The 144,179-nt window shown below is 39.0% G+C and overlaps 4 protein-coding genes and 19 non-coding genes across 24 annotated transcripts; 15 read left to right on the forward strand and 8 right to left on the reverse strand.

Moving 5' to 3' along the window:
* Nucleotides 1-17,681: 17,681 nt before the first annotated feature.
* Nucleotides 17,682-17,753, reverse strand: TRNAA-CGC (transfer RNA alanine (anticodon CGC)). The gene has a single exon. It is a non-coding gene; the product is annotated as a tRNA-Ala (tRNA).
* A 1,157-nt stretch (nucleotides 17,754-18,910) lies between these two features.
* On the reverse strand, nucleotides 18,911-18,982 carry TRNAA-UGC (transfer RNA alanine (anticodon UGC)). Its single transcript has one exon. It is a non-coding gene; the product is annotated as a tRNA-Ala (tRNA).
* A 2,038-nt stretch (nucleotides 18,983-21,020) lies between these two features.
* TRNAA-UGC (transfer RNA alanine (anticodon UGC)) lies at nucleotides 21,021-21,092 on the reverse strand. Its single transcript has one exon. It is a non-coding gene; the product is annotated as a tRNA-Ala (tRNA).
* Nucleotides 21,093-21,612: 520 nt separating this feature from the next.
* On the reverse strand, nucleotides 21,613-21,684 carry TRNAA-UGC (transfer RNA alanine (anticodon UGC)). Its single transcript has one exon. It is a non-coding gene; the product is annotated as a tRNA-Ala (tRNA).
* A 12,116-nt stretch (nucleotides 21,685-33,800) lies between these two features.
* On the forward strand, nucleotides 33,801-40,052 carry LOC149298484 (histone-lysine N-methyltransferase KMT5B-B-like). The gene is made up of 9 exons (XM_089487372.1): nucleotides 33,801-33,951; nucleotides 34,167-34,317; nucleotides 35,022-35,187; nucleotides 35,851-35,960; nucleotides 36,520-36,686; nucleotides 36,853-36,872; nucleotides 37,362-37,498; nucleotides 38,212-38,408; nucleotides 38,578-40,052. Exons 1-9 carry the CDS (start codon nucleotides 33,801-33,803, stop codon nucleotides 40,050-40,052), a joined length of 2,574 nt encoding a protein of 857 aa, XP_089343498.1.
* A 2,164-nt stretch (nucleotides 40,053-42,216) lies between these two features.
* TRNAI-AAU (transfer RNA isoleucine (anticodon AAU)) lies at nucleotides 42,217-42,290 on the reverse strand. Its single transcript has one exon. It is a non-coding gene; the product is annotated as a tRNA-Ile (tRNA).
* Nucleotides 42,291-43,536: 1,246 nt separating this feature from the next.
* On the forward strand, nucleotides 43,537-43,608 carry TRNAD-GUC (transfer RNA aspartic acid (anticodon GUC)). Its single transcript has one exon. It is a non-coding gene; the product is annotated as a tRNA-Asp (tRNA).
* Nucleotides 43,609-44,315: 707 nt separating this feature from the next.
* TRNAD-GUC (transfer RNA aspartic acid (anticodon GUC)) lies at nucleotides 44,316-44,387 on the forward strand. Its single transcript has one exon. It is a non-coding gene; the product is annotated as a tRNA-Asp (tRNA).
* A 1,431-nt stretch (nucleotides 44,388-45,818) lies between these two features.
* On the forward strand, nucleotides 45,819-45,890 carry TRNAD-GUC (transfer RNA aspartic acid (anticodon GUC)). The gene has a single exon. It is a non-coding gene; the product is annotated as a tRNA-Asp (tRNA).
* Nucleotides 45,891-49,909: 4,019 nt separating this feature from the next.
* Nucleotides 49,910-49,981, reverse strand: TRNAA-UGC (transfer RNA alanine (anticodon UGC)). Its single transcript has one exon. It is a non-coding gene; the product is annotated as a tRNA-Ala (tRNA).
* A 1,040-nt stretch (nucleotides 49,982-51,021) lies between these two features.
* On the forward strand, nucleotides 51,022-67,280 carry LOC149298490 (choline kinase alpha-like). Of its 2 annotated transcripts, XM_089487344.1 has the most exons (12): nucleotides 51,022-51,281; nucleotides 53,867-53,975; nucleotides 59,338-59,391; nucleotides 60,908-61,021; nucleotides 61,440-61,573; nucleotides 62,193-62,297; nucleotides 62,855-62,913; nucleotides 64,250-64,337; nucleotides 66,046-66,154; nucleotides 66,244-66,350; nucleotides 66,735-66,816; nucleotides 67,221-67,280. In XM_089487344.1, exons 1-12 carry the CDS (start codon nucleotides 51,022-51,024, stop codon nucleotides 67,278-67,280), a joined length of 1,281 nt encoding a protein of 426 aa, XP_089343470.1. The 2 variants fall into 2 exon arrangements, with proteins under 2 accessions (XP_089343470.1, XP_089343471.1); XM_089487345.1 differs by lacking the exon at nucleotides 59,338-59,391 and having other exon boundaries at nucleotides 51,175-51,281.
* Nucleotides 67,281-77,958: 10,678 nt separating this feature from the next.
* TRNAD-GUC (transfer RNA aspartic acid (anticodon GUC)) lies at nucleotides 77,959-78,030 on the forward strand. The gene has a single exon. It is a non-coding gene; the product is annotated as a tRNA-Asp (tRNA).
* A 391-nt stretch (nucleotides 78,031-78,421) lies between these two features.
* On the forward strand, nucleotides 78,422-78,493 carry TRNAD-GUC (transfer RNA aspartic acid (anticodon GUC)). Its single transcript has one exon. It is a non-coding gene; the product is annotated as a tRNA-Asp (tRNA).
* Nucleotides 78,494-78,646: 153 nt separating this feature from the next.
* TRNAD-GUC (transfer RNA aspartic acid (anticodon GUC)) lies at nucleotides 78,647-78,718 on the forward strand. Its single transcript has one exon. It is a non-coding gene; the product is annotated as a tRNA-Asp (tRNA).
* A 1,505-nt stretch (nucleotides 78,719-80,223) lies between these two features.
* TRNAD-GUC (transfer RNA aspartic acid (anticodon GUC)) lies at nucleotides 80,224-80,295 on the forward strand. The gene has a single exon. It is a non-coding gene; the product is annotated as a tRNA-Asp (tRNA).
* A 9,782-nt stretch (nucleotides 80,296-90,077) lies between these two features.
* TRNAV-UAC (transfer RNA valine (anticodon UAC)) lies at nucleotides 90,078-90,150 on the forward strand. The gene has a single exon. It is a non-coding gene; the product is annotated as a tRNA-Val (tRNA).
* A 327-nt stretch (nucleotides 90,151-90,477) lies between these two features.
* TRNAQ-UUG (transfer RNA glutamine (anticodon UUG)) lies at nucleotides 90,478-90,549 on the forward strand. Its single transcript has one exon. It is a non-coding gene; the product is annotated as a tRNA-Gln (tRNA).
* Nucleotides 90,550-91,420: 871 nt separating this feature from the next.
* Nucleotides 91,421-91,503, forward strand: TRNAL-CAG (transfer RNA leucine (anticodon CAG)). The gene has a single exon. It is a non-coding gene; the product is annotated as a tRNA-Leu (tRNA).
* Nucleotides 91,504-91,817: 314 nt separating this feature from the next.
* On the forward strand, nucleotides 91,818-91,889 carry TRNAQ-CUG (transfer RNA glutamine (anticodon CUG)). Its single transcript has one exon. It is a non-coding gene; the product is annotated as a tRNA-Gln (tRNA).
* Nucleotides 91,890-95,541: 3,652 nt separating this feature from the next.
* On the reverse strand, nucleotides 95,542-106,560 carry LOC149298499 (uncharacterized). Its single transcript, XM_089487299.1, has 13 exons — nucleotides 106,495-106,560; nucleotides 105,230-105,315; nucleotides 104,621-104,660; nucleotides 103,899-103,979; nucleotides 103,105-103,212; nucleotides 102,210-102,319; nucleotides 100,515-100,563; nucleotides 100,198-100,318; nucleotides 98,762-98,856; nucleotides 98,219-98,284; nucleotides 97,765-97,864; nucleotides 97,313-97,465; nucleotides 95,542-97,067 (listed from the first exon to the last, which is right to left on the reverse strand). The coding sequence occupies exons 1-13, from the start codon at nucleotides 106,558-106,560 to the stop codon at nucleotides 95,542-95,544; spliced, it is 2,601 nt and encodes an 866-aa protein (XP_089343425.1).
* On the reverse strand, nucleotides 105,624-105,695 carry TRNAD-GUC (transfer RNA aspartic acid (anticodon GUC)). Its single transcript has one exon. It is a non-coding gene; the product is annotated as a tRNA-Asp (tRNA).
* A 15,292-nt stretch (nucleotides 106,561-121,852) lies between the features above and the next one.
* On the forward strand, nucleotides 121,853-121,925 carry TRNAA-AGC (transfer RNA alanine (anticodon AGC)). The gene has a single exon. It is a non-coding gene; the product is annotated as a tRNA-Ala (tRNA).
* A 5,242-nt stretch (nucleotides 121,926-127,167) lies between these two features.
* LOC149298502 (protein-glucosylgalactosylhydroxylysine glucosidase-like) lies at nucleotides 127,168-136,149 on the forward strand. The gene is made up of 14 exons (XM_089487300.1): nucleotides 127,168-127,420; nucleotides 127,641-127,848; nucleotides 128,203-128,632; nucleotides 129,062-129,181; nucleotides 129,911-130,042; nucleotides 131,066-131,177; nucleotides 131,507-131,579; nucleotides 132,271-132,407; nucleotides 132,957-133,090; nucleotides 133,988-134,083; nucleotides 134,295-134,392; nucleotides 134,869-135,080; nucleotides 135,722-135,729; nucleotides 136,051-136,149. The coding sequence occupies exons 1-14, from the start codon at nucleotides 127,168-127,170 to the stop codon at nucleotides 136,147-136,149; spliced, it is 2,112 nt and encodes a 703-aa protein (XP_089343426.1).
* The last annotated feature ends 8,030 nt before the right edge of the window (nucleotides 136,150-144,179 follow it).

The raw sequence follows: 144,179 nt of genomic DNA on the forward strand, positions 1-144,179 counted from the left end.
ATTTTTTCCTTCTACATTCCTAGCATCATGGGTTTCGGGTAAGAAGGTCCTCCTATCCAACATTAAAACGTATATCTTGCTGCTACTGTTCCTTGGTAGGGATAGTCGAAAAACAAAGCCACGTAGCCATAGCACCTATATTTGTACTGCTGTAGACACTGCCGATCCTGACCTCAGGGGTACGTTTCTCCCTGGCTCCTAAATGTACTATTTGTCTGGTTCTCAAACGATTAAAAAACCTGAGAATATGACATGAGTTAAAAATAGATAAAGCTGGCAAAAATGATTTAAAAATACCTAAACACAGTGCATAAAAGAAGATGGAGGTAGCTCGCTGCCTAGTTGATATAAAGATTTTTGGAGCTCACAAAGTTAATTTTCACAAATATTGCCCAAGCGATGTCACATAGGACTAAAGGTACACGTTTAAAGAGGTCATGTGTCATAAAGTTCCTCTAAATCTCCGTAAGAAAACAGCTTCTAGGCCTGTAGCCAGAGGGCTTCACCTTACTATATTCTATGTGACTTTGTAACCTATTGATAGCTGTTTATACAACTATGCAAGAGGTTTGTATAAATGAAAATATGTTCTTTTATATCATTTTCATTTATAAACCACAACTATGCCATCAAATTACTGTACGTTTTTCCCATCTCCTTTCTTGCTAACACCAGATGGGGGATACCCTGTATCAATTACTCTTGCTACTTCCACATTTTCAGACATACTGTTACTGTAAAATGTGTATGTCCTGTCTCTGTGTCTTACAATTTTGTATAACGGCTCTTCAAAAATATACAATAATGACAACAACATAAAACCACAGCAGAAGTTCTCCAGACTGGGAACACAAGATTCGGAATCAAAATTGTCAAGTTGCTGACAATATACCTCGACCTTCTGGAGGAATTCCTTAAGATCTCCATGATTAAGTAAGAACCTTGTTAATTCTCAAAAAGATCTTACACCACTGCTACAACAAATCCATAAGGTTTGACCCTTCAGCGTTAATTGGTACCAAGTACCAAGTGCGGACAACTGCTTTGTCTAAATGGAACATCATCTTTAATAGCATGGTGGAATCTGACAAATTGAATGTCTGGTCTCTGCATCGGCAGACAAGCTGCACCTTGGTAAAAGGGCCCTGTGTCTACATTATTCATGGAGCAATAACCATAACACTTAGCAAACCAGCGGGACATTGCTGGGTTTATGGAGTTAGACTAAGGTTGTGTATAGAATAACACTGTTTAACAGATAAACCAACATTATATCACCATAAAATCTGTCCAGGCAGTGAGTTTGTCCCTTACTATTATCCCTAACGCAATTTCTTCAGGAGGTGGATAACCTAACCCCAAAGATGTAAATACTGGACATGGGCTCTAACATGGGCTCTTAGCACATTGTACAACACTCCAGAATGTGTTGGCACCATATAATAAACACACATATCCCTGAAGTCCTGAAAAGCCAGCATCTGCATTTATTACAGACATGAAATAACGGCATTTATCTTAGAGCGCCATCTATCGATCTCCACAATACCTGAACGCACCAATTTCTCCCATCTTTATACACCATTACTAACCACAATGAATAAGCATCCTTGCCACATGGGATAGCTGCATTACCTAAATCTAAGACAAATCAGGCAAATAAAACCAAGGCATAAGAAAAACCACAGGTCCCGCACATTAAATCCTTAATTTAGCAGACATTTAGGGGATTTACGGGATGTTGGGGTCAATTGTGCTTAAATTTCAATGCATGCATACTGGCACAGATGTTATCTACATTATTCATCTATAGATAATTTTCTACAACTATGTATATTACATATATGAAATTGGTACTGTATATTATTATTTAGTTATATAAAACCAACAATTTACACGGCACTTCTTACAACACACATATCCAACATACATTCGAGGGGTATGACAAGACCAGCATTGACAGACTAAGACAAACTGATACATAAAGTAGAGAGAGCCCTGCAGAACATATTACACACATTAAAACTTTCTTTTCACTGCAATATTGGGACTTTCATATTCATAATTCAATTTAACCTGCAGATCCCAATGCATTATATATATATATATATACATACACACACACAATATATATATATATATATATATATATATATATATATATATATATATATATATATATATATATATATATATATATATATATATATATAAACACATACACCCCCCCCCCCATACAAGATGCCAAAAATACAGACCTACCTGGAGGAAAGTTAAAGGGAAGCTACATTTTATATTTTGGTTTAGTTTTAAATTATTATTTTGTGGTTATCAGTAACTGATAGGTGTCAACAAAAAAAAAAATTTTAAGTTCATTTTTTTTTTTAAAATAACTTTCATTTAAGACAAAAACATAACTCCAATTAATAAAATGTTTCTATTCTTTTATTCGGCGCATATAAAAATACCTTGTATGACATTAACAGAAATATGAGCTGACCAACGAATTTAATAATATATTCTATAATCAATCATTGGAGATTCATACACTGAGATTTAATTGGGGCCAGAAAGTGGACCAGAAGTGGAACTTGAGTGAACTCACAATGTCTAAGAGACATTGTAACTTGTGGAAACTCATCTTTTCTCCATGGGCAAGTGAAGGACCCAGGCAATGTTCCCCTGCTAGAACTTTAGAGTTGGCCCTTCAAATATTTCAATGAATCCTCCAATGTCATCGTGACCCAAATAAGCGTTTAATGAAAACCCTATAAAACCCGTAAAGATTAAAACATTTGTTCATTGCACTGATAAGCATTGGTTACAAACTTGGAACCATAATGTTCATTGTGATCGTATTTCGGAGTGCTGCCTTACATGGACATCTTTTATACTGTTAAAGAGACTGACCACCAGGATGCTATTTAATAAGCATATTTAAGAGAAATGTAAACCAGGAGTTAGAGAGGCTTCCTTCCCTGGAATAAAAAAAATATGCATTTTGAAGGTAGCCGTGTACTAGGCAGGGTTATCTCTGCTACTTGTTAAAGAATTATAACTCCCATTAGCCTCAGCACAGGGCACATTTACTTCAATAACACCCGATTCAGAATAGAGTGAAAAACAAAAGTACATTTTGTGTTTAAAAGCATTTTTCAGTCTACCCCAAACAAGGTTGCACTGAGGATATCTTGCAGTTAGGCCTGATTTGTCCCCATTTATTATAGTTCTGTTTCATCCAAAACATTCATCCATCACAACTTCTTGGCTTTAATTTGTACTGCAGATTTGTTACAAAAATTGTGACACCTCACATTTTGCTCTTTACCTTTCCATCTCCGACTAAATCAAAAAGAGGGAAAGGCTGTGGATAATTACAATAACTCGAATTTTCAAATAAAATAAACATATACAAATTTAATACAGCTGTTGTCTAATCACATATTCCAGAACAGCATCATTAATTAGCAACTAGGAGTAACAGTACTGAAATCTAGAAATATGCTTCTAGAATTCTATGAAGCGTTTTTCATTACTGTTGCACCAAAAACAGCCAATCATACCAATAATGGTCAAAAAATGTCCACTGACTAGGTGGCCATTGTAAAAATCTAATGTGGGATTTACAGCTCCTCGCGTCTGGGGGGGGCATCTGTAAAACATTTCTAGACTGGAATGAGTCATGGCTAAATTACCTTAATGCACTTTAAATTACACAATCTTTGTTCTGTTAAAAAAAAAAAAACCCCGAAAATGTACATTCACCAAAATGATAGACTTTTTGCATAAGACAAATAGATCATGAAAGAAAAGTCACTCTCAACAAAGACTTTCTTTCCATGTTGTGCACCATGGTATGGAAGCTCTTGGTAAATATAAAGTCAGTTAAATTCTTCAAATGAAATGTCTTTCTTTTTGTAGTGTACTTATCATATATTAGCAAAATTGCACTGGGTAAAAAAAACTAAAACATTTAATTATTGGGAGTTTGCATGAAAACTGGACATTTCAATTCACTGATGGCACGATGCATTGTGAAGGTCCAATCTTAGCGAGCTTCACCTACAGAGATCTCATGGCTAGATCTTGAAAACCATTTTGGAAACAAAACATTTGGACAGGCAGTGCACCTCTGTCACCGTATCTGAAAACTTCCCTGAAACTTCATGAAAACAAAAGCACGGTTTATAACATAGGGTAATGTTTATTAAAGAATGATCTGTTAAGGTTGCTTACACAGTCTTTTAAATGTTATGTTGCAGTCATATTCATTTAGACGTGCAAATCGGTGCAGAGATTACGGTGGAACGAGTCAATGACAATTAAGGTAAATATTGCACTGTAGACATGTAAGTCCATATTGCCTCCCTGCGCGGCCAGCAATAACAAAATGTCACTCAACAGGAGTGTGTTGATGACTGTCCTTATTTCAGGAAATGTTATAGGCGACCTTCTAGTTGCCTAAAATGCACTGGAGGTGTTTAGAATTTTCGAAAAAAATAAAAAGTAATTGTTCACTCAGAACAATATAAAAATTGCTAAAATCGTATCCCTTGATAATCCAGAATCTGTATACATGCCATATATTCAATAATCAGACTGGTTATAATGCCTCTTCTTATAGCTCTCCACAGCTTGAACAGCGAATACCACCAAACAGCAAAGAGTAGGAGGATTCCCAGTAACAGTATAGCCAACAAGAAACTGGTGTTCTGCTAAATCCGTTGTGACGTTTGGCATTTGCCAGTTATAATTATTTTGATCAGCAGGTTGGTCTGAAGATTTTGAATCTACATTAGTGGAATCTGGCTTGACAGCTTCATTTACAGATGATGTACTGGGGAAGGCATTAATAGTGTTCACAAAACTAGGCTCTTTGGTAGTAGTCATTGGGATTGAAGCTGGCAACAAGGTGGTGGTCATCACAGCGGTTTTTGGCTGCAAGGTCTTGGTTGGCAAAGTTGTTAACTTTGTGGTAGTAATCGTCACAGTTGTTGGTTCCCGAGTGGTCGTCCACGGGGTTGTGGTAGGTTCCTGGGTTGTGGTCCCCAGTGTTGTGGCAGGTTCCTGGGTTGTGGTCCCCAGTGTTGTGGCAGGTTCCTGGGTTGTGGTCCCCCAGTGTTGTGGCAGGTTCCTGGGTTGTGGTCCCCCAGTGTTGTGGCAGGTTCCTGGGTTGTGGTCCCCCAGTGTTGTGGCAGGTTCCTGGGTTGTGGTCCCCCAGTGTTGTGGCAGGTTCCTGGGTTGTGGTCCCCAGTGTTGTGGCAGGTTCCTGGGTTGTGGTCCCCAGTGTTGTGGTAGTTTCTTATACAGTGTTAAATTGTATGGTTGTTGTTGGGATTGAAGCTGGCAACAAGGTGGTGGTCATCACAGTGGTTTTTGGCTGCAAGGTCTTGGTTGGCAAAGTTGTTATCTTTGTGGTAGTAATCGGCATGGTTGTTGGTTCCTGAGTGGTCGTCCGTGGTGTTGTGGCAGGTTCCTGGGTTGTGGTCCCCAGTGTTGTGGCAGGTTCCTGGGTTGAGGTCCCCAGTGTTGTGGCAGGTTCCTGGGTTGTGGTAGTTTCTTATACAGTTGTAAATGGTATGGTTGTTGTTGGCTCTAGTGGTAACCGGCATGAATTTTATTATTGGCTTTCTTGTAGTGGCCACCATGGTTATTGTTTTCTATGTGGTGGTCACCAGCATTGTTGTAGTCTCCGAAAGGGTGGTTGCCACTATAATTGTTGACTCTGAGGTGGCGGTTATTGTTGGTACCAAGGGGATGAAGAGTTTTTTTGGCAACTCTGAGGTTGTGGTAAGAAGGTTTTTGCTGTAGTCGCTGATGTTGTTTTTGGCTCTGTGGTGGTGTTGTGGTAGTAGTATTTAGCATGGTAACGATTGTGGTCAGGGTCATTGTAATCTCAGTAGATGTTACAGCTGAGCATTCTGTTGGGAGCTGTGCTGCTTTATTAGCCGCTTTAGCTTGTGTCCACCTCAAATTATGAGGTCTGAGAAAGTAAGTCCTTTAAATGTTGAAGTCATATTCATTTAGAGATCATATCTTCTCTGCATATTGGTAAAAAGTTTATGGTGAAACGCGTGAAATTTGCAGAAGAACTTTTTTCAATTTAAAAAGCAATTAAGGTAATAGACACGTACGTCCATATTGCCTTCCTTTGCGGTCAGCAATGGAAAAAAAAGTCACTTAACAGAGTTGGTTGATTACTGTTAAAATTTCAAGAAGGTTGAAATACAATAGGTGACTTTCAAGTCACCTACAAATGCACTGGAGGTGTTTAGAATCAATCATGAAAAAAAAGAAAAGTAATTGTTCACTGAGAACAATATAATACAACAACTCCTACCCCTTCAAAATCCAGAATCGGTGTACATGCCATTTATTAAATAATCAACCTGGTTATAATGCCTCTTCTTATAGCCCTCCGCAGCTCGGACAGCAAGTACCACCAAAACCGCAAGGAAGAGGAGGCTTCCCAGTATCAGCATAGCCAACAAAAAACTAGTGTTCTGTATGTGTTTTGTTAAATCCTTTGTGACATCTGGCATTTCCAAGTTATTATTTTGATCTTTAGCTTGGTCTACATTAGTGGAATCCGGTTTGACAGCTTCATTTACAGATGATGTACTAGGGAAGGCATTAATAGTGTTCACAAAACTAGGCTCTTTGGTAGTAGCCATTGGGATTGAAGCTGGCAACAAGGTGGTGGCCATCACAGCGGTTTTTGGCTGCAAGGTCTTGGTTGGCAAAGTTGTTATCTTTGTGGTAGTAATCGGCACGGTTGTTTGTTCCTGAGTGGTCATCCTCAGGGTTGTGGTAGGTTCCTGGGTTGTGGTAGGTTCCTGGGTTGTGGTAGGTTCCTGGGTTGTGGTAGGTTCCTGGGTTGTGGTAGGTTCCTGGGTTGTGGTCCAAAGGGTTGTGGTAGGTTCCTGGGTTGTGGTCCCCAGTGTTGTGGTAGGTTCCTGGGTTGTGGTCCCCAGTGTTGTGGTAGGTTCCTGGGTTGTTGTAGGTTCCTGGGTTGTGGTCCCCAGTGTTGTGGTAGGTTCCTGGGTTGTTGTAGGTTCCTGGGTTGTGGTCCCCAGTGTTGTGGTAGGTTCCTGGGTTGTGGTCCCCAGTGTTGTGGTAGGTTCCTGGGTTGTTGTAGGTTCCTGGGTTGTGGTCCCCAGTGTTGTGGTCTGCAATGTAGTAGTTTCATGAACAGTAGTAACTGGTATGGATGTTGTTGGCTCTGTAGTGGTAACTGCCATGTATTTTGTTGTTGGCTCTGAAGTGGTGGTCACCATAGTCGTTGGCTTGGTCGTAGTGGCCACCGTGGTGGTTGTTTTCTCTGGAGTGGTCACCTGCATTGTTGTAGTTTCTGGAGGGGTGGTTGCCACTATGGTTATTGGCTCTGAGGTGGTTACCATTGTTGTTGTTCGTACCAGGGTGGTGCTGGTCATTAAGGTTGTTGAGGTGGTGAAGAGTTTTTTTCCGGTAGTCGCTGCCATTGTTGTGGTAGTAGTTTTAAGCATAGTACTGGCTGCGGTCGGTGTCATTGTAATCTTCGTAGATATCATAGCTGAGGGTTCTGTTGGGATCTGTGCTGATTTTTTAGCTACTTTAGCGCCCAACGACCTCAAATTACGAGAAGGACTTTTGGTTTCCAAGAGTCCTGATTTCTGAGCAGCTCTTTTTCTTCTTTTCTGACTGATAGCTGTCAGGAAAAAAAAACAAAGTAAGAAGGATTCATGAGCAGGTGCACATCACATTTTTAACATGTTAATATACTAAAAACATACACATGGTAGATAACATTTTATTGCACTATTATGCCTAATCCAGCAAAGGTAATGATTGTGGCAGCAGTAAGCGAGTAAAAACTATCTAAAACTTCACATTCCATTGTTTTTTGGGTCACTTAAAGGAATTTTGACAATGCAGTAAATTCCTTCTGTAACTGTCATTTTTTACTCTTGCTTTTCACCTTTTTATTTATGAATCAGTTATTAAACCACGCAGGAATCAAACATGTTTTTGCTTTATCTCTAGGGTTCACGGTTCTTACCAATCATTCTGCTAATCATCTGAAGGTCAACGCCGTTTCGGCACAATCTCGGTTTGTGGCAATGAAGTAAGACACATCGGTTTTCAAATAATATGAACCAATTGCAGGCAAGACCTCCTAGAGTTAGTAATACAAGACACATCTTAACATCAAACATGATACACTCCGCAAAACATTCTATGCTTCTAAAAAAGACGGACAGTTGGGTTTAGGTTCCAATGAGGGACAGTTGTGAGGTATACTTTTATCGTACGGAACATTGGGGTTGAGCTTGATGCAAATGTTGGGTCAAGTTTTCTCCGGCTGTAAAACGTCCCTATGATTAGTACTCAAGGCAGCACATCTGGATAATCACATATGACTTCAGGGAACCTTTTCACATGCTACAAAAAAATGAAGAGGTCCACCCTCTTAACCAGCGAGCCGCCAGGTTCATGTTACACGTTTGTTTTGGGTGTTATATTTCCCTTTTCACTATTAAAACATTAGTTTACAAAACATCTGAGAGAATTGTAATTGAATGTGTTGATAAAATGTAAACAACTTATAAACTGATACATATACATTATAGGATTACACAACTCACCCAAGGGCACTTGAGACAGACACTCTTGTCTACATTGTGGGTTATTGCTTATTCCGCCAATCGTCAGGACGGTGAATGCACTCTCTGTTGAAGGTCCTATCTTGTTTTCAGACAGGCACAGGCTCACTAGCCAGAGTAATATAATACTCCTCCACATTGTGGTTGCTGTGAGCGTTGTCCACGTTAAGTGATCATTTAACTTGAAGCCGCTCTGGCGGGATCTACAAATATACAATTAAACAGGAAAGATTTAGAATGCACATTTGTGAATAGAAAGAAAAAAAAAAAATCAAGAGGACACCTTGCAGTTCAAAATGTAATAATAATAATAATAATAAGATTCAGAATCAAAATTGTCAAATTACGGACAATATACCTCAGTTCTCCGGAGAAGAGAACTCCATGATTAACAAAGAAAGAACCTGTTAATTCTCAATAAGATCTTACATCACTTCTAAAACTAATCTATAAGGTTTCACCCTTCAACATTTATTATTCAGTACCAAGAGCAGGCAACTGCTTTGTCTAAATGGAAGATCATCCTTAATAACGTAGTGGAATCTGACAAATTGAATGTGTGGTCTCCTCATCGGCAGACAAGCTGCACCTTGGTAAAAGGTCTACATTATTCATGGGGCAATAACCATAACACCGTTGGCTTAGCAAACCAGCGGGACTTTGCTGGGTTGATGGGAGTTAGACTAAGGTTGTGCAACTATCTAGCTCAATATAGAATAACGCTGTTTAACAGATAAACCTAAATTATATCACCATAAAATCTGTCCAGGCAGTGAGTTTGTCCCTTACTATCATCCCTTACGTAATTTCTTCAGGAGGTGGATAACCTAACCCCAAAGATGTAAATACTGGACATGGGCTCTTAGCACATTGTACAACACTCCAGAATGTGTTGGCACCATATAGAGTGATAAATAATAAAACACATATATCCCTGAAGTCCTGAAAAGCCAGCATCTGCATTCATAACAGACATGAAATAACGGCATTTATCTTAGAGCGCCATCTATCGATCTCTCAGGAAAACGACCACAATTCCAATGCAGGTTACTGCGGCCTACTGGCATAAGACTGCCGTCTTAATGAAGTCCTTGTCTGGCAGCCTCTGTTGGAACCAGAAAGCATTAGAACCTGCAGTTCTGCTATATGCGCAGATTTTTTTTTTCTCATTATTTGGGAGATTATCTGAAACAATATAATGGACCCACAAGTCAGATAACTGCTTTAGCACAATTCATTTTTTTTATTTTTTTTTGGATAGTTTCACCATAAGATCTACGTTATCAATTTATATATTTTTTTACACCCATGTATAATATATATATATATAAGAAATCGGTATCATATACATCATCCATATATAATATTTTATTATTAATATATAAATTGGGGAAAACAGAAGCATGAGAAAGATTTTAGGGACTATGGAAGCCACAGGGTACTCCTGTTTTGCTACCGTAGTTATTTTAATATAAGTAGTCTATGTATGCAGGTAAAATGAATACATTTACATCCGGCAGACGCAAAGCACTGGAATTAAACTGAGCAAACATGGCTATATAAACCTATATTTACTCTAGCACTGATCACACCCATTACACGGACCCATTCCGCTACCTACAAGTCAAACAGAAAGATAATACCCACAGAAACATTTGGCAGTGTAATGGTTCTTGTTCTAAAACTTTTTTTTTTTTTTTTTTTACAGTAAAATTCTCACACGCGTGTATTTGCTAAAGCAGGAGTATGCAGGGAAGAGATGGTTCTCTTTTTAGACAATATTTGGGGCATAAACTGTTTTACTAGAGGGTACAGAATGACCCTGCGTGAGAGAATGAAGAATTTTCTCCTTGACTGCCTCTTTAGCCGTAGCTCTAGAAAAAGCGACAAACAATTGTCCCCGGACTAAATACGAGTCGGGACAAATATATTCCAACCTTACTTATAGCCTGACCCCGACGTTTGTTTCTGCTCATCACAAAACATAAAACGTTCTGAGGGACCAAACCGACCCTGTATCGCCGGCCACTGGTTCTGCATCGTTTAGATTAAATGACCTTTGCACGGTATGTACTGACAACCAAAGTTTTTTTAGCCTAAAAGGCTAATCCCATATAATGCCAGAATAATTGGCTAAGACACTGGTTACCGATTATAGTCATCGTGGTTTTTTTGAAGGTAAGCGGTCGATTTGCCATTAATTTAGCGTTAGAAATCCGGTAAACATATTTTTATTTTGATACTAGTAATAAAAAGTGTTGCATAATCTAAAACGACAGTTAAGCAGCACATTCACAAATACATCAGGTGATAAGCAGACTTTGGCTCTCTAATCTTATTAGTTAAAATACCTTTGGCCTGCAAAACAGAGTGTTACTCTAGAACATTTCGTAGTTTGCGCCTTTGAGATAACTACCCAAGGGATCTACATTAAAGGGGAGCTACCCCTAAAACATCACCACCAGGCCACCGTCTTCCATTGCCCCGAGATCCAGTTCTTATGTTCATTTGCCCATTGTAGACGATGAACTGTGTGTTCTGACACCTTTCTATCAGAACCACCATTAACCTATTCTGCAATTTGAGCTACTGTAGTTTGTCTGATGGATTTGACCACATGGGCCAGCCTTCCCCCCCCACATACATCAGGGAGCCTTGGCCGCCCATGACCCTGTCGCCGGTTCACCGCTTTTCCTTCCTTGGACCACTTTTGATACTGAGCACTTCAGACCGGGAACACCCCACAAGAGCTGCAGTTTTGGAGATGCTCTGACGCAGTCGTCTCGTCAAAGTCGTGCAGATCCTTACTCTTGCCCATTTTTTCCTGCTCCTAACAAATGTTCACTTGGTGCTTAATATATCCAACCAACTGACAGGCGCCATGATAACAAGACCATCAGTGTAATCCTACAGGATTTCTTGGCTCTTTGCTGTACGAAGCGTATCAGCCCAGCCCGAAATGAATCATAATTTATTAGCAAGAAGTAAAGTATGAATCATCCAGAGTGAGTGTAACGGCACCCGCTGGTCATGCCTTCTGTATCGTATTTTAAATAGCTATTTTAGGGGATAGTTAAGCCACTATAAAGTTTCCGAAGCCGGCTTCTATAAATTACGACAGGCTGTGGACACAATCTCAGTGTTAGTCCATTTTGGAACATTTGGCTACAGAACTGGCCTACCATGCCACAGATGGGTCGGAGTAGTGTTCATTAAAAAATAAAATCAAATAACCAGATAAAGAGCTTCGGAAGCTGTGTCGACGGTATCAATCGGTCTAAGATCACCTTAAATGTATTTCTAATACTCAGCCCACCAGAAACACCTCTTAAAACAAACATTTCTCCCCAACCTTTCCAAATGTTGGGAGCATCAATGTATGTACAGATGCTGTTTCTGGTGCAAATACATGCTCCGGTAGGTGAGAACAAGCCTTCGGGGACACCTGAGAATGCGGGAGTGTCTTGTCAAAATATACGTGATAGTTCATCGCCAGACAGGCTCTTAGATTAGAACTAGAAGAACCGGGCAAGCAACTAAATATCCAGGAATTTAGTCTTTAAGATAAAAAAAAACCAAAATGATGTAAAGCAACGTACATAGGCAACCTACAAGGCTTCACGACATACATAAGGTGTGACCATGGAGAGGTCAGAAAATTAGTTTTACTAAATTTAGCAAATGTTTTTGCTGTCAATATCGAAAAGCCAAAAGTATTAATTGCCCCCAAAATATAGAGCCCGGGACAGAGCTCTTGATACAATGCTGAAAAACCAGACTGGACAGTAGACCAAGTAAACAATGTTAAGCTGTCTATATCTGAATTCCAATGTCCAGAACATTGAATCTCTTAAAACGGCACATATCACGTTATTTTACTTATTATATAAATAAACCTGTGACACATTTTCACGCTATTATTATTATTATTTATAAAGTTTGCTATTTTATATAGCACCATCATATTCTGTAGTGCTGTATTCATTCTATATTATAAGCCTCGTTGCTTTTAGTGATCACATGATTCACGATACAGGGATTGGCAGTTGGCCCTGTTGCCAAGGCAACAACTGAAGCCAACTAGGCATTTCAGTCAGCAAATGCACAGGACGTCGTCAATGGGGTACATGCGTGTACGCCAACATGCTAAGCAAGGTCATGCATGTAAAGTAGAGTCATACATAAACACTAAGTGATGTATGCATAGATATATGTTATGTTGTTACATACAGCAAGTATTTGATAGAATAGAAGTGCAGCTTTACATTAAGTACAGCTTCACGTTAAGGTGATCTTGTGCTTAAAATAACTATAGTCAAGATGACGATTCTCTGTCGCTTGTAACTTTTATTCCAATCATCTAAAAACACCCGGATCTGTGCGTACAATATAGGGAGATCGCAACCTGTAACCCAGAGCCCCTACACATCCACCGACACACCACTAGTGTCATTTCAATACAGCGATCTAGTGTGACGAAGCAAGGAAGGGCGAAACGCACGTCGGGGGCTCGCTCTTATAAAAATGACATAGAAAGAGCTTCCCCTACTTTATCGTTATCTTTCTTTATATAGCGCCAACTACTTCAGTAGCGCTTCTTACAGTCCATTCATTGAAAGGGTCCGACAGAACTAGAAGTGACAGAATAAGACAAAGCGAGTGCCCGGCTCACAGAGCTTGCACTCTAGGGGATAAGATTGTATTGGATTAGTATATGACATTCATGCATAAGTGTTCAATCTCTGCAGCACCCCTCATCAGCACATAGTTATACTGAATCGGTTATAGCTAGTCGGCGGAGATCGCTCACAGCCCAGCTCCTGTGACTCGGAACTTGCACCATAACCATCTAATGGTGTTTAATATCTTAAGAAACAGGAGGGTCAAAGGTTGCCTGTGAGAAATATCCGTCCACGAGCTACGTGGGAAGAAAGGAAGTTAACCCACGCCGTATAAAGTGACAGGAACAGAACCCTCGGACTCACCCTGCAGAGGTGTGATGTTGGAGACGTGAGAAAGCACGCAAGGATCCAGCAAATCACATATCAGGGGGCAAAACTGCACTGTGAAGAAATCAGCGGGGCAGATTCACACTCAATGGCAAAAGTAAAAAACCGACGCGCAACGTCACCAAACGCCTGTGCGGTCAGAGAAGAGCGTGGCTTATAGCCACGCCCACTTCCCTATTCCTCCGCTCAATTTGGGAAGGGGGAGGGGCAGCAGTGGCGACGTCACGTCAAGGGCTGGGTTGCTTAAGGGTGCGCTAAATTTAAACCCGCCTGCGACATGCTGGAGGCTGATTTATCTGTCTAAATAACACCTGGAATTCGCCACCAACACAGGAACATGTATGTGGATACATATTCAATAAAATAGAGGAACACGTATGTACATACGGTATACATTCAATAAAAGGGAACATGTATGTAAATATATATTCAATGAAATAGGATCATGTATGTGCATATATATATTCAATAAAAGAGGATATGTATGTAAATACCGTATATATTCATTGAAAATGCATCATTTATGTACATATATATATATTCAAGAAAAAAGGAACATGTAGATAGATGTTCAATTAAAAAAACATGAACATGTATGTAGATACATATATTCAATAAAAGGGAACATGTATGTAAATATATATTCAATTAAAAAGGATCATGTATGTACATATATATGAAATAAAAAATGGAACATGTATGTAGATATATATTCAATAAAAAAGGAACGTGTAAATAGATATATATTCAATTTAAAAAAACAGGAACATGTACCGTATGTAGATATATATTCAATAAAAGGGAACATGTATGTAAATATATATTCAATGAAAAAGGATCATGTATGTTCTGTGCATATATATTCAATAAAAGGGGATATGTATGTAAATACCGTATATATTCAATAAAAAAGGATCATGTATGTACATATATATATTTAATAAAAAAAAGGAACATGTACATAGATATATATATATATATACACCGTATATGCAATAAAAAAACAGGAACATGTATGTAGATATATATTCAATAAAAAAGGGAAAATGTATGCAAATATATATTCAATAAAAAATGGAACATGTATGTAGATAAAAAACAGACATTAATTTAGTTTGAACATTTAAGACTTTATGAGAACAGGTGTGTGTATTTCTTTATCTGGGCAAATGAATATCAATAACCGAATAACACTGAACGTGATAACAACTGATAGATCGATGAATTTGATGTCTAGATCTGGAAGATCTGTGACACCCACCCGTCTGTCTCTAGGTTGAACTGTGTGATGAGCTAGGATAATTTTTTTTTTATTTCACAATCTAGAAATTAGAGCGAATGCTCCGATTTGATCACTATTTTATCTTTCCACACTGGCAACCATTGATTTCATATATACACATATTTCCTTCAGTATTGGAACCTTAGTTGTAAAAGAGGATTTATAAAATGTTGCTTTACGCACATGTTTTCATGTTGGTTTATGTTGTTGATATTGAGTAATATTGTTTTTTTTTACCCTAGAACCTGGCCTGATATACAACCGCTGACTAGATATATTCAGAGAACTGAAGTCAAATGTAAAAGAGACATTCCAGCTATCATATGCACTTTAAATGCATATGATGGTTGTGTGGTCCCTTTAAATATATGTGGCGTCCTCCTTCCAAATCCATGAAGGGGTTCCGCAGAATCCATCCATGTCCATCTACAGCTATTTTCCATGTTTAGCCAAACACATGTCCACATCCTCTTTTCTTTTGTTCAACTTTCAAAATGTACTGTATATTAAAGTACTTTCATATGCATTAATTGTTTAGGGGGTTTCCTGGGACACTGCCTGTAATACAAACATTTTGAGTTGACTACCCCCTGTTGATTTTATTAACAGCAACTTCCCAAAGTTTCCTCCTGCAAGGATTACATTTTTACTGCTGTCCTCTACAGGAAGGAATCTATCTATATTTCAGGTATATCATTCCCCCAATTTCCTTATCAACAATGTAGTTGCATGCATATATTTCAGGTGTTTAATGTTTGGCACTTCACACTGGCACAGCAGGTACTCCCGCAGATGGCCGGTATTTTATTCTGATGATCCATCAGCACCAACAATTTGTGACGTTGCGCGGTATGACAAGCTCAAATTGGCACTGATCAATCCATGAGATAAAATAGGACATGCTTTCTTTGATACCTAGCAATATTTGTCTCACACTATCACAAAAAGATGTAAAGTACACATAGCTGCAGGAAAAAGTATGCAAACCTTTTGGAATTACCTTGAAGTTGATCTGATCGTCAAGCACTGCTTCAAATAATAACACAAATGTATATGTTTTCATGTCTTTATTGAACATGACATGTACACATTCTCAGTGCAGGAGTTAGCTAAACTGGAGTCAAGTCAAATAGATGGAGGTGTTGGTCTGAGCTGCCATGCCCTGCTAAAAACACTTACACAGTTTGGATTAGCCATTCAGAAGAGGCATTGCATGATGTAAACCATGACTTGAACAAAAGAGCTAGAAAAGTTGAAAACATATCTCTAAAAGTCTTGATGTTCACCAGACCATGGTAAGATAAATTGTCTATCGATGGAGAAAGTTTGGCACTGTTGCTACCCTCTTTAGGACTGTGTATCCTGCAAAGATAACTGCAAGAGTGCAGTGCAGAATGCTCAATGAAGTCCTAGAGTGTCAGCTAGAATGCTAAAATCTCAGTTGAGGAGTTTAGCATACGTAAGACAATGAACAACAATGGTGTTTAACTGTAAAGTATGGTGGAGGGGCATCGTGGTTTGGGTCTGCTTTGCTGCCCCAGGGCCTGGACAGCTTACTATCATCGACAGAATAATGGATCTCCAAGTTTATAAAAACATTTTGGTGAAGAATGTAAGGCTATCCTTCTGCAAATTGTTTAGAGGGTTTCCTGGGACACTGGAGACCCATCAGAAGTTGGGTGATGGCATCGACCCAAAGCACAAGAGCACATCAACAACAGAATGGTTTCAACAGAAGGAGACCTCAGTTGGTCTAGTTCTGACCTCAATTGAGATGCTCTGGCAGCAAGAATGCTGAAATGAAACAGTAAAAAATAAATGGTCAAAAATTCTGCAGGTCTGATCCACAACTACTGAAAATATTTGGTTAAATTAATTGCTGCCAAAGTAGGGCAAACCAGCAATCAAATCTAAGGGTTCTAAGGGTTTTTTTTGATGAAAAATAAATGAGACTTAGAATTGTTATTAGTGTTATTAGTGGAAACAGACTGTGTTTGTCTACTGTTGTAACTTAAGTGATCCTAATTTAATGACAGATAAGTCCAGGTAAATCTAAAGTTTTCATACTTTTTACTGCAACTGTATATGGTATGTTATACAATACAATCAAAGTTTAGGAGACGTGTTCGGCAAAAAACGTACACGTTTTATACTTACCTCCAGAAATCTATGTTTATGGCACCCACCCATGAGCCTCAGGTGCTGCTGAAGCTTGTTCTCGCAACCTGGAAGCATCCAGAGAAACCAGAACAATACGCCGATTATATCACACGCAATGTAATGTGCAACATGATTGTGTAAATATGGATACCACAAATGGTGTCTGACTTCCATATGCAAGTCATTTACAAAATAATTTGTGGTTTCAAGAAAGAGTCTGATAGCAGCACTTCTACTTAATTTATTAAACAAGCCTGGAAAGATATCCCTTAGACTTACTAGTCAGGGGGGAAACTCCGTTTTTTTATGTCTGGACCACACTATATCAAATTTTTACCCTAACTCTGTTACTCACATGTGACATGTTTACCATCGCATACAATAAAAAACTTTTTACATTGAACCTTAAAAAAAAACCTTCAGCCATCATATGATAGCTGAGATGTCCCTTTAAATAAACACACCCCCCTGTTTTTCTTATTCATTTGCACTTTTAACAATCCCCCAGCTATATACATAGTGACTTTACATAACAACATTTACATTGTGGTAGAATTACAATTTAGAATGGGGTTACAAAAAAAAATGTGGAGATGCCGGGGATTGAACCCGGGGCCTCATACATGCGAAGCATGCGCTCTACCACTGAGCTACATCCCCAACTGGTGAAATGCATGAGGTGTCATGTGCCACGGTGTTTCAATCCCTTTGCTACACGACCAAAGACGGAATATTGTGGCATGATCAGGTTCACCAGTATGTTGCTGCTCAGTGGGCCAGCCCAATGGAAGTATGGAGGATTGTGGTGAGTCAGCACAGCCTCGATATGCAATACCTGAAATCACGTGCCATTAAGAGATAGAGAGCCAGGGTGTCAAGGCTGGAATTGGAAATCGGTCGATTTCCTGGTGGGCCAGCCCAGCGGCACTTGGGAGGGGCTGATGTTTATGTGGCTCAACAGCTACCTAAAGAGGGACTGCAGTTTACTGCTGTGGCGCTCGCACACTGTCCGAGGAAATTCTTATTTCCTGCCCAGGGGAAGCAGGGGCAAAGATGGCTAAGGCAGGCTGTTTAAGGGGCAGAGGCAGCAAGATGTTTAGGGGGCAACGGTAAGAAAGGCAGGCTGTTTAGGGGAACGGGGTGACACAGTCAGGCTGTTTAGGAGTAGAGGTTGCACAGGCAGGATGTTTGGGGTTACAAACAAGCTGTTTGGGGACAAAGGTGGCACAGACAAGCTATCTTGTGGCAAAGGTGGCAGTGTGGGAAAATTACCCTGGGGCCCTGTGGTTGACCACACAATAAAATATATGGGGCTGGCATCCAAATATTTCTAGAGATGCTTTTTATTCCCAGTCTGGCCCTGTAGGATATGACATCATATCTTAGCAGTGAGGATGGCAGTTGGGGAGGAGACAGTGTCCCCCACATTAAGTCTAGGGGAGCCCCTAAGGGAACTACCTCGCTGATTTTAGTACAGATTTCCTGTGACCTCCTGCATGTATATGGGTAGGAACAATGACTCCTTATATTAATCTTGATTTAAAATTATTATAGTGGATCTTTAACCTAATACAGTTTTATAATCATCACTACATCTTAAAAGGAGAAGAAAGCTCTCAGGTCCCGAAATCTCTTTAAATCTTTCTTGCTGTTGACCTGACAAATAGTATAAATTTTGAGTAAAGAACAATTTTTATCATGGTGAATAGAGAATTTCAATATTGTGCCAAAAAACATTAGTATATTTTTGTGATCTCTAACATTTAAATTTTTTGGCATGTTGGTGTATATTCTTCATTTGGGGAGGCGGAGAAAAATGGAGATGCCGGGGATTGAACCCGGGGCCTCATACATGCAAAGCATGCGCTCTACCACTGAGCTACATCCCCACTTAAAGATATCACAACAGTGAGGTTCGGTGGGTTGGAAGTCCCTCTGCTGTGAAACTGACTGCAGGTGGCCCAGTTGGGGCATAAGGCCTCTTGGTGCGCTACCAACTGATGAGCCAATTACAAGGGAAATTTCTGACCTCCCCAACTGCCCCATTTGCAATAAAAAAAGGTTGTGGTCAGTGTAACTGGTTCTACAAGTGAGCTGTAGTCACTCCCAAAGATCACCCAGATGTATCCTTCTGTTGTCCCTAAAATCACTTCCACATATCACATATCTCCCCATTAAAAAGAAGACTGTACTGGGACCAGACCCCAACCGGGTCTGCAACCAGTTCACTCTGGGAGCACAGTTCCGTCGCTCCTAGAATCGTAGATGGTAAGAGGCACCTGTCCCACTAACCAGTATGCACTTGAAGACTGAGTTTGGTTCCCAGGCGAGGACAAGAGTCCCACTCGCCAGGGCAGGGAGACAGGGTCCATAATCTGTGGGTAGCAAGCTTGCTTTCAGTCTTCTCCAAAGGCCCCAGTGGCGGATAGTTCCATCACACACTCCATCACATATCTCCTTTTTCGGGGGGCAGACTGGCGTCGCAGAAGACCCCAGACGGTTTGATTCTAAAGTCAGTCTGTAGATCTGGACCACCACTGCCAGCCACAAATTGGTACTCCCCCAAACAATTTTTCAACAAAAGCGCTGTACTCACCCAGCCACACTCTGCTTCGCCCAAATAACGTAACTGCCGCTGGGAAGAAAGGCCAAATGTGCTTTCTCCCTGGAGTCCTCTCAGCCGCTGTGGAGAAGACATTTGAATCCCTGCTGTAGCCCCTGTTTTCCACCCGGTATGACCATAACATATTTCATTTGAGCCCCTCAGCTCTTGCTGTTACCCCTAGTTTCCACCCGGTATGTCTTTATCCTGCATGTCTCCATCCTCTGCTGCTCTCAAAGGGTTACATTTGGTGCCCTCTAGTCTAGCTTAATTGCATTTGTTAGCCAAGGTGTAAAACATCTGCCTCCTCTATGCAATCACCTTATCTGACCATTTGTGAGGCAGCCCTATAAATTCCTAGGCATCACTTGGAAATGTAGCTGCTGTGGCCTCTTCCCACATGGTCTCCTCATAAGTGGATAGTTAAGAGTTACACTGGAGTTAAGCTGGAGGGAAACGACACACAAAGTACCACTGCAGAAAGCAGCTTCAACACATCATCAGAACCAGACCAACTCATCCCCATCCAAGCAGTCCTCTCCTATTGTCTCACTTCCCCATCAACCACCGACTAGATTGTAAGCTCGCAAGAGCAGGGCCCTCCTCTCCTTTGCACCAGTTTGTTGTCGTATGTGTATTTAGTATGTGAAATTTGTTCTACTGACTGTAACAGCTCTGCGGAATCGGCCGGCGCTTTATAAATAAATGTAATGTACTGTAATAATGTTCCTGCCTGTGCTATCTTAGTTTGGCAGCCAGGCTGGAGCCATCTCTGAGTACATTGGGGGCCCTGTATGACAGGTGAAATCTTTCACAGTAAGCCTCCATAGTATGCAGTCACATGCCTTTAAGAGACAGAACACCATGATATGACATTATATCCCAGTACTCAACAGTGATGGCGGTGGCTGCAGAGGAGGTGGCTGGGGCATTGCCCTATGTCAAACCAAGGGCAACCCCCAAGGGTTTCAGTAAATACACATTTTGTGTGACCTCATGCATGTATATGGGTAAGAACAATGTGCATTCACACTTTAAAATGGTTATTGTGGATCTTTTATCTAAGAGAGTCTTGTAATTACCACATCTTAAAAAGAGAAAAAACTCTCAAAAGCTTACGTGACTTTAAATTTTTCCTTGTGTTGGCCCAACACTTTAACCAAAGAACACATTTTTGTTATCATGGTTTAGATAATGATTAGATAATTTTGATACTAGACCCCAAATTACCATCTGTATTGATAGACCTTAGTATAATTTATTGTGATATTTAACATTTCCATTTTTTTACATGTTGGTAGAATTATATTTTGACTGCAGAAAGGTGGAGATGCCGGGGATTGAGCCCGGGGCCTCATACATGCAAAGCATGCGCTCTACCACTGAGCTACATCCCCTACATACAATCCTGACTGGGTGATCCAGTTGGGTGGCAGACCCGTAACTGACTGCAAGTAGCCCAGTTAGGGAATCAAGCCTCCTGGTGTGTAGCTAGTTAAGAGGCTCATTACAAGGGACATTCCTGATCTCTCCAACTGGCCCATTTTAAGGATTGTTGTCAGTTATCATAGCAGTATGGACAGACATCCCTCTAGGGACCACTGGAATATATTTTTATGCCAGTGATGTTTTTTTATTAAATAAAAAGAACCCCCCCCTATTTACTTTTTAGGACATACAGGTACGTCCACAGGGGACTGAAGTGGTTAAAATGGTTATTGTGGCTCTTTCATCTAAGAGAGTCTTGTTATTATTACTACCTGTGTGGTCCCAAAACCTTATGTGACTTTAAATCTTTGTTTGTGATGGCCCTACAACACTTTGACCAAAGAACAAATTTTCATACTGGGCTAGAATTACCATCCAGATTTCCAGTTTTCAACACGTTGGTAATATTACACTTCGACTGCAGAAAAGTGGAGATGCCGGGGATTGAACCCGGGGCCTCATACATGCAAAGCATGCGCTCTACCACTGAGCTACATCCCCAATTAGGGACTCACCTGCAATGAGGTCCAGTGGGGTGGTAGTCCCTCTGCTGTGTAACCAACTGTGTAACCTCTGCTGTCCGTCCCATGATATGCCTTTTAACCCCCTATATGCCAGATTGGCATATAGGGGGTATAAGGCATTTCTGGAGGCAGAGTGGCATATAGAGGGTATAAGGAATTTCTGCAGGCAGAGTGGCATATAGGGGGTATAAGGCATTTCTGCAGGCAGAGTGGCATATAGGGGGTATAAGGCATTTCTGGAGGCAGAGTGGCATATAGGGGGTTAAAATGCATATTATGGGGCAGAGTGGCATATAGGGGGGTATAAGGAAAGCCTGGGAGCAGAGTGGCAAGCCAGGGGGCAGATGTGCATAACTGGACGGGCAGGTTGGCAAATAAAAGGAAATAAAAACAAAAATGTCTCAATCATAGCTTTTATTAAATATGAAAAAATAGTTTACATTAATTACCGTATTTGCTCGATTATAAGACGACCCCGATTATAAGACAACCCCCCAAAATCTGAACATTAATTTATGAAAAAAAGAAAAAGCCTGAATATAAGACGACCCTATAGGAAAAGTTTTACCAGTAAATGTTAATTCATGTAAACTATGTGAACAATTGTTTGTTAATAAAAGCTACGATTATGAAAAATATTTTGTTTTTATTTCCTTTTTTTTCAACCTGCCCCCCCCAGTTATGCACATCTGCCCCCAGGCTTGCCACTCTGCCCCAGAAATGCCTTATACCCCATATATGCCACTGTGCCCCATGATATGCCTTTTGACCCCCTATGTGCCACTCTGCCTGCAGAAATGCCTTATACCCCTATATGCCACTCTGGCATTTAGGGGGTTAAAAGGCATATTATGGGGCAGAGTGGCATATAGGGAGGTATAGGGTATTTCAGGAGGCAGAGTGGCATATAGAGGGTTAAAAGGCATTTCTGGCGGCAGAGTGGCATTAAGGGGGTTAAAAGGCATTTCACAGAGCACTCTGCCTCCAGAAATGCCTTATGCCCCCCATTTAACACTCCCTCCCCCTCCCTCCTCCAAACTTACCGGAGCTTCTGAGTCCCCCGGTGCTTAGTCCGGGCAGCGTGTAGAGCTCTATGCGATTCGCGTAGACAATTTCCGCTCTACGCGAATCGCGTAGAGCTCTACACACTGCCCGGATTAAGCACCGGGGCAGTTGAGGGCGGGGGGCATAGAACAGGAGGATCCAGGTCCCCTGCATCCGAGTCCCCGGTGCTTAGTCCGGGCAGCGTGTAGAGCTCTACACGCTGCCCGGACTAAGCACCGGTAAGTTGGGGGGGGGGCATAACACGGGAGGATCCAGGTCCCCTGCATCGCTGCAAGGGATCTGGATCTTATTCTCATAGTCAGACCTATTTAAGGTGTGATTATCAGACGGCCCCGATTATAAGACGAGGGGTATTTTTGCTCTGGAAAAAACCTTATAATCAAGCAAATACGGTAATAAAGAAATAAACGTTTCTTACAAGAATATTGTGAAGAATATTGTGATCACTGTTTTGTTCCACTGAATATCTAAAAATCTAAACATTTTTGCAGTAGCAAATGTTTTGATTCCAAAACCAAATGGCAGTGTACGTGTATATGTGTGCATGTAAGGGCAGTGTATGTGTCTATGTGTATCTGTAAGGGCAATGTATGTGTATATGTGTGTGTGTAAAGGCAGTGTGTGTGTATATGTGTGTTTATGGGCAGGTGTGTGTAAAGGCAGTGTGTAGGGGTCCTGGGAGGGAGGCTAACATCAGCCTTTTTTAATAAAAAAAAAAAAATCTCTGCTGCTGTGGACTACTCTTCCAATGATGCTCAGCCAGTATTATGGTGGACACCTGGCTGAGAATCATGGGAATTTTTGTCCCTCTTTCACATTTTGAAATGTTGGGAGGTATGTAGAAGATATGTAGTAACTTCCATCCATGGTAAAACCATTGTCTTGATCCTTCCCTGCAGAAAGAGGGAGCACTGAAGTGATCAAAATGGATGTGGGAGCCAAGAGGTGATAATTGAGGAGGAGAGCCTTAGCCCATGGGAAGAACGTAGGGATCGAGTAGGAGAGTATTTGCTAAAAAGGTCCGAAATGTATGGAGGAACAGTATTATGGATGGCCTTATATGTCAGTACCAGGATTTTAAATTTAATTCTAAAAGGTAATTGGGAGCCAGTGGAGGGTTTCACAGAGGGGGGAAGCAGAAGAGGAGCGACGTGCAAGGAAGATGAGCCTAGCAGCGGCATTTAGGATAGACTGTAGAGGAGAGAGTCGAGACAGTGGAGTGCCAACCAGAAGAGTGTTGCAGTAGTCAAGACGGGAAATGATAAGTGAACGAACCAGAGTTTTTGTTCATTCTTGGGTGAGGAATGGACGGATACGAGAGATGTTTTTTAGGTGCAAGTGGCAGGATCTGGCGAGGGACTGAATGTGAGGGATGAAGGAGAGGTTTGAGTCAAAGATGACCCCAAGGCATCGGGCCTGGTTAGTAGGAGAGATAGTCGTGTTGTTAATGGTGATAGAGAATTCAGGTAGTGGAGTGGAGATGGAGGGAGGGAAGATAATGAGTTTCAGGTAGCATTGTGACATCCGTGAAGAAATAGCAGACAAGCAATTGGTAATACGGGACATGAGAGATGGAGAGAGATCAGGAGAAGACAGGTAGATTTAGGTATCATCTGCATAAAGATCATACTGGAGGCCAAATGAGTTGATTAGTTTGCCAAGAGAGGAAGTATAAAGAGAGAACAGCAGAGGGCCAAGGACTGAACCTTGGGGGACACCAACCGAAAGTGGAAGGGGCGATGATGTCTTGCCAGAGAAGTTGACAGAGAAGGAACGGTTAGACAGATATGGTTAAACTATTTTGAACTGGCACGAGGAGACACAAACAAGGGCACGGTGCCTAAAGGCACGGGCCCCGTTGCAGCTGCAACCGCTGCGACCCCTGTAGTTCCGCCAGTGAAAGTAGCCTGTGATCACACTGACAAAAGCCACATAGTACTCTGTAGCCTCCTAAGCAGCAGAGTAAGCCCTGCAACCAAATCTAGGTCATTCTGACGGGAGACACAATACATGCTGGAATGTAGAGCAATTACCATGCTTGGGAGATCATGGAAACACCCATTAGATCAGTGCAGTCTAACACTGTACATTCGTGTACATTGCTCTCTGGAGCAATAGCCATGGATCCAGTGGCGGAACTACCGGGGTCGCGACTGCGACCGGGCCCTGGAGTTCTGCCAGTCAGGGGGGCCCAAGGGGTGCCGAGCGGTCGTTTTCAGCAACCGCTCGGCAACTCTTGGGCCCCCTTGACTGACAGAAATCCAGGATGCCTCTGCTCCCCGCCGCTGCCGCTGTCGCCACCTGCCTCAGCGCTGCCCAGAGTGCAGTGTTGGGAGCGTGAGGCGTTTGTCTCGGGTGCCAGCGCTTCACGCTGAGCACCGGCATATGACGTCATATGCCGGCACTCAGCAGTGAAGCGTCTGCACCCGAGACAAATGCCTCACGCTCCCAACACAGGAGTTGACGGTAAGTGACCTACAAAGGGGGGTAGGGAGGGAGAGGGTAGATCGTGAGAAGGGGGGTAGGGAGGGTAGATCGTGAGAAAGGGGGGGTAGGGAGGGAGAGGGTAGATCGTGAGAAGGGGGGGTAGGGAGGGAGAGGGGAGATTTGAGAAGGGGAGGTAGGGAGGGAGAGGGGAGAAAGGGATAGATGGGTTGGGGGTGTGGGGGGGCCCTTAATAGATTCTCGCACCAGGGCCCTGAGGTTTCTAGTTACACCCCTGCATGGATCATCTAGTTCATGCCCAAAATAATGTTCCTTTTATTGCACAGAATAATTGGTGCTGCTATTTAAACATTTCTGGAAAAAAAAACATGAATAAACTATCAATAAAAACTGTTACCGTTATTCAAAAATGACAAGTGCTGTCAAATTCTAAATATTTCACCGTAAGCTTGGGAACTCTAGAATCATATTGATGAACTAATGCAGGGGTTTTTTTCTACTACCCCCTTCTCACATTACCCTCCTTAGCCCTGCAGAGTGTTTCTAAGTGAGGTATGCAAAGCCACTTGGAGCTACATATCGAGTTGCCCAGGATGAACCAATTCTATTTTCACAAGACATAGAATATCTAACCTTGATTTGTTGCTTACCGGAATAAGCATCAAAACCAAATCAAATTATAACATGGTTCCGATCTTTAAATACCTAGTCCCTTTTGGTTGGGAACTTAATGGCCTGTTAGAAGGCTAGTATGCCTTATCACTAAGTGGATGCTGGTAGGGTTCAATGCTGAACCCATTAGAACATCCAACACTGCTTACTGCCAGGATCTATCTTTGATAACCTTTGCAAATTTGGTAGAGATGATTGGCTAATTTATTGGCTGAAAAACCTAACGAGCATTTTTCTCCTGAAAAAAAACCTGCTAGGTAAGTGAATGACATCAGTAAAATGTACTTGAAAAAAGAAAAAAAAAAAATATATACATGTATACATTGTACAGCCAACACACTGTATTTGCAGCATGCTCACACTGTTTGGTAGGCCTTATACATTTGTATTATTTGAGCCTGAGACTAGCTTAGCGCACCGACATTTTTTCTTTTCCCAGTAAAATGTACTTGCCCTTCTGATGCCGTGGGATTGGCGTAAGACAAGACCAAGGACTGATTAAGGTCTGGGTCTCTACATCAGGAGAAATGGGCAGATAAGATGGGCTGAATGGTTCTTATCTGTTGTCAGATTCTATGCTGTGATGTTTCTATTAGTGCTCTATTATTAAGATAACTATGAAAAATGAAATATCAGTATTTCTGCGTGCAGGCAATGTATTGGGGGTTTACCACTCATCTTTATCATCTTTATTTCCGCATGTGCAGTCAATCCAATATTTTAGTGTGTGTGGCTGCTGGCTGAATACATGTCATTGCCAAGTGTCAGGGACAGCTTTCATGCAAGTCTGTTCCCACACACCTCCCAAGTAGTGAGTCTACAGAACTGAAGTACCTCTGTCTCTTATTTCACTACTGGTGTACCTCTTTTTTTTTTTTTTTTTTACAAGCTCAGAATGTTTGTGGGGTATGAGTGTATCACGACATTCTTCTGAAGGAACCCATGGTTCCCATTACAGTAGATCAACTTGTAATTTGTTCCCCTTGTGCTAGTCGGATTCCACTTCCCCCTTGCTTGGCGCCTAACAGGGACCTGGCCCCAGTACAGTTCCAAGAATTTGCGGATAGGTGCCCAATGACAATTGGAACTGCCCCCGTTTTGGCCACACAGAGAGGTAGTTCATTTGGGAACCCTGGTTTTATAGCCAATCTTTAGGACCAGGGTTTACCTAGACGTGGCTATGGAACTCCGGCCCGTCTACCGCGAGGACTATTCCCAGGGAGGTTTCCGACGATGTCGCTCAGGGTCCAAATGTTAGATCAAGTTGCTTTTTGCAACATAACATCCTCGGACGTCAGTGGAAATTCCCCTGACGGGACTGCTCGCTGTCGTCAGTGTGCAGTCCTGTCCATGTCCCGCAAGGGAAGGCTTCAGCTAGACAGAGCCCAGTAGCTCCCAGATATGCACATGATGACGAGTCTTTAATTGACACCAGGAGTTGCGATTTTGTAATTACTCACACATTTAAAAAAAACATTGATCTTGTATAAAAAAACAACAGCAACAGGAAGAACAGCAGCCACACCTAAAACCTGCAAATGAAGATTCTAACAAACTGTTGACATTGGTTTCAAATTATGATCTTTGAGGAAGCAACCTGAGGACATGCGCACTTTATAGAAGTTCTATTGTTAAAATCAAAGCCTTTACTAAAGGTTTGCAGAGAAGGTTTGATAAGACAGTTCCATGCTGGGTAAAGCCTCTTAAAATAATAAGTTATTAAGCAGTAAAAGAACACTTTAAGACAAAAATGTCGTAATTAAAGATTCCCCTATGGGGGCAATTTGTCAAATATCACCGAAAGCTTTGCTTGAAGGTATAGTGGATTAAGTAAAAGAACCATGATGCATATGAAATGGGGAAAAAAGGATTATTAATACCATTTGCTAGAGGATAATTCAAATTGTGTTAAGGATTATTCTCCATAGGGTAGTATTTATTTTGATACTGATCGTGCTTTATGTCTATTCTATCCATTTTATCCAATTAACAATGGGGCATTTGCCCCAGGGCCTCTGAAGATGGTGATCGTGAGTACTGTGGATGCTTTCAAGAAGGGGAAGCATCATGGATGTTTGTTTTAATTGAAATGGTGGTCGGTCCAGGAATAAATCAGACTACCTTTGTCAAAAGAGTCTTTTGTTTTTCACACCAGGATATGGACAGTGATTAATAATTGGAAAGATGATGGGGAACCCACCTTTTGACATTACTAGACTATTTCAATCACACAACAGCAGCATGATATAAACCAAAAAGGGAAAGGAAATCAACAGGGTTGTTAAGCAAGCACTTTTCCATCATGAAGTGGCGGTTCTTTTTTCACAAAATAGTAAAATTATACAATGTATGTAGCATTAGAGTCCAGCAGATAAAGATATCCATGCTGTACATATTGAAAGTGACACATTTTTATTACTCCTCTTATATATGTTCTCTGTATGATTACTTAGGTTAGTAGTAGTTAGTACTGACATCCAGAAAGGAAAAGCAAAGCAAGAACAGACAACATATTTTTACGAGACACCCCTCTTCCCCGCTTATGCGCCACTCATGTAATCAGTATGATGTAATTCCATCAGCGTGTCAGAGTTTGTTATACGTGTCATGTATCAGCATCTAGTACTACTGGGGGACTACCCAATAAGAGAGGATAATTACACCAAGGTATTCTGGAATATCTTTTTGATTTGTTGGTGGACGTATTATCCAACATTTATTAGTAAGGGTCCTAGAGCCCCAGAAATATGTGTGATTTATTTAACTTGGTTTTGAAAAGAGTTAAGAGAGGTGGTAATGGAGTTAAGTAATAATGGCGGGCACACCATGGGCAAATACTTTTCAATGTTTTAATGATAGAATACAATAGGGGCTTTTCTTCCATCAAGTCAGATAGATGGGTGTGTAGAAGCTGAGCAACTTAATTAAATGAATTCTGCCCATAAATGTTAAGTGGAGCAGGTTCCATGTTTTTAATTAATTGAACACTTCACAGATAATATAGGAGAACTTTATACTGTATAAATCCTGTGGCTTTTTTTTTTGTAGTTTGATACCCAGGTAGTCATGGTGAAAATGTGCCTATATAAAATTAAAATGTGGGATAGTAGGGGGTCTTACCAAATCTACCTAAATATAATGCCTCAGACTTCCTGAAATGTATACATAAAAAATGATGATGTCTATTTTAAGCCCTAAGTAGTCTTAAAAAGGGGGTTCAAAGCCAGAGGATATCAGAAAGAGGGCTTTATTCACCAAAGTGAGAATTTGTCATGAGAACTTGTGAGTTGTGCTTTTAAATCCCTCTCTTCATTATTTAATATAAAGGGTCAGATTTCTCCAGAAGTGGACAATGCATACCTGAATGTGTGTGGAGACTTTATTCTTCTTACCGACTAGACTATTCATTGTCACCCGCCAGGTAAGATCTCACTAGCGTTAACCTTTTATAATGTATAGTGAAGTCAATGAGCTGAAACACAGCTTTCTTGCAAACTCTCCGTTTAGTAAATAAGCCCCATTATGAATCCCTGGCATACTCCTCACCATTACTGGTCCAGTCTCCCGGCCATTTATTATGAGATATGCATCCAAAGCAGTGTACACATCACAAACCAAATGTACAAATTAACAGCATTTTTGTATTTAAAATAAATATGACAGTGCCACTGTATGAAACAATTTGTCAGTGTTCAATTTAAGTTGAATATGGGGATCATTGTTGTTTCCTACGTCACCACTTCTGCTAGTAATGCCTTCACCTGGAATTAATAAATAAGGATGGTGCCAATGGCCTCTATGGAGGTCACCAGGGTCCCATCCTATGTTATTTTATCAATGCTATGTCTAGGTTACGAGTGTTGCCTTCTTCACCAGAGGTTTCTCTGATTTATTTGGTTTTAGCATATTCTAATCTCAGTTGAGACTCATCCTGTAGAAAAAGTCTCAAGAAGCCCTCAATAGTCCAAGTACTGTGATTTGTTATCTGCTGGGAGAGTAGTAAAGAATACTTGAAAAACTTGTGTAGGAGCACAATAGAGCTCTCTGAATGTATTTCACCAATCTCATTTAATATATTACCTGGCTCCTTAATACTTCCTTTGAGGTCTCCCAAAAACAATAGAGTATTATCTAAATGTCCTAGACTGTCATACACAAAACTTGCCCATGAGAGAATAATTTAATATATGTTTTGCTATTGGCCAAATCTGTGGGAAAACACCAAAGATTTGTTGTCATGTGAATGAAAGGCATGTCCACATGTGGGGCAGGGTCTCATACAAAAATATTTAATACGGGAATAAAAATGTAGTCTAGTCACTATTTACCTTTTGTTGGGTGAATAAGTAAGGTCCAATATGGTCCAGCACAGGGACCAAAACCATGTTTGTATTGCCTCCTATAATCAAAACAAAGAAGACTTGATTAGCTACCAGGTAAAATAATGAAACAAAAAAGCCAGAGTTTGGGCAATTAGAATATATATTGCCACTAGTCCTGTTTACCCATATTCCGCATCCCAAGATAGGGCTAGTGGAGAAGGCTCCTATCCAGTAAAATGACCACCATGGGCTACCAAATCTCTTGTGAGAGAAGCATATCACTGTTTTTGTGTAAATAAAAGGCGATCCTATACTTTTTAAGAGTTTACGCCTGCCACATTCCAGGATGTCAACCCAAAAAGTTAAGATACCTCAATTTTATGCACATAAGATTAGTATTATTTGTTGATTTGGGTCCCTAGTACAAAAATATTGCTTATTTCAATTTATAATCTGTAAACATAATTACAAGTTAACTTAGTATTTCTAGAGATGCGTATAAATGTAATACTGTGCATTTGTTCATCATGTTGTTTATGAGGCATTGTATGTCAAGGCACCTGCATGCCACACGTGTTTTTGTTGGTGCATGATTTTCGCCTCCATTCTTATATTTTTGTTTTAATATTCAGACCATTATACAGTTCAATTGTGTCATTTTATTGTGATTACAGTGTACACAAAGTAGCCATGCCAGCAGTAAAGTGTCCCTTGTGTGGTATATAGTGTGTATTGTGTACTGGCTGGCTCTTGCCATATTGAATAGTATGAGGAGCAGTCATATTGAGTTTGAGTTTGTGTCACGCCCTGTTTTGTTGTGTGGCATCACACTGTTGAGTTAGGTGTACTCCCCTGGCACATCACACTGTGTTGTGTACTTGTCACATTGTGCATCTCTGTGGGTGGGAGCCTCTCTCGCTTTCCCCGGCCGGTCCTACATCTAGGATCCATCCGCGCGCTCTCCGGTTAAGACACGGAAAATCAGCCGCACTCCTGGACAGGCGGAAGCGACCAGCGCCCGGCATCAAGCTGCGGTCGCATGGAGGCACTATAAAAAAAAGACTACCGGTAATAACCGTGACTTACTCTAGTTTTATACCTTCCACCTTTCTTCGCCAACTTTCCCTTTTGGCCGTGGGCTGCCAGCCGCGGCGGAAGGACACATCATGTGAGGGACTACTTGCCATGGAAGTCGTGCTGCGGCCTCGGCCCCGCCGCCATCTTGAATGTTAATGTTTCCCAACAAATATATATATATTTATATATATATAAAAATTTCCCCCCCATTCCAGGGCCATCATTTGGGCCATTAACCCTTCCCTTCTCTTCCCCTTATATACCATGTAATACCCACAAATCACGCCTCACTTGGTATTATTCCTAAGTATATCCAAAGTAAAATAGCATTATATTTTTAGTTTTCCTAATGAGTCTATAATTGTAGGCAACTCTGCGGCTTGCTGGACCCGTCTGAAGAGAGAGGCGACCCCCTAAACAACCTCCATCCCAAGGTACTATTTTCTTTTTATGAGTGTATTTTCGTACATTTCCCGGAAAGTGTGATGTATACGTGCGTTTCCCTATTGTTTGCGTTGGGACTGTATACGGCAAAGTGAATTGGGGCTGTGATTGATCTATACCGCACTTGTTTCGTATTGTTCATATGGTGTGGCCCCTGGATGAGGCCTCGCTCCCCTGCCCATTACCCTGCTCTATAATGGGGTCCAGGCCTTATCTTATATCCTTAGGGGTGATTGGTGAAACCCTGATACCTGATCTGTTAGTAAACACTCCTTATGTGAGACCTGCCAGGTTTAAAGGTCCCAGCCGTGAATGTAGTTCCTAGCTTTACAAATACAAGTTATAAATGCATCATCTATTATGGATTTACCTATTATGGTAAAACTTACTTCCCGTGAGTTATATGTAGCATATAGAATTTACCCCCCACCCCCCCCCGATAGTTAGTCTGATCCATGTTACTTGTAATTTATATGCCCTGTGCTTACAGATGTTCTTCCTAAAACTCATTTCTCTTGGTCCTCTTTTATTGTACAGGGGGGTAATTTGCCAGTACTTAAACATATAGGTTCCCCAGTATAAAATACCTGTATCTTATTAAATACCTGTATATTTATCCCCCTTAGATCTAAGCTTCATTCCCCAGTTTCAGCAGCGGGATTTACATGGTCCTTTTTCATAGTGATTCCAAGGCAGCTAACCTTTACCTGTCAATCAAACCTATACAAAAGTTTGATTTTCAAATGTATCTCAAGTTTCTTTTTATTATTTTGTTGTCAAATAAATCGCTTGCATCCTTTGATCCTGCCACGGTTTGTTGGATCTTAGCATTGGTTTCCAGTATGGGAAAGACATAAAGCCCACTAATAATGGTCACATCATCAGATCAAATAAGATTGTGGGTTTATTTATATACCTGGCTTACTGTTTTATGAAATAGCTGTAAACCAGCTAAAAGGAATCCACACTGTTTGAGGACATTAGTACCGGGGGGAGAGATATTTAAGTGCTGAAAATAACATTACAAGTCGCTGGCCCCCTGTTGAAACCTAATCAGCCATTTTTTTTAAAAAAAAAAACATACTTAGCATTGGGAATGGTGTCTGTTATTTATATCGAGGGCACCGTTTAGTCTGATGCCAGTGGTAAGTTTGGGTAATGTACTGATCATAGGAGATACGCTTGGAATGTAAAGGGTTAATTTCTTTCCCGATAATTGTGCAGTTGATTTGGGGCGGTATCTGTCAAACACCGGCATCTTACAAGGATGCAGCCGTGACCATCTGGGTGTGTCATTTCTGGGCATTTAAACTGTCTTTGTAACGGTCGCTGTGATTGGCTGTTAGATACCGGGGCTGATTCATATTTTTTTTCTTCCTGAACGCATCACAGGCCGGATACAGTATATGTGTTTAGCTTCCTAGTGGTAAAGGTTGGAAGGATTTTTAAAAGGCTGATTCCCCGCCCCGGCCACTATCTAAGAGAACGCAGTGCTTTTCACTGACTTTAATGATCGCATGTCACACGGTTAAACGTGGACCGAAACGGAATTATTTTCTAGCATTTGCGTTCTATTCAGTATTGTGATTTCTCTTTAAAATTCTATATGCCCTTGTTTTCAGAAATGTGGACCACTTTTTATGAAGTTAAATGTTCCTAGTAAAAATCACAACATTTTAGGACTTTCTGCTAATTGATGGAGTTTACCTACATCAGACATTTAATATCTTTCCAAAGAATTAAGCTTGTGTTTTGTCAAGATGACTTCTTCTCCCCCCGAACATCCAATGCACATAATTGCTAATGTTGGTCATCAATCATTAAGGCATAAAATATCTTTGTATGGAAATCAATGCAGGCGAGAAGGACACGTCTATAAGAAAACAAGCCGAAGTAAGCAGCCAAAAAAAGCCATGCTTACAATGATTAAAATCAGATGTTAGTTGGATAATTCTGTTAATGATGTATTCTTCTGTATCATCTGCAGGTGCAGCTACTCTTCTTGACCTGTTCCCGTGGGGCTATTTAGAGGGAGACTCAATGCGACAGGGCCAGTTTGTATGTTGGAATGAAGTGGTTGGGCGAATCCAAGAACATGGTAGTGAATGGACGGAGACATGGAAGCAGACATTCTACTGAGAGCCAGCAGAGCCAGACCGGTTCCGGAAGAGAAAATCTGAGGGCCAGTAAAAATGTTTCTGATAGAAGATCCAGCAGGTGTAAGTATGTCTCTGCATATATTTCTACTGGGATTAAAAAAATGTTTTACAGTTATATTTAATACTTAAAGTCACCGGTATGTCATACCACTGTATTTGATCTAAGGCATTTTGTTTTCTTTGTTTGTTTGTTTTTTTTTCTTCTATATGCATTATTATTCGTTTTGTCACTTTAAAATTGCTATCTTTCTCGTTTATTTTTATTTAATAAACAGGTAGTGGAACAGGTTCTGCGTTTGAAAGCCAAAGTCGCTATGTGCCATCATCCGGAATGTCTGCCAAGGAACTGTGTGAAAATGATGATCTTGCAACCAGTTTGGTTTTGGATCCCTACTTAGGATTTCAGACTCACAAAATGAATACTAGGTAATTTGTACTAGACATCCACTAGTTTTCTGCTGTTTAAGGAACATATACCACAAGGGATTGGATTCAAAGAATATCAATAGAACACAAACAATCCAGTCAGGGTGTAAATCTTTCCTATAATGTTGTAACTCTAGACACCATGCTGGAATTATGTGGAATATCTACTAACATACGTAAAAAGGCTTTAGGTAATGACCCCAAATCCAAACAGCCCGTAAGGCAAGTGGCCTTCTGCTTCCCTTGCCCGACCTCCCCAGATTGGGGTGAAGCTGCCCGAAAGTACCAGATCTAGAATAGGCCCATAAGTGGTGGGGGGGAGGGGGGAAGCCCTCTTTAAACATAGGCTTACTTTACTTCTTATTTTTTTAAACATTACTGTTTATTACGAGAGGTAAAATTATCCCTTCAAAATGACCTGCATAAATAGTGAGAGGCTATAGCCAACGATGTAGTTATTTGTCCAGTAAGCAATAACCCACCAATGGCTTTCTCAAGAAGCTATCTACCAAGTATCACTGTAATTAAGGGGCTTCGGATTTTGCGTAACTGACTCTTCGAGTAATAATTACACATCGTTGTCCCTCTATAAAGTATAGATCATACACGTATTTACTGTGCTTCACTTGGCCTGCCTTGCTTGTATAATAAAGTGGATTCCGTTAAGCTATACCAGCAGTGACGCGTGTTATTTGGTTTTTCAGGTTTCGGCCAATAAAAGGAAGACAGGAGGAACTCAAGGAAGTGATAGAAAATTTCAAGAAAAATGAACATTTAGAAAAGACCTTTAAAAACCTGACAGCGGGCGATTGGGCACGACACTATTTTCTTAACAAGAACAAAATGCAGGAAAAACTTTTCAAGGAGCACGTGGGTTATTTATTTATTACTGTGTATAACCATCATACGTCTAGGCTGCTTAAATTATACGGAACAGGTTGCATTTCCATCCTCCTACATTGCTATGCACAATAATACAAGTCTTAAATTAATACTGTACGAATGGGACATGGCTTAGTACATCTCAGTCATGGGGATCTGAAACTCTGAGAGGCAACAGCCCCTCTTTTTGGAGAAATATGAGTCTTCAGCCCAGACGTGACATGAGTTTCAGTTTTGAAGGTCATAAGAACAACTAGCATAGACATAGAATGGTTAGACATTTTATATTCTTGTTTAGAACTTGACTCTGTCATTTGGTGAAAGGTACAGACCAGCACCGCTTAACGATGCAGACCTATCCACATTTAACCAACATGAGCCGTGAGAAGAGAAGTGCCTGCATAACTTTCTGCTCATCGAAGGTTGAAAACAATACCGTGCCACCCAAAAGAATCTTCCTCCAACGTACATGCAGAGTCTTACACCTTTTCTAGATTAATCTGGAGATCCATGGCTTTGTGTACAAGAGGCCTGTCAGATATACAAAGCAGTATGTTGTGTTCGCTTATAAGAATGAATTCAGCTAAAGCACGTATAATATTGTATGTGTTCCTGAGTAACTAATGTCTGAACGGCGGTTTATTTCCACAGGTGTTTATCTACTTGAGAATGTTTGCACCTTCTAGCGGATTTGAAATCTTGCCTTGCAATAGATATTCCTCTGAGAACAATGGAGCCAAAATAGTTGCAACTAAAGACTGGTATGTATATCCGCACACATTTTATGAGCGTTTATCTTAAAAATATTCCTAAATTGCATTTAAAGCTTGATTGATGTCCCGTTGTCCATCCAGTGTGTGCTGCTAAAAGAACAGTTATAAAGTAGGCATGTAAGAAAGGATAAGTGTTTGTTTCAGCTGCCTCACTTCACAATGGCAAGTTTCTCCCGCAAGAAGGGCTTTAGAAAACCTAGAATACTCTCTGGGTTAATCGCCTGTTCTACAGGACCAGCCTAGCTCTTCCTGCAGCAGAAACCCATGGAAGTTGACCCTTTGCAATGTATTGTGAAGTCAAGGCGTTGAAACCACAACACTCCTTCAGACTCCCCCTCTAGTGAATCCTTATGAGCCAAGCCAAGCGTTTCCTTCTCTGACCCGTCATAAAAAAATGGCCGTGACTAATCTATTACAACATCTAGTATTTCTTATTTACCTTGTTTTTCTTTCTTTTACATCTGAAAGTAGTTAGGATTTTTCCAAATAATGGCAGTATGCCTGCTGTTGTGTTGCATTAAGTTTGAAAGTGTTTATTTCCGTCCAGGAAACGAAATGACAAAATTGAACTTCTAGTAGGCTGCATTGCCGAACTTTCTGAAGCGGAAGAAAACATGCTCCTGCGTCATGGGGAAAATGACTTCAGTGTCATGTATTCCACAAGGAAAAACTGTGCTCAGCTTTGGCTCGGACCTGCTGCCTTTATAAACCACGGTAAGCGTGCGGGATGCTTCGTTGTGTGTCTAAGGGCCGCTCTTACACAGCGTAACTTGTTATTTTCACAGGAACAAATTGCAGTGACGCGTTTGATTTGCCTGTTTTCTATGTGTATGTGTGTTGATATTAGTTTTCTCATATGGTAATTTCTTTTCTTTCCCAGATTGCAGACCTAACTGTAAGGTAAGGTTTTTGAGATACTTAATACATTTGCGTTTTACTGCCAAAATGCCCCAAACAATATGTACATGTAAAGCACGATGTAGGTCTTGTTCTTGCAGAATTACATCCATTGCATAAGATGGTAAGGGGTTAAGTGTGCCTGTTGCTTAGAGGAAAAATAAGAAAAGCACTTTTTCCTGCAGGAATATGGTTTGCCAACATAAAGTGTCTTTCAGAGCAATATGATATAAATGCAAGTGATTTCATAAAGATATCAAATGCAAAGTACAGAACATGCCGCTGATTACCAACTGTGCTGATTTGTAATAATTCAATTATATGAAATTGTTTCATAACTGGCATAGAAAATCTAAAGTGTAGGTTTAATATTAAAACATCTGGAGCATTTTTATTCTTTGGTGGCTTTGGATTTTAAGATGTTCTCTTAATAGGTATATAAAGAGTCTTATGTTAGCCTTGCTTAGATCTTGTTTTTATTACTTGTCACAGTTTGTATCGACTGGCCGTGACACTGCTTGCGTGAAAGCTCTGCGCGACATTGAGCCAGGAGAAGAAATTTCCTGCTATTATGGGGATGGCTTTTTTGGAGAGAACAATGAATTTTGTGAATGTTATACATGTGAAAGGTGAGTTGTAAAGCATTCATTCGCAGTATCTCAACACTTTTATAAACCAGTGGCCCCCAAGGCTAGTGACTCAAAGCCCAACACCTATTTAGGATCGATTACTGGTTGTCATTGTTATAAGGATGGTGTTGGGTTAAAGACACATTCTTCAAACACTTCAAGGTGTAAGAATAATTTTTAGTTAATCTATCCATGGGTTTACTTTTATAGAAGAACCTGATGGCGTACCTCGATGTCTCATACCAAATTTACTTTTACATCCCAAGCGTTCTTTGAATTCTCTACTGAGCTCCGGAGATGAGTACATCTCCGAGGTTTAAGTTGGAAAACAACTCATTGCCTGTTATTTCAGTTTTAAAGCAGACTGCGCAATCTTAAACTAATTGCCAGCTGCTATCTATTTTGTTCTGTATGTATATTATTTTCCATCCTTCTATTACAGTTGTGAAAACTCCAGAGGATGTTATGTGCCCTTTATGCCCAGTGAGAGGAAGTTTCTTGCAAATGCACCAGTTTCTCTTTTTCAAATGTACTTTCCGTTAACGTGGAAACTGGTACATATGTAGATCGGTTGGAAAAGGTTAGGCTTCTTTATCGGAAAGGAGGAACATATGTTCTAGTGCTAGTTCTACCTTTTAACTAAGCAGATGTTTATAGTGAGTATCAAAGACACACTTCAATTCAAACAGTAACATTGGTGCTTCATTTATCAGACGGGGAACGGGTGCATTTAAATCTCGAAATGGACTACATGAACCAGGACCTGTGATCAACAGCAAGTATGGGCTGAGGGAAACAGACAAGCGCTTAAACAGACTCAAAAAGCTCGGGGACAGCAGCAAAAACTCTGACAGCCAGTCAGTCAGCTCCAACACGGATGCAGACACATCTCAGGAAAAATCCAACACTTGTAAGCTAGAGTTCTTTGGAACCCATTTATGCATCTTTTTCATAAACCAACCAATAAATGTAGTTTTGGTATTTTTATTTAATCTAGACAGGACCGAGCACAATACCCCCCGCCCCCCGGTAACTCAAAACATGTTTTGCTAATGTTCATCCATATTTGTGTTTTGCAGCAACAAACAAGAGGTCTTCTGCTGGCGCTAAAAAGAATAGCAAACGTAGAACACTGAGAAGACAGTCGATGTCAAGAATTCCAGTTTCATCCACTTCTACCTCATCCAAGCCTACTCATATAAATAATTCCAGGGTACCAAAGAGACTGAGAAAGCCTGCAAAGCCTTTACATTTGAGAACTAAAACAAGAAACCCATACAGAAGAGCAGAACAGAAAAACACCTCTAAAAAGCTTGAAGTAGGGAACTTGGTTCTTAAAGAACCCAAAGTAGTTCTGTATAAAAGTGTTTCCATAAAAAGGGATAAAGAAAGCGAGGGACCAGTTAAAGTAAATGGAACCACTGGTTGTTTAACAAGACATGCAGCAAGAGAAAATAAACTTAATTCATTCAAAGGTGCTCAAGGGCATGAGGAGTCTTCAATGTGTACATATATCACTCGGAGTTCAATGAAAACAAGGAACTCCATGGACATATCTGATGCTAAGCTTCAACCAAATACAGTGGATAGTTACAGAAGCAGTCGTGGGACTAGTATACATTTAGACAGGACTGAGCCACACGGTCAATCGATTCATAAAAATAGACATCATCCAGAAACTCCAAATAGACGGGACAGCAGATGTTCAAAAAATGGCTTTTGTAAGTCTAGAAGAAAGTCATGGCAGGCCAGGCACACGAAAGAGACCTCCAAGACAGAAATATCAACATCTGGTTATGACACATCAAAGAACGATAAGGCCATGACAGATTTAGTAAGTTCTCTGTGTGACTCTGGTGAAAGAAATTCCGTTAAAGATAAATCAATTGATTATAAAGACCTCAGATCATCCTCAGACGAGTGCCCCATGGTCAGTTCGGAAACCGTAAGGGCAAAAGAAACCATTCGAACTGTCAAAAATAAAAAAAGTAGGCGAATCACTAGATACGATGCACAACTAATTCTTGAAAACAGCACTGGAATTCCAAAGCTAACTCTTCGTAGGCGCCATGACAGTAACAGCAGTAAAACAGACAAAGAGAATGATGGGATGAGTTCATCAAAAATTAGCATTAAGTTAAGCAAAGATCATGAAAAGGACAACAGTTTATACGTAGCAAAACTTAACAATGGTTTTAACTCAGGATCAGGGAGTAGTTCAACAAAATTAAAGATACAGCTGAAGAGAGAAGAGGAGAAAAGAATGTCTTTTCCCGAGGAACTCCACGAAAATGGAGTATACTGTGGCGACACTTTGTCTCTTTTGGGAACGAGAATGGAAGTGGATGAATATGATCATTATGAGGAAGAGAGCCTCGAAGAGTCTACTAGTGAAGAGGAAAGAGAAGAAGATGACTATGATGATGAATTTGAAGATGACTTTATTCCTCTCCCACCAGCAAAACGTTTGAGACTTATTGTTGGAAAGGACTCGATAGACATTGATATTTCTTCCAGGCGGAGAGAAGATCAGTCTTTAAGACTCAATGCGTGAAGCATCTGTTTTTAAACTGACCATAACCCTCATTTGTACTCATTACTTATGAAATAAGATCTTATTCCATTGAATTATTCCTAAACTGAACTTTCTGTAAATTTTAGAGACAGCACTTCTGTATTGTTAGTCCATTCGAAATTGAAATTGTAGAAATTGTACAGCATACAGACTTCAATTTTCGATTTTTTTTTTTTTTTTTTTTTTTTATTGTCTTTTACGTGCAATTTTGAGTTAGAAAAAAAAGATGGGTAAAGAAAAGTCAAACGACTCTCTAGTAGATCACAGGAGGTATATGTACATAACTGTCAATGCAAGACAATAGTCTGATAATGTGGCTACCCAATCATACTTATTTTAACCCATAGTAACTTTACAGTATCATAGATCACATTAACAGGAATCACAGTGAAGACGTAACACAACTTTTCTAGTAGGTTATTATCACCAGCAATGAATTTACAGCTTTCAAAATTGATTTGCTAGATGTCTTGTCCTCCTCAACTTCTTCTGTCAGAAGTCTGTCTTATACTGTAAGGCTATCCTGAAAGTACTGTCTGTGGCCTTTGTTGGTAGGAAACTTCAGTTCGAAGTCAAATGAACTGCTTGGAAAGAGAGCGCATTAATTTGATAGTAAAAGATCTTATGTTTGCTATTCCTTTTAGCACATTATGTACAGGGGCTAGAATAAAAGTTTGGATATGGTGTATTTATTGCTTGTTATATAAATTAAAGACAAAAAACATCTTGTATTTAACACTTTTCGACAATTTCTAGATAAAAAAAAAAAAATGTTCTTTGCAAGAATAATCGGTGCTTAAATTTCTTTTTCTTTCATGGAAAAATGCTGTGAAATAAAAATGTGACAAGGTAAAAATGTACCCATTTCAATGCAGCTGTCAGAACTTTTTGTTTAATTTTTTTTTTCTGTTGCACTTTACAAAGCTACAACAGAATTTAAAATGTACTGGCAGTATGTCATGTTGTTCACCTTTGTATAGACTTACAACTGTATATACTAATGTAAATAAGTGTGTTGTGAGGATTTTTATGTTTTTCTTTTCCTGTTTTTCCATAAAGAACTGATTTACCATACTAGAAAAAAAAAAGTTTTTAAGTTAAATACTCATGCCAATAAAATAGGAAATTGTAAACCTACATTAAACTAAGATGTTTTTGTTACTGCCTGCCTCTTTCATGATTAGTTATGTTCTCTTACCCTTCTTTGAATTAAAAAATTGCTCCTAAAATGGTACCAGTTAAACTCTGGGGGGGGAAGCAGACTGCAACACTGTGCCTAAAAAGCTGTTATGATGAAATTGACTTTGTCCTGATATCATATAAAGGGGGAAAGGGGATTTTCACTCCAGTAATGCTATTCTCTCAGCTGAATTAATGAGGTGGCAGTTAGACTCTCCAGGTAGGTAGTACCTTTGTAAGTATTCCACTTGGTCACTTACAGGTGCTAGGAGGACTAGGCAGCCTAATGTACCATGAATTGAAAACTGGGAAGCCAAGCAACCCTGTAGTGCAGGGGTCTCCAACCTGCAGCCCTCCAGCTGCTGCAGGACTACATCTCCCATAATGCTCTTTTTCAGCTAAGGACCTGGGAGTTGTAGTCCTGCAGCAACTGGAGGGCTGCAAGTTGGACACCCCTGCTGTTGTGTGTTTTACACAGGGTGCGCAGAACGTAGGGAGACAGTTGTGTTTTGTGTGTCTGGACAGCAGTTCTCTTGCTTACGCTCATTTTACAGCTGCTGTGCAAAATTCCTGATATTTCCCACAGCTGGAAAAATCTGCTGTGATGTCATCCACATGCAGGAATGTAAAATAATCCCTCTGTTCCATCATACCAGAAGCCACTTTCCTTTATAATAAAAAAAAAAAACAAAAAACATTTAAAATGGACTTAACATGAAGCACAGCAGTGCTCAATTCAATCAGAAGTGGACCATTTTACCCAGCTGTTAAGAAACAAAGTTTAAAGCCTGCTTCTTCCTGCTATAATACCTGCTTACAATATGTACTTGTATACAAAGTCACTGCAGATAAACAGTGCGTTCATATTTTTCATACTTTCTGGGGCTCGTTTTGTTTATATCACAAGAACCCCTGCTCTATGGAAGTCTCTACGGATTTCACTGAAAAAATGAAAATAAAAGAATGGCCCGTACGGGGATCGAACCCGCGACCTTGGCGTTATTAGCACCACGCTCTAACCAACTGAGCTAACCGGCCATTTGTTAATGGATTCAATGTGAATGTAACTACAGTATTTGGGTAGATGGGAATTGTAGTTCATGGTTGTCAAAGGCTTTCTTCCCTCAAATAGTCATAAAATAGACTTGTAGGCAGGGGGTTTGGTTTTTTTATGCCCTTCCACCCAGAAACCCTCAGCCGCTATTGTCACGGTCAGGACTACTTGCCAAGCCGTGACTGTGTGGAGGGCGTGGGCATGAAGGGGTTAATAGCACCAGGCCTCTGGATTTACTAACTTCACCCCTTAACAAGGCATAAATTACACCAAATTAACCCCCAAATCCTGCCTGTATCCCCCCAGGTAGTCTGCCACCACTCACGATCTTGATACCGGATTCGGGAGAAATCCGAATTAGAACCTTTATCTATATTAGTATTATATATATATATATATATATATCCTGTAGAACTTAATAACAATACGGTAACGTGTTATCCTCTCTTAGGGTTTGTGGATATCAATACTAGAGCCCAAAAACAGACTTGGATTATGAATATTTTAATAACAAAAAGACAAAGATTACACAGTGCCACAATTACAAAAACAAGACATAGAAAATAAAAGTAAAACAGCAAACAGTTCTTAAAAACAATGGGACTTAAACACAGGACCCTCACTCACGAGTTTCTCCAATAAGCAGGCCTGTGGGAACTCCTTAAGTCCAGATGGTTTCTTACGATGTTGTTCTGATCAGAGTATATCATGGAGTTCTGCCTTTCGGTCACTGCATTGTCCCTAAATCACACTCTGTTTCAAGAAAACACCCCTCTGACCACATGTCCAATTATATGACACCTTTTCCAAGAATTGGTTCCCATCTTTGATGTGCCAATAAGTTATGGTGGGGTAAAGGTGATAGGAATGGATTTCCTATAACTCAGGGTCCTTATCTGTTAGGCCATGAATCACCACAGGGGTCCTTTGGGAAGATGACACCTCTAGCCAGAACAGATACAGAGGGCATAAAGAAACACATTTAAATCAACCTCAGATTAACTCATTGAATGCTTAAACAAAGACACTAACCACCTCTGCTGGGTTACCCTTCCATGCATGCACTACGTTATACGAGTTCATCATGACAGCTATTGCTTGTTCTTGGTTAAGAAGAGCGTTGACACCTTGACATGACAACACACAAGTACTATTTGTGTCTACACTAAGTGTGTGATTGATGCAATTATTATTGTTAGTTTGTTTCACATCCAAACATTCCTCAGCCAATCCTCGTTAGTATAGTGGTAAGTATCCCCGCCTGTCACGCGGGAGACCGGGGTTCGATTCCCCGACGGGGAGGTGTGATTTTTTTTTTTTTATTATTATTATTATTAAAAAACATGCAATAGGAATATAGCTGTATGACTTTTTAAGGTTCAAGACTTTAAAACACGAAAATGAGAGGGGTTGTTTGTGATAATTATGTCTTTCTAAGGGTGATGTTCTGTCACATTTATTGGTATGTGTGTTGCATTTCTTTTGTTTTTGGAGTCGATTCCAATTTTAATAAATATTTACTTTATACTGATTTATACAGTTGCCTCTCATGGCACATTTGATTTACATGAAGAATGAGGGCACTGGAATTTTTGCAGAATATAAATTGCATAATATATAGTGGGTTACATACAGAGATTCAATGCTTTAGCCCCAGCTTTGGGAGTTTTATCAAGAGGACCCAAAATGTTGTGTTGCTGTTTTTAACCCAGTATATAATTTTTCTGTGAAAATCCTAGTGCGGTCATTTTTATATGTATACAGTTAGTGTTTTATTATAATTTACAAACTCTACTTTCTTGTGGGAAGTCATATGATATTGAGCTGCTAAGCCTCTTTCACTGCCTGTACTAAACCATCATAACTTCAGATTCTAATGCTTCCTTAATGTTAACTGCTTACTCCCCTTTTATGGTCGGTCTTGTTAAGGTTGGTGGATGTAGATGAGGAAACGAATGGATACAAGTGTATTCTCAGCTTCTGTGACATCAACACAGATTATCAGCCACTCCTCGTTAGTATAGTGGTAAGTATCCCCGCCTGTCACGCGGGAGACCGGGGTTCGATTCCCCGACGGGGAGGTTGTTTTTTTTTTTTTTAAATGTATTTATTATTAAAGCGAGAGTACAGGGGCCAGCAAGAGTACAGCAACAGTGCCTACTACCAGAAATACACAACATATTTAATCTGCAAATACAAGAACCAGCACAGTGAATACATAAGAACATACAAGACTTATCACATGGCAAGGCTGAACAGTGTAGAGTAACATGAAGAAAATTATAGTTGGTACATGGAACAGCCTCCTAGCAGAAGCAGTAGGAGACCAACAGAGTAAACTAGCGAATGTAGCTTGTATGCCGATTGACAACCTCTCATTTGTGGATAACAAAGTGGAAAGGGTAACAAATTCATACACAAACCACGTGACCTGACTAACGAGATGCTCTCTGCACCATGCACCTCAGGATACAGTATACCATCATATTCAAGTTCCCAGTAGTTATGGAATTTGATGTGTACAGGAAATAATTGGAATTAAGTATAATGTGAAAGTACTCCAACAACCACCAATGTAATTGACCAGCTGTAACATACAATGAGTAACTCCAATAACGATATCGCGAGCGACTGTAAATACGCTTGGATAAGGAAATGAACCTCCATAAAAGCACAGACATAGTAACATGAGCTCAACAGTATAAAAGCATGACGGAAAGAGAGCGTGCTTAATGATGTGTAGCGCAGGACTAGAGGTATCCAACAGGTATCGGTAGTAAAAGGGTTAAACATGCTTAGTAACATTTGAGTATGAGAAGTGCACCTGTGTGGCCATGCATACATATAAACAATAAAAATCAAGAGAAGTACCCAGCATAGCTCCAGTGAACTGCTTTGTTCGTAAAAGAAACATATAGAGATAACGAAGAAAGTAAAAACATGCTTGGGAAGGTTTATGTTTGATTAACAGCACCTGCGCAGCGCCCTCCATACGCAAAGCAGTCTGTACCAACAACAAAACCCCACGTAGACCCCGTAAATGAGATAATAAACGACCAAGCAGGCAATAAGAAAATAAAGTATAACCGGAAGGGTGCCCCCTCTCAAATAACCCCAAAAAAACCTGATTTGCAGGAGTCCTGAAACGCAGACATCCCGCGCTGCCAATACTAGCCGAAAACCGCAATATTCCTTCCTGAAGTTCCGTGACATCACTTCCTGTATAGCATCAGCCAACGTTAGCCGCGGTAACGGAGAGGCGTTGGTTAAATAACCATAGCCCCTCCCACAACTACAGGCTAATATACATCAGCCTTCACATTTATTATTTTATATAACCTCAAGCAGCAGGGACATATCTAGCAGAAGCTGACGGATCGTTTATAATAGTGCTCAGTGCGAGTGCTGGTAGGCCATAACACTCACCTTTGGTGGTAGACCATATAAAATTTGGTGGATGTAGAACAGGAAACTAATTGATATGATCTAAAGTTGTGACTTTGCTCAGCCAATCCTCGTTAGTATAGTGGTAAGTATCCCCGCCTGTCACGCGGGAGACCGGGGTTCGATTCCCCGACGGGGAGGTGTTTTTTTTTTTTTTTTTTTTTTTAAAACATGCAATAGGAATATGGCTGTATGACTTTTTAAGGTTCAAGACTTTAAAACAGGAAAATGAGACAGATGAGAGGGGTTGTTTGTGATAACATGCGTTGCATATGTATATGGCTGGATGAGACCAAACACTGATAAAGATTGAAGGCTTTTAAGCGGAAAAATGCATTAAATTGCGATTAAGAAAACATGTAATTCTTATATTATAGCACCAGGGGACACTGTTCTACCAATTGTTCCATTCAACACATTGTCGCACCATAATTTGAAATTATAAATAAAAAACACCCATTGCAGCTTTTTAAGCATGTACTGGGCCCCAAGATTTCTGATGGTAGCCCTGCCTAATAGGAGTGGTGATGATTTCCACAGTCTGGCAGAGGGGGTATGTATTGGGCATTCCATTAGGGGTCAGTAATCGAAAAATAGGTAGGAACCCTTCCTTGAGTGTCTGCATGACAGCTGATTACCAGGAACTGGTATAGCCTTTTGCTCTGTGGGCAGGAGCATAGGCAGATTAAAAAGGGCCAAATGGGTTTTCACCTTAGGACATCAGTTTGATTAAGAAAGAAAAAAAACGATCAGTTTAAAGGTTAGTTCCACGTAGGAACAAAATGACCTCATAGCAGAAGTATGTTTGTTGAGTGAAAAGTTCATTCTAAATAAGACCAAAGTGACCCATTAGCTGTGTCAAATAGGTTAGATGGCCAGGCTCCAAAAGAAAGGGCTTTCAGAGAATAACCGAAACTAAACTGATTTCATGCCTTGTTTCTATCAGGTTTTGTAAGCATACTAGCTTTAGCTCTAACAAAAAGTGTGAAGCGGTGTGTGTGTGTGTCTGGATCACCAGTCCGACTACCCTCAAATAGTCTTGAAAGGGGCATAGAGTGAGCAGAACCTGAGTGTGGAGTAGGGTTTAACATACATTACTCTTCTGCCCCAAGATTAGACAAACTAACTCAGAGTCCTGGTGATCAGCTCTCATTTTCACAGGCTCTTGGTTAAATCCAGAGTCTTTCCAAGTTATGGTACAAGAGAGGATTTATCGCTCGTTATTCTAGAATCATATACATGCGATACTTTACTTAAGCTCATATGGCCATACCCCCCCCCCCCCAAATTTCAGGGGCAGATACAATACCACCTCGTCGTAAGTGGTAGTAGATTTTCTCCGCCCCACCACCACACACAAAAAACTAACTAATATTTATACATCAGTTGTGGTACTTTATAGTGCTTGTTTGCTTACCTTTTCAATCATAGATATGCTTTTATATCACCCTTAATGTCTCTCGTTGGACTCTTAGACTCAATTGTTTGGAACATTGGCGTTGGCCAATTAAGAAAGTTACGTGTCTGGATTCATTGAGGTCAAAGTGCAAGCAAAATGTATACAATCATTACACCAAGTTAAAACCGGTATTATCTTTAACATTGCAGTATATCACAGTGTAAGAGACGTGGCAAGATAGGTGATTTGTGCAGAGGATGTGTCAAAGTACGCAGGACTAAGGAATGAGAAGAAAGTCACAATTTTCTCCAGTAAAAGAAACCTTTGGAACCAATTACATGGCTCACTCACATGAAAAAATGTTGTTATATATGAACATGTGTTTGATGGAATGTTATGGCGCTGAGAAACATGTGAGTGTTAAGGGGTTAAACAAACTTTGCTCGCACTAACAGTTGTTTTCCGTTGTGTTTGACATTGGAGAACTTTGATACATATTTGTTTTGTGAACTATGGACAGTTAGATTCTATAGTTGCAGTGGAAAAATACTGTCATTTTTTAAACAGGTCATGGGAGAAATCTATGAATTGGGACACTGGTACTTTACGAGGAAAATTACCGTATTGGCTCGGATATAGGCCGCCCCCGTATATAGGCCGCACCCTAAAAGTTTGGTGCTTTTTTAAAGAAAACGTTTTTTCCTTTAAAAAAGCACCAAAAAAACATGCTGCCACTCTGCCCCCCCCCGAGATATGCTGCCACTGTCCTCCCTCCCCGAGATATGCTGCCACTGTCCTCCTCCCCCCCCGAGATATGCTGCCACTGTCCTCCCCCCCCCGAGATATGCTGCCACTGTCCCCCCCCCCCGAGACATGCTGCCACTGTCCCCCCCCCCCCCGAGACATGCTGCCACTGTCCTCCTCACTTACCGGAGAAGACTCCCGGGTGTCTTGCGGGGCCGGCGGGGGACATCTACGCAATACGCGTATACAACTTCCGGTGTCGGAAGTTGTATACAGGTATTGCATAGATGTCCTCCGCCAGCCCCGCAAGACACCCGGGAGTCTGCTCCGGTAAGTCGGGGGGGGGGGGCAGAGGTAAAACGCATCGTGCGGACGGTCCGCACGATGCACTTAGACAACCTCCCGTGCCGGCACCCCCCCCCGTGGGAAGTGCTGGCAGGGGAGGCTGTCTGAGCGTATCGGGGAGTAGGATGCAGGTCCCCTGCACCGCTGCGGGGGATCCCTATCCTAACCCCGCTGCATGCCCGGTGCCCGGGACTGCATGTCCCGGGTGTCGGGCGCTAGACCCCGAATATAGGCCGCACCCCCACTTTAAAGACTTAAAGTGGGGGAAAAAAGTGCGGCCTATATTCGAGCCAATACGGTATATTAAAGCTGACTGAAGAGGCAAGTATGGTAATAAACAGGGGGGAGAAAGTGGTTGGAATCTATTGTCAAGTCTAGTCTCTTCATTAGGTGAGACCGTGGATGACTGTTTTTATGCCACACGGACTCCTAGGACCCTGGTTAGATAATAACATTCAGATATTTTCAGACATATTCGAGAATATCTTTACCTTGTTATCTAGAAAAAACATTAATTATAAGTGAGATACCATATAACATTTGATCTATTCGTTATACAAACCCTAATCTCCAAAACCATCAATGAAAAACCATTGTGGTACATTGACATAGTCGCGGCTAAGCAATATATGGCTATATAGTGTAATGGAATCCCTCAATATTTATGCCTTAGATAGGTGTTTTTTTGAATAGTATTTGCTGGGCACAAGCTAAATTCTTGCTTTGTGTTGTGTTTATTAGTTAAAACTCCATCCTTGGTTCTTCTTGCATCATAAAAATTTTAAGTCTTATTAGGCTTTGCTGAGAGATCACACCACAGAGAATCAACAGATGCCACACAAGAATCATATTTTACTTTTTTATTTATTAAGGATTACAAGATAAATACAATCATAGTTGAAATGTTAGAGGATATTGTTCTAATTCATTATGAAACCAACAGCTCCAGATTTTAGGGCCTACCAGGATTACCCACAATTACAAAAATCAATACTTTCCATCATATTTGCGCGTATGCATTATTGAAAGCATATCTGAAAAAAGTATCAGAGTAACAATACTATAAGAGCACTGTGATGGAAAGCTGATCACAAGGTTGTTGTAATAAATAATAATAATAAATAATAATAAAAATAGAAAATCAACCAATAACCTAACATGAAAATGCAGAACATGCAGAATTTGGAAAGCTTGCTATATCCGCAGCCTTTTTGTTCTGCTTTCTAATAGTATAAATGGGCATTGATGCACGTGGAGTGGGGGAGGCTGGCCCGTGTGGTCAAATCCAAAGGACGAGCTACAGTAGCTCAAATTGCTGAAGAAATAAATGCTGGTTCTGATAGTAAGGTGTCAGAACACACAGTGCAACCGAGTTTTGTTGCGTATGGTTCTGCGTAGCGTCTAGTAGTTTAGCATTGAAGAAAAAAGGGTACTTTTTATCTTTCTCCCAAAAAACTCCATTCATTCTACTACAGGTTGTAAGTGAAAGGGAGGCAAACTAATTGCTATTATGTCTGTGCCTACAACATAGCCTGTAAGTACACCTCACATGCATTATAAACTCATATATATTCTATTAACTTCAGTAAATGCTTATGTTATTGAGCAAACAAAATATCACATTTGATTCTTTTATTGGACATTACTGTAAGTAAATATAAAATGAAGTCCTGGAGATGCCGGGGATTGAACCCGGGGCCTCATACATGCAAAGCATGCGCTCTACCACTGAGCTACATCCCCTGTGTTACAAAATACCGCACACCCTCTGTTAGGTAAATCTATTATCCCCTGACCTCCCTGTAAGAAACCATCTAAGACACGTGTAGGTGGGATTTATTCTCCCCTGTTTTACCTCACTTTTCCAAAAGTTTTTTTGCTTCTTCTCACCCCCTGACACACCAGGGTCTTTGATTGACAATTAGTAAGTAAAGGAGCAGCTGTGAATGGGCCCCTAAGAATGTTTGGTCCCTAGGTGGCTGCCCTATTCGCCTTTTGGTAGTTACCGCCCTGTCGGCAATACAAACATGGAATTAAATCAGACACAATCTTAAGAACACACTGTTAATCAACATGACATTAGTCATCACGCTTGCGTGGGTACTTCCACTGGCCACAGACATGGGTTCCACTGGCATTTCCATAAGTCTATTTTTGCACATTCCAATTCAAGGGGTAATTATTTAGTATTGTTGTTTAGGAAGCGGCCTATGTCTTCATTATGGTTTATTCATTGTTTGTGTTTTCTTCAAATGCCAGCTTCTCCTTGTAAATAGCCAGACACACAGCCATGTCTATTTGTTCGACATCCGTGGGGTCTGGTTACAATTGCAGTAGGATCCTTGGCACACATTAGTTGGTAACTATGGCAACTGCAGCAGCAGCCTCTTAAACCACTTTTTATGCAATACCAGCGGCGGCCACACGTGTCACCAGAGCAACCATTAATCGCTGCCCTAAAGATTCGGCTTTGAATGCTGAAGCCGTCGGCCAATCACAGCCCTCCCCTCATGGGAGGCTATAGCTCGGCAATGGCCTTTGTGACGTAGGAAAGGATTCTATAAAAGGCAGCAGCCAGCAGTATGTGTCATAGACGTACGTTGTCTGCAGAATAAACTGTATAATTCGTTGAGTTGCGACTGCGACAGCTTCTGTCTCGGATAAAGAACGAATATACGGTTTAGACAATTTAAAAGCCCCGAGTGTTCCACGAATCCAGCCAAATCCCCGGTTTCGTTAATATAGTTATATATATATATATTGTGCACCGTTCATTCATCAGGATGAAGACCAAGTTCTCTTGCGGGGATGAACTGCCCAATACCCTGGAGCTGCTCATAAGCTCTGCCGGGGGTCTGATGACCGCACAGCGGCCCGCGGTGACGGATGAAGTAGAAACCCGTGAGAAGGAGGAGAGCTGTCGGGCGCAAGAAGAGGAGCCGGATGCCCGCACTAGGCGTAAGGCGTACCGCTGGTGCAAAGAGTTCCTAGCGGGGGCTTGGAGACACCTAGAGGAGGATCGCTTCCAGATCACTGTTATACGGTCAGTGCCGGGGTTGCATAGACCCACCAGCTTCTGCCATCCATAGGCGATCAGCCCCTAAGCTTGTGTTAATGCCCCTCTCTGAGGACGAGTAGCATTTGCTCTATTTTACTGATCCCACTCATTAAAATCTGCCACATAACCCTCTACTTCCTGTTAGCATCTTTCTTCTTTATATTTTGTTGATCCCACTCATTCAAATCTGTATTACTGAAGCCCCTTATAAGAATATGGGTTTCTCGAGCACTTACATGCATCCTCAGTATGATGGGTGTCCCCACCCGTGGGCTCATAAATGTTCACGTTTCCTCCGCCCTTTGCCTATAATCCTGCGCGTAGCCTTGAACTGATCACATAACTCAGCCTTCTACAGGCTCCCCCAGAGTCCTTCACCATCCAATTAAATGACTTTTGGTGTTGGATCACAATTACATTGTACAGATTTTGGGATTGTGATGCAGCCTTGAGATGTCAGTGTCTTGGTTGTGGGGTTTGCTGGTATTTATAATTATCCCATACCGCTCACCTTTCTATTTAGATTGCAAGGTCTTCTTTTGTTGTACATTTTTAAATCTAATCTCTTTGGGCTCACCGCCCCTACTATGACTGCGATATTTACATTTCAATACAGAGCCTTGGGCATCTTTTATTCTTACCACACACAAGAATGTGATATCTACCACAATTTGTTTGTTAACTAGCCTTCAGCATTTGCATTCAAATGAGTTAGATAAGGTGTCTATCTTTGAAATGGTGCAAATGGTAAAATTGGGACATTTCCCCTTAATTGACTAATTTTGATGACTGTTAACATCTATTTCTTGGGTCATTTATAGTAAGAAATGCGGGTAATAGAAAATATTCTGTTGGGTTACATTGAACATTTCTATCTGCTTAATAGGAAGCTTTCTGGTATTCATCCAGAAACAGTAAATACCAATCTTCTTGAGCAGGGATTCTGTTCCCAGTATTACTATTGTGAGAAGTTCTTGCTACCACTCCCTTTCTCCAAGGGATATGGCTTGTCCATTAAAGACTAGTCCCCTGAAGATTAATCCAGAAAAAAATTGGAGAAAGCCAAATATTAAATCATGGGAGATCCTGAGACAGCTCAAACCCTTCTAAAAAAATCAGGTTCCCCAGATGTATTGCTGAGATCTTTCAATTACATCAACTGGCCTGGTCCAGCATACTAATGAAACTCAATAGTAAACAGTGAAACGTGCCTAATGGATCAGTATATTTCTTTTAACCCCAGGGAACAAAGGTCCCTTTTTTGTGGCTCTACCTAAAGGACAAGGACAATCAATTTCTAAAGACACATCTGTTTTGGCAAAAGGCTGTATATATCAAGGGCTACCCTGTGGCAATGAAATGTCCCTGCTGGTTGTCACACTTTTAGAACTTTGCACCACAATTGTGCTTTTTTTAGTATAGCACTTTCTGTCTAAAAAAAAAAAATTGGATCTGGGCTAAGATCAGACCTAAGATCTAAGATCAGACATATTGTAAATAAGCAACAGCTCAAATGAAATTATTCAGTGTGTTATGTTTGGAGTGTGAGGTGTTATGAATATAAATTATAAATATTATATTAACAAATTGTTCATTAAATGAATGGACTGGGTGACCACAATGTATCTTCTTTTGTAGAACAAATTCCTGATCATAAATGTGTTTCTTGGGTTATATCATTTTTTTGTTATTTTTCTTTAGTTTGTTAAAGATGGTATTTCCAGAAATCTAGATCTGCTTTCTGTTTGGCTTTGGGCTTGGAGGAGTACAAAAAGACAATGATTAATTAAAATTTATATAAGATTATCAGGGGCAAGGCAAAAGTATCTACATAAAATCAAAGATTTAAAAGACACAAACCTTTCATAGACCAACTATGCAGAATAAATTATTTAAATCACATTTGTGTTGATATTTGAATACCCCTCAGAAGGATTATATGTCTTTGTGCAAATAGGAGATTAATTGTGTATTTTTATTGATTTAATTTTAAATGTGGCACAGTACATGAGCTCCAGACACTGTAAGTCTCTGGTGTCACTCCTGCAGTGTAATGGTCTTGTGATTATTTGAAAATATGCCAAGGATCACAGTTTGTAAAATTCTGAAGTTGGGAAATGGCCTTGTCACATCCTCTACTCTTGGCTCCACATCACATAGTTGTGTTCCTCTTTCAAACACTGACCTCTTTACCCTGGGAGTTTATTATATTCCATTCAATCTAGGGTTTATTTTTAATTGTCCTCGTTAACGCTATTTGCGGCATAGCTTGGTAAGAAGTCCATTCAAAGAATTGCTTTATTTCATCCTTAGTAAAATTGTACATTTCTGTTGATTAGGTACGGTAAAATGATTTAGCCGGATTTTTCCAGTAGAAGATTGTCTTCTTTAGTATAAGTTGATACCTTTAATTGGGTCAACATAGAAAACCATTTCCTCAGAGGTCTCTTGTTCATCTTTTTCTATGTTGGCCCAATAAACCTCCAAGAGATCAAGTATAGCCGGTTTTATCGTTTCTCAATTAAAGTCCGTCACTGAATTCTTTTTATTTTTGCTTTAATATAATTCAGAGGTGGGTTGAGCAATATGCTGTTCCGTTGCGCTTTACCTGAAGATGTAAAGCTGGTGGCTAATGAACCCAGATGTGTCCTGCTTCGATTATATGGAGCCATCTTACAGGTGGGTGAGCTTGAAATGTTCCATTATCCTTGTTATCCTTATCCTGTAGCAAAGGTGCATTAGCAGGATCCTTGTGCAATTGTTCCCAACATGGTAAAGTGCTTTCTATTTTTGTCTCTTTTGGTAGCCCGAGGAGATTGAATTACATTGTTTGAATAAAGTGATATAGTGCTCGGTTTGTTGTACACAGTGACTTTCAAGGTTCAGTCATCCGCAAAAAAAACATTGTTTGGAAAGATTCAGTCACCTTTCAATGAAAATGTAACCCTAAACAGGGAAGGAGTTGTACTGATATGTAAAAAGCATGTCATTAAAGTTAATGATGTAAAGGTGACTCCAGAGGACAATAAAAATAACTTATTGGAAGGCTGTGTTTGTAGAAATTAGGAGTAATTTCTTTGTGCCAAGGTTATCATCCGATGTATCTATTTGACAAATATCGCGTGAGGCCAGGGCAACTAGTTATTGCTGCAGAGATCAAAGGGACTTTCGATTACAGCTTTCTGCATTTTATTATAGTTTAAATGTAGAAGATAAGACTCTTCTTGAAGTCCAGAAACCACATAGACCTCAAGGCCAGTTGGTGAATTTCTGGGGAATGCTGCTGCTGGGACTGGTTTGTGCAGCTTTAGTCTTACCGGCTGTGAAATTTTTCAGGTAGCCAATGTGTAGTTCTCAATACGTGGTAAAACTACAGTGCCCATAATGCTCAGACAACATAGTTATTGCCAATGCCTTATCCTGATGACTACTCTTTGAACTATGTACAAGAATATTAATAGAGCTTGAGACAGAATAGAGCAGCCGAATCATAGTAGCCAAGTTCAGATTATGTGGTTATGGATTGTCAAAGAGGACATGTTCACAATTTTGTAGGCTTGAGAATGCCCTTAAATGTGTTAGAGATGCAGTTCTCTAAGGAAAAAGGGAGGCCATGAACCACGTGATAGGAGAGACCTAGGTATTCTCCCTTAACTTACTTTAAGTTGGTATTAAAGTGGACAGCGTAACAGTATCACAGGAGCAGAACTTGGTCCTCGTGGATTCCCTTTTAACAAGCCTTCCTGCTGGTAGCTGTATTGTATGTAAAGCAGCAGGCTATTTTCTGAAGCATGTGAAGCTGGTTTCCGGTTTCAGTGTCTCACAGCTCACTGTAGTCTATTTTGGCAGCTTCTGTATTTGCTTTGCAGTGCTTTTTCTGGTCAAAGTCCAGGAGCAAAGTCCTGCCAGGTACAGGAGTGTCCTGGACTTTGAGACAATGAGATATATCTTTGCTGCAATGGAGTCTGCTGCCAACTTGCCTTTGATCTGAGAATTGCACCTGGTGAGAGGCGTTTATAAACTCCCAGAATCCTAGTGTTGTTAAGCTGCAGCTACCGTAATACAAAGACGCTTGCTCAACCATAACCCGCGTGACCCTTAACCAACTATATTAACTGTAACTGTAAAATAAAAAATAAAACCCAACAAACCTTTAGGCTGTATAAACATTCAGCGTTCGGTTAGTAATGATCATTAACAATGTAATTCCACGCAGAGCGTTTACTGATTAGAAGATATAAAAGTCATGAGAAAGGAGTACAGCGAAGGGGATCACAAACATTTTCCTTCCTCGTCGGCTTCCTGCCATTGTTTTCATAACCCTTTAAGTGCGGATGGAGTAGGGTAGAACGTTGAACATGTTCACTAGAATGGTGATTGAATCTTTTGACATAAACATGTCCAAATTGTTAAATGTAACAGTTATTGTGATTGATCCTTGAACAGTAACTGCTGGAAACAATAAAAAATATAATACTCAACATGTAACCTATGGCCATCAAGCTGACTAGAATCCCCATCATCCTTAGTTGGATTTATTTTTAACAGCTCGAGCCTGATGATGCTCTTTAGTTGATTATGCATAACTTGGTGTCATACAATGCTGTAGATTTAGGGCACAAAATGAAATGTTCTGTACATACTTTATCGGTGCTTATAATATTAAACCATGCACATTCAATGCTTTTGCTTTAAATCGACTATCCTGATTGTATTTACCTTCTGGATTACTCTTATTTGCCTAAAACCGTACCGTAGTACAATTTGGCTGCCATGTTATGATCCAAAGGGATAGCTTTTAACTCTTAAAAGCTCAGTCAGTCAGTAAAATGCGTTTCCTTTTGCGGAGAATATTTGCTATTTGATCTTTGCTTTAACCTCTAAGACTGAGATTTACCAAAAAATGTGAAATCTGTAGGAATAAATGCCTTAAATTTTATGCAGCCAGAGACAGTTCTGTATCCAAAGATACCATAGACTTCACTAGTTTGATACCCCAACTTCTGAACTTTTTGCAAACTTACCCCACCCCCTAATCTCTAAATGGATTCCTTGAAATCAGAACATGGCTGACAAATATTAATAACACTACTCTCTTCCATTTGCAAAAGCTGACATTATTATAATGTCATAATTATTGTGGCTTCTATAATAATTATCCACAAACGTGTAATGTTCCAAAAAAAAATTCCTAATTACAGTATACAGGGAAGACTATAATTTTGTATAAAATGTTATTTTGTTATGGGAGGCGAGCGTGAACTTGTGTCTTCCTTATGGGAGGGTTGTGTGCGGGTGGAGATTAATCATTGCTGGGGTGGGTGTTATACCTTTTTAGTTGTATGTGCATGTGTTCTTTGCTGCAGGCGTACCCATGCGATCGTGCCTTGCACACTCTGGTTTCCAGGTGACAGACACGATACACGGTATAGTATGTGACCTCTGAAGTCGGAGCATTCTATCAAGCTTTAAAATGTTAATACTGTTAATCTATCAATTATTATGCATGCAATGTAGTCTGCTTTATGCCATGATGTTCTTAAATGGGCCGACATGCTTAGGACCAAGATGGACTAATGTGACATCAACATCAGTGGTCTTACATGGACTGTAGGTCATCCCAAACAAATATTTGCCATGTTATCTCAACAATTTAATCTATTTCACTATTCTTTTAAAATAAAGTAAAAAATAATTCTGGGTAAACATTTCCAGCCGTTCCATTGCGGTGACATTTTTATCCACTGATAAGCACTGATTATTAATCATTTCCATTATTACAACGTGACCAGTTTAATTAGGATTGTCCAGAATGGACTCTGTGTGTTATGCGCTCAACAAAGTAGCGAGTCTGCAGACGGGCACTTAAAGGGATAGTAAATCCACCACTACATTTTCTACCATTGGGTCCGTTTCTAAGGGACGACTCATTATTTGCAAAGATTACAAAGTTTATTTCTCCATCAAGTAGAATCTGCAAGAGACTTGGGTAATGCTCTTTGCATACAGGACTTTAAGACAATGTACAGTAAGTGAAGGGAGTCACATAGTTCTGAGTTGGCACTAAGAATTGGGCTTTGTAAAGTGTCTCCTAATAATCATAGCCTAAAATTCTTAATTAACACTATATCTCCTTTTCAAAGATTACCAAACCAACTTAATCAAACAAGCTATATTTTTGCTTGATGGCCCAAAAGAACAGATCCATTAGTTCATTTTGGTCTGGCATGGGGCTGATCCCCATATGGTAAGTGACACAACACAGGACCCACGTTTCCAATAATACCATTGCAAGATTTTTTGTGCTTTATAGCATTGGGAGAATTTAGAGGAATGACATGATATCAAGGACCATATGGCCTTTACACAGCATGATGTGTAGTCATATCCTCTGCCGAAACATATAACGCTTCCGAGGCAAATAACAGCTAAAACAATGCTTTGCTGCTAATTTGTTAGGCATGCATATAACTGGAATAGTACATTTATTTTGCAGACATCACCAGGGATGTCTTGTCTATATGGCACTTGACAGCTGCTTGCTTGGGGAGTGTCAATGTCATGCATCCCAAATACAGAAGACCTCAATGATGAGCGATGTGGTGTCTGGTCCTGAAAAACCACAAATTCTCAAAATATTTAGTGCATACGTTTTTAAAATTGCAGGGTACAGGTTGCCGCTGTGTGAGTAATTCACCCAATATTTCAAACAGATTAAATCCTTTATGGTTCATGGTGGAGTTAACTGCTCCCAGAACCTTTCAATATATTGAATTTGTATTCCTAAAGGGTATTAGATTTAAAAACTAGTCTTTACGCTTCCATGTTTTTATATTCCTTTAGATCAATACATGATATAAAATTTAAATGTATCTGTTGTAGAATTTTCCAAAGAACATGTTTTTCTACCTTGAGTTGTCAAACAAATTTGTCACAAAGGGGCTGGTTCCATCATTTTAATACGGTATGTAAAGTTATTATGGAAACCTGGTTTCTGATTTCACTACCTATAAAGCTGGTTTGATATTTTGGGTCCTTTACCGGGTTATAAGAACTGTTGTTCTCTGCGTGCTCTCTTTAACTTCATGTTTCCATACAGGGGTTTTGGTAAACTCATGTAACAGGTATGTTCATCAATAAAAGCTTTGTGTTGGCATTGAAAATTACGTTTACAAAGTGAAAATAATGAAATAGGTCCTGTGTTTGTCTTGTGACTGTGTGTGCAGGGAATCGCAGATGGAATTTGCTTCTGTCCTACTGAGATCTGGCCGTAGTGCTACAAAGTGGCATTGTTCTGTGTTATACAAGATGAGCTCAACTCTGCTCCTCCGTGGTTTTCTGTGGCAGCTGGACATGCACTAGACATCTGTGGGTTCTGCAGATGACCAGGACAAGCAGTTAACATTTTAAAATGTATCAATCGGTGTACATTTCACTTTTATTCATTAGCACTTGAATACGAGTAAAGTCACTGTGCTATAATGGTAGAAGTAAAATGTATTGAGGCCTTCAAGGTCTAACCAAACTACATGGCTGCCACCGTTCAGCTGTGTAGTCATACTTCTGTTTCACACTTTACTACATTGACAGCGTTTTATGATACAACATAATGTCTGTAGAATTCCCATCTAGGCGGCACTCGGTCTGTAGCACAACAGTGCAGATATAAGCTATGTACAAAATGTCACAACATAATGTTAAACTTCACATAGACATAGTTGCTCAGTTCACATTCTTCCCATTTACTGCTTAACCACAAATGTCAGTTCAAATACCACAGTTTTTAGTGTTAAGGTCCATCAGACCTTCACTTCTTCCATTATGGACCCTTTCTTTTTAGCAATGCCCCATAGGTTTGTTTTCATCAACATGATCAGTCTGATGCTATGTTCTAGGACATGTCTTCTTAGACTACATTGTATGCTCTGCAATGAGTGAGTGTGATACACAGGTCTAGTGTGGTATGTTTACGTTTCTGATGAAGTTGTCCAAAGTGTAGTTAAACAGTCTGTAAAAAAATATGTTTTTATGTCCTCAATAGATGTCTTGTAACAAGGGTGAAAACCAAGAAACGCAGAGAGAGAGTTTCTTTCAAGTAAGTAAACCATTTCAATCATCCCTTTACATACAGAATTTTCTTGGTAGCACGTTGTGTAGATCTTTTGTGTGTCCTACGTACACGCTATAAATAGTGTTTAGGCAATATAGTGCTCTACTGAGATATACTAAGAATGTTCTACCTTGCTACTGAGATGGAAAAATGTAGTTGGTAGAACTGGATGCGTTGTCGGGTAGACATGGTATATCGACACAGCACCTGGCTCTGTCCATCACTGGCTCCACTTGTGCCATGCAACTGGTTAGCTTGTCCGCCTAGTTTTTAAGATGCTGAATCTCACACTTCTGTAACTAAATACAGCATTATAAACTACATTTGGAGTATTGAAAGCCCAACCCCTTCCAAGAAGTAATCCCATTATCAAGTAAAATTTTGAATCATGAAGTCAGGCTTGTGTCACAAGACACCAAGTGAATCTGGTTTAGTGAATCTGGTTTAAAAAAAAAATGAGGAAAAAGTAATCCAATTAGAGGAACATACTGCCTGTATTTTTACTAGCGATCTCTTCGGTTCTGTTTGATAGATTTCTAGGCAACCGTGCCTTTGCAAACCTGCCAGGAACAGTAAATCTTTAACCAAACATGTTACTTAATAGTTGGGAATGGTGATTTGAATACAAAATAAACACTGATTACATAAAACAAAGAGGCAAGTCTTGTTTAGATGGGGACAACTACAGGGAGTGAGACTTTTACCTATACAATTCACCTTTCCTCTATATTGAGCCCAGTAAATGCTGGTCATTGAGGTAGAGGTGGCATTGGCAATCCAGTTAGTGCCAGGTTTTGTCTATTAGTCATGCTCTGCCTACTCCGTTCCTCCTTGGAGCTAAAATTAATGTTGCAGAGTTACACCATTTGTATGAGCCAAGACTTGGGAATGAATTATGATGTACATTTATTCTGATCTTCCCAGAAACTATGTGTTGAGTAATGTAATTGGCCAATGCGAAATCACGCAGGCTGGTTTTTCATTTTGCAGTACAATGGCTGAGAGCAGAAACATGAAACAAATGTTATAACTTAAATAGAAAATCCCAGCAACTTAAACACCTTTAGTTCTAACCCTTTTGTCTACAATTAGCATTGGGTATGATTACAGCCCTTAATGGCCTCTGACCTGTATTAGTTCACAACACAGCCCAGACAGAGAACATGCAGAGTGAAGATAACGCATGTCCAGTATATGGAGGTTAATACTCCTCTTAATTCTCCCGTGTCTGTAGACTGACACATCTGCTGTGTTCTGAGCTGCTCTGCAGTTGAATGGATTAACATAAGTGGACTAGCTGCTTCATTGATCAGTTTAGATGTCTTACTGGGCAACTTGCTGTCTGAGATGAGTTCAGTGTCCTCCCCTACCAGAGCAACTTGGAAAAATGTACTTGAAGGGGTCGCTTATAGAATGATGTTAATTAACACATTAACAATATTGCAGAACATAAAATGTTCAGTCTATTTTAACTATACTCTTGTAACATGTTGTCCCACAGGGTGCAGAAGCTATGGTCATGGAGAGTGTAATGTTTGCTATCCTAGCAGAGCGATCCTTAGGTCCCAAGCTGTATGGGATCTTCCCACAAGGACGTCTAGAGCAGTACATCCCGGTAAGACATGGTTGTAGCAATGAATGGAGTGGATTAAATGTTTTGAGTCCACAGTTTGAATTGTGCTATACAAGCTGTAGCTGTCCGTGTGCATGATTGTCACATTTACTTTTTTGGCCAACTACTTAACAGCTGCCAGAAACAAAGTAGTAGGACGTTTACTGAATCAACTACCTGAAGACAGTGCTCGATTTATAAATATAGGTGTAAAGGTCATAGGGTCACTTGAAAAATGCTAGTGATGTTAGTTTCAAACCATTGGTTACACTTAAGAGATTAGATCTAATTACTAGAGTCCATCTAAAGTATAACTTGACTTTCTAGAGGCTAGCTTGGGTGAAGTTCAGCCCTGTCCATTGTTGATTAAAATTTGAAATGTGGCAGGTTCCCCATTAACTTGTTTCTCTTGTTTCTCTAGAGCCGGAAGCTGGAGACTGAAGAGCTGGGTTTACCAGATATGTCGGCGGAAATAGCTGAGAAAATGGCCCGCTTTCACGGCATGAGTATGCCTTTCAACAAGGAGCCCAAGTGGCTCTTTGGGACTATGGAGAAGTAGGTTCCTTTTTATTTACTTAAGTTCTACAAAAATATCTACTGTTGCAGTGTGATGATTTTCCAATAAATATATATAACTACAGTTATACATTGTAATGTATCAAAGCACCTGTGCTTTATATTGATATACATATACTGTATATTCTTATTAATAGTCATGACATGGAAAGAATTGATGATGCATAATCTGAGAATAAAAACTAGTGGTTTAATCACCATACTCTCGCCCCCACGTTTCTAAATATACTTGTCATCAATACCACGTAGCTGTTCCTGTAACATCTTTTCTAAGTTTGGGTAAGTTCACTTACATAAGAAACGGTGAGAAAGATTCCTTATGTGAATCATTTAAAGAAACACTTTCCCGTTCAATATGGGTTCAGCATCATTGAACCTGGAGGGCAGACATAATAGGTTGGCAGCATCAGTGAAGAAGAAGAAGTGTTCAGCCACCCTGCGCCTTCCTGTAATGTGCTGCGATCCAGGGAAAGTTATGAGGAATAATATTATTAAGAGAATAAAATCTAATATTTAAATATCGCTGTAGAGATTTCAATGCCACATGTTGAACTGATGATCCTTAAGAGATTTGCTTGCATCTGTCTTGTTTATTTAGGTACCTTAAGCAGGTGCTGAAAATTAAGTTCACTCGGGAATCACATGCCCGCAAGCTGAATAAGTTTTTGAGTTACAACCTCCCCAAGGAAATGGCTAATCTAAGGTAAGTGATTATACACCAGACATAATAAGTATGTTTTGTAGTTGTTTTATGTATTCTGTTCAAGCACGACTGCCGGAAACTAGGCAGGTTTATTGTACACAGAACACGCTATCCCCACAATAAATGAAGATTTATGCTTGGCTATAAACCAACTAACATTTTGACAAACTTTATTTTATTATTTAAACAGTCCTGTTTTCAAGGGAAATCATCTTCACTAAAATTCATTATAAACATTTCTCAATATCCATGGGAGCAAAATAGATTACCGGGCAACATTGGTAAAAACTATTTAAAAAAAGTTTATTTCCTAAATCCTTTTCTTATAGAACCTTAAATTATAGCATAGGTTGGGGTTCTTGAACACACACTTTGTGTGGATTGTTATAATACACTGCGGACTTCTTTGTACTATCCATATAACTGCTACAGTTTTGGAATCCTATAATATAACACATTTTACAACTTTAGTGTTCATTTCCCCCCCCAAATAAAACAGAAGAAAAGTGTTACCCTAAAGCCAAATAGTTTCATTTAAAACCTGTCTTGTCTTCTAGGGCTCTGTTGGAGGGCACACCTTCCCCTGTTGTGTTTTGTCACAATGATTGTCAGGAAGGTAAGTTTGTGTTTTGGTTTTTTTATGGGCCTCTGGGTCTCCTATAGACATAGGAATGTGTGGTGTAATGTGATACAGTTGAGGTATTCAGAATAACCTATACATCATATGTCATGACTGTTGTGCGTGGTTTTCCCTGGAGGTTTGGTACAGCTGAACATAGTATTTGAATATGGGGCCCATGTGTTATGATTTATCCTGGGATTTCAAAAGTTCATATTTTGGAACATTGAATACTGAAAATATTGGAACGTTTATTATTTTTTTCTTGAGCACATGCTGCCTTAGTTTAACCCCTTGATGACAATTGCTGGTCCGGGCACGTCACCGAAATTCAAGTCGTTAACGACAATTGACGTGCCTAAACGGGCACGTCTTTAAACGGGTGCAGAAAGCGATCTATTGTGAAAAAATAAATGCAAAAAAATTACTACCATAAAGTTTGACAAAGGCTGATGGTAGAATAAGTGCTTGGAAAGGGTTAAAATACTAGCATTTGGAATACCCTGGGCTGTCTAGTTTTCAAAAATATATGATTTGATGGGGTAAATTGCATTGGCCGGGTTCAAAGATACCCGAAATGGCACATGGGGGGAAGAATTACCAGATTTTGAAAAAATGGCTTTGAAATAGCAAAACGCTACCTGTACTTATTGCTCCATAACGTGCAGAAAAAAGCAAAAAAACATAAAAACATTGGGTATGTCTAAACTCAGGACAAATAGTAGAATCTATTTAGCAGGTTTTTTGATTACCTTTTATAGATGAGTAAAAGATTTTTCAACTAAAAGTTAGAAACAGTCATTTTTTTCTAAATTTGTCACCATATTTTATACTTTTTTTAATAGTAAATAATATGATACAATCAAAACAATGTCATCTAAAGAAAGCCCTTCTTGTCCTGAAAAAAACAATATCTAATGTGTGTGGGTTCAGTAAACGGGAAAGAAGAAAATTACAGCTAAACACGAGCAGCGCAGAAATGTTAAAACGGCCATTGTCACGAAGGGTACAAAAAGTAAAATCAGCCTTTGTCACGAAGGGGTTAAAGAACAGTTTTATAAACAACTTCTGCGCTCTATGGTGAGCTCTCTAGCATGAAATAGAAATACTGCATAGGAAATCGTATCATTATGGAAAATCTATGTAGCTTGTTTGGGTACAACTCACAATATCAGCCATCATTAGTGATGGGACTTCTAGGCCAAAAGTTGGAAGGCTGTTATTATTTGGCCCTCAGTTATGCTACTTGAGCTGAAAATCTGGTTTAACTGGCCATGCGGAGAACATACCTTCTGCAATAACATGTTCATTAAAACACATGTTGTTCTTTCAGGTAACATCCTACTGCTGGAAGGGAGTGAGAATTCAGAGAAGCAGTCCCTCATGCTGATAGACTTTGAATACAGCAGCTACAATTACAGGTAAAGAGTGTACAGTCGTAGCTGCCTGTGTGTGTATATATGTGTATATGTGTGTATATGTATCATGGGTATTGTAGCCTTGGGTTATTGAAAATTCACGAGTAACATTCTCAAAACAGTTACTTAGTTTATAAGAAATCGCATAATCTGTATCTTATAAATGAGTGTTCACGGGACAATACCTGTAAGTGATACCCCAAGGCAGGGAATATGATACATATGGACAGGGTTGAGAGTATCTGTACATGAACATGCAGTCAGTCTTGTAGGAATCTGCTTCTGAAACCCTACCCCGATCAAAGAGTCAGTCAGGGACTTGGGGAATTGGAAGAGACTTTGAGAGAGAGTGAAATTAGTGGGGGAGGAAGAAGAGACCGGGCTATAAAAAGAGCTCTGATGAAATTTGTAGCAGTTACTGTAGAAACATTGTTTGGATTGTTTCTGATCAAATCAAATATTTACTTTGCTTGTTCATTTGCTTGACTCTTTTAGTATTGCTTGATAAACATAGATCAAAATACCAATCATTGTATGGTATATTATGGCAATGAACTGTAATAAAAGCAATTTGATCCTAATGGATAAATGGCAGTGCCAGCCGGGAGTGCAGTGGATTATAAATCAATGTATTTCATACTTATGTGGAAGTTAGAGTTTAAAAGGAGCTGCTATTTAGTTCGCAGATTTGCAATAAATGCTTGTCATGGGAACATAGATTACGGATTGACACATTTAATTAGGATTAGAAGACGTCACGGCTGCATGACATCAGCAGACCCTATAATCCTTGGACTCGTGCAGAGGCTTGGCTCACAGTATAAATGAACCTGGCGACTGATCCAGTTCAGGAATTGATCCAGTTTACTGAGCTGGCTCAGCTTAATTAACTGAATAGAAAAAAACTGTAATCATTAGTATCTATGTTTATGAAATCAGCTTCTCTTCATTTCTTGGCTCTCTATTTCTCGGGGGGATAGTAGACATGTCATTCACACTTGTAACAAGAAGCAGAAGTTTCCTGTGAATGAATAGATACTGGGCTTATTGAGTGATGTATTGGTGTTGGGATACATTATGTGTATTGGCCCCCCATATTGAGTAGGTAGGGGCTTTACTGGACCCATCTCTACATACCTAAAACAAGGCTAGATATTGAATATGTTTTTACATAACTACAAAGACAGGTGCATCTATGACTTTACTAGAGCGCCAACTTATTAGGCGGTACTAGCTTTCCAATCCACAGTGCGGTAAAGAAGCCTTATTTAAAGCAACAGGGCTTTGACCGAAGGTTTAGTAGACCTCCTTCTTTTGATACATTTAACGCCCCTGTGCCGTATTCTGCATGCATGCTCATTTCTGACCACAATTTTGTCACTGTTGGTTACAAAGTTGAAAAGCTGTTGGGTCTGAACGCTGAGACCAGTTACTGGAGGCATCAATTAGGCTTCAGATTACTGTGTCATGGAACAGGACACCTTGAGTGCTTCGACGCAAGTCAGTTTCAAAATGAAACAAATGCCTCTTTGTGCCAAGGAAAGGGCAGCGTCTGAATTGCTCATCCAGGTTTTTCAACTGCTCACGTACGCCTTACGTACTCCTTATTTAAAGCAACTTGAATAGATAATATATAGAGCTATATAAATATTGTTTACCTTGCACTTTGTTGAGTATTAGAAACTTACAGTTACAGTTTTGTTTATTTCAGGGGATTTGACATTGGGAATCATTTCTGTGAATGGATGTATGATTACACCTATGAGAAATTCCCCTTCTTTAAAGGAAGTTTTTCAAAGTATCCTACAAGAAAGCAGCAGGTAAGGACACCTTCTGCCACATTAAAAAAAGATACAAAATAATATATATAATCCTTTGCAGACACATTTACATTAACACTGTATTGCAGCTTCACTTCATATCCAGCTACATGGCAGAGTTTTATCCTGCATTTGAAAACCTCAGTAATGAAGAAAGGAGCAAAGTGGAGACTGAAATGTTAACTGAAGTTAACAGGTAAGTGTTACCGTCAAAAGAAACATTTAAGCTCTAGTGCTAGGTTATTTAGGCTGCCTCAAGGTACTGCCAGGTCCTGGGTCAGATTGTCTTTGAAGTTTAGGACTCTCCTACCTTATCAAAGCAGGGACACTTGACAAGCAAATAATTGCTTGTCAAGTAGTTTGGTTTTGTGTAATAACAAACATGTCATGCAGGCAAATTCCTAACCAGTGTCATATTTCTCTTCTGCACTGCCCTATGCCTGGCCCAGGCAGCAGCCTCAGCTAGCCCCTCTGCATCCCCGTCCCTTTCTGCTGAGTGCCATGATATGACATCATATAGTTATGGAAATAGGATGTTTGCCTATATGTATACAATGAAATATGCTTATGTGTTTTATAGGTTTGCTCTTGCATCCCACTTCTTCTGGGGTCTGTGGTCCATTGTGCAGGCTAAAATCTCCTCTATTGAGTTTGGTTATATGGTGAGTATTCTCAGCACTCATTGTTCAAGGTCATCTTAAAGGCCCAAACAAAAGTAGGAAATGTAATTGTTGATAGAGCATTCATACACGGACCAGAAGGAAATCCTCTTTATGTACAGTTTGTGACTCTACCAGAGCCTTGAAATGGACCAGTGAGACTATAGTCGTGTATTGTAGCTGCTTCTTCATCTTAAAATATCCTTGGGGTTCACCAGTGGTGTTATTCTGGGGTACTCCATAATTCCAGGACTGTTGGTCCATATGGGATAGGGTCTTCTCCAAATGCAGACAGTGCTCGAGATATGTTAACTTCCACCAGTCTTTCAGCATTTGTAAAGAGACTACTCTTTGGTTTCTAGCAAAAGGGCCAGCATGTGTAATATATACTATCATTTTTCATTTAGGAGTACGCCTCAGCAAGATTTGATGCCTATTTCCAACAGAAGAGACGGTTAGGACTGTGAAAATCTTTTTATGCTAAAGTCCACCATTCCAGATTTTACATGTCGCTGTTTTGAATGTAAATTTTAACTGTGAAACTACAGTTTACTGCTTAGAAAGGCCTCGGTGTTAGTCAGTCAATTTGGCTTTCATATGGCTGGGCTTCTTTCCATTTGTAAACTTTGGTTTGAAGGTCATGAAAACTGACTTAAGTGTTATTTCACACAAATGTGAATGTACATATTGTATCATTTTAATTGTTGACTATTTTGTGATATCAACTAATTACCATTTGATATGATTGTATTTCTCTATAATTCTTACCAAGCAGTTTTCTTCATGCAAGATGTTCTCACTGACCTGCAACCGATCTTATATCCTTAGAGCTCTCAGACAGGGTCATTTGCTATGAACGTTCTTGCTTGTTGATGTAGATATGGCATGGGTAATCTCAGCACTTCATTCACATGAACGTAACAGATTTTTCGAATATCTCTGCTTGAGTTCACATGAAACATTGATTAGTCTATTCATTTTGATCTACCTGTAATCAGTTTGGGGATATCCTTAAAATAATGCCTGCTGGCAGCACTTAAACGTATCTCCCCATCACTGCAATCAACCCGCATGGTACTTGGCTTCAGTCTGCTGCCCCTCAGGTTGTTCTGGAGCGTCTCTATCTGAAGCATAGCCTGAAATTTGATTCTACATCTCATCAACCAACATGTCATAGGTTTTTGTCTACAAGCCTAACTTACAAGCTGAATTATGATTAGACATTTTTTTTTACTGACTTGAAAAAAAAAGTTAAAACTCTGCTGTATATAAATATGGGGTTACGTACTGCTTATCTATTGAAGTTGTTTAATTTCATAGTGTACCTCAGTGTGTGAAACAAGCATTGCTAGGGTTATCATGTTTCAAACCTTGAACATAATCGTCTGGACGTTTCCTGGTCAGTTTCTAAGTAGCCTGACTGTGAAGGTGTTAGTAACAAAGTACAAGAGAAGGTGTTTACCAAGGCCATTCCTATGGGCCGCAGTATATGGACAGCACTGTCGTTTCTAGTAGCAAACTTTACTGTTATCTATATGTACACTATTTCTATTAGTGTTATACAAATTGTATTTACGTCATGACGTCATGTTTATTTACAGGTGCATTCAATTTTCGAGGGTCACAAAGATGCATAATTTTGAATTTCAATTGGTATTTTTTTCTTCCTGGTCTCTGAAAAGGTTATGACACCTCAAGGACTGGTTTTTAAGTCCATAATTAATGATTTGTAATACTACATAAGTTATACCTATGGGGAAAATGCATGCTATTTAGCGGCATCATCAATCATTTTGGCAGATTTTTTTTTAAATGTATTTATTTTTGTTTGTTTTTTGATGCCAGCAAAATCTATTTACGTTTAAAACAAAATTTTTATGTTACATTTTTCCTGCTAAAAAAAAAAAAAAAGGTGACTTTTTATGTCATGATCCAATTGTAATCCAGTTGGACCTTTCTCCTTGCTACCATGTTAATCCTACTTGCAGCTATTTTGTTATCACTGTATAAAAGGGAGAAAGCATGGGTTTAAAGCCTATTAAACAACTAATCATGCTTGGAATAAGGTATGTATACAGCTGTTTGGAATTGGTAGGGGGGTTTTTTGTCTCCCCTCCCAACGTATTCATTTTGTAATATGAGTTACATAGACTTTTGAGGGTCTAAAAAAATTGAAAAACAAAATACAGAGTGGAGTAGTTTTACCAATTTAAAATGATTTTGTTAGTTTGCTTTAAATAAAAGTACAGCTTATTCAGTAAATAATAAACTAAATTTGCTTTTTCAAACTTAATTTTTTGTTGCAAATGGAATACATGAGAACAGGTAAACCCCCCCCCCATTTCCCTCAAATGCAACAAAATAAATGAAGAAGCCATCGACACAAACAAAAGATCTCCTCTAATCCTCCTACATGGATTGGACAGGGCGAGCGATCACAATCGTCCAATCAGATTTGCACCTTAGCACCGATTACAAATGAAAAAGTTAAGTAACTGGCATGATGTGGACACATTGCATCTTTCATGTTATATAGTTTGAATGCTATGTCAAACATATTTATCACTGTAAAATTCCACATTCCATTTTGTTTCAATTTTTCTGGAAAAAAACCTAAATTTGGCTTTGGGAAAAAACATTTTCCCCCAATTTTTCCCTTTTTTTCCCCAGACCATCCCATCTCTAGGAGGGTCACTATTTTATTTTTTTTCGAGAAAATTTCCTAATTACCTAAAAGCCCCCTGATTGGGAGACAACCCATCAAGAGTTTTTTTTTTACCAATAAAAACATTTGGTCAGAACCTGTTCTGATAGTCCTCTTGTAATCAAAACCGAGCCCTTGTGTATTTTGCAGTGTTATGTAACCCAATGACTCATCTGTATATATTTCATTTAACAATGTGAAGTATCATTTATAGAAGGGAGAGTTAAAACATTACCTTTTGTGAAATCTTTTAATGTGTATGGCGTAACAAAACTGACCTAAATGTGTGCACTTAATTTTATATTTTATATATAAAATGCTTAATATAAAGCTATGTTTTTTTGAATTTTCTAACCTTGCATGTGACGAATGTTTTAAATGCTATTATTTTAAGAACTTTAACTGCTGGTTGGGAGAATTGCTTGTCTCTGGCACTTTGAGGGTTATTTGAAAATTAAATATACATACGTGCTTTTTTTTTTTTTTTTTTTAACTTGCTAAATACAAAATATAAATTGTATTTCTTATGTTGGCTTCTCTCAAGGCTAAAGCTTTTTTGTTTTCGTATTGAAAGTGGTATGATTCTGTTTGCCTGTTATGTAAACTTTCCTGGGAAATAATCAATTAAAAAACATTATATATGTCAAGATTTACACAATATTTTGTATTGATTGGTTAAAAAAACAAAACACCAATGTCATTTATGTATAAATATATTTTTATGATGATTCTCATGGTTAAGATTTGTGAAACTCCTTTATCTGTAATGGCACCTTTTTTTATTTTACATGAGTTGTAAATACTTGTATTTTTATATTAAAATAAAGTGAGAATTTAGTTTTTTGTTTGTTTGGTTTTTTTCCCCTCAAATATATCAGATGTTCATATGTCATACCAACAAATCCTACATTACTTTCTTGGTAATTTACTTTATTATGCATAATTTAATTGTAAGTGCTCTCGATATGGCCACATATTTATTCCCACACTATGTACAATGGCATAACACAGAAGGCTTGTATGTGTACTTTGGATCTTAATGGTTGTGTCTATGAACCCATTTCATCGGTACGCAATTTAGTAGTTATGTCACATGATAACAAACCCCATTATGGCATGAAGGAGTAACATGACATTGAGTTATTCTTCTACTTTGCATATCCCTGGGTTTCGGCGTAAGACTTTTTTGCTCAATGACTTCAAGGGAAATCCGCTCTGGAGTGGCCTCTAAACAATTGCCCTACCACGGGTGCGGAATTCCAGGAATGTAACACATGCCTGACATATCCCATAACACAGAGGCCATACTGTTATTGTCTAGGGATTCCTGAGCTGGGCAAAGTTTTCTTGGGGATGCTTGCACATAAGCTACATTTTAGAACAGTATTATGGATTAGAAGATATGCATATATTGAAATTATCTGACAAGGTGAGATATTTAATGTTCCCAAATTTACTCTATATAATGAAATGCCCACAAAAATGGCTGCATTATTCTAGCACAACTCTTAATTCATTGATAAACGGCAAACGCCCCAAGCTTTGCTCTACGTAATATATGGTGGCTATAGCCTATGGAGCTAGGTGAGCCCAATGTATGGCTCTGGATGGTACTGGTGTGTGCGCACAAATGCTTGCCAGGACCCATATAGTCAGAGGCAGAATTGAGTTTTTCCTTCCTAAACTCAACACGTTTTATGCCACCATAGCAATTTGCATACTACAAACAATTAGCATATTGTTTTAGGAATGTAAATGAGCAACACACAGTAATCCTAGCGTGAGGTATAATGCCACTGATAGACATTATAGCTCAGACAGCACATATAGGCCCATTACCTGTCGCTTATAAGTTTAGAGTAAATAAATAAAGCCAAAGTATAAAACCTCATATTTCTGATTCTTCTGCAACCTTACAAGGGAGCTCCCACCATTTTATTCCTAATATCACGTAACTAGTATTTTGCTGCTTTTCAGTTTTTCAGTTCAGTTTTTAAGTAATGTTTTCAGACATCTGCATATTATCCATTTGTTCGTGTTCCAGTTCTATTATCTTAGCCCAAGACAAGCACCCTCGTTTCTTATCATACTGCCTGTGGTAAACAATAGAATGGCTCAGTCTCAGTTACAAAATCTGTCGCTCTAACTAATAAAAGTCCATTGGAGGAAGGGTTTAATTGTACAAGCGGGACATCTGCATTGCCATAAAGAATCCGCTCTGTGTGGTGTCTGAGCAGGGAATGTTACCCAAAATATCACATGACCATACCTGGGAACTTCTTCATTCTACCTTCCCTTGCGGGACACGGCCAGGACTGCCCACTGACGTCAGCGGTGGTCCTGCTGATGTCTGTGGGGGAAACACACCCATTTAAAGGGCAAATGGGCAGGGAGCAGAGCGTGACAAGACCCCCATCCTGCGACCCAGAAGATTTGGGTGTTGACCAGTATGTGTGGAATCTGTGGATTGGTAAATGTGGATTGGTATGTGTGGAATCTGTGGATTGGTATGCGTGGAATCTGTGGATTGGTATGCGTGGAATCTGTGGATTGGTAACTGGATTGGTAAATGTGGATTGGTAAGTGTGGAATCTGTGGGTTGGTATGTGTGGAATCTGTGGATTGGTATGCGTGGAATCTGGATTGGTAACTGGATTGGTAAATGTGGAATCTGTGGGTTGGTATGTGTGGAATCTGTGGATTGGTATGTGTGGAATCTGTGGATTGGTAAATGTGGATTGGTAAATGTGGATTGGTAAATGTGTGAGAGTGATGGGTGTTATGCTGTACCATTTCCAGTGTCTTTTTCATTATAGAATTATGCTCTAAAGTACATCATAACTCCCATCACTCTATACTGTTCCATACAGTGGCAGAGCTGGGAGACAGAGGCCTTGCACCCCCACCGCAGGACTCCTGAAAGGTAAGTGAACTTCAAAGGGGGGAGAGGGTAGATAGGGAGAAGGGAGTGAGACGGGGGGATAGGGGGTAGATAGGGAGAAGGGGGTGAGAATGGGTAGATAGGAAGAAAGGAGGGTAGCAAGAATATTGAAATAAAGAGCCAGAATGAGAGAGTGAAAATGAATGGATTAATGTGTGGATGAATTGTTTGAATGCGTGAGAGAATTAATGAATTTGTGAGAATGCATCAATGAATATGTGTAAATAATTTGTGTGAAAGAATAAATGATTGTGTGAATGAATTGTGTGAATGAAAGTGATTTAGTGAGTGACTGTAAAAGTGTTTGTGTTAATCATAGGTGTATAGTTGATTTGTCAAAAAGGCAAAGATGGTATAAGCAGGGTGTTTATGGGACAAAAATGGCACAGGCAGGCTGTTTATGGGACAAAGATGGCACAGGTAGCGTGTTTATGGGACAAAGATGGCGTACACTCGGCTGTTTGGGAACAATGCTGACTCATGCTGGGCTGTTTGGGGCAAAGATGGCACGTCCTATGTGTGTGTAATTTGGGTGCTGGTCAGGTTCTATGTGGGCAATGTGGACGCTGTTTTTTTTGGAGGGTTATTAAAGAAAGCACTATTATATGTTCAGTAAATGTTATTTAAACTTATTTATTTTACTTATAAGTTATTAATTTATTTTTTCAGATTTCTTGTTGTTTACAGTTGACATACAGTTTACAAATTGGTGCAATAAATATTCTTAACATAATTTTGTAGACGTCTTTACATTTGGTGGGGGGGGGGGTGCCACTTACAGGATCCGCCCCGGGTGCCAAATACTCTAGGTACACCCCTGGTGTTGACCCAGAGAAGTGGTGCTTCACCCGGAGTTCTCCGGGTCAAAGACAGTGTTTTGGAACATAAAAAGGTAAAAAAGCATTATACAGCACTGTTCAAAGAATAAAATATGTTATTTTTTTCTGTGAGACTCCACCTTCATTTGAGAGATAGTGCTCACTTTTGACTTTACACAGGCATAGGGTTGGAGTAACTGAGTAGATATATTTTGGTTTAATGGAATCATTCCTCTCACAAGACTGAGGACATTATATATATAGTCATGCATGTGAAGCATTGTGGGAATGGAATTCTAGCCTCAGACAACACCATTAAACTTCAAGCATTAACTAATCTCAACATGCCATTTATTAATGCCACATAATTAAAATATTTGAATATTATATAATTTTCTCAGACACAATCTTGACAACCTTAAATTCTGCCAATCATAGTTTTATGCTGACCTTCGCCCAGTTTAATCTGAAACATTTTTAAACTACCTGTTCATTCTTGCCAAAGATTATACTGCATTTTTTTTTATTTTACCAGTTGTACAATCCCCACCACATTTATTAAAAAGATTATTTAATTAACATGGTTATTCGTTGTCAATAATCCTTCACTGGAAGAATATGTTAATTAGAAAACCTGGCAAACAAGGTAGATCTCAGTGATTGCTTTTCGTAGGAATGACCTTATCTGTGAAGATTATTGTTTTTCCTTGCAGGAGTCTTGTGGTTTCAACTCTCCAACTGCTGTATGCATTATGAAGGACTCATACCGGTGTGTTTCTTATGTAAGAACAGTTTGGTTGGGCCCGGATAATGCATGTTTATTTCAGAGATCCCTTAATCAATGTTTGAACAATGTATTATGCAGGGCCAATTCAGCCCTTTCCCAGGAGAAACTTCTCGGTTTGACCAAGAACTCATTCATACATTAATGTTTCCATATGCATGAAGAATGTTTTCTATTGTTGCCATTTTGATATCAAATTTAAATGGAAAGTCGCACCATTTTTCTAATTACTAGCATTAGATTAAAAATGTTTCAAAAATATTATCCTATTTGCTTTTTAAATCAGTTCTAGTTTTTTTGAATAATATAATGTTTCCCCCAAAAAGAAGATAGATAAGGAATAAGACTCTGATGTAGCAGTAGTGATTTGGAGATGTGGAACTCTTGAAGGTATGGAGTACAGACTGTTTTTTTTTTTATATGAAGGTTGTATGTATTTGGAGGACTAATTGTATGTTCTCTGAATGTGGTATTTTAGTCAACATTTAAAGTTAGAATAAATAGGGGAGCATTTGACAGATTGAGCTAAACAATTCTATAGAATGTGTACACCAACAATAGCAAACAGAATCCTTCATTAGTGCTACAATGACACTATTCACCAACAAATCACTACACTAGGTTCCTTTGTTTACAAAATAATGAAATAAAATAACTCAGGCGCAGTTGAAATGGGATAGGAAGATATCACTTGGAAGTGACAGTACATGTGGTAGTAGGTAACTTCATTCAGTGGCATATAATTTGGTGTAGGAGTGGAGTGGCTTTTTTTTCTGCTATAGTTTTGCCTCTAATGATAAATTGTCAAGATCAAAAACAACATGGGTTTTCCTCAGGAAGATCATGCCAAACTAATCTTATTGATTTTTTTTGATTGGGCAATTGATCAAGGTGGTGCAGTAGACATTGCGTATCTGGATTTCAGTAAGGCCTTTGACACTGTCCCACACAGAAGACTTATAAATAAACTGCAATCTCTGGGTTTAGATGCCAATGTTGTTGAATGGATTAAGGAGTGGCTGAGTGACAGACAATGGAAGGTAGTAGTCAATGGCGTATATTCAGAACAAGGTCTTGTTACCAGTGGGATACCTCAGGGATCTGTACTTGGACCCATTCTCTTTAATATTTTTATTGGTGATATTGCAGAAGGTCTTGATGGAAAGGGATGTTTATTTGCTGACGACACAAAAATTTCCAACAGGGTTGATGTTCCTGGAGGGAGAAGCCAAATGGCAAATGATCTAGGAAAACTGGAAAAATGGTCAGAGCTGTGGCAATTGGCATTTAATGTGGATAAATGCAAAGTACTGCACCTGGGGCATAAAAACCCAAGGGCAGAGTATAGCATATTTGATACTGTCCTCAACGTGTGAGGAAAGGGATTTAGGGGTAATTATTTCTGAGGATTTAAAGGAAGGCAGACAACGCAGTAGAGCAGCAGGTAACGCTAGCAGAATGCTTGGTTGTATAGCGAGAGGTATTAGCAGTAGAAAGAGGGAAGAGCTCACGCCGTTGTACAGATCACAGGTGAGACCTCACTTGGAGTATTGTGTACAGTACTGGAGACCGGATCTCCAGAAGGATATGTTGGAGAACGTTCAGAGAAGGGCTACTAACATGGTTTATGGAGTACAAGATAAACCTTACCAGGACAGGTTAAAGGATCTTAACCTATATAGCCTGATAGAAAATACTTAAAGGGAATCAACAAGGTAAAGGAAGATAGTTTATTTAAAAGGAGAAATACTACCACAACAAGAGGACATAGCCATAAGCTAGAGGGGCAAAGGTTTAATGGTAACATCAGAAAATATTACTTTACGGAAAGGGTAGTGGACGCATGGAATAGCCTTCCAGCAGAAGTGGTAGAAGTTAATACAGTAAAGGCATTTAAGCAAGCATGGGATAGGCATAAGCCCAAGCTAGATATAGGATAAGGGCAAGTACTAAAGGAAAGTACTCAGAGGTTGGGCAGACTGGATGGGCCTACTGGTTCTTATCTGCCGTCAGTTTCTATACTATTTTCCTCTCTGTACATGTACTGGCTATTTTAGCTTTCTATTCTGCTTTAATGTCTTTAATTCTTTAGTTGAATTCACCTCCAAGTTTTGACATGACAAGCTCTAAGAGAGTTTTTAAATTCCAGTGATTTTCCAAAGCGTGAGAAAAGTCACAGTAGTATCCTGTTATCAGAGAAGATAAGGCTGTAGACATTGTTGCTCCTACTATTGTAACCAGAGATCTGCAGCGTTCACAAAGGACAACACGAACACACACACAAAGTTCTCCCACACTTTGGGAAAACCTGAGCCAGTGACTCTGTAGTGACATAGTAATTTGGGGAATTAAGTTATTTTTTGAATATCCTTGAGAGATTCTCATTTCACATAGTACTAGCTAGTTAATCTACATACAATATATCTGCAGGTGTATGCAGAGCTTTGGCATAGTCATGATTTGAGCAATTATGTTTATGGCACGTGTGTTCATCATTGGGGTAAAGGCGTGATTTGTTTCCTCCACGGGGATCTAAATCACCTATTTGTCAATCCATACTTAATGGTAAAATGTCTTTAATTCTCATAAATTAAGTTGTGAAAGGGATAAAGCGATTCTCAGTGGAGAGACTCATTAGAAGTTGACCCATCATGATGTATTATAAAGTTGATGAGTTGAATTTTTTCATTTCACCTCAATTCATAGATTATTAAAGACCTTACTGTTCTGACTTCTGCATGTGATTTAGAAGAACATATGCAATTAAATTGACTCCTATAAATGCATTTTTACCTCTCTGTGTATTTACTTTTACACCCTGAACTGAGAAAGCTCTTTGTTGGGAATGTTAAGAGAGCTTTGGATCTGTTTAAAGATTTTGAAGATGTTATAAAGTCCTTCCCAAAAAGGCTTTTTTTAGGTTCTGGGTGGGGGGCACTTCAATAAGTGGAATCCATCATTAGAGATCAAAACCACAAGGGGGCCTTACATATATATTAGGCACCCACCATGTATGTATACCAATGGGCAGGCCCAGACTGGCCATCTGGCAAACTAGGAAAGTACCTGTCCAACAGCACCCCATGTTCACCTGATCTGGCATTAGAGCAACGTATTGGGTGCTGCAGTGTGCAGCCTCCAACCAGTTTCCTACTGTAGTATAAAATAGTTGGGTCTGCCATGCTTTCTGCCTCAGTACCTCTTTTTGAAATTACAAGTACAACAGACTCATATTATCAAGGAACTGCAGCTCTCAGCTTTGTACTGTAAGAATCACTTCTGGGGAAGCTACAATATTTGCTTGAACAAGGTAACCACTTTAATATCAGCTGACTTCAACACTACTCATAAGATAAATACATATTTAGAGAAGGCTGGTAACACTTAGATAACACAATCTCTTAATTTTTATCACTGTAATAGATTTAAATACAAACATCTTGAGTAATACTGAAATCTAGGCATTTGTTTAATGATTTAGAAATATCTCCTTTCTTGCGTAATATTAAGCAAACCTAAATTCACTTAAATGGCTCCTTTAAAGCACCAGCATGAGCTGTAGCTGATTTTATGGGGAGCAGCAATGCTTGGGTGCAATGTTTGTGTTTTTGGGGTGTTAGTCCCAATTCAAGCTGAGGGAATAATATTACAGGTTGGCAATTTGAATTATTATTATTATTCCGTAGCACTGTACATTTGTTTTATCTATTTAAAATGCATGGGTACATGGAAGGTACCAGTGGCCACCAGCCCATCAGGCATTTGGCTTGTTTGCCTGTTGCCAGGATGAGCTTGCACCCAGGAAAACATGAAAACGGCTTCCCAATAAACCCTTCTAGAATTGTCACATACATATTGAGCTAAAGCATTCCATTTTCCGACTTCAGCACAAGGCTAATCCTCGTTAGTATAGTGGTAAGTATCCCCGCCTGTCACGCGGGAGACCGGGGTTCGATTCCCCGACGGGGAGACAACATCTTTTGTTTACGTCTTATTTGTGTTAAGAAGAAAATGCAACTATATGCTACATAAATCTATATACTTTTTCAAAAATGTGATCAGTGCTCATTCAGTCGATAAAGTGTATCCTGTCTTAAACAGTGAGTTATCTGTTTACTTATTAGGTGTAATTTCAGGCACTGCCTTTTGTAAACAATCTAATCAACCTTTCCTCACATCTTTAGTTTTACATTTCACAGAGAGCTCTGATGTTTACATTTTCATTGGCAATACAGTATGTCTGTCACCCTGCAAACACTATAACCATCTCCACCACGTCTACTTACATAATAGTACTGATTTAAGTTCAGGCTACCAATGGTATGTCACATTCCACCACGTTCAAGGCTCTGACGTGTCAGTCCTCGTTAGTATAGTGGTGAGTATCCCCGCCTGTCACGCGGGAGACCGGGGTTCGATTCCCCGACGGGGAGACAAGTTTTTTTTATATAAATGAATCATGTAAGATGTTTTCTAATTTGGGACATTGACTCTAATAAAATAATTTTTACATATGACGTAAATAATGCTCCCTAAGCTACGTTTATACACATAACAATATCTATTGCAAAGACTTGAATAGCCAATCCTCGTTAGTATAGTGGTAAGTATCCCCGCCTGTCACGCGGGAGACCGGGGTTCGATTCCCCGACGGGGAGGCTAATGTATTTTTTTTTTGTTCCTTCTTAGTGTGCATTCTATATAGGGAGGAGTATACAAGATCTACAAATCTCTTACTGAAAAAAGATATTATCTTCAGTGTATATTCTTACTGAAGCAGTGTTTTTACAGATGCCAAGCTGTCACTCAATGACCTCTAATACTTCCAACTAGTTTCGTTATGAGTTGAGGACCTGTCATGCAGCAACATAATGCAGAAGTGAAAGAAAAAAAATGAAATTGCCTTCTTTAACAAATGTTGTGAATAGTGGACACAACAAGTGGTTGTACTGGATAAGTTTGCGTTAACACAATAAGCAGTATTATTTAATAAAACCCTTTTCAAAAAATCACAAATGTACAATGAAATCCTAAATGTACAGATTTGACTCTTGGAGAGGAATGGCTTCTTGATGAAAGCAAATATTCTCATAGAATAATAATGTTATCTGAGTTTCTGTTCTCTGTTCAGATTTTTTTTTTCAAGGTCACATGAAAATCACCTTAAAAGAACGCACAAATATTTCTTATGGCATTTCCTATGGCATTCCCATATGATATACACTTCATTCAGTCTTCTGAGAGTTGGCGAAAAGTTTTTTTTACCCCATAGATAAGTGAAATGATTTAAATTAAAAAATTATTATCAAAAAACTACAAAAGCATATTTTGGGTGTCACAGGTTCCAAGAGTGAACCGTATCAATGTGGAAAACAGTAATATACCTAATGTATTTTGAAAGAGGAGGGATGGCACACAGTACTTATGTGTTTATTTTGGCATGGTGGATGTGGGAGGTGGTCCAACAACCACCATTGAAAGATAAACACACACTCGCTGTGCCCTATGCACTCTGTGAAGGCAGCCATTCTTCTACTGCAAGGGCACATAATTTCATACCAAGCATCTGCCTCCCGCAGCAGACTGGTCAGGTGTTACAGCCCTGTTAAGAAAACTACCATGAAATGGTAGATTAGGAATCTTTAGAGGAGGTGTGACAATTACATTGGCAGTGTAATTGGGTCCCACTGAATCCCTCGCTGACTTTAAATGTGGCACTACAGAGTTCCGAACTGCCTCAGGAAGCAACACAAGCACTGTGCATCTGGAGCTTCATGAAGTAGATTTCCATGGCCAAGCAACTGCCCACAACCCCAAGATCACTATACACAACGCCAAGGATCAGAAGGGACGAGAATATGTTCCCTGGAGTTATGGATCTCGCTTCAGTATGTGGAAGTCTGATGGATATAACTAGGTTTGGCAATTGCCAGAAGAACACAACATAAAATTATTCTAGTAAATGTATATCTGGTGTCACATTTAAAAAAGTAGACATAATTTGAACAAAAATGGTATTTACAGTTGACATCTGTATTATGTATTAACCATGCTTTTATTTGATATATATATTTATTTGATATAGGCTTATATATTGCCTTCCCATGTTAAATATGTCACATTGCTATAGAGCACATGACAGAGGAGGCTTTTTTTATGTCAATCCTCGTTAGTATAGTGGTAAGTATCCCCGCCTGTCACGCGGGAGACCGGGGTTCGATTCCCCGACGGGGAGGCACATTATTATTTATTGTTTTATCAAATTCCGTAGTGCTGTACAATGTATTTACACAATAGGTAAAACTGCCGTCGTTAGGGATGGACCAGCGTGGAGAGGTGTTAGTGAAGCGATGGGAGAGGAAGATATGTCTGGCAGCAGCATTCATGGTAGATTGTAGAGGGGTGAGACGGTTAAGAGGGAGACCAGTTAAGACAGAGTTACAATAATCAAGGCGGGAGATAATGAGGTCATGGACGAGAGCCTTAGTGGCATGCTGTGCTAGGAAGGGACGGATGCGGGCAATGTTTTTAAGATGGAGACGGCAGTTTTTAGAGACAGGCTGAATGTCAGGAATTGAGTCCATACAGAAGACTGTAATGACCCAGAGCGCCCAAAGATGGTGTTCAGGAGTTACTGCGCAGTAGTGAAGATGGACGGGGCTGACATAGCAGCAGATGATGTCCAGAACAAAACAAAGTGATAACCTGCAAGCACCCCGGAGCAGGCATGAGACATAGCACTGGAATCATGCGCAGGATGCTGCAGGCTGGGAGTATGGAAGCTAAGCAGAGTAATAGCAGAGACATAGCAAGCAAGGGGGACAGAGCGAGCAAGAAACATAACCAGACAATACATACATGGTACAGGACACCACTCTACCGGGGAACAGAACAGGACACCCCTCTACCAGGGCTTCAGGACAGTACACCAAAGGCTGACAAGACTGACCAGATACCACAGGACTAGCCTAGGACTATAAGATAACAATTGGAGATTCCGTCACATCATATGGCCATAGCATGCTTAGCCCACCACTACGCCAAAGTATTCCAATATACGGCGGGTCCTAACACTAAACCCTGTCTACTGGTCCTCCTTCACTTTGGTTCCTACAGGCACTAGAAAAGAGCAGAGGTGCTATTAACTGAGAGATGTTCCATTGTTTTACTTTTTTTAACCTGCTGGTAGGGTGTCAATTTGAGTGTTCATAGAGGTTCCCCTTTCTGGGAGTGGGTTCCGTATTGTCTTGAGGGGTCCCTATTTAGATTTTTAATTGGTCGACTTAAATAATAGACTGTAATCAATCCTTGGTCTTGTCTTATCATTCTGACTTACTATCATTCTGAATTACTAATAAACAAACTAAACATTGATACACTCTGAGGAAGCCTGTGGTAGGCGAAACGCGTTTGTGTATTATTTTATATTAACCCTTTGTTGGTTTTTATTGGTTTTTATTACCAAAAGTTTAAAATAAATAAGTTTTTTTAAAAACTATTTTATCTTGCTCCTGGACCTTTTTTAATTTATAAGACAGAATACCTTGTCAGCCACCACTATATCCTTGGTGGGGATTTTACCACCTACACGCTGAGGAGTGAGCAATTCTATCATTGCTCACCAAAAAGGAACTGTGGACACTCCAGACTGCTCCAAAGGCTTTGGCTAAAGAAATTCCAGGGCAAGGATTATACCACCTAAATGCACATCTTGGGGCTAACTGAAGAAACACATATTACATAGTGCTGCCAAAGAAATCTTTAAGGCGAGGATTATATCGCCCAAGCGCGTACTTTGGGGCTAACTGAAGAAGCCCCCACCAAATGTGAGTAGCCACTTGCGGCCTTCATTTTACAAAAAATAAGCTTTGAGACATATTGCACTATTGTGTTTCTCTTTCTTTCACATATTCACATCATATCTATATTTACTCAGTTAGCCAATAAAGGTATCATTCAAACTCCACTTGTCTCCTGTAATTCTACGGCTAACACGGTACCAACTCTCATCTTTTATCATCATGGAAGATACCCCAATGTACCGCACCATATGAAATGTAAAAGACCTCTTGAAGAAACTTGTACACCTGGACAGCGACATCTTCTTCCTTACTACATGCAAAAAGGAAAATCTAATCCCTAAAGGACTTGTACTGAAAAATCCCACTCTGGACACATACAACAGCAGATATGCACAACAACTGTGCACAAGAACATCACAAAGGCTACGCAACAACCTCATTAGGATTTGTTACAATAGGAAATCAAAATTACAAGCAGAGATATTTACCCTCAAGGAACAGCTCGGACCAGACTATAAGGACATAAAACAGACCCTGCAGCAGTACTACAGGAAACTACAAACACTCCTCATCAACACTAAAAATAAGAACCTACAGAGACTGAGAAACAAAGCAGGTTTCACACCAGAATCCATCAGCCAAGTAAAGCAGAACTGCATTGTGAACCTCTCAACACACAGACCGAGCAGATAAGAACCATCTGTCCTCTCCAAAGGCCTGTCATTCTGTCCCACTAAACCTGTGGACAAGGTAATCACTATGCAGCAACTTCAGAAAACTCAGACTCAAGAAATTCTTCCATGATAGAGAAGACACCACAGAGCAACATCACAAATACCCGGGTTCCCACAAAAAGATCCACTTGGACCCCCAAACCAGGCAGAAACCCTACACTGGACAGGTACATAGAGAGCTTCAGAAATAGAGCCACTGTGGAAATACTGGAGAAACGGGGTGACCCAACACCCAACCTGACACACAAAGAACATAAAGCCATTCAATCCCTGAAGGACAACCAGGATATTATTATTAAACCGGCGGACTGTTGTCATTATGAACACCACTGACTATATACATGAGGCAAATAGACAACTGTCAGATGAAAGACACTATGTGAAGCTACAGGATGATCCCACCAAGGAATTTACTAAACAACTCAATAGGATAATACAAAAACTGCCATACACCATTAAGTACAACAAACACCCAGCTTCCTTCAGGACACCACAGACCTCTTAAACAAACTGGCTGACCTGGGCCCACTCCTACATAACACTCTCCTGGCCACCATGGACGTTGAATCCCTATATACCAACATCCCACACAGAGATGGCATAGCAGCATGCCAGGAATACCTGAACCGACACAACATGGACACCGAATCAGTTACGCAGCTCATTCAATTTATACTTAACCACAACTATTTAAGGTTTGGACAGGACCTCTACATCCAAAAAACTGGGACTGCGATGGGTACTCGAATGGCGCCACAATACGCCAACCTCTTTATGGCAAAATTAGAAGAGGATTTCATATCCACCTGCCAAACAAAACCCCTGGTGTACCTTCGCTATATAGATGATATTCTAATCATCTGGACCGCCAGCAAAGAGGAACTTCTCACCTTCCACGAGAACTACAACGCATTTCACCCCACCATCAACCTCACAATCAGCCACTCACCCACAGAAATTAACAATACCATCCACACATCCCTGTATCGCAAACCAACAGACAGACCGACTTACCTTAAAAACAGCAGCTTCCACCCTAAACATACAAAAAACTCTATCATATACAGCCAGGCCATAAGATACAACCGCATCTGTTCTGATACAGCAGATCGCGACAAACAGCTCCAGAAACAAAGGGGAGACTTTATGAACCAGGACTACAATGCCAGGATAATTGACAACCAGATACAGAAGGCCACCAACATTCCCAGAAAAAAATTACTAAAGTACAAAGAATATCATACTGGAACCCGTGTGCCCCTGGTTGTCACTTACCACCCCCAGGTAGAAGCTCTATGCAAAATATCTAAAGAACTTCAAGCAACACTACACACCGATGACAGACTCAGGGAAATTTTTCCACAGCCTCCCCCACTTTCCTTCAGACAGCCCCCCAATCTTAAACAACTATTAACCAGGCGTGCCCTAAACAAGTCCACAAAAAAATGGCACTTTCCCCTGCCTACAAGGAAGGTGCAAAACATGCGCACACATCCACACTGTGGACATGGTGCCTATACCAAATTCTAATACGCTCCATAAGATCAATGGTGCCTTCTCCTGCAAATCTTCTAATGTGGTATACCTTATTATGTGTGCAAAGTGTCCAACAGCCCTCTACGTGGGTGAAACAGGCCAGCCATTGCATAAAAGGTTTAATTCACACAGATTCAACATCAACAACAAGAGAGCAGAGACACCAGTGGGAGAACAGTTTTGCCAAAATGGACATAGCATCAGTGACATCAGACTGGCTGTATTAATGGGACTGTTCAAAACTCAGATGGAGAGAAAAATATGGGAGGTTAAATTAATACTTAAATTTAAGTCTTTAAATGCAGGCCTCAACCAGGATAGGGAATTTGTATCCCATTATCACTTTGTAGATAAACCAGACATGCACACAACCTGACCCCATTAGAGTTGTGAATACCTCCTGACACCTCCTTTTAGGACTCCAATCCACCTCTGATTTTAACACTATTGACTGATCAAAGAACCTTGTCTTAGACATTTTGATGTTATCTGCTTCCCAATTGTAACCATGCTATTTGACTGATACTTAAAGAGAGGTTTTTCACATTATTGTATAACATGCCTGATGAAGGGACCTGAGAGGTCTTGAAAGCTTGCAATCTATATTTACTCAGTTAGCCAATAAAGGTATCATTCAAACTCCACTTGTCTCCTATATTCACATCCGTGAGAGCGCAGCCACTAACCCCCCTGTAAACTAAACATTGAATCTAAACACAAAACCAAGGAGGACATACCTTTAGACTGCTGACTGAGACAAACAGAACAAATAGGTGGGGCACACCTTATAAAGGAAACAGAGCTGAAGCAAAGATCAAAACCGGAATAAAGGCATCAGAAGCACAGAACAGAGCATATGGAAATCCAGGAATGGACCACAGCAAAGGGGAAACTCTAGCAAGACAGGGGAAACTCTAGTGAGATGGGGGGAACACGAGAAGCAGCTCCACAGCCTGAACGGAGCCTGACACTGAATGTGGGGGGTGCACGAAAGGTCGGAGTCAAGGGTGACACCAAGACAGTGGGCATTGAGAGAAACTGATGCGGGAATCTTAGCATTGGAGGGAGTGAAGATGAGAAGTTTGGTTTTGGAGAGATTGAGTTTCAGGAAGAATGCAGACATCCAGGTAGAGATGGAGGCGAGAGAGTTAGTTACATGATCTAAGACAGAAGGAGAGAGATCGGGAGAAGATAGCTAGATCTGGGTGTCAGCAGCATACAGGTGGTATTGAAAGCCAAAGGATGCGATTAGTTTGCCAAGTGAGGAAGTGTAGAGAGAGAACAGAAGGGGTCCTAGAACTGAGCCTTGGGGTACCCCCACTGAGAGGGGAGGGGAAGTTTTACCGGAGACGCTGAAGGTACAATCAAAGAGGCAGGAAGTGAACCAGGAGAGACCAGTGTCATGGAGACCAAGAGCATGAAGAGTTTGAAGGAGAAGAGGGTGATCCACAGTGTCAAACCCTGCAGAAAGGTCCAGTAGTATTAGCATGGAGTAGTGGCCCAGTTAGTAGGTCATTTGTAACTTTAGTAAGGGCGGTCCCAGTAGAGTGTCGAGGGTGGAAGAGGGTCAAGTAGGGAGTTAGAATCAAGAAATTTAGTTAATTCTGTATAAACAATTCTTTCAAGAAGCTTAGAGGTGAAAGTAAGTAGAGAGATGGGACGGTAATTGGACAGATCAGTTGGGTCAAGGGAGGATGGTTGCATGCTTGAAGGAGAATGGGACAGATCCAGTAGACAGGGAGAGGTAGAAGATGTAAGCTAGAGTAGGGACAAGAGTAGATGAAAGAGAATGGGTGAGATGGGAAGGGATTGGGTCAAAGGGGCATGTGGTCAGACAAGAGGAAAGAAAAAGAGAACATGCCTCCTCTTCAGTGACAGTAGAGAAAGCCACATCTTTTACGTGTATATGATCAAACACATCTTACGCGATTATTGGTGACAGATACATTTATTCGATTCCCCGACGGGGAATTGGACCAAGGGCAAACATGTCCCACACACGTCAAAATGATGCAATATCCTTAAATTAAATCCGCTATAACATAATCACATTCATATATTTACCTGTATCACATTGACTCTAGAGGTAATTGTTATAACAGAGGCTTGGAAATATGTCAGATATTGCACCTGCACCTTTCAGGTTTTTTTGTTTTCAGTACGTGTGCTTTTTGGTTTCGAAGTGAGTTAAGCACAATTGGGTCGCCAAAAGTCACAGTAGAACTGAGGCCCTGAAGACTCCGGTTTTGGTAGGGGGGTGGATTGTGCCTTCTGGTCCCCTCTCCCCCTTAAAGACACTTCAGTTTATAGACTTGAAGACTTCAGTGGGTCTCATCTAGGGGAGATGCTAGAAGATTCAGCCCACCCAAGGCTTATGCCTGGAGGGAAGGGGCTGCATATCCCCTTGGGTGAGTGCAGCCCCAGAAGATGAAGATGGGGGACTTGGCTCCACTGTTGCCCTTCCACTGTTTAGAGCACCGATCAGCCTTTTTTCACTGCCACAGTTGTAGACTAAAAAAGAACACAAATCCTCTGGCTCTCAAAAAAAACAACAGATGCTACCTATGGAGTTTAACTTGTAAATTCTCTGGGGCTCATTTCTAAAATGGAATGAATGCTCTGCATTAGTAACTTCAACCTTCTCTTAATGTTTACATTGAAAAGGAACGGAATGTACAGTATTTGACGAGAGGTCAAATACAGGGTCATTTCTGAAATCTGGGGGAGAAAAACACTGTGAAATATACTCAATATATGTTTTTAAGCTTAAAAATATACAGTTAGCCACAATGTAAATATGTTTAATGTATTCCAAATGTGTTGAAATTTAATATTATATTTTTATGTTATTACAATTGCTATTTTTTTCCTATAAGGAATGTATAATTTTCTATGTATGTGAGAACAGATATAGGAAAAAGTAGATGCATCTGTTGTGTAACTTTATTTATTGGTCAATGCAGAAGAGAGGCTAAGCAGTTGTTACTCTTTTCATGTTTAGAGGCCCATTCACTCTGGACCCAATTTGATGTTGGCTTTTTCCATGGGCACTGACTGCAAAAGGGTCCAGTTCTAAACCATGTACCTAGGGAATTTCAAAAGTATCGTTGTGCATGCAAAATAAATGTCCTGACATGGCATTGCGTGAACCACATACTGTCACAGGGGTGTGAATGGAGATCTCATGTCATCAATTTTATGAAGAAGTGAAGACGTCATCTGTGCTTTTGAAGCTCACATCTCCAACAGAGCAGCTGCTCTCCACCTTCTAAGGACCGTATAGAACTTGACTGCAGGTAAGACCAATTTGATCCATCTAGTGTTAGTTTTTCCTGATGCAAAGAGTCAGAATGATAAGACAAGACCAAGGATTGATTACAGTCTATTATTTAAGTCGACCAATTAAAAACCTAAATAGGGACCCCTCAGGACAATACGGAACCCACTCCCAGAAAGGGGAACCTCTATGAACACTCTTATTGACACCCTACCAGCAGGTTAAAAAAGTAAAACAATGGAACATCTCTCAGTTAATGGCACCTCTGCTCTTTTCTAGTGCCTGTAGGAACCAAAGTGAAGGAGGACCAGTCCACTGTCTCTCCATGCGCTTGGAGACTCTGACTTACTGCAGAGTGTTACTAGTATTATATCTACCAGCAGCAAGTTCACACTGTATATTTTCCACTTTTAGACTTTTCTCACATGCATTATTATGTATCTGAGGGCATTTCTTAACAAGGTTACTAAGATGCAGATCAGTAGCAAAGAAGTTTATGTTATGTGCTCATGTGGAGAAAATAAGAGGTTTAGCTTTATTACCAGTGAATGAACCTGTATGTGGTAGTAATAGGTCAGTTTTACAACAGTTCATAATGTTAGGGCTTAGCAATTCAAAATGAAAACCAAATCACCTACAGGGAGATAAGTGGCTGATACATTCTGCCCCACGGGGCAGGAAAAGCCAAGTGACCCTTTTCTTTGGGGCAGATCCAGAGCCTGATAACTAACACATTGGCGCACATATTTACACACACTATCATACCTACAAACATTTACAAGCGCATGCTAACACACATATGTACACTAACACACACTTACACATACTGTAACACACACACTTATACGCACTTGCTCTCACACGTACACATAAGCACATACACTACTTCTCACACATACACATTCTAACACACACTCCCTCTTACCCTTACAGACTCATGCTAACATAACCCCCTCTCAGATCTACACAGACACAATCACACTAAGACATACACACTCTGCATACATACTGTTAAAAATTTTAAAAAATATGAAATAGCTCAATACTTCCTACCTGATACCAATTGTAAAAATAGACTCCACTAGCTTTCTACATTTAAATTACAAATTTATTGAATTGAATTAAATTTGACGTTACGATATTAGCATAGTTCATTTATAATACTGGTTAATACCAATCTACTGGAAACAGTTATAATGAATTAGCAGAACTGCATACTACTATATATATCAGGGCCCCATGGTTCCTAATTACGCCCCGGACGCCTTTACATTTGTTAGTTTGTAGACCCCAAATACTAAATACAAATTCTAAATACAAGTAAACAAATATATTTAAATCATTTGATGCCTTTCAAGAGGGCGTTTAGGATTTCAAATCCCAAGGACACATGAGATTCCCAGAAAAATATTATTAGTCTGTAATCTCCCATGTTCCTTGTTTTAATCACTGTTTACTGCCCACATACAAAAAGGCGTATTACTTATAGTAATATTTCCCATGAGATAAAGATAAAGGTTCACTATGAAAAGGTTTCCTTGTTCTTTGTTTTTCAGTGATCATTTTGGTTGTTTTTCCCTTCTGTGTGAAATACTGTGTTTCATAAGCAATCGATAAACTACAACGCTGTGAAGGATTATTAAAGTACCTATTTCGAATAAATAAAAAAGTAAAAATTGCCCACTTCCTCCTTAATAACCTATCATTAGTTACGGTTAATTTATTGCCCAGGATTTCAAGCTATTAAACAAGACAAACTCTTGTTAGCCTTTAGAACATCCTTTGCATATCCTTAGGCCAGATTAAGGAGCTCTGGGCCCTGGAGCAATTACACAGGAAGGGACACTTCTATGAATCTCTTTTCCCCATTTTTTTCTGCTTCCTCCCTCTTGTGGTCTTTTTATTTTATTAAATTATTATTTATTGTTTTATTTAGCCCCATCATATTCTCTAGCACTGTGCAATAGGTAAACAAAACAGACCCTTTGGTACAAGAGTACCGTATTTCCCCATGAATAAGATGCACCTTTTTTAGAAAAAATTGGGGTCTAAAAATTGGGTGCGTCTTATACAGTGGTGGTAGATTTTTTTTTTTTTAAACTAACTGCTGCTTACCTTCATCCGCTGCGGCTGCACAGGAACCCGGTGGAGTCACGTGAATGCAGATCGCATCACATGACTCCGCTCAGTTCCTGTTCCTGTGCAGCCGCGTCGAGCAAGGCAGAGGGGAAACAGTGGCCCCCACGGAAGTCGGGGAGCGGCAGCAGAAGATCTGCAGTTCAAGTAAGGATGGGGAGTAAATTGTTTGTATGTATGTATGTACGTATGTTAGCATGGATCTGTGTGTAGGGGGCACAGGGAGGCTGAAAGTTATGTGCATGTACTGGCTGCCTGAGCGATCGGTAACAGTTGCTAGCAGCCAACATCAATCACACTCAAATCATGCCCAGGCAGCCAGTACAATAACTTTATGTAATATTGTTTTTTTTTAATTTTGGCCCCCAAAAATGGGGGTGCATCTTATACAAGGGAGCGTCCTATACTGGGAGAAATACGGTATATGAGGAGCCCCCCCCATACATTTTTTTACTTATGGACAATTTTTTTTTTCTTTATCCTGCTTTATCAGACATATGGGCAATCATGTCAAATATACCCACATGTGTTTGGTTTCATAGTGTAGTGGTTATCACGTCTGCTTTACACGCAGAAGGTCCTGGGTTCGATCCCCAGTGAAACCATTTTCTTAAATAGCTGTCATGCTAGTATCCATAAGAGTATAATCAAAGTGGAAAAAGTTGCTCGCTTAACCATTTTTCTTTATTTTATCAGAACAAGCTTACATATTACTTGCGCACAAAATAAAGGATTTATAATCTAAGGTAGCATTTTCACCAGGACAAACTAATATTAACCTTACAAGTGTATCTCAGTGTTTTACAGCAGTTTGTATATAAAATGTTCTTCCTTTAAATCTCTTACTTGGACACATAAAAAGCAATCATTAGTTTAGTGTGCTGTGGTTTCGATTGGGATGTCCTCATGTATTTGATGATAATTTTTTATATGGTTCCATGGTGTAATGGTTAGCACTCTGGACTTTGAATCCAGCGATCCGAGTTCAAATCTCGGTGGAACCTAATTTTTTTTATCTTGATCTTTTGATACTGTATTAAAGTCTATTAACCATTTTAACACAGCGTGGAAATATATATATGCCATCTCCAAAGAGCCTGATGGATCTCTCATTAGGTTTTAATTGTCAAGTATATCTATATATATATCTATATATCTATCTATCTAGATATATAGATATATATATATATCTATATATATAGATAGATATATATAGATATATATATATAGATATAATGTCAAAAAATAGAGTATTGCAGAGTATGCGGTGATACCTTTTTTATTGGACTAACATAATATTAAAAAGACAAGCTTTCGAGAGTTATCCTCCCTTCATCAGGTCTGAAGCAATACTAATCAACATGATAGAGGTTACAACTTAAAGAAAGTGATGGTATAAAGGGGGGGGGGGTTGAGTGGGGTGTCGTAAATAATAGGTCTGGAGGTGAGAAATGCAGAGAGGTAGAGAGATAACCCAGGGACAGAACAAATAAACTTAGGGAACCAATAACCACAGTAAAACATCAAAGATAACAGCAATTAGACATTGGATGACTAGATGAAGTTCATATGAAGTTCTGGTAGTGTGTAAGGAAACCAGAATCCACATTAAGTCCCTCTTTTATGGTGTTAAAATGTGTAATCATTTTCATTAATACGGCTTCACCCTTTTACATTATATAGATATAGATAGAGATCTATAGATATAGATATATATAGAGATATATAGATATAGATCTATATATAGATATATAGATATTATATATATAATATATAGATATATATAGATATATATATATAATATATAGATATATGCTTGACAATTAAAACCTAATGAGAGATCCATCAGGCTCTTTGGAGAGATTTTGCATAGCTGTCAGGATGGCCGAGCGGTCTAAGGCGCTGTGTTCAGGTCGCAGTCTCCTCTGGAGGCGTGGGTTCGAATCCCACTTCTGACAGAATATTTTGATGAGTGTTTTCCCAAGGATCAAAACAACAACAACATAATTTGTCATACAATCGAAAAGCTTGGTCTATTCTGGTTTTAAAACTAAAAACCTATTAAGACTGCATAATGCAAAAAATTAACCAACTAGCTTTGCTTCTTATTCAGGTAGTAACATTATGCTAATCAGAGTACACGATGTACACGTTTTCAATCCTAGAAACACCATGAAATGTAGTCATCATACAAAATACTGGAAGGCATTTAAAAAAACAAGCCTATTTATTCACGATGTTACCATATATTTAACATTAGAAAAACAGCTAGGGTTCCATGGTGTAATGGTTAGCACTCTGGACTCTGAATCCAGCGATCCGAGTTCAAATCTCGGTGGAACCTTTAGTCCTTGGTAGCACCCCCACGACTTTTTTTTGTAAGTTTTAAATTGTGTGCATGTATTTTTAAGTATATGGTTTAGGAGTAGCTGAGGAGGAGTCACATTTAAAGTTACTTTGAGTGGTTGTGTATAACATATGTACTTAAACACATAGCCACATTTTACTCTTACATATACTTATATGTGAGGAGCAGGCAGGCATCATATGTCCATGAGGAGTCTGAGAGCCCAGCAACCTTGTGGCACAAAGGTTCGGGGTAGAGGACTGCACTGGGAGGCGGGTCCCGCGGGTCCCGCGGGACCCGCCAAAAAACTTGCGGGCGCGGGCGGTTTTGCTGGGGCTGCGGGCGGGAGCGGGCGGTCAGGCACTGTACCTGCGGGTCCCGGTAATCCCGCGCAGTCCCGCAAGGCTGCCTTCTTGCTGCTCCCTTACAGCGTCTCCTAGCTTGCTCCGCCCAGGAACAAAACGGAGTCACGTGATGTGACGTCACTTCCTGTGACTCCGCCTTGTTCCTGGGCGGAGCAAGAGAAGAGACGCCGTGAGGGAACAACTCGAGGGCAGCCGCGCGGGACTGCGCGGGAAATCAGGTAAGGAGGCGGGCATGATTGGCCACAAATGTGGCGGGAGCGGGCGGGATTGGCCACAAATGTGGCGGGAGCGGGCGGGAGTGGCACACCCACATTGCGGGAGCGGGCGGGAGCGGGATTAAAAACCGCGGGAGCGGGCGGGAGCGGGATTAAAAAAGTAGTCCCGCGCAGGGCTCTAGTTCGGGGGACTATCCACTATAAGCAGGCTTGCCTTCACCTGTATGTAAGTATATCAGGCATTGCTGTCTTTAATTGTGCTTCTTGGATTTGACCCTCAGGCTGAATGTTGCCAGCAATTTATTTATTTATTAAGAATGGCATCAGAATCTTCAGTTTGAAAAAAAATGCATTTTGTTTTCTCTAAAATGTTTTATTAATATTTGCTATGGTGCCAGTGAATATCACAGCAAATTCTATATTTACAGTTTGTGGACCATTGTATAAATGTAACAATCAAAAATTTTTCAATATACAAAATTACAGATATACAGAAATATGCTTGCATTTTCAATCAAGGATGTGTAAATAGGCCAAACTTAATCACAAATAAAAAATAAACAATGGTGTCACAGATATTGTTTACAGGTCAATACAGATGACAGTTTTAACTTTTACGTTTGTGTCTAATTTGCACCAAATTTACAAGAGGAGCCAAAAGTTTTAGGATGCAGTGCTGTCCAACAGGACTGTGAGTATTTATCCAGAGAATCAAAACTTTCTGAAAAATTGGAAAAACATTTAACAGAACCACATTTTGGAGAAAAATTTGTAACATTATCATGGTCCTTGTATTTTGTCAGATTGTATTTTTTTTAATTTCAGGATGGCATGCTTAAGTAAAATAGACAATTGTTTACAAGAAGCCTAATACTCATGTCATTTAGAATGCACTTGCCTGTGGCCAGCCAATGAATCGCCTGATGAAAATTAGAAAAAATATCTAGATATTACAAGAATTCAAAAATCACAATTGTAATATTTGCAATCTAAATTCTAGAATGCTGCGTACATATTTTCATGTTTTCTTCTAATTTAGCATCATTCTTCATTATTTTGCATTGTTCTTCAAAAAGGCAAAGCCAATGTTATTTTAACTCTAAAATTTCTGAGTGCATCCAGAAGTGACTACTTGCAGGCAGTCACTAATCCCCTAAATATTTTTTTTTTTTTTAACACAGATTGGAGGCAATCAATATATTTGATTTTTTTTTTTTAACAGAGCCACTAACTAAGGTTTTAGTATCTAAAACTCTGGGTTTAGTGGAAAAAGCCCATAGTCTATCATGTAGCATTAAATTATCCTGCACACAGCTTCAGTTATTTGCAAAACTGCCAACTTTTATTCACCAAGACATTAAAAAAATACTACAAAATCTCGACTATGCAACATACTCATTTATCAAACAAATTGTATATATGCAGAACAGTATGAGTGTTGTGAACCTTGATCGTTAGACTACAGACACTATTCCGTAAGGGCCCCATATGCTCCAGAATAGCCGAGTGGTAAAATGCTGTTTCCATGTTGGGGTATTCACAAATGAGTCACAAAGAACACGTCTACCTTTCTAGAAGGGGAAATACACTGGGGTCTCTCACTATCTTAAAAGTCAGACATTTTAAAAAAAAAACTTGCAATGTTAACATTTCTTCCTTGAAATTTAATATGACAATGATGTTGCTAAGAAAAACAAAAAACAAATGTAGATAGATAAATAAATACATATGAAAACCAAAATATTTTTTAAAAAACCCTTTGGATTTCTAACTGTTAAAATATCTTTTAAAAAAAAGTAAATAAATATGTTGCAAATCATTATTGCAGGAACACTGGGAAACATATCTGCTGGTTATTTTGCCCATATGGCAAAATGTGTAATTATAATACTGATGATATATCCAGAATATTGGTGGATATTGCATAGCTTCTACAAGGGGTGGACCAAAGCTAATATTTCTAATTAAAAAGTAATGTTTTACTTATAATAGAAATTATATGGATTTGTTGTAAACAATGCAAGCTATATATTATTTTCACCACAGTTATGCAATTCCGTAACAACATTTTAAAAAGGTATGGGAAAAAGTAAAGCGGACATGGGTTCGTTATGACATGGGGTCAATGACATATTTGCACCCTAGACTGAATTGATTTGAAGATTTGCCAATAACAGAACTTTCGTTTCTTTTTTTAATTATTTTTGTTTGTGTTTTACTTCTAATATTGACATTAGACAGAATGTACCTTGATTGGATTTTTTCTGTGCTCCTTTTTGCATTCATCCTTTTGCTGTATGTTTGTTGGACAGGTATGCATAACGTGGAGGTGATACAAGGTAGTTGTCATGCAAATGTGTCTTGAACATCTTAATTACTGGGCTGTTTCCCATAGCTGAATGTTACCTGCCCTTCTCTGATGAATTTTACTTACCTATTGTGCCTTCCTTAAAATACCCTCAGACCACCTTTTGCTGGAAAAGTTTAAGGAACCAAAAAATTAGAGTTGCCAGGAATAATAAGAAGTGCTGGTAAAATGGAGAGGTTCCATACACAAGTAGACAATACCACTGTTAATTTTCTTTTGTTTAAGTAAATGCAAGCGAAGATAACAATGTTGTATCACTTTGTCCCTTGTATAGACGCTTCACTTCTGGAAATGCTTTTTCAGAACAGACAGCAAAAATATATTTTCAATAAACTTGCTGTCAGTACAAAAAACATTCTCACCCATAGACTATATTGAGCATATGACTTGTTGCACATATTCTCAATATAAGCAAGATTTTATATTAGTCTTTTAGACAACCAATACACGATAATAGAAAAAAAAAAGAAAGCACTTTGTGATTCATTTATATAAAACAAATAAAAACAAAAAAAATAGTTTTGAGTCCAGCCAGACAAACCAGCGCAGCTGAACAACCTCCATTTGGGCCAAAAATGAAGTTCTTATGCAATGGATCACACCTATATTTTTATGTCCTGCATAAAAAATGGCTCCCACAATGCACAGCACAATGAAATACAGATAAAATGCAATGTCAGACACCACCTCATGTGAACTCTTCAGAATGTCACTGACTTTGACATGTGTGTCATGATTTGATGTCCTGACATGAAATTGTTCTCTGAATTGGCTTTTTGAACAGACGGGTATTTTGGTGGCACCTTCGGCTTGGAGCTCTGCGGGGGAGGTGGGGGCTTTTTTGTGAAGTCTGACAGACCATTCCTGTTAGTAACTGGAGAGTTGGTATCTATCTCGTCAGATTTTCCAGGTTTATTATGATTGAGCAACAAAAGAACTTGCTCTGAACTATCAAGTAATGGAAGAGCCTTCTGTTTCCCATTATGAAAGTTTTCACAAGTGGCATGCGACACTCGTACTGGAGTGATGCTCTTTACTACCTGGCAGGGGGTATAATTGTCAGGTATAGATGGAGCAGAGCCCGTACGGGTAGTAACTGCTTGTTGTTGGTCAATATGGGTGATAAGTAATGTAGGCACACTTCCCGATGGTGCTTGGCTGCACCTCACTGCAGGTGTGAGCTCTGGAAGCTTGTCTGTGTCTTTGGTAATTTCTATAGACGAATTTAGGACATTGCAAATATTAGTTGGCCATCCTTCTGCTTCTAAATTATGCAAGGACGCATCTGTTGGGCACGAAGGCCATTCTGTCTGGTCCAAACCTAACATGTTATCGTACTGGGAAGCATTAGAAGGGCGCCTTTCGCTTTCTAAACCAGGAGGAAAAAGGGATACCATTTTTGCTGCACCAGCAGAAGTAGTACTTTCTTCTTTAACAAGAGGAGAAGTGGAGAGATCACATTTTTGTGGTACATAGGTATTTATTCCTTGAGACCAAGACAGTGAATCACAAGATCCGAAATCCTTACAAGTAGATGAAATACTAGTTTGATTTTGTGTGGAAGCAAAAGTCTCTGCCATGGATTCCTCTGCTTCTATATCCTCTGTGGACTGAGAAGGTATTTCGGCTAAACTAGTGTCTTGATGAGATTTTAGGGAACCTTTGTTGGCACTGTCTTCCGGTGCTGGAGTGTTCACTACTTGGGTTTCTTTACCATCTTGTGGGCATTCTGGCGACTCATGTTCAGCAGAATTTATTGACGTGCAAAACAGAGAACCATTTTCCAGCTTAGTTTCAACTCCACTATCCACTGACTGTGGTTGAGCAGCCCGCTCCATGCCTTTTTTTAACATATGTACCTGTAAATCATTGCGAAGAGATTCATTTGCAATTCCACCCTTTATTTCCGTTTGTGGCTGTTTTTCAGGACTTGTCAATGCATACTGCTGAATCATAAGAACTTTGTCATTTTTTGGTATGTCCTCCTGCCCAATGAACACGTCTTCACCAGGCACAGGTCTAGATTTACCATTATGTTTCTTAATTATTGTACTGTTGCTGTCCTTGCCACCTGTCTTAGAAGTATTCTCATTTATATCTGTGGGAAGCTGCTTTGTGGTCTCTGGGGTACTTTCACACACTGGTTTACTCTGACAAGGCACAACTGGAAGAAGATTAACAGGGATGTCTTGACCTAGTGTCCGTTTGGGGAATTCCTCAGCCTTACCTGGAACAAAAAACAAATACACAAGAGCCTTATATAAAAAGTAAACATACATGTATATGTTACAAAAATGCCAAATAAAAATGCAACAACCATAATGTACATACAACAAAGGGATCAGCCTACACCAATGTAGCAAGTATAATAAATTATATCTGTGTAGGAGACTTTGAACATTAAATACATTATTTTTAACAGATTCGTTGTCTACACGTTCATGCTCCAAGACTTGAGAGAAAAAAAGGTACCTGGAGGAGGAAGCTCAAGCTTCATCTTGCGTAGCTCAGCCATTGATGTCTGTAACTGTTCAACCACAATATCGTCATCATAGCTTAGAGATCTGGCAATTTTTTCTTGTAGAAATTCTCGTAGATCCTCCATAGACATCTTCAGCAAACGTTCTGCCATAAAAATCACACAGAGCTCTTATACTGTGATGCTGAAGTTTTTGACAAGCACTAAATGGCAAATAATCAGGCGATAACTGTAGAATGTGTAACCAGTACAACATATATAGCATATGTACAACATATAAAAAAAATTTTCATAAAGCATCCTCTGGTGTTTTTTTTTTTTTTTCTTTGTTATGTTTATTATTATTAAATTAGCTGAGCCTCGGTTTATTGATTGCTAAAAAAACCCATCTGTATGTGGTTTCTCCTTGTTTTATATAATGGAAAAAATCAGGGAAAAATCTTACTTTTGTGCAGCTTTAATATAGTATAAGCCATGGCTGGTAACACTCGTTCTCCTTCCAGGATATAAATGTCCCACAGCCTCAAAGTGAGAGTAAATGGTGTCTGGGGAAAAAAAGAATCAGCTGCAGATCAAAAGTTCTGCAGATACTACGTGAAACTCAGTGTCTTAAGAATTTAAGAAGACTACAGGTGAGAAATGAACATCCTCTTGTAGGGATCAGTTATGGAAAGTTTGAGGAAATAAATGATAGACACGAGGTAGATGAAATAAAAAGAGCAGAGGAAAACACAATGAAAGAGGAAAGTGGACAAGGTGAGGAAAGAGTCAAATGATGAGGAGCAGAAGTAACTTGAAGGCTGGTTGGATAGAAGCGAAAAAGGAAATAACTATGATTTGTTTCCCCACTACACCTCAGTTCCCAAGACAAATATGCTGAACCCTCCACATCTACTTACCCTGTCCAAGAAACACTGTAGGAACCACTTTGTGGTATAAATGCCAGTGGACATGTCTTCCTTGTCCTATTAAAAATATAAATGACCATTATCCAACTATGACTAAAAGAATAGAGGTCCTGGGAAGAGCTATACAGGAGCTGCAGTGAGCTCGGTTTAGAGGCTTGGCTGAACCGTTTGCCATCTCTATACCCTGCTTATCTTTTACTTGCTGTAAATCTATGTGACGAAATATACATAAACTGTTATAATACAAAAATAAATGAAAGCAAGATGGGAGAGGACAACAGCTGTATTGGACAGGAGTGAGTCTGGGATGACAGGAAGTGGTAAAGGTTGGGAGTAAATCATGTGATCCAGCCACTCATGTCATGGACACTTGTAGGATAGTTGCAGATGTAGGCGACTACCACCTTACACTGATGCTCCTAATATATAACCCTCAATATGAAACGCACCTCCTCTCACTAAACACCTTCACATGGTCTTTTACACATATAGATGGTGATATGGCTTTTAATGACAAAATATGTGTCTGCTTACCATGTGCTTTTTGAGCTTGGGAAACACCTTGCTTAGGATCTGTTCGTGATGACTCTGAAATCGCTGGAGCTTTGGGAAACCGGGGATGAAAAACCCTGTAGGAAGGAGTGGAAAAAGCATTGAATGCAGATATAATAAACTTGAATTTTAAACATGTCTTGCAGAAAAACGTATAAAGATCAATGATGAAATCCACTCAAAGGGATAAACAAATTGGGGTTTACAGGAGAGTTTTAGTTTCAACCAGGGCCACCATCAGAAATCTTTGGCCCCAGTATATGATGGGATGGGTCCCCATTAAGGCAGAAATAATACTTGTTTCATGTATAGGCTTCCAATCTTGAGCCATAAACGCTAGCATTCTAAACATCACATACACACTCTACAAAGCTGGGAGTGTGTGTAGGGGAGGTACTGCTAAACCATATATAAGGGAACTGTTATTATTTATATCTCAATATTTTCATTGCAGGTTTTCCAAACCATTTAGTGCAGAATAGAAAAGACAGGCAGAAATAATCCTACACAGCAGCCAAGCATATGAAATGAACCCAGGGAATCCTGGAAGGACCAGGCCCCGCGTTGTGAGACTCTAGCAGCTAGATAATAGGACGTCAGTCAAGGAGTGGAGAGTCCGCCTTTGTCTTAAGGAAGATGCAAAGTTTCTATGCCAATCATGGGTCTTTTGTGCCCCCAAATAAATGGAAACTTGTGTTTGTAGGTCTTCTATGTCTCTGCTTCTGACTGGAAAAGGAAGTATACAGAAATGGTAAAGTATACAAAGAGAGTTCATCGTCAATCGTCAATCGTGTTTGAGTTATTAGTGATATTGATCCCCATCTAATGCAGGTTTCTCACTGGAATGGGTAGTTATGCTTGATTGTTTCTAGTTGTTCCTGTCAGGCTGACATTTAAGCCCTCACATTTAGTCGTGCTTATTTTATAGCCAGAGATCTGAAAGAAGTCTGTCGGTAGTTTGTATAGATATGGTAGGGAGACAACCAGATTTGTTAAAGTCAGCAGAATGTCGCAAAGAGGCCTTACCTATATTGATGGATGCCCACCTTCATTTCTGCTATATCTCTCTTCAGACTGCTGCAGCTAGGTTTCAGGCACAGTGCAAATAGAAGCGTGGACATCGGTCATCCCTGTCTTGTACCGTTTTTATGGTGAAAGGATGTCTTAAGGACATGCAGCTCCCGGAACGTTATGCTAAGGAGGCTGTGCCAAAAGCTCTCCCTTATACTAGCAGGCAGGTACATACATGCAGAAATGCGTACTAGAGAGGTTAATTCATCTAGGAAGCTAGAAACCCTTGGGTCAGCCTTGGCTGCTCAAGCCTAGTGGAGAATCATGGAAGTTAGAGTTCAGCAACATCTGTTTCCTGTACCTGTTATCTCTCCCCCTTGCAGATGAATTAAAAGCTAACCGCTTACCATGCATCGCATGTCTTTGATTGGTCAAAAGCTGTGCCAAGGCCCAGAAAGCATCTTCTTCATTCAAGTACATAAGCAGCACGGCTGCTATTTGGCTCATTCCTTGGCAGTAACTAACTTCCTGCAGAGAATAACAAGAAACAACACTGTGATATATGCAGATTAATTCTAAATATCAGCACTGTTGGGTGAACCAACCAGAACTAGGCACCTAGTACAAGAGAAAGCAATTTGCAGCTGTATGTTTCTGGTTAGAGATATTTTCAGTATTAGAAGGAACTTGTAGATCCACATAAAGACAAGTAGATGGAGCTCACCGTGTTGTAGACAGAATATGCTGAAAGCACATCAAACAGCGCCCTCTGCCTAAAAAATAATATTACATGAGTTATTTCCTGAAGAAACTGTGATAAAATGTCTGACCACCAAAAAATCTCAGGTGTAATGCTCAGTTTTAGGAAGCAAAATAAATTGTTCTAAATAATACATATATTTATTTTACACATTGGTATTTCATACCCTTTACATATATTTATAGCATGGGCGTAGGAACCGGGGGAGACGGGGGGGGGACAGATCCCCCCCAGTAACTCATGCGGGGGGGACCGATAATGAAGAAATCCCCCCCCAGGGTCATAGGAACCCCCCCCAATAGAAACGCCGCAAATGCAGCCCGCGAGACCTCGAGGTGCGGCCCGCGTAAGATCGGCAGCCAGGGCAACCAATCTTACGCGGTCCGGTGCTTACCTGTGGGAGGGTCTGTGTATTGATGCTGCCAGCAGTATGGGGTCTGCACATCACTTACAGCCACCCTGTACCAGCATGTACTGGCTGACTTGACATGATAGGAGTGTGATTGCTAACAGCAATCACAGTCCCATCAAGCCTAGGTTCCAGCATTTATTGGTTGGATGTGTAAGTGCTAGAACCTAGGCATGATGGGACTGTGATTGCTGTTAGCAATCACACTCCTATCATGCCAAGTCAGCCAGTACATGCTGAAACCTAGCTAGCTGCCCCCCTTGTGTATTGATGCTGCCAGCAATATGGGGTCTGCACATCACTTACAGCCACCCTGTACCAGCATGTACTGGCTGCCTGGGTATGATAGGAGTGTGATTGCTGTTAGCAATCACACTCCCATCATGCCAAGTCATATTGCTTTTTTTTTTGTCCAGTTGTGGTGTGTTACCTACTTTTATTAAAAATGTGAGTTTGTATTATTATTTTTAAAGGTGGGAGGTCATTTTAGGTTTTGGCTAAGTGAACCGTGAATGTTTTGGTCCAGAATTTTAATTTTGGTGCATCCCTAGAATAAATAGAACTATTTTATTTTTACTTATCCAGAATCCTGAATTCGTAGTCACAAAACTTTCTAGGCCCAGAAATCAGTGAGAGAAAAAGTAAAGGTTTTGTGTCAATTACTTTATTTTAATCTGCATATTTTATTAAAGGCCATATTTTCTCACAGTGAAAAATGAGTGCGGCCCGCGCACGTATACAATTCTGATGAAGTGGCCCACTGCAGAAAAAACTTGGACACCCCTGGGGTAGACAGTGAGAAGGGGGGGTAGGGAGAGGGTAGCTAGTGAGAAGGATGGTAGGGAGAGGGTAGCTAGTGAGAAGGGGGGTAGGGAGAGGGTAGCTAGTGAGAAGGGAGGGTAGGGAGAGGGTAGCTAGTGAGAAGGGGGGTTGGAAGAGGGTAGATAGTGTGAGAAGGGAGGGGGTAGATAGTGTGAGAAGGGAGGGTAGGGAGGGGGTAGATAGTAAGAAAGTGTGAGAGGGGGAAGATAGTGTGAGAAGGGGGAGAGGGGGTAGATAGTGTGAGACATGGGGGAAAATGCTGCCCCCCCCAGATTTTTAGGGGTTCCTACGCCCATGATTTATAGGGTACATCAAATTCAGGGACAAACTTCACTTAATTGAGCAATGCATCAGATGTGGTTTATACATTTCACACCAGCAAGTACCTACATAGGAAGACAGACAAACATAAGCTGTGTGCCACTTACTTGACTCCGTATCGTTCCCGGAACATGATGTGATTGCGGAAGGTGCGGTTCACATCCAAATCTATCTGTTTTATTTCCGTTGAATATATCTTGGATACTTCTTTCATTTTCTGTTTTATTGAATACACAATCAATAACAACATCATTTAATAATATAATTTACAATTTAATATAAGTAAGGTTTCGGAAAATGTTTCATTAAAAGAACAAAAAAAATAGGTGGCTCCTTAAGGAAAAACTAAATTCATCTATACATTGCTAGGCGAACTATATTAGCGGCTTCACCCGCAATCCAACAGGTTCACTCATAATGGTGCATGTACGCTTGGCCACAAAAAGAGAAGAAATCAGTAGCTAAATATATCTACCATGTTACACATTCATTCATTTGTAAACTGGCAATCTGCCACAATACAAACGAGGAACTAATTTGTTTTAGTTATTCTTTGTGGAAAAAACTATGTATTTCCTTCTGTTTAAATATAAAAACTGAGTGTTTTATGGCTATATTTTATACTCATGCAGCTTTATTGTTGGACTGATACTTAGTTCCTAGTACTGCTATACTCACTTTGTGTTTATTTATATATATAATGTGTGTGTGTGTCTGTGTCTTTCATGTGTAGACTGGAGTAATTCTTTTTGTACAAATTATTATTATTTTATATAGCGCCATCAAATTTCGTAGCACTGTACAACGAGTACAAAGTACAAATAATTAAAAAGTTAAAGGCTTCAAAAATGGCTTGCATTGCCTCCATTAGCACCAGAAACAGACAAACCAAAAACCTTGTCTTTCAATAATTCAGAGTATTTCACGCTTGACTTAGTATCTGATTTGTCCTAATTGCACATTATTCTTTTCTATCAGAGATCAGTTCTGATGCAATCTTACCTCATACTTTCCTTCATTTGCAGATTTCATCACGTCGACATCCAATAGCAGGGACCAGACCTGACCTCTCACTTGCAATGGGATTCCTTTGTACACACGGCGGAACATCTACAGGGACAAAGAACATAGTTAATTACGAAATAATCTATTAGGAAAGGGTTGATTAAAATGAGCCCTAGCAAGCTATGTACAGAGGCATTATTGATTAACTGTCACAATTAGTAGTTTTGTTTATATATATATATATATATATATATATATATATATATATATATATATATATATATATATATACACACACACGACTCATCCTCTTGTAACCTAATCGTTACAGTTGGAAGGATCAATTATCTCCATTAGCAACAATGAATATAGCATGGTAACCAAATTCAGCCTACTGGATCATCAGCTATTGTCCTTGCAAGGCAGTGTAAGTGTGAGAGAGTGTATGATATACTGTAATATGGGTTGCATGTAATATAAGCATGAGTACATCTGCATCTCACAGGTAAAACAATAAATAAAAATGAGTGCTTTAGATGAGGTAGAGATGGGCCTGGTGGCACAGCTTGGCAAGCCACGCTATACTTCTTTGAAACAAAGAAACACACAGGGAAGTGCTGGTGGATAAGAAGTCCACATGGATGCTTGCAAAGACCAAATGGTGTGTTTAGCTTCAACTCACACTCAACCAAGGCCAAATGAAGTGTTGGGCTTTAGAGGTGATTTTAACTTTGAAAGATGAAACCATACAGTATGTAGTTAATGAATTCCACCTACAAATACACACTTACCTTTTCACTGTTCCTGTACTTGGGCCATTTTTTCAACATCTTCAGCCATTTGTCCACACGTTCTATCTCCTGCAACTTTTGCTGGAGTTGGGAGAAAATCATGTGTACTGATGGTCATGGTAGGTAGGAGAGGAGGACAATGTGCTCAAACATTCACCTGCTGTTTCACATATAGCCAGAGTGGGCATCTAAAGCAATGGTTCCCATCCTAGTCATTAAGGGCCACCAAAGGTCTATGTGTTATGAATCTCCCTATCGGAATAGAATGTGGTCATTACCAATATCTGCCCTGATGGGGTGCCTTGAGGACTGGGTTGGGAACCACTGACCTAGATACTATCCAACATGACTAATTCTTTTCTGTCCTTATGTTATGTTATGCACCAGGAACTAGACTGAATGCATTGAATGTGTGGGTGACAGAGAGTGGCCGCTGTGGTTTAAGATAAGGTCAACGTCAAATGAACAATAGGTAGCATATTACCTAAACACAAAACCCTTGTTGTCATACCGAAGGTGCTATACTTGCAAAAGGATTGAAAATGAAACGGAAAAGAAACAAAGAAGGGCTGTCAGAATGAAAAGGAGAAACAAAAAGAAAAAAGCCACAAAAAATACTGCAATAGAAATATGCACAAAAATATGGAGGAGAGTTGTGTTCAATATAGATAACATATTTTTATTTATTTTTTTAAAAAGGAAGAATATAGAAAAATAAGCACCTTCTCCTCCAGAGCACTGCATGACGGCAACTCCTGTTCACTGCAAGTCAAAAGATCATATTTCTGTTTTACTATACAGTGCCGTCTACTTTTATCACATGATACATTTAAGGTTATTTCCTCTTAAAATTACATAGCAGAAGTTTGTTACCAACTTTTTCTGGACCCAATCAATTCTCTCTACACAAAATCCCATGCTTGTGCGACCATGTTAAATATCGCCAGTGGGGAAACCACGTTCATAATAGGTTTCACAGTTTTTGCAGAAGACCAGCCATTCTGCCCATAAGGCAATGAAAGCAGTTCAATATTGATTCAAAGAAACATTACTGTTGTCTTGTTTTAAATAATATATTATTTCTTTACTGTTTTAGAAGGAAAATCATAAGATTATGTAAGTATTGTCTAAGTATCTGTAGTTGTAACGGTGTTTATACTGTAGACCTTTTCTCACAAAACTGCCTCTCTATATGAAAACAATAACGGCTGAATGCAATCATCGATTCAAAGCTGCGTCCTGCGCTCATGGGCGTTTATAGCCACCTGATGCAATTATTTCAGCCACGTTTCTACTCCATTCATTACAAATAACCAATAGGCTGAACTTACTGTAAGAATCCAAATCTGTCAGTGACTTTGTACAGAGCAAAGTCAGCATCCTCCCACGGGTCAATCTGAGCTCCCTGTTGCCTTCCCTAGGATAGAGAAAAGGCGAAACTGTAAATCAGATTGATTACATTTGAAACATCATTTTATATGCACTCTTTAGGTTATTCTCTTAGATACTTATTTAGAAGTAATATATATATTATATATATATATGCTTTTTTTTTTTTTTTTTACCTGAAATACCCTAATAAAGCCAGAGAATATTTTGTTTTTCCTATCACAAGACATAAATTGTAAAATGTGTATACTGTACAACTGTATGAAATAAAGTTTAATTGACTGTTTTTCCTGCTTTACCATCTTTATCCCATGCATGTTTAAAAAAGATTAGCACCTCCCCGTCGGGGAATCGAACCCCGGTCTCCCGCGTGACAGGCGGGGATACTTACCACTATACTAACGAGGATTGGCTACTAAAGCTGAGCTCTGACACAAAGTGACAAACTCATGTATCAATTGGTCTCCTGATCTACAGCCACCACTCTTTACAAGATCTACCACCAAAGGGGAGTAATCAATTAAGATTAGGGGAACAATAGAATCTGAAGTTATGATGTATTAGTACAGGCAGTGAATGAGGGTTAGCATCTTAATTTCGTGTGACTTCCCACAACAGAGACCTCAGTGTCTGCTTATCAAGTAAAGTTTGTTAAATTAAGAATGACGGCACACCAGGATTTTTGCAGAATATAAATTTAATTATATTCCGGGTTACATACAGAGACTCAACGTTTCGGGATCTCTTCATAAAGAAGGATTGAGTCTTTGTATATAACCCAAGATAGAATTTAGTTTATATTCTGCAAAAACCCTGGTGCCCTCATTCTTCATGTACATTTTCTTGGGTATTAAATGCTCCTTGGATGTTGAGTGTGCACATACCAGTAATATCCTTTTTATTTTTTAGTAAGGGATTGGGGCACATTATAGTTATTAGTTTATGTGTCAAAGAATGCAAAAACATCTTGGGCTGTATGCTCAAGAATGCCAGGCTTTATGGGATGAAGTATGCAAAGCACTCTGAGACTCTGGAATGCATATCAATGCCAGACTGATTAGGATGTCAAGAGATTCTGCAGCAGCTCAACTTTTCTAGTTTCAGGGGAATAAACATGATTTAAACAGCAGAATTTACTTGATTTAATTACATGTAAGCCCTTCCATAGTAATGTTCTAGTGTGTACCCTCAGGCTCACTGTCCTTACCTTCTCATACTTGCTTATGATTTCGGTTCTCTCCTGAGCTATTAGACTTTCAATGTCTTTCTTCATGTCAGAGCCTATAAAAAACAAAACAAAACTATATGTATTTTTTGTTTTTTAGACACGGAAGAACAAGGCTTTATCAAGAACTTTTAGTGACTCATTTTGGCAATGTCCTTCTGTGGACCTACATACTGCCATTGGTCATGTCTCTTACTCAGGATAGCCAAATACCTATTCCATGTACAGTATGTTTAAATTCCCTTACTGAATTAAGCACTACAACTTCTGCTGTGAGGCTGTTTCACTTTTCTATCACCCTTCCAATAAAGTAAACATCAACACACAGGTTTATTTAAAGTATTGAACTATAAAGTATAGGATTTGGGAAAGGAGACAGAACAACCATTTAGGACCAAAGCATGATTGTAATGATACAGGTCCACTAGGCATCCAGATCTCAGATGAGCCCTGTGGTTTTATGACAAGCGTTAGTCTATGCAACATTAGGTTCCGGTTCACACAGTACTGAAATACTCGACCAACATTCGGTTACCAAATTATGAACACAGAATTTAATAATTATGTTAGCACTGCATTTTAGATACAGCATTGTCCTTCCAATTGTATATTAAGCTACCTAATCTAACAAATAATGACAGTAAGGCTAAGTTATACTTTTCAAGTAGATGACACAGAAGGCTATCACTCGTGTACAGTGATGTTTGCATGTCTAATATACACAGTGGCTTGGGAACGTTCCAGATTTTTTATTTCTTCCTGGTCTGCGATCCATTACAGCGAGGAAATTAAAAACCTCAGCCTTTTAAAATGTAATAGCGGAGACACGCTGGCTTGGAGACTTTAACCCATTGAACATTTTACTCTCACAAGGTCATTATAGTCCAGTATCGAGCTGACCCTTAGACAACATCACTTTGGAATTTCTATGGAAATAAAACTTGACCAGGTCATTGTCCTTAAGTCAATTGAAAGGAACCAAGCCCTTAGTGGAAGCAGTTCAGCAGATGTGGTCTAAGGCATTGCCACAATGCGCCTCGATTTATTCAAGGAGGGGCAGCCTCCAAATACAGCAGACATATCTTAGTTGCTTGATCCTTCCCTTCCTAAAACCACATGCAAAAATAACTCACTGGAAAGAATGTTGTACATACACGGTTCTACGAGGCACAGCCCAATGAGAAAGAAAAAATCTTGAACTAGAATTCTAAACCAGATTCGAACCAGACTCCTTATGGCTTTGAGTGCGAGTGAGCTGTACCCTTTTCTTTTACCCTGGAAATCCAGGCCAAAAACTGTAGTCATGCCCTAGTTATATTTAGGTGAAAACTTTATAAACAGCTTTTATCTGACATAAGCAAACTTGCATTGCATCACATGCTCTAATTTTACTAATGCCAACAACAAAAAATGGAACATTTGGTGTTAAGGAAGCTTTAGTCAATAAGGGTTTACACCCCATTTTTAATTAGTTAGAGACATCGCTGATCCATGCTAACTTAATTATTTCTGCATGTTGGCAAGCTTCTCTAACCAAACATCAGCTGTCAGCATGCAAGGAATTTAATTTGTTACTTAATGTAGTTACTGCGATAGTGTGTACAGCAGCCCCATTACAAACAAAAGTAGGGCTGGACTAGGTCAAAAAGGTGTCCAGAAGCCAAATGGTTAAAGAAAATTAACGGAACTATTATATATAAGTTTTTGTAACCAAAATGATCTAACATTTGTCCCCAATCAAAACCTGGACTTTGTTGGTCCTTGTGAGAGGGTTTTGGGAGACAACCCAATGTGAGCCCTACCCTTGTGCCATTCATGGTTATGTCAAATGTCACTGCAATTCTAAAAATTAGTGCATGCCATTTACATCAATAAAAGAAATGCGGTTAGTATTTTTATTAGAGAAAAAAAAAATCAATCTTAGTATAAAGCAAAAATTCAAAAGGATGGCTTTAAGCTACATATTCCACAAAAGGGCCCCAAGCGTTGCAGCTAAATGCATTCATTGTCTTGGTGTTCCTTCTTAAGGAGCTCAGCATCTCTTTATCCTACAGACGTAGAGGAGGGAGGGTGGGGAGGTAGAGTGAATCACAGGACAGTAATGTGTGTGGGACGCTCTCCAAAATGTGACAGCCTTTTATGGACATGAGAAGAGGGGGGCTCTCCAGATCAGACTTTTTTTATCTTCTTTGTGCTTAACGTGCAGAAAGGGATTTTTCTACAATTCAATGATCGGAGAATGTACACCCGACAGCCCTGCTATACAACCCATATGTACACTGTCACCTAATTCAAAACTCAATGAGTGCTGCGTTGATCAAGGAAATCTGTAATAGCTTTCCAGAGTAACCCTCATATTCGCTAATTATGCACATTTCCTGAAAGCGCTCACATTCATGGAAAACAAATGTCTAAAAACATAAAATTGTAAATAAATGAATAAAAACGCAATCATCTATGCAATTAGCATTTTGGCTGAATAATGTGTTGGCGGCTCGATCAGGATCAAAATTATACAAGCAATATTTTAACTTTTGCAACAGGTACCCGCGGGTATATTCCTGCAACATTCGCAGTTACATTAACATTAGATTCCTCCAGACGGGGAAGTTCAGTTCTGCCCTCCAGGCTTCCTCTGGCTCTACAAGAAGATCCTTGTTCTGCCATCAGAAGGTCAGTGCACATTCTCCAAAATGAAAATACCGTAATATATCACCATGGAATAGTGACATTGGTAATTCACAATTATAGAGTTGTTTAGGCCAATTAGCAAGATGAGATAGGCTACAGCAAAATCATTTTAGAGATTTTTTTTTAACAAAAATTTTATATCAATAAATAATCTTAGCCATTCTTCAGAGAAATCTGACTGATTGGTAAATTCAACCTAATTTAATAAAAAACACAGCATCGGTAGATGGTCCAAGATGAGCACATCATTTAATTTCTCTTATGCGCTCATTATTCTATTCCTACTAGTAGAATTTGAAATGGACTTTTAAATATTCGATACACTTTATTTGCATTGCCTACTTGAATTCATAATTACATACACACATTTTTTCTAGGTTTTTGAGCATACTGGTTGTGTTATGTTGCAATACACTCGTCAACCAGCAGGTGTCACTAATCACCAGGTAGGCACTTCCACCTAAGTGGGAAAAATGGGGGCAATTACACATGGATTACAGGAATAGTAAACTGTCTGCAAGTATCCCTTTGATCCGTCCATGAATAATACACAACAATCACAGCCAAATTCTTAAAAACATAAAATGCATATTGATGCCTTCAAGCTCCACATCTGTCTGTGACTCACACTCAGTTTCTGCTTGTGGTCTCAGCCCCTTCTAATGACTCAGACTTTCCATATCATAAACATCCAACCTGGACCTAAATCTTGGCATTTGGCTGTAACTTTACATCCCTACAACAACCTACAGACTACACTGCATTAATTCTGCATAAAATAATAAAATCTTTACATCTATATGTAAATCTTTAGATCTCTCTGTACATGGGTTTTTCACTTAGATTCAACATGTAGCGTCTATATTGTCTGTAGTCGAAGAATCGTCTTTAAAGTGAGTATTTTACAAATATCCTTTTGTTAACCTTAGATTTTTCTTCTTAGAACTTCAGCGGGTCTTATAGTCACACATATGGCATTTGTGTTTCATACACATGTATATAATACCGTAGATTGTAAACTCTTCTGAGCAGAGCCCTCCTTACCTGTTTCTGTCAAATTGTTGTGTTATATACTACTTCACCTGTTTACCCATTTGTACAGTGGAATATGACAACAATATATAAAACAATAAATAATAAACAATAATAGCATGCTGCCAGATGCTTAAGCTTCTGTTCCAGACAAGGAGTTGGTGGCAAGGTGCCAATTATTCCAAAACAGGGAAATACTTTATATTAAACACAGGATATACAATAAAGGTAACAGAATCTCTCAACTAATAATTACAGTAACCCACGGAACGCACACTCTGAACAAATTATCTTAAAATAATCAATAGTTGAAAAGCAGTCTGTATAAACAGAAAAAAGCACGTACAGAATGCCAATGATTAATCTTTGATTCCTGATATTTAAAGAAACAGACATGCATTTTTATTTTATTTCCCCCATATATGTGCACACGCTTGCACGGCTAACTGGCATTCACTGATCCTATATTATTCCCGGCATGCCTGGAGGAAAGTTAAAGTTCAGTTTCTCATAGGGACACTCTTTGGATAACAAGAAGGCATGAAATTCTTCAGTGATCCCTTCAGAAAAAAAAATACTGGAGAAAAAAAAATCCAGTTAAATGTCATGGCAAAACATTGGTGAAACATGTACATATACAGACAACGCATATAAAGAAGTAAAGAAAGAACAGGCAATGAGCATTATATCTAAAAATAAATATAAATGGTAGGGGGGGTCAACAAGAAGGTTGTATGTTTGTTATGGACATACTTAAACTGGTTACCTTCTTATCACCGACATCTACTAGGCAGCTACACAGATTCTTTTTTATACAATATATTTAAGTGGACACTAAGGCAAACTACTATTCTTCAAGGTTTTTATAGTTCTTTTTCTAAAAAAAGATGCATCACCGTCTCCTTTAACAAAAAAAGAATATTTTAAAGTTGACCAACTCCATGCTTCAGAAAAAAAGTGCTGTGATTAACATACCCAAGCCATAGGAGAAAGGGTTGACTTTTAAAACAAGAAATAATGGACTGACAGTGCGATATTGAGGGGGGAGGACTTGGTTATTGTTATTTGTTTCTGTTTTTATTTGGTTATTATACCAACCCTAATAAATAGAATATGTGGTTCTAGATACAAGCGCAATACCAGCGTAGGTGACTATACGCAACATATGACAACAGTTTGTTTCACTGAAATATAGGGATCAAAAAGCATTCTAGTTATTATATTTACAGCTATACATGCATACCTATGCCTGTTCCAGTCCATAAGAAAGACCAAGTTCTTTGGGAGTATACAAGTTCTTGTCTTCTTTATATCTCTCCAGTAAGATCTATAAAGAGAAATGTAATTTACAGTTTATTTCGTGCTTCAGCAGATATTTAACTTACAAAAATACATTTTCAATACAAGTGAGACTCTAAATAAATAAATACGGTTACTTTATTTTCTCAATATGTTTCAGACAATAAAAAATATAAAATATGGTACTATTTTCCCTATGTACATGCTCCAAAATTTCCATATACATTGGAAAATGCTAATTATAGAATTATTTTTTCCTTCTACATGGAAACAAACTATGATCTTATATTCAGGCTGTTACAGCCAAAAATAAACTTGTACTTTAAAAGGAAAGCAAATAAATACAAATTTGGCATCCTGGAACATGGGATGGTAGCCAATTATTTCTTCTTTGAGGCTTGTCAAATATGAGGTAATGGAAAACAGAGAATTGTAGATTTTAGAGCTGCTGGTTCCCATGAGAATTGTAGGGGATCCAGTTGTCTTAATGTCTTTTAAAACTAAGGCCGCAGCACAGATTTAAGATCTCATGGGGATGCCTACAGTAGTTTTGGCAGCCATATTGAAATTACAAGGTAATTCGATGCAATATACTGCGCTAAGCCAGCTTTTTTTTTTATTCTGGAAGAATCATAGGCTGAAGATTTTAACAGACTGGGGAGAATAAAGATGAAACACATTTGCAGTTATATTTATTACAAAGTTACTTATTTTATTGGTGTACAAATCACAGAAGAATCATCACTAATTATGACTTTTTCTTACAAGGGGCCTTTGAAGATCTTTTTTAGCTTGGAGACTTCATGTGACCAAAAGTAAGAGTGTAGTATCCCAGGATTTTTTTGTCTTCCTGGGTACCACTAAAGTATGGTTTATTATCAATAACCAATCAAAATTCTTGCTGATTGGCCCATTTTATTGTTATAATAATAATAATAATGTAATAAAAATATGTGATGCAATACTTTTATCCTGTTCACTTACCGTACGTTGCTCCAGAATAAATTTAAAAAAAAATCAGCATTTTCACCAAAATAGCTTTTTAGAAATAACTCCACGGTTCATAGTTTCTCCTGGAGACAACCGGCCCTAACTAATACACATGGATTTAACCCTGCTTTATTATAAAAGCTAAACTGACATGTCTTGCACTAGACATTTGTAGGGGTAAGTCCTTTATAATGCATGTGTTCAACCGTTCATATTTCGTGGGACCTGAATTTAACGGACTCTTGCCACATCAGCGTCTTCAGAAGGTTTCCCACAAATCCATCAAAGCCTTGATTAGTCTCTACATAACCTGTGAGCTAGTGTCTCATAGAAAATTTTATTTTATAGACAATATCCGGTTGGTTCTATACAATTTAGAAGGCTGTAGAACACTGATTTACTTATACCCATCCAAAATTCTGAGCTTGAAGAAAGAGGGACAAAGTGATTTGGATCTCAAAGAAGGACTGTTCTTGATGAAGACAGATACTTGGGAGGTATGCTTTAGTGAACATCAAGATAATACAAAAATAAAAACAAATATATTCTTAGACATTCCTTCTGCTTAAAGTGCATTTTGGAATCAACAGTATAAATTTAAAGGAAATCTAAAAAAAATATTAAAACAAAGTATAATTTTTCTTTGTGGTATTGTATATTTAAAATTAAGGACATGACAAGGTTTGTGGTTATCCTTCTGCCAAGGAACATTCTTAACATGGCAATGAATTATACTGTCATAATAATTTAAGTTCTGAACTTTGGCCGTTCACCCATTTTCTAGAATTACAATTGAAAACGGCAATCAGAATAGAGGATTTACTAACAGTTATTAAATCTGAAGCATTACAGCTGTTTTAATGTTTGGTATTTCTGAATAAAATGTATGTGTTACTATGAGCACAAATGAACAAAAACCCAAGGACGGGGATATGATTAACCCACTCGGGATGATATTGATATTATATGTCTGGGTATAAATGTAATTTATATACCAACCAAAAAATATACATATACATCAGCTGTACAAAAAAGGGCAAAAATAAAATGCGAGCCCCAAGGATTTCAAAAGTGTGTTAACATGAATACATTTACATTGTAACAAAGGAAATTGTTTGTAAATGTGCACAGACATAAATCCCCACTGAGACTGAGAATATTTTTATTTCTTATTTAATTATTTATATCAGGGGTTGAGACATTTTGCTTGGGTCTAGGAGCCACAGGAAAGCATAGGGTGCCGGATTCAGGCCTGGCCATAGGACGCCTGCTGTATTCACATGCACCCAACTCAGCCAACTTTAAGACTGGAGCCAGCCTTGGCTTATCCAGGTATTCTGTGAACATTTTAGGTACTTATCTGATCTTTCCATTCCTAATTTATGTACCAATTATGAAGTACACAAAAGATACAAAATGAGTAAAGTATCAGGAAGACAAGAGGAGGTGTATGATGGACGTGGATTATTGGAGCAAACACAGGTGGCTTCCCATACTTCCTACATCATCTCCTGCATCTCCGTCCATCATGGGTTGGCATTGCTCCTGAATCTACCCGTCGCCAAGCATTTAATAATATCACATTTTTCTCCTTGTTTAATGCACTAATGCACCTCTAATAAGTGGCACTTTCAGCCAGTATACTATAAATATGATTTTTATTTGCAAATTGTCACACTGTACAAGTGACTTAATTGATTAAGATGGCAAACGGAGGCCTATAGTTGTGCTTCTTTTTTACTGAATGTGTTAAAAAAGACCATTCTTGCACACCTTTCCAACTACTGTATCTAGGGCTGCTACTTCCTCTGTAACAGGAAGTAACAAAGAAACCTCAGACATGCTATCTTAGCTCATAATTCTACAAAAACAAGGTTTCTGTGGTTTGACTGAAAGAATTCAGCATCTATACTAGCTGCTGTTATATTCTTATACAGATTACGGTCATATCTCTAAAGGCATAACTCCCTAAAACCCCCTCAAAAAGTGTTTAGGAACTACCTAACTACTTATGTTCCTCTTATTGCATCTAATCCTGAAGCCTGAGGGCTCAATTTTCGATTGGCTGGGCTGGCATAAACACTGTCTGAGAGCCAATAGAAATGCGCAGGCTTTCTGAAGTAGATGTGAGAAGGAAAAAGTACCAATTTCTCCAAAATGTAGCCTTAGTCAAATTTTTGAGATATTATTTTAAACAACTTTTAAAGACACATTTTTAAGTTAATATACCTTCACCTACTACTGGAATGCTGACAGGGACGAAAATCATATATTTTTAATTACCTTTAATGTATCCACTAGCATTTTAAAAATAGTACCTCCTCCTGTTTAAACATTTTCTCCAAAACCTTTGTTAAAGTTACCAATACAGAATGACTTTGCCTTTCCTGCACAGTGCTCCCGACATGTACCAAGAAGGTGGCCCATGACCTACACTACGGCCAAGAGGTCAAAGACCAACATGATTAGTTGCTGGTACAAAAGAAGCACATACTCACTTTTTTTTATACATATAGATGGGCATGTTTTCCAAATCAAATCATATTTGTCCTAAAAAAGCAATATATCGTTTGGGTGGTTCTCCTACATAAGAGAGGGAAGTTATGGTTGGACAGGGGCATAGTGAAAAAGCTGGAAACAATCTCAGTCTTAAGTGTAACAATGGATTCTCTCTTAAGAGCGAAGAAGTAGTAAAGAAACTTGGGCATGTTGTTACATCTGATGTGGGATGTGACAACAACAAATGGGGGAAGTATCCAGACGATTAAATTTAGCGCTTCAGTACAAAGTCAAAACATATACCATATACCATAACCTATGTTTTAAAACATACTCAACCTCAGGTTGAAGCCGAATTAGTTTGTGTTGAAATCCAACACTACACAGGGGGTTCTGCAGGGCTCTCTGAGGACATCAACTAACAGCTATTTTTCTCCCCTCCTTGAGGGTTAGAAGAGGTGGAAGTGGCACCTAAAACTGTAAAATGTCTTCTTCCTTCCTCTTTTGGTCTCACTAATGCTTTGCTCATTTTAAAAGAGGTAGTATGATTTCATTGGAAACATGCTTGGACCTACTAATAATAATTAGGTTTATAACACCGTACATTTATACTATCCATATCTTATTACAATTCATTACATTTATAGAAAGAAGCCGGTGCATTATTATAAAACAAATTTACATTTCACATACATGCATTTTCACAAATACATACTTACAAAATAATAGTATGATAAAATAGTACTATGCATAAAATGCCAACAATTTACGCAGCTCTTAATACAATACAATTCAAGGGATATGACAAGATGAGAATTAACAGACTAAGACAAACCGATACATTAGGAGAGACCCCTGCTTACAATCTTGAGGGAATGGGGTGACAAACATAAGGCACAGAGAAAAGGCGAGAGGTAGTGTGGTGGTTGGATTGTCTTGGTACTACCCATTTGCAATATTTTCAACATCTACCCCTCTGTAATTGTGGTTTTCTGTGAAAACCTTGAACAACTGCTTTAATGTTGTCTTTTATTTTTAGTTTATGGCACTTTTATGGATACTGTATTATGGTCAATAATGGTAACCATATCTATTGATAATTCTTATGGTTTAATTTATGTTTCCTTCAGCACTGATATAGTGGATTAGTGGAGCAAACACTGTTGGCCTTCCATACTTCCTTCATCATCTCCTTTGCCATGGGTTGTATAGAAAGAAAAGGGCATTAGGTACGTTTGGCATTTCTACTCCACCCACCTGCCACCCAACAGAACAAAAAAAAATGAATCTAGACATTGATTGCTTGGCAGAAGGTCTTGTGAGTGCTCTCTTCTCCTCTGGAGACTATCTCTCCATCTCTGCTAAAACCAGAGCAGCAGGATAGACAATAACAGTCTCTAGGGCAGGGTTTGCCAAAGTTTCTTTCAATGAGTTACTTATGATTAATAAAACATTTGAAAAGAAACAAAGACTATTAATAACCAAAACTGGCACACATGTATGAATTAATAAATCCTATATAAATACTAAATCAATTAGGTTATATTTATGGTTTAAAACAAGAGCTTTCAATGAAGCTCTTTTACTGACACTCTTTAAACAGACAGAGGTCCCACTATCTGATCACTTGCCCAACATATTACATGTTACAAAAACATAAACAAATAAACCTATGTAATGGTGTATTGCAGAATTAATCCCACCTTATGCTAGAAGCAGCCATCTTAACTTGACAATGACAGACCCTTTTTAAGACTTGGACATTCTATAATTTTACCAGAAGGCATGATGATAAGGACTATAGTCACTTGTTCTTGAAGGCTTCCTCATGCCTGCCATCAGTAATTATAAGTAAAAAAAGTTGTATAAGTCAAAATCGGCCCCGGGAAGACGATCATATTCAGTTAACACATAGTGGGCCATATGTATGGGAAATTCTGGGGAAAAGTTGAATTGAATATTATGGATAAATCACCATTGGAACCAACCGATTTCTCAACATATACTGTTCTTCCTCATAACTGCTTATTATAGATATAACCAAGAATGTACAAAATCTGCTACAAGCCCACAAACCATTTTCTCTGAAAATCTTCCCATGTTACCATTCCTAAGGAAATGAATATAAACGGTTTAGCCATGGACTAGCTGGATAGGGTCAGAGCTAAGGTAATATAAGAAGAATGAGTTACCGGGATAGGCCAGAAGCCTCTGAACTCCGCTCTTTATCACTGGCGCCTGAAAAGCTGAAGCGTCTTCTGCCAAAGAACAGGCCAATGACAAATAATTACCAGGCGTTATATTGCCTAGGCCCTGGTTTGAGAATTAATGGGTATCCAGGCATCCTGTTCAACGGTTGCCAATGATTCAATTTACATCTCTGGTGCAGTTGTTAACATTTAACATGTATTAATCCAAGATTGTGGTTGTAAGACTTATACTGCCGTTGGAAAGTGTGACCTACCATTATTGCCTAGCTCTGTTGGCAGGCATTGTTGGGAGTAGAGATGCAGCATGAAGAATGTTTGGAATAAGTTCACGGTGTCCATATACCAGTATAAATCACAGAGAAATTACTTTGGTTTGTGGGTAGATATTTCCTCCAAAATTATTATTTAATTTAGGAGACCGCATATTTGGTCAACTAGCAGACAGGGCATTTAGTCAGTCCATGTGCATATGGTCACTGGCTTAACCCTTAAATGAAAAACAACCTTGTGAATCAATGGAAGATACAGTAATCATCCATGTTTTCATTTTTCATATAATGCTCTCTTATGTGTCCCAAAGTTGTAGAAACATTGACTGTGCATATTATCGCCTCCTAGGAATTTAAGTCCACAGTAGTTCCAGTACCAGATGACGCCTATCCCTGATAAATGCAGCTTACATTTCTTTCTTTCATATCAAAGACACAGTAACAGCTCTGCTAAGAACGATCATGGACTTTTTCTTTTAGTCTATTCTTTTAATTAAAGTGTTTCACTCCATTATAAACATCCGCCCGCTGTAACCAAAGTGTCTTTAATTGGTAGATCTGCAGCTGTGCTTATGCCATTTAAACCATGGCTGTAGTCACAAGACTGTTAAGCATGAATATGTTAATCAAAGACATACAGAAAGTGGATGAGTGGGGGGTCTAACAGTTCTATTACTTCAAAGTTACCTTTGTAATAAGAAAGCATAGCCATGAAACAACTGGAAACTCTACACTACTCTATAGTTTGACATAGTTTAAATAGGATGCATTGTTCAATATGTCTCTGAATAGGGGAAATGAACCTGCACTATTCCCACTGACATATTTAAATGTATTATCTTAATCTCCTGTGTGGTATATTCTATAGATAGCAGCACCACTAGAATAGGGATAAAGGGAACACGCAGCATGTGTAACTGAAACTTGTCCTTTTAGCTGAAAAGTGGAGATCAATGAATTTGGCTGAAAGATGGTTCGCTAATCCCTGAGAAAATTCTCAAAACCTTCGCCTTACCCATCTATATCAGGGCTTGGCAGATCCCAGAAGTCAGGTATCCATGGATCCTATATTTATAGATCTGCCAACCCCCATGCTTTTTGTGTCATTTTATAATAATCTCTGTGGGTTCTACAATATCTACCTGGCTTCCAGATTGTCTACCTGACTCCTAAATTCTACTCGAATTTGCCTGCTCTATACCATGGAAGCACATCAATTATACAACAGTAAGATAATTATAGTTATGTTCTTCCATTTTTAAGAGTTCCTAGAATTGCTCCAGATGTTACACGGCTGGGATTTAAACATTTACATATGCTTATGTTGGCCTGGCAGTTAGCAAAGTTTACAATGGGTCTCTGCTCCAAATAAATTACAACGGTCATGGTCTAAAAATAAATCCTCCTAACCATATTCAGGAAGATGTTTTGGTACTGCAGGCAACTTTGATGATTCAAAAGTTGAGCTGAAGCAGTCCTGTTTGCTCTGACTTTCTACTGAAACAAAAAACCTAATTAGTTCATGGTATTCTCACTTTACTTTTATTCTAAACATCATGGTGTTTTTTTTTTTTAAGGCTTGGTCACGTTTAAAGTTTTCTTGAATGCTTTTATAAAGTTCAGAAGAAAAAAAAAAAAGTTCCCTGGCTATAGTTGGACATAGTTATAAAGTATAACAATGAAACACAATGTTTTGTTGCTTATTGTTACATTTACAGAAACAATTGATGTTAGGGAGGGTATTAATGGGTTCTCTTGTAGCCACACAAGTTACGTGGCCAAGAGTTTGCATATCTGTTACAAAATAGCACTGCAGATAAGGCAAAATCTTTTAACGTGACTGAAAAGGTCAGCCCTATATAGATAAAGCCAGGAGAGCAATATTATGGTAGAGTGACAGATAGCGGCAGAACAGATAAGTCTTCTAACTATATTCAAAAACTGACGAAAGAACCTAATGGCACAAAAACTGATACTTTTAATCTTTATAAGGTTGTTTAGTTGATCAAAAAGGGGCATATACTCCTAATGCGGTAAAGCAATTTGCAGCATGTTAGTGCTTTAAGTATGTCCTATGTCTCTCTAAGTGTGTTTGGGTGCTTTGACATGAGATCCAATGTCTCAAAAAAGCTCACTTTATTAATAGAGTAAGAAGCCTTGTAGGTTTCCTATGACCTCACAAATCTACTGAGCAGGTTTGATTTTATTTCTGCTACTTGTCTGCAATTCTATACCCCTTAACATCAGCATTCCTGTATTTTCAGCATGAACTCCCTTTCAAAAACTGATGCAAAAAAGGTGATACTATGATACTGCATTTTCACATGCAGATTAAGCAGCTTCTTATGAGCCTTCTGGGTTACGGAATCCCCTATGGAGGAAGAAGATAGAAAACTTATACAGCGATATTCCAGATCACCCCTTTGAAGGAAGAGCACTTATATACAAAAGCCTCTTACATGCAGCACGCCGGGATGTGACATCGTACCTCGGCGCTCTGCATGGTAGACGGCAGGCCGCATTGGCATAGTTAGGGGGCAGCTGGGGCATTGCACTGGGTCTGGCCTATGGAAGCACCCAGCCAAGATACATTGCTGAGGAAGCTTATTAATATGTTAGTAGCGGAGACTGTAACACAAATAATTTGCAATTGTAAGTTCTATGGTGGCCTCAAGAAAGTTTGTAGGGTTTCAGATAGGGGGACAACATACACAACACTTGGTGTACATTTTTCTCCAACACACATTTATACAAGGAATATTTATATTAGAAGCCCATAACTGTAATAAATGCTGCCTAAGATTATTGTATAAATCCTCATCATCTAATGCCTTTGTATCTTAATAGCGTGTTCTTTCCACCTTCACAGTACCTTGTCCTCACAACTTCATCACAATGTTTCTCCACCCTCCACTGCCTTTTAAGAGAAACACAATATTTTTCAATATAAAACTCATCCCGCGCTCAATATGAACACGTACTTTAGACTAGAGAACCATTGCACATTTGGAACCATATGTTGGCTACATAACTTCCAACATTTCAAATGGTCAAAGAGTAAGGCATCTAGGAAAAGAAACATTGAGCTCCGAGAAAGAAGAACTCTGGGAGGAGGACAGATGGATTTGGATCCTAAAGGGAAGTATGCACCCACCATATAATAATAGTGCTCATGTTGTATGTGGGCCAAGATCACAATGTGATAATAAATGTAAAAAAAAAATCTATTTCATTATTATACTTCCAAATAGTATGGTTTTTATTATAATTTGAGGAGTTGGTTTGCGTACTAATTATAGTCTATACCAATTATTTGTTGATGCCTAGTATCCACCATGCCCTTAAATGGGTGTTAGGTCACATGATGCTCTATGACATCATATGAAATTAAATACGAAATGGGCCCAGAACACACACTCTATAATAAGGGACATGTGTTTAACACAAAAGCCTTTTATCAGGGGGCATTTAAATGTCTGTTCTAAGCAGAGGGGTGCAGATGAAGCTGTCAGACTTCTCTTGCTGTGAATGTAGTTTGCAATTGAAATATTAGCATGGAAAACAGCAGCTTAGTCTGATTATATATATATATATTTATAAATATATAAACAAACAAAATATATATTTTTACACACACATTATATATATATATATAAACAAACATACTATATACATATATATAACATATTTACATACACAATATTATATATCTATATATATATGCAATGATGTATTATTATATGTTGATGCAATCAGCTAACGTACACATGAGCAAAAGGAGCATCTGGACTATCTAATGAGCACATAAAAATGCAACATTATACAAATGCTGCCCTTATAAGCGCACTGCATTAGCATGTGTGGCATTACACGTATCATATAGATCTGTCGGATTTCATACACTGCGCGCTGCATGGTCCTCGGTGTAGTTCCAAGAATAGGAAGTGTATATACCTTAATCAGAACCACATCGCTGCTCCGCATCCCCTCACCGGGTAAACATTCCGCTGGAAGATGCTCCCCGATTCTGCCCTATACACTGAACCGGATGATCTCATACCGTTATTTTTGGCCGCGGGTCTCAGCACCGTTTCCCTCTGTTCATCTTCCTGTAGCTCGTATCCTCCGCCCGGTACAGCTGTAGCTACTCAGCAGCGGGAGCTCAGCGAGCGAAGCACTGAGCATGACACCGAGCCACGCCCCACCTGTCAGTCAGCCGGCGAGCATGCGCATGGGCGGACGGGCCGGCGCTTGGCGTTAATTGTATATTGAAATCCCCATTGGCCAGCCAAAAGCGTGACGTTGGTGTATGTGTAAGCAACAGGGCGTATATCAAGAACAACAGTAAGCGGGGAATTAGCTCAAATGGTAGAGCGCTCGCTTAGCATGCGAGAGGTAGCGGGATCGATGCCCGCATTCTCCAGTTACACTTTTCTTTCTTCACTACTAAAAATTGTATTTACATTTTTTTTTTAATGCTTATATAATTACTTATGTTTTTATTTATGTTAAATATTTATTTTGATTATTTGATCCGTTTCGGGAATTTATATACCGATATATATAGATTATATATACATAATAAAATGCTGTTCTATATAGTTTTGAAATTTAAGGACTGGTAGGAAAATTAAAACATCAAATAAATATGATCAATCTTTCAGGTTTCAGATGCCTTCATGCGAAAATCTGCGATATTTAACATATTTTTTCAACCGTTTAGGGAAGTCATCTAAAGTAAATTGTTTTGCAGTGACGCCTAGTGGAAAAAAAGAGACTTACACTTAAACGTTTTTTTTATCCCACATCCCAAGCCATTGGCAAAATACATGAGACAGTATCATAGAATGTAATTTCATAAGAAGTACTGTTTAGAGGATAGTATACAGTTTAATTGTATTTACAAAAACAGAAACGAGTGATTAAAATAGTAAAATAAAAAATGGCTAAAAAGTAATTTCCAAAAGGCTAGAAAGCTTCATGACTTACTGTCAGTTGACCTAAAATTCACCAATACAGTTACTCAATATGGTTACTCATATATATTTGGTTCATATGCAAGCTACACAGAGATGGAAGTTTCTTATGTGATTGCATGAATTGTTTAAAAAGAAAAAAAGGATATTTAGCAAAACCGTGGCCCAGAATCCAATTAATTCACAGGACTAAGACTCAGACGCAGGCTGGACATCTAGCGCACTGTGCAAATTCAGTGTGTTTGAGTGTGTGTGGCAGCAGCCAGCTGCCTTAAAGTCCCAGGGCCACCTTGTCATCGCCAGTCCAGCCCTACGAATCCAATTAATTCACAAGAGTTTAGGATTAAGGATCAAATCCAGCAAAACTACCCAATAATTCAACCTATATCTGAAAACCTCACCTGGCTCAGACCCTGACCAGACTAGGGATTCAGATCAGTCCTAGCACTTTAAGGCCAGCAGCCAACAAATTATGTCCATGTGGCTGGTGGCTGCACACTATACCTTTGCAGGGACCTAGCATAATGCATAATTAAATCTGTGAAATGACTTTTAGGAAATCTTTCCATGTTAACTTCAGTATACAAAATATGTGGGTTTTATGTATTGTAGGTTGGTACATAATATGTGAAATGTACACATATAAGCAACTTGTAAAGCATAAGGATTATTCTACAGTTTAAAACTAGATAAAGCTCACCTCCGAATTAATTTTAACCATGTTTTTACAGCCTCCTGCTATTACAAGAGCAATTAATTTGCTCTTATTATTGAACCTCTTTAAGGCTAGGTTTCCATTTGGTTTTTTTTTGCTAAAAACGCCTATAAAAACGCCAATAGCGCCACCTGGCGTTTTTTTTGTGAAAAACGGCTGCAGCCAGATGTTAGCTGTTCTTCAATAGGAAATCGCAAAATGCCATTTCCACTTGGCGTTTTTCTGTCTGGCGTTTTTTCAGTCGTCTTTGGCGTTTTTCTGCTTTTTTGGGCTCTGTGGCAGTTTTTCAAAATCGCAGCATGTTGACACTCTGGCGTTTTTTGCAAGAAATCTTGGCTTTTTTTCTCCAATAGAAGTCTATGGGAGAGAAAAAACGCCATGAAAAAGCCATGTGGGTTTATTGCCTTGGCGTTTTTTATGGCGTTTTTTCCACAGTTACAATGCAGAGGATGGACCCAGTATCTGTGTGTCCTACGAGAAATAGGCTGAAAACAAACAGTTTCACACAAAACAAAGTCCTGGACTGGTTCATATTGAATTTTACACCATTTGGAACAAACATGCCATTACAAACAAACATACCCAACGCATCAACTGGATCCTGCGTGCCAAAAGCAACAGCAAACAATTTGCACCATCATTTGGGGCCAATCTTCCCAGAGGAGCAGACATTCGAAATAAAGCATGCCTTACAAACCACAGAAAAGAGACAAAAGGGTCTACCAAGTAAATGACATCAGGCAGATACTTGCCATTTATCCTAATCCCTTTTAGCTGGGTGAAACTTCTAACTTGTAAAGGCTGGAAAAACTGCCTAAGGTCAAAAAAAGCAATTTCCACAGAAAGGCTAAAACGCCAGAAAAAACTGCAGAAAAAACGCCAAAACGCAGGTAAGGCTAGGTTTCCACTTGGTTTTTTTTAGCTAAAAACGCCCATAAAAACGCCAATAGCGCCACCTGGCGTTTTTTTAGTGAAAAAACGCAGAAGCCAGATGTTAGCTGTTCTTCAATAGGAAATCGCAGAATGCCATATCCACTTGGCGTTTTTTTGTTTGGCGTTTTTTCAGTCCTCTTTGGCGTTTTTCTGCTTTTTTGGGCTCTGTGGCAGTTTTTCAAAATCGCAGCATGTTGACACTCTGGCGTTTTTTGCAAGGAAATCTTGGCGTTTTTCTCCAATAGAAGTCTATGGGAGAGAAAAAAAGCCATGAAAAAGCCATGTGGGTTTATTGCCTTGGCGTTTTTTTCCACAGTTACAATGCAGAGGATGGACCCAGTATCTGTGTGTCCTACGAGGCTGGAAACAAACAGTTTCACACAAAACAAAGTTCATATTGAATTCTACACCATTTGGAACAAACATGCCATTACAAACAAACATACGCGACGCATCAACTGGATCCTGCGTGCCAAAAGCAACAGCAAAAATTTGCACCATCATTTGGGAACAATCTTCCTAGAGGAGCAGACATTCGGAATAAAGCATGCCTTACAAACCACAGAAAAGAGTCAAAAGGGTCCGCCGGGGCGTTTAAGTAGAACTCTACCAAGTAAATGACATCAGGGGGCAGATACTTGCCATTTACCCTAATCCCTTTTTTAGCTGGGTGAAACTTCTAACTTGTAAAGGCTGGAAAAACTGCCTAAGGTCAAAAAAAGCAATTTCCACAGAAAGGCTAAAACGCCAGAAAAAACGCTAGAAAAAAATGCCAAAACGCAGGAAAATGCAGTGGCAGTTTTCTTGGCGTTTTTCATCAAGAAAAAAAACGCAGGACAAAAACCCAAGTGGAAACCTAGCCTAAATGCAGTGGCAGTTTTCTTGGCAGTTTTCCTGGCGTTTTTCATCAAGAAAAAAACGCCGGACAAAAACCCAAGTGGAAACCTAGCCTAAAGCAGACAGTGTCAGGGGCGTAACCAGAAACAACAGTATCTTGGTGCAACAATAGCCCTGGGCCCCCCAAGCAACATGTTCCACAATGCCAACTTTGCCACCAAACACTCAGTCAGTGGCAACATTGTCCCCAAACAGCTTGTCTGTGCAATCTAAGCACCCTAACAGTCTGTCTGTGCCATCTTTGACCTCAAACATTTAGTTTATATAAACTATGCATCATATTACACGAAACATCAGTAAACAAGTATGCCAACCCCTTCCAAAGCCACCATAGTGGACTACAACTCCCATCACTCTAGGCCAGAATACTGATGTCCATGATGGGAGTCAAACAAAGACTTATCCGTCTATAAAATAAAATATAAACGCATCTTAATAAAATGCACATTTTTGCATTTTTACATTTCTGACGGGCAATTGTGACCTCACTATGCTTGGTCCTTGCATGGTAGCAGGGATCAGGGTATTTTTTTACCTGCATGCCACCCAGCTGATCGCATAATAGATGTGTCTAAAGGTAAATACCATAACAAGAACAAGGAATGCTATCATATTTATTTATCATAACCAAAGGCATTCTAGAAATCCTTGCGCAGGGTTATGTATTTTCATTTCTTTGTGTTTCACTTCATTACTTTTGCATCAAGGTGTATTATATATTTAATGTTTTTTTTACATAGATTGTACACCAATCATTATAATTTTTCACGTTGGAAGTATATTCACTGGCCACTTAGTATACATTTATTCTGTTCTAACAATCCATGCAGCCAAAATACTGGTATTTGCCAGTCAGTATTATTATACAGAATCAAACAACCATTGGGACTGTAGCTTCAATGGACTCCATCAAACTTATTCATGAAGGGAAAATATCCCAGCAAACAGTGAATCCAGGCAACACTTGGCTCTGAGAGACACTGAATGTAACAGGGTGTATCATATGTTGACGTCACACCAGAGTGGAGTTTAAAAAAAAAGGTTCCTTCCTGTTAGTTCAAGAGACCAACTCGGAATTTTGTCTGGTGGGACACAAAACAGACTTTGATCCAGGTTTATAGTAAGGACTGTGCATCATTTTACTAGAGGAATGTATGCTGATTGATTAAGGGGGGGGGGGTAAGGGCTGCCCAAGACAGAGAGGCTGGGGCAAATACTGCATATGTAAGGAGAAGGAGATGTCCCACTGAATGAAGAAGCTGTGCCTGTAGAGGAGGGGGAGAGATATACAGGAAGGTAAGGTTCAAACGTATGTGTGCATAATGGGAAGGAGGGACACGACTTGATACAAAGTAACAAGAACGCAAACAGACCAAATAAAACAACTGTAGCAATAGATTTATTGGAAACACAAATACAAGACTGGGGCTAGTGCAGTAATACAAATAACTAGTTTAACCTTCTGAGTACCAGGCGTAATTATTTTATTTATTTATTTATTTATTTATTGTTTTATATAGCGCCATCAAATTCCGTAGCGCTGTAATTCAAGGCCAGAAAGACTGCAAGTAGGCACAAAGTGGCACTGGGCCCCCAAACAGCCTGTCTGTGTCATCTTTGTCCTCGAGCAGCTTACAACAAGTCCCAGTTACATTTGACTGCGCTCACAAGACATTGTACACAGATGGCATAGCATCATGTAAGCAAAACTTACTGTGTTTATGTAAAGCATATAAGGTGATCTGTGAATTGTGTTTACAGAACAGCAAGCCCATATATAGATCAAAATACATTGGATTTGAATTTGTGTGTGGTATCCCATAATTATGGGCAATGTATAGCATTATATGTTTCTTATGTGTTATGTTCACATTGAGTGACAGTATCACTGTAACTGTCTTCAAAATGTGTCATTGAATAGGTGGTTTACTGTTAGAGGAAATAGATGGATCTACTATATAAGCTGCGTAGTGTGAGGGACCCATCCAGTGCTTTGATTTAAATACAAGTGTTTTGTAGATTTCTGTTTATGTGTGTGTATATATATATATATATGTTTATGCTTACACATATGTGTGCCTTTTTATTTACAGTGATCCTTTCAGTTGACTACTGAATTATTGAGGTCCTCGAATATCTGAACAATGTCCAGTTTGAGTGATGACCCGTGGATATTCTCTACCAGTTCATTACCATCAGACCCTCGTCTCATGGCAACAGTGGCTAATGGATATCTTGGTACCAGAATTTTTGGATGTGTTCTTCATGTGAATGGTCTGTACAATGGTGCTGGAGGAGATTGCCATAGAGCAGATGTCCCCAGCCCTCTCAATGTCAAGCTTTGTGTCACCAAAGAAGATATTGTGAATGAAGACTTTTTACTGAACCTTAAAACAGGTAAATGATGCTCCACCAAAATGTCCCAAAGAAATGAAAGTTTACTGAACCTTCAATACATTAGTAGAATGTAAGATACTATGTGATACTTTATCCAAGCTATAATCTAAACGACATTTGGGAATAATAAATCTGTAATATGCCACCAAGCTTCAAAAAAGCTTCCATATGTGTGTTCTACTCACTAATATCTGAATTGTTTTTATTCATGGGTCCATAGGTACATTCTGTCACACCATTCAGTGCTCCTCATTTACAGCAACTCAAAAGATCTTTGCTCATCGGTCCCACAGCCACCTATTAGTCAATGAGATAACATTAAGGCGCACGCAAGGATCTAGCCCACTAACCGTGAATCTTGAAAATGAACTAAGAATAGAAAGCCAGGACCTGGAGCTGCAGATCGGACCTGACTTCCTTGGAGCTCAGTGAGTATGACTGTTTGGATCAGTTGATGGAACAGAAAAAAACAAAACCAGCTTCCAAGTCTGTTAGTATTAATGTGAGCCCAACTGCCCATAAGTTCCAAATCGTATGGCCTTCTTCATATAATGGCTTCTTGCTGAAATGTTCTCCTAATCTTCCCATTTTAATGACCCCATCACACAGCACATAAACAGGCAACTTACATAAAAATCGTAACTCAAACGTAATATAAATACGTCAGAAAATACAAGTATAACACGCAGAAAAATACGAGCAAAATAATTCCACCAGGGAGGCATCTAATCTAAAAGAAAAAAAAATCCTGAAACGGGTTTGCGCATCTTTGTGTGTGTTAGGTACATTTACGGAAACACCCTTGTTCCAGAGGTTTCATCTTGTCCGCTCAAGTCTATCCACATGATCTGGAATTCGGTACCTCAATCACTGGTTCTGGAGTCAGAGCCGGAGAAAACTTGGGTGTTCCTTACAGCAGTATCAGATACCGAAGAGGACACAAAAGAGAAGTTTGCTGAAGGTCTGACTCTAATTGATGAAGGACAATTATACTGTTCCCATGAAAAGGCTTGGACTGAGTTATGGGCAGGGAGTTGTATAGAGGTGGAAAGTTATTTGGCTCTAACACAAGCTGTTTATGGGTGTCTCTATTATTTACTAAGTGCCCTTCCACCCTTGCGCTCTACTGAGGAATTTTACGGTATTAGCCCTGGTGGCCTGTCGAACGGACGTAACAAAGAAGATTACTGGGGTCATGTTTTCTGGGATCAGGTAAGGTGCAGTTCCATATCCAAACACAACTTTTTGTTTTTATCACTGCAATCAGTAAACAAATGTCAGCATGGGTTGTGCCAGTGAATGAGTTTTATAAATTGTCCATAAATTGCACACAGTAAAGCTAAAATGTGGCAGTCAGTGGGTATGCAACACGCTCAGAACACAGAATGCTTGCTGAGGCTTTGAAAATTAGTAATTGTTTATGGAGAACTTAGTGTTTTTTGGATTTGTGTGCTGAATTACTTTCTGGTTCATATACATTTAGTATGCAATCTACTTCATCATGAAAAGTCTAATTTTAAACAGCTCATTGAATTAAGCCCATTACGACTACTTGAGCAATAAGGAAAGTGAACCCAAAAATCTATTTTGTGTAGTCAAGGACTAAGTGCATAATCATTGCATGTTTCACCATTTCATTAGGACACGTGGATGTATCCGAATATTCTACTCTTCTACCCAGAGTTGGCATCTCATATGCTTAAATACAGGATTAGGACCCTGGAGGGGGCAGTGGAGAATGCCAAGCAGCAAGGCTACAGTGTGAGTATGAAATAATATTCCTGATCCTAATAGCTTTAAGAAGCCTTATATCTGCTGTAGAGGATACAAATGTATTAAGGATCCCCAAAGTGATATCATAATTGCATTTTTACTTCTGTTTAGTCGGGGGGGAAAAGAAGGGAAAAGACAACATTGACAAAGGAAACTCATATCCTAGTTCCTACCACTTTTTGCCATGGAGTATAACTTCCAAAATCTAAAACAGCCCCTAACTATACATACACTATAGGCAGGTAATTTAGTTATTTGCTGCTAGAAGCAATTCTCGTGGAAACACTGCTAAGGACTTTGCTTGTCCTATGTGTAAAAATATAAACAATGAAGATTCTGTTCCTTGGCAAGCATCAGTTTCAAATTGAGTCAGTACCCCAGTTCTGTAATTCTAGTGCTGCATTATTTTATAAATAACTTTTAAATTGAAGGCTCAAAAGATTTTTGCAACTACCTAAAAAATGTAAACCACAACAATGGTTCCCACCTTTGAATGTCAAATGCCTTCCAACAGTTTTTTGGGTATCCTTACAACTACAGTAGTAGATTGGACTGACTATGTGTAAGCTTAGAGGCTCTGGTTTGGGTACCGCTGAATTAAACATTTTAAAACGCCATTTTCCATAAATGGGACATGAAGATTATTGAATTCAATTCCAATATTTTTTTTTGCAATTTACAATGAGGATATTATGCTTATGTGTATTTTAATTTCAGGGTGCCAAGTTCCCTTGGGAGAGTGCTTTAACTGGACATGAAGTTTGCCCAGAGAAGATTTATGGAGATCAGGAAATTCATATCAATGGAGATGTCTTGGAAGCATTCAAGCAATACTATTATATGACCAAGGTACACACTTTGATTTAGGCAAATGTAGTAATGTTTGAAAACTGGTTGAACATCAGCGGACCTCCAGCGTTTGGAGTGCCAGTACATCTGGAGTGCGAGGGATTAACTATACCTTCTTAATTGGGCTACAATGCTAAAGTGTGCAGATTTAGGACATAGGTTCATACAGGGGTTGATCATAACCAGATGGAGCTCTTTGTGCAGCCATGTTACAATGGCCCCCCTCCAAAATAATTCCATTTGACTGTTAAGTAGGATATCATATTTTCTCTTTAATATCTTGGATGTTTTTTCTACTCACTCACAAAAGGGGGTCTAAAAGGTCATAATCCAAAACAAGAGGATCAGAGATGCAATGTAACATTTGTTTTACTTATCATTACATAAGTAATGACCATTGAAGCAGAGATAGACACACAAAGGCATAATGCCTATACATGCGTAAAAGGAAATACGCAAATATGAAGCCGCCTAATATGCAACTACTTTTACCCCATTGTTTCCCCCTAGGTCAACTTGGGTCAACTCTGGCTCGCTTAGTTATACCATTAAGTGTAAGACCAAAATTAAGTACAGGCCTTCAGAAGGTTCTGTAAATGTATTCTTCATACCCACACTGGCAAGCCGCTGTCACTAAATGTACAGTTTCTCCTCCTTCCGCACTTCCCACCACTGCGTTTCATCTCTCTCCTGGTGGTTTGCCACAGCGTGTAGGATGTCCCCCAATGACCTGCATCATGAACAGTGGATCCAGTCATCAGTCTTTTTTAAATAATTATAACCATATAGTTACTTCATTCATTAAACAGTATGTTGAAGTGAAATTAATTATTTTGTGTCACTTCATTCAATGTTTGTTACAAAAGACCTACTCAGTGAGTTTCCTGCAAAGGGGAGTGAGATGTCCTTTCATCATAATTATTAATACATGACCTCACTGCAACTCTTTAGTGAATTAGCTCCACAGAATGTTTTCCATGAATCTTAGGATGTAGAATATAAATATATCTTCATTCATCCTAGGATGTAGAGTTTTTTTCATCTGCTGGAGGCTGGGAAGTGGTGAAATCAGTTGCGGAGTATTGGTGCAGCAGGGTTAGTTGGAGCACAGAAGAGCAATGTTATCACCTGAAAGGTAGGCGGCATACACCTATTCTGCTGGTTATATAGCCTTCATTTAGGACTTTAGAACATTTTGACACACTTATTCTCAGCCATTGTGTAGATGAAGGGGGCAAGACCCCTTCCATTGTGGTGACACAGCACGCAAATGATAAAACAGGCTAAGTGTAATATCTCAAGTAGTCAGTCCTGCAACATGAAATGGAATGAGGTCGATTCATGTTTATATTAATATTTTTCAATTAATATGTTCTGAAAATGCATATCCAATGGCAACAGAATGTCAGAGAGTGTTGTTAACCCCTTTCTAATCACAGTCAGTATGATGTATTTCTGCGACAGGTGTGATGCCTCCAGATGAATATCATAGTGATGTTGACAACTCCACATACACAAATGCTTTGGTCCAAGCCAGGTAAGTATATGAAAATACTGATTCTGAAACATGAATAGGTTAAAATATATATACTCATTATCTAGCTTAGCAAAGGAGCAGCAGCAATGCTTATTTACCGAACTACCCCTTAATCAGAGGCAGTCTGGTAGTTTCGAGCCAGAGGGACGAGCACAGCTATATGGTCCAACAATATGGTGACCCATAAGAAATATATTCATAAACTTAACACATGCACTCCTATAACAACATAATAAGCAGCTTAAAATTTGGGTCATTAATCAGAGAGTCATGTAAGCTTTCAAGCTCTCAGAAGTCTCTTTTTCTGTATATACATTTAAATAATTATTATAAATACGGAGGTTACATTGCTGGACATTTGTTTAACTGGCATTGGGTCCATTGTATAGGCGTGGGACAGAGACTGGCAAGGACTGGCAAAAGGCGAACTTAAAGTTTGAAGGAGACAAGGAACATGTATATCCACTACAGCCAAAGCAGTTAGCCATTTGATGTACCATTTTTAAGAATGGAGGCTCCCTGGTTTATAGGATTTTCCATAAATTAGGTGCATTAATTAGTCCCAGAAATGGCAGACTTTATTGAATATCTTAATTTAAACTTAAACTTAAAGATACCAGAGCTATCACGTATGATAACATCAACAATACTAAGAAAATAAAAAGTATTTCATGTTGTGTTTTGTAAACAGTTTGAACTTCTCAGTAGAATTGGCTACTGACTTAAAATACCAAATCCCGGATGCATGGACAGACATTGCAAATAAAATCAAAGTGCCATATGATTCCAAGAGGAATTACCACCCAGAATATGATGGATACACAATAGGTAATTCTGAAACAAGCATCTGATACATTCATTATATCTACGTCTTTATAAAGAGTGATGCAATCTTAATGCTTTAAATTATAAGTGTCATTGTTGGAATTGGCGTTGGTTAACGGCATGGAAATGAGAGTGAAACACCCCCCAAAAAATAAAATGGTCCTTTTACCTTTTACGAGCAGTAACGTATATGAATAATGTCAGGTTATATATCGGACTGTAAAAGTTTGACATGCTTACTCTATTTTAGCCAATTATTTTGCAGTGGGTAAAATTAGTGTTAGAGGTGCTGCAATTTTGAACTCAAACTCAAGATACTTTGTTCTGCTATATCAATAAGGCTACCAAATTACAATTTATTATGGGAAACTAGTGAAAAAATACTTATTGAGTGTCTCTCTCACTAATAGTAATTATACCCCTAAAAAGAGATTATAAAGAGCAGTGAGAGATGACATCTTCCAGAACGTGCAATGATGTAATCGATATATTTCTACTGAGACCCCTTCTTTAAGTGCTGACATTTGCTGAGAGTACCTCTCATTTACACAGGTGAGAAGGTGAAACAGGCAGATGTTGTGCTGCTTGGCTATCCCATGATGTTTCCAATGACCACTGAACAACGGAAAAACGACCTTGAAATATATGAGTCGGTAACTGATGCAGATGGTCCTGCAATGACCTGGGTAATGGTACTATTTTCCCTTAAATAAATACAATCCAACTTATTGACCATTTATATGAATGTACAATGTAGCTGAAGACTTAAAAACTTAAGCTGACTTTCCAAATGTAAGCATTATCACCTTCAAGGGCCTAATGTTTAATAAGATGCCTATTACAACTGATTATATATATCACTAGAGGTAAACTTTCTAAATAATAATAATAATAATAAAAATAATAATAATATATCTTGATAGGCTTCTTAAACAACTTAAATCAAAGTACTGGAGTTCCAGGTGTCAAGATCTATGAAACAATTGCTATTGGGACATTTCTGCTAAGGAACTTAAGCCTCTGTGTTTTGCCCAGCACTTTGACACTCTAAATGTTTTATTTTCTAAGAAACTACCATTACAACATTGTCATCATCTATCCATATGGCTGCTCAGTAAACTTTATACAGGTATCATTTCGCCAAAAGGTGCATGAGTCACACTCTTCAAGAACCTACATAACATTCATACCTCCTACACATTTCCAAATAGTCCTGTCTTGCTTGTCACAAGCCTGCCCTAGGTCATCTAACTTCTGTACCAACCTTGGTCCATCTATTCATTTATGAACCTGATAGGCCTATATCCTGACCTCAGTTAATGCTTGACTGTGCATCTGTGTGGTGGAAGCTCATTGAGCCACTGGATGAATCCTCAGAATGCCACCGATCCTATAGACTTAAGCCTTGGTGGAAGTGGTTGTCTGGTTTAAAACTTCACATGGTGTCCAGCAAGATATTGGCTTTTTTTTCTCAAAGCTCCACTAAAGATCTTACTTACCCAATTTCCTCTACACTGAAAGTTATATTCTTAAAATGTGCCTATACATTATATAAGATAACAACAGAATAGTTTCCCTTGCAGAGTATGTTTGCTGTTGGTTGGATGGAATTAAAGCAACCTGAGTTGGCACAACTTCAGCTGAACAAGTGCTTTGCAAACATTGCAGAACCATTTAAGGTAAGGATTGAGACATCTGATGCTTGTCTGTATTTTTAATAACATATTTATCCTAACACTTTTGCTCTTACTTTTGCTATGATAATCGACTCATAATAGTGAAAAATGATATGTTCTATAAGAACATAAATAGTGTAAATGAATTATATGCTGTCATTACAGAAAATATTACACAGTTCTGCATCCATCATTGTTTGTCTTTTGGTTCTAGATTTGGACTGAAAATGCAGATGGATCAGGAGCTGTAAATTTTCTAACTGGAATGGGAGGATTTTTGCAGGCTGTGATTTTTGGTCATACTGGATTCCGGTTTGTATATACTAAGCTGAAAACAAGCTGTGTTTAGGGCTGATGGAATGGAATGATTACATGTTACCGTGGCAGGGATCGTTGTGTCCTTAATTCATTTTGTTCTTTCAAATAATCTCACATTTTTCTATTAGTACTGCACAAGAGATTTGTATTCCAAATATGTTCAATATTAAAAATGTCTTCTGAAAGTCTATCTATGATCAGAGTTGTGCATACATTAATGTTTTACTTTGTCCTTTCTCTGCCTCATATTTGGAGATAGATTTTTTGATACGTTTTACTTTTAAATTCCTAGCAAATGAAACCATTTGTACATTGCTTGTAGTGTCCTTTTAGTCATCCCTGGTTTCTCGTGGTAGTCCACTGTTTAGGCGACCGACCGTCCATAATAAGATCCGATTCAAAGGGTGAGGTCAATAGTTTCACATGATGCTCATGATAAATCATCATTATTTTTCCACTTTGTTTTGTAGGATCACGAAGAAGAGTCTGAACTTTGACCCCGTGCTCCATAATGATGTCACTAAAGTACATGTCACTGGGATTAGTTACCTTGGTCATAAATTGAACTTCACTTTCACCAAAGATAAAATAACAATAGAGCTGACATTTGTACTCAATTCCCAGAACTGTGCTTTAGAGGTATCTTTTGGGCAACAAGAACCACATTTACCATTATATATTGGTAAGTTATTTTTTAGTGAAAATATTTTTTTCAATTTTCCATAGGACATTGACTATAAGGAGTTCCAAGAAAAATAGAGCACAGGCCGTTCTTTATCTGGCACATTAAAGTCATCAAGCAAACCGGCAAATGCCTAGTCGGCCGGTACCTGATGATACTTCCTATGTGCCTTTATTGACACTCATGCAGCAGATGTAATACTTGTGTGTAGCCACTGGATAGATGCACATGGCCACATGCTGTGAAAATGGAGGCGCGTAGCATGAGACTGCATTAATGTCATTTATCCGCCACTGGTATTAAAGTCCAAGGGTCGAGTTTATTCCCCAGTCCATCCCTGGTGAGGTTTATGTCAAGGACATAAATGTTTTATACCTTCTTCTATATCAATATTAATCATTAGCAGTTGAGGGCTGTATATATAGTGGTTAGATACCATGAAGTTAATTATTTAATGCAATGGGATTTCTCAGATAGGAAACGAGATTCACATAGTTTAATGTAAAACACATACACTGTAATTTGCAAAAGGATAATGGAAAAAGGGCTTTCTACTGCAAACAAGCAAATGTAGTGTTACCTTAAGGTGGTAAAAAGTTCTTGATAGCCTGTACATGATGCTTTTTCACATTGTTTTCCAGCTACTTGGGTAAGAAAGGAAGCACTTTTTATATGATAGTTTTCACTGCACACATTTGGTAGGGAGATATCCCCGTATACAATCCCAGTATATAACACGCATATCTCCAAACACCCTTTCTCTATGTCCTGCCATTTGTGCCCAGAGTCAACCTTTCCATTGCTGGTCAGCAGGTCAGGCACAAGCACCAGCAGCAAGAGTATTATCCTATTATATTTGTTGTAAGTCATGTGTTTATTATAGATTATATTATAACTCAGGATTTAAGTGAAAAATATCAAACTTGTAAAGTTTGCTTTTTTTTTTTTTTTTTTTTTTTTTTTTTTTAAGGCAAACCCGTGTCGTTCCCAACCAAAGCTGGATGTATTCAACAAAGAAGTTCCTGTTGGCCACTCTGATCAAAATATTTGTTTCCAATTGGCTCTTTGATGAAATTTACACTATTGCAACTTATTACATAAAAGTCTACTTATGTACTTTACAGTAAAACTTGTGTAAACAAAAGAACTTTAATTGTTATTTTCAATTTAAAACCTAGGGGACATTTTGCTGGGTTCATGCAATTTAGCACATCCTGCTACACAACATACAGCATTGAGGTAGTGCACATGGTGCTAAGCTGGCATATAGATAAAGGCTGGAAGTTTTAAGGTTTTCAATGTTACCTATACATTTTCTACCATAATGTATAGGTTAAATTCTACCCGCTGCCAAGTGATGCCTTGTCATCTTTATTTTAACAGGTGTACTTCAACATCAGCTTTATATATAAATTAACTACAGAAGCCCTTAAACAATGTTATGTTTACTCGAACAACTGCTGCAAACCAGGAGTTTTAAAATCCTATTTTTCAGTAATTATATTATTGTTGGCAAGGATCCTCTGGCTACAGGTGTTCTGTTATGTCTAACACAGCAGAAGGAACTCCAGATATCACTAGGAAGAATTTGTTGTGTTCTTGGGAATCCACTGGTTTCAAGAGAAAGCTCCAGTAATAATGTATATGTTATCAAAATCCACGATCTGTAGGTTATGAACAGCTAGTGAACGATAGATATTCCAAAAACATATTTATGTGGTCAGATGTGGAGAAGACCTAGAGGCCATTCATCCTGGTGCAATGGCATAGAGCATTGAACACAATGTCAGGAGCATACAGGTGTGAACTTTACTGCGAAGGTGACAGAAAGCGTGATGTATGTGTGCTGGTTGGTACCACCAAACCTCAACCATTAACTTGCTGTTTGAGAGGTTGTAGTGCTAATGGGAGAATGCATGTCGAAAATACCCAATTTATTATTCTCCATACAGTTGTTTGCATGGTATGACGGACTCTGTGAGCAGGGGCCTGATTTCAATAGGAGCGCTTTCCTCCAACTGATTGAATTAGTGGCAAGAACTCTCAGCCCACAGGAACAAAGTATATTAAAGTACTCTGGTCAGGACCCCCAAGTGCTCTGGGAAGCAGCAGTGCTCTCTCTCCCCAGGAGAGGGGAAGACCAGCAATGACCACCAGTTACTGTTAGCACCAATTTTGGGTCACGCTGATGTGCTATTAGCCTTCTGCCATGTATGACATAAGGATAAAACACACTACATATCCCGTGGAAGGTGAGGTATGTCAACACAAAGTAAAAGAAGATGACAAAAGACATATCTGTTCATTTAATATTTCTTATTTTTTTTAGTAGTTATTCCCATCAAAATAAGTAACATCAGCTCTATATATGATGTTCATATTCATTGTTAATATTATTTGGTGCAGAATTAAAAGAATCATATTACAATGTTATGGGTTGGCTATTGAGGACACTTGTGTTTATTTTTCTCCAGTCCCCATAAGGCAACTAATGGGTATTTGTTGATGCCGCATATGTTCTCGCCCCTATATAATCTGTAATAGCCCTGAGTAACAAAAAGATGAAAAGAATAAATGAAACAAGTAAAAAAAATGAAGCATAGTAAATTCTATAGTTTCTAAAATTTTACACAAGTTAATATATAACCCTTTTTATATGGATGGTGTAAATAATTGGCATACATCATTTGCTGTAAGAACTATATCAGACTAAACTCAATTGCAAACTTTTAATATTGGCATAACCCATATGATCATTTTAAATTGGAAATTGATTGGAGAGCATCAATACAAGTAGACATACAGAGAAATGTAACATGATACTAACTCTTACCTTCTCTCCCCAGTCAATTCCCCAACTGTTTTTCAGGATCCAGTATGGCTCGGAATTCCCTAGAAAGATAATAAGGATGGGTAATGTCTCCAAAAGATTAAATTAGTCATATGTATGAGTGGTATGAATACCTTTCATGTAATACAGCATAATACTGAAAGCTGGGCATTGGTCATTTTTCAATTCAATATATTTTTTAGGAATTTGCAAAGAGAACCACTTTTGGGGGAGCTATAGCTATAGCCTTCAAATACCAAGAGCCAAGTTATGACCAAGTTTCAGCTGGGCGCCTTCTCACTCTTTCACATTCCCTTGGTTTTCTGCAGACGACTACATATACTTTCAAGTCACTGCTAAAAGCGTTGGTGACTTGATCATTTAATACGTTTTTGATAAATAAGCAATTGTCTTACCGTTTCCGTATCCCACGATTAAAGCCACATGGTCCCCATGTATTTTGTTACAATTTGGTTGATGTATCACTCCCTTTTGATAAAACTGAAATTGTACAAAGACAAGACAGTGAAGGACAGTGAGAAATGAGAAAGTGATGTATTGGATTTACCAGAATGCTCACTTACCTTGAGTGGTGCTTTGTTAACAACCACAGTCACAGTCCCTTCATGAGCAAGATATTTAGCCATTGCTGTTAATAAGAAAAGCAGACAATGTTAAATGCGGGTTAATATGTTGTTGGCATGCACTGTCCATCTTATCAGGAAAGACTAAGGGAGCTCAATATGTATAGCTTGGAGAAAAGACGCCAAAGGGAAGAGGGGATATAAACATTTCAATACTTAAAGGGATTTAATAAGGTACAGGAGGAAAGTTTATTTCAAAGAAGGAGGAAAGTTCGAACATTATTTAAAACTAGAGGTGTATACTAGAAGTTGTATATTAGATAAATGGAACATAATCACACCAGAAGTTGCAGAGGCTATTACAGTTAAGCATACTGTACATGGGAGAGACATAAAGCTATCCTGAATCTAAAACTAGACCAAGGACTTTCCAGCAGGAAACTTGGCGCACTAGATGGACTGAACAGCTCTTATCTTCCGTCAAAATCTATGTAAAGCTATTAATCAAAAAACAAAAACTGTCTGCGCTTCTTACCCTAATAAAGTTGGCAACAAATATATAAACATAATATAAATGAGAGGTTTTGGTTATATTTTTCTTTTCCCTGTTTGCACATATTTGAGGTTGTTGGCTCCTCATCAGTCTGGTTGCAGCTTGCTGTCCAGGGGTTAATGGGGAGGAGGTTTAATTGCACCTCCCCCAACACATTAATAAGGTTTTGGTAGCAGTATAAACTGCTTTGTGTGTCCACTATGTAGGAAGTGAGAGTAGGTTCTCACCCTATTGAGAGTGTGCCTTGACGTGGCGGGTGAGCTTAATTATGCTTTGGCCAATTCATATAACCAAAACCTCTCATTTATATTATGTTTATATATTTGTTGCCAACTTTATTAGGGTAAGAAGCGCAGACAGTTTTTGTTTTTTGTATACATTGTACAGCCAATACACTGTTTCTTGCTGCATGCTTACACCTGTTTGGTAGGCCTCGTATTACATATTTGTATTATTTGAGCCTGTGACTAGCTTAGCGCACCGACATTTTTTCTTTTCCCTGTAAAGCTATTAATCAACCAGCTATACCACCCAGTGACAAAATAGTTTTTAAATATGTCAGTGAATATAAAATGTACCATAATAGACGACAGTAATGGTGAATTCCAGAACCTATAAGGTAATTGCCTAGAGATCCTTTTTTTTCAGGGGTGCTTTCAGTGGGTATTACTACAGTTTAGCCCACAAATATTTCATATTATTATTATTAGAGTGGCATGACAACAAGGGTCATTTGGGGCACCCACCCTACTCTGTGCCCAGAGTTTCTCTACCCTTAGAGGGAGCATGAGAGCATAAGAACTTTCTTTTCTGGTCTGACTGTCCCTATATCAACAACAGAAGAGGATCTTGCATTAATCACATAAAAATTATTATATAATGACTGTGTTTAAGGTCATATATATACATATATTATATATTTATATATGTATAAATAATTTAATTATATATCTTGCATTGGCTAGTTGATAATTTTATGATAATCATGATCCCTATTTTTACTTTTTCTATTTTTGTAGAGCTGTAATTAATTAAGGGTTATAAGAGACTTGAATATCAATAGCTGTTAACTTTAAGAACTCCTAGTTCTAGTGCATTTGAAACATGGAATTCTTTTTTTTTTCTTACAATATTCTTACTGGTATCATTACATTAAAACATATGCTGCATCATCATCTTGAGCTGATTGTTATTGATTTGACATTGAAAGATTTTCTCTGTGGGAACCATATACAAACATGTTAGTAGCTAGAAAACATAGTATTAATAGTTGGAAACTTTGTTGAATTAGACATATCTTTCTTCTCACACATCTAATGTTCTGCAGACCCATTGTCATTGATATAATTAATGGGATCTCATATGGTGAATTTGCCGCTAGTCTGTGAGAGACGTAATGGGAGGTGGTAGTACCAGCAAATCAGCCCCTCTCACGGTCTATAATATTTATCTAGGGAAGCCAGGGATATAACTTTATCCTTGGCTTCTGGATCTAGTTTTTGAAAGTGAAAGTGTGGTCACATACACGCAGATACAGAAAATCACTGAAAAATCACCTTACCTGCTTCATTTTGTGAAAGCATTTTAAAACCTGCGATCCACCCTTCCGCTCTAACATCCGTCTTGCACGTATTCTTCTTTCCAACATATTGGTAAATGGTAGAGCTCGTTAAACCTTCTTCAGGAAAAACAAAGAGTGGCATTAAACACTTGAAGTTACTTTTCCAGAGAAAGCAAGGGGAAGAAAAAGAGAAGCCATGAAGTAAAAGTTAAAGTAAAAGGAGCCCTGACTGAGCGACAAGAGCAGAACATGCCCTCTCATTGAACAGAAGTAGAAGCCCTGCTGGGGCAGCAGGGGAAGAAGTATTTAAGGAAGCAGAGTCATGCCGAGGGCATCCATTTTAGGACAACAAGCTATGTTGCCCACCTGCCCTTCTAAAGATTGTGTGTGTTACACTAAGGTTCAGTTATATTTGGTTCATGTTGAGGGCCGTGTGTTTATTTGGTTTATTTAGTATTTGCATTGTGTATTTGCCACAGGTTGAATCATATTATGGTCAGATACACTTATACATAGACATACATGCTCAGATAAGCTTATACATAGACAGGTATGCTCACATACACTTATAGACAGACATTCATGGTCACATACATAACCCTCCCTCTCACCCACACCTCCGTACCTTTCCTACAGCTGTCAGTATGGCGGCTCGCACACAGTGATATAACGTGACCCCACTGTGTGCCTGTCTCTCTCTGTGCTGGCTTAAAATTGTTTAGAAAGGGCCCTTCCAGCCTGGATGGTCACGGTCCAGGTCAGAAGGGGCCTTTCTGAACAAATTTGAAGGGATGGGGAGAGACAGGCACGAGGAGACAGGAATAAGTGGTTTCAGTAGTTAGGCCACTGAGACTAGTGCACATTCGGCTGTGATTATGAGATATGTTTAGTAAATCTGTACATACATTAAAACAGTTAGTGAATGTTTTTGTGATTTTAATTCTGGGAATATGATTTTGGCATGTGATCTTCATTTTCAACAAAAGTCTGGATTTAAAATGGGTCGTTAAACCAAGCAAAGTATGTTTTATTACCTTGCTCCAAGACAGTCCGAAATGCATACCACTGGTAGCCTCTTCTACAACCATCACCACATTTATTGCAGTCTATGACCTCTACAAACAAAATTGAAATACCCAAAGAGAGACAATTATATTACAAGAAAGGGTTAGATATACAGTAATTGTACAAATATTACCTACAAAATGTACAAATCTATTGCCTCTTAAGGAACATTAAACATAGATGTGCTGCAATATGCTTATCAACATGTGTTGATGCAATATGTTTAAAAAGAGAATAATAGACTTACGTTGCACTGATAAATTTTTAGGCTGTCTATTGATGCCCCACATTGCTTCAATGTTGCCAACGACTGCAAATGCCCAAGATGACGCACATCTTAATCCCTGGAGTTATGACAGTAATTAGTACCTTTTGTGAGTAGAAGAGTTAGGCGGGTAAAGGCTAGCCACACCGTGAGTGTCTGGAACAGACAGCAGAGGCAGGTTTCCAAACTATGCCAATGGCCTTCAGAAGCCCAGCACTTAATTTACTACTAACTGCCCAAAGAATGTTGTCCTACTACATGCCAAAGACGATAATATTCTTTAAATTATAAAGCAAACAAAAGATTAAAAAAAACAACACCTATTGTATTTTTTTAGGAGAGTAATCATCATTTGATTATGACTAGGCAAATCAGATGCCTTTATTTTTACATAATGGACAGTATATTTACTAGTTATGGATTATTATACATTACTACAAATTAACCTTATGCAAAACAGGCATCTGACCTGAATGCATAACATTTGTAATTCTATTGCGTAATTCGCCAGCTTTAACAGATAGAATTAGTTAATTTGGATTAATACATTTTAGAACCTGCTTACTGCTTTAAAGTAAACCTTTGATCCTATCATTGAAAACTAAATCTTATCTTTATGTTATTTTTCATTTTTCCTACAGCTCAAGTTCTATTAATCCATCAAATCAAAAGACGTGCTTGCAACATATGATGACAAATCAGTACAATATGTCCATCACAATAGAAGCTACATCACATATTTAATAGCAAAGACACTTCTCACCTGGTTTTTGACCTGTGAAATCACTCCGCTCTTACGCCAGTCGCATGTTCGAGGGATTGTTGCATTTATTGTTATGTTTTTCATTGAGGGTGGTGAAGAAACTTCTACTGGACTATTATTGATATTAAATTCTTCATCTGTATATAGGCATATGAAAAACATGAGTGGGGTCAAAGGCAACCAAAGGGACACACAGACTTAATAAAGGGCGTTGTTGTTACTATTATGAGTCCACAGGATTTAATTCAGAATACATACATAGCATGCAGGAGATCTCACAGGTATTACAAGAGAACTGAACTCAAGGTGACAGAGCAATTTGGTTTAGTTATGGTAGTAATGTCATACCTGTGAGGTCACTAAACTTGGTCACCCCATATTTTGCTGTACCAAGCTCCAATTTCTGGAGATGTCTTGCCTCCTTCATGTTTTTAGAGAATATGTGCAGTCTTCTTTGAAACTCTGGCATAAAGAAAACTATACTTATTGAGATATACCACACTTTTAAAGAATTACCATAGTAAACAAAAGTCCCAGTTTGACCATAACAATCTGACCGAGTGTCTCAGTTTCTCTGTTTTGAAAGTGGTAGGACTGTAATTTTATATTAATTATTTTAATAAGCTTATACAATATAATTAAGCAGATTATATCAAATATATAAGACATGCATGTATAATCAGAGTAACATACCAATCATGAAAATACATTCCATGGGGCGCAACCCATTAAAAATGAAAAATATCTGTCAGTTCGCCTATGACAAATCGTCACATCCTTATAGTGGCAACCACAGTTTGATCATTAACTTATCATTAATATTATAAATTATTAATACATAAAATGTAATATTAGGAAAATACAAAAATACTGAAATACCAACATCTGATAATACAACCATGCAAAAAAAATAAAAACTGAATTATGTAAAATGGACAACAATGAGAATGTTTGATTAAATGGAACTTAAAAATGAAACCACCATAAACTAAAACATGAGTGAACATGAAAAATGGCCACTTTACTAAAACATTTAGGTATTGAAAAGATATGATCTACTAAAAGTTTACAAAAAGTAAGAGTGATTGGCAAGTTGTGTGCTATGGGGAATGTTGCGCCAGTCATCAAGGTCGCGTCAGCACATTTAAGCTAACACCTTTTTATCAGTTTATCATGTTTATTACAGTTTGCCATAAAATACATTTGTCACAGTGGCCTTTAATATCATGCCTAATATCATGATATTAATATCATGGCCATACTGACATTGCACCATTCTGGATTTAAACTGAATATTGAGTACAATTGTTCAATTTGTCCAAGTATAAGGACAAATACATGTAAACCTTTATATATTCACAAATTAGTAATTTTCATTATAGTCATTATGAATATGAAATAGGATGATACTTTGTGAATCTGCTGGTCCTTGTACAGTCCCAATAGAAAATGACAATGATGGGACTCTATGACTATGG

The sequence above is a fragment of the Sceloporus occidentalis genome, unplaced genomic scaffold (assembly GCF_023333645.1).
Source record: "Sceloporus occidentalis isolate IW3139 unplaced genomic scaffold, rSceOcc1.0.p SCAF_32, whole genome shotgun sequence".
NCBI lineage: Eukaryota > Metazoa > Chordata > Lepidosauria > Squamata > Phrynosomatidae > Sceloporus > Sceloporus occidentalis.

Excerpts from the sequence above, each read along its gene's own strand:
- LOC149298484 (XM_089487372.1), top strand. The coding sequence starts at position 33,801 with ATGAAGTGGTTGGGCGAATCCAAGAACATGGTAGTGAATGGACGGAGA. Across the intron at positions 35,961-36,519 it reads ATAGTTGCAACTAAAGACTG|GAAACGAAATGACAAAATTG; the intron begins GTATGTATATCC and ends ATTTCCGTCCAG. Across the intron at positions 38,409-38,577 it reads TCAGGAAAAATCCAACACTT|CAACAAACAAGAGGTCTTCT; the intron begins GTAAGCTAGAGT and ends TGTGTTTTGCAG.
- LOC149298490 (XM_089487344.1), top strand. The coding sequence starts at position 51,022 with ATGAAGACCAAGTTCTCTTGCGGGGATGAACTGCCCAATACCCTGGAG. Across the intron at positions 59,392-60,907 it reads AGAGAGAGAGTTTCTTTCAA|GGTGCAGAAGCTATGGTCAT; the intron begins GTAAGTAAACCA and ends GTTGTCCCACAG. Across the intron at positions 66,351-66,734 it reads ATGTTAACTGAAGTTAACAG|GTTTGCTCTTGCATCCCACT; the intron begins GTAAGTGTTACC and ends TGTGTTTTATAG.
- LOC149298499 (XM_089487299.1), bottom strand. The coding sequence starts at position 106,560 with ATGAAGAAAGACATTGAAAGTCTAATAGCTCAGGAGAGAACCGAAATC. Across the intron at positions 105,316-106,494 it reads TCATAAGCAAGTATGAGAAG|GGAAGGCAACAGGGAGCTCA; the intron begins GTAAGGACAGTG and ends TCTCTATCCTAG. Across the intron at positions 102,320-103,104 it reads CAAATGAAGGAAAGTATGAG|AAAATGAAAGAAGTATCCAA; the intron begins GTAAGATTGCAT and ends TCAATAAAACAG.
- LOC149298502 (XM_089487300.1), top strand. The coding sequence starts at position 127,168 with ATGTCCAGTTTGAGTGATGACCCGTGGATATTCTCTACCAGTTCATTA. Across the intron at positions 130,043-131,065 it reads AATACTATTATATGACCAAG|GATGTAGAGTTTTTTTCATC; the intron begins GTACACACTTTG and ends CATTCATCCTAG. Across the intron at positions 133,091-133,987 it reads ATGGTCCTGCAATGACCTGG|AGTATGTTTGCTGTTGGTTG; the intron begins GTAATGGTACTA and ends TTTCCCTTGCAG.